The sequence below is a fragment of the Anser brachyrhynchus genome (genome assembly GCF_964034855.1).
Source record: "Anser brachyrhynchus genome assembly, chromosome: W".
NCBI lineage: Eukaryota > Metazoa > Chordata > Aves > Anseriformes > Anatidae > Anser > Anser brachyrhynchus.
In genome coordinates this window covers 4835210-4979027 of record NC_137704.1, presented here as the reverse complement: position 1 = coordinate 4979027, position 143818 = coordinate 4835210, and positions in this window count along the sequence as shown.

Genomic DNA, 143818 nt, shown 5'->3' with positions numbered 1-143818 from the left:
GCACTCAGTGCCTGCCTCTCCCAGGGATGGTTTTACAAAGATTGTTAAAGATAGACTTAGTATGCCTGGCAGTTTTTCTCTGTTTTAGTTTGTGTTGATCCTGCCTTCTTAATTTGTGTTAATCGCGCTTTCTTATGTTAATAAAGAAGGGGAAGATGTGGGAGTGTGGCCATGGGGGTCGACAAGCCCCATGGTTGGTGATCACATCGGACTCTTAAAGATGAGACCATCAGGAAAGTAAAGCCTTGAGAGGGAACAAAGAAGGGTGATTCAGGAGACACCTTAAACAGGGACATGAAGAACAGGAACAGGGATAGTCTAACAGAACAGGGACAAAAACAAAAAAGGAATGAATAGGGACAGGCTATCAGAACAGGGACAAACAAAAAACAGCGTATGGGAGGGTCTCGCTGGCATAGGCAGGACCCACAAACAAGGACTCCAGGAGTTGGAGGGGCAGCCAGAGCCCCCCGGCTGGGCAGCACTCAGTGCCTGCCTCTCCCAGGGATGGGGTTGCAAAGTTTGTTAAAGATAGTCTTAGTATGCCTGGCAGTTTTTCTCTGTGTTTTAGTTTGTGTTGATCCTGCCTTCTTAATTTGTGTTAATCGCGCTTTCTTATGTTAATAAAGAAGGAGGAGATGTGGGAGTGTGGCCATGGGGGTCGACAAGCCCCATGGTTGGTGATCACATCCGACTCTTAAAGATGAGGCCATGAGGAAAGTAAAGACTTGAGAGGGAACAAAGAAGGGTGATTCAGGATACACCTTAAGCAGGGACATGAAGAACAGGAACAGGGACAGGCTAACAGAGCAGGGAGAAACAAAAAACAGCATATGGGAGGGTCCCACTGGCATAGGCAGGACCCCCAAACAAGGACTCCAGGAGTTGGAGGGGCAGCCAGAGCCCCCCAGCTGGGCAGCACTCAGTGCCTGCCACTCCCAGGGATGGGGTTGCAAAGTTTGTTAGAGATAGTCTTAGTATGCCTGGCAGTTTTTCTCTGTGTTTTAGTTTGTGTTGATCCTGCTTTCTTAATTTGTGTTAATTGTGCTTTCTTATGTTAATAAAGAAGGGGAAGATGTGGGAGTGTGGCCATGGGGGTCGACAAGCCCCATGGTTGGTGATAACATCGGACTCTTAAGGATGAGACCATCAGGAAAGGAAAGCCTTGAGAGGGAACAAAGAAGGGTGATTCAGGAGACACCTTAAGCAGGGACATGAAGAACAGGAACAGGGATAGTCTAACAGAACAGGGACAAACACAAAAAAGGAAAGAATAGGGACATGCTATCAGAACAGGGACAAACAAAAAACAGCGTATGGGAGGGTCTCACTGGCATAGGCAGGACCCACAAACAAGGACTCCAGGAGTTGGAGGGGCAGCCAGAGCCCCCCAGCTGGGCAGCACTCAGTGCCTGCCACTCCCCGCGATGGGGTTGCAAAGTTTGTTAAAGATGGAATTAGTATGCCTGGCAGTTTTTCTCTGTATTTTAGTTTGTGTTAATAGTGCTTTCTTAATTTGTGTTACTCTTGCTTTCTTAATTTCTGTTAATCGCGCCTTCTTAATTTGTGTTAAACCTGCTTTCTTAATTTGTGTTAATCGAGCTCTTTTATGTTAATAAAGAAGGGGGAGATGTGGGAGCATGGCCATGGGGGTCGACAAGTCCCATGGTTGGTGATAACATCCAACTCTTAAAGATGAGACCATCAGGAAAGTAAAGAGTTGAGAGGGAACAAAGAAGGGTGATTCAGGAGACACCTTAAGCAGGGACATGAAGAACAGGAATAGGGATAGTCTAACAGAACAGGGACGAAAACAAAAAGGGAATGAATAGGGACAGGCTATCAGAACAGGGACAAACAAAAAACAGCCTATGGGAGGGTCTCGCTGGCATAGGCAGGACCCACAAAAAAGGACTCCAGGAGTTGGAGGGGCAGCCAGAGCCCCCCGGCTGGGCAGCACTCAGTGCCTGCCTCTCCCAGGGATGGTTTTACAAAGATTGTTAAAGATAGACTTAGTATGCCTGGCAGTTTTTCTCTGTGATTTAGTTTGTGTTGATCCTGCCTTCTTAATTTGTGTTAATTGCGCTTTCTTATGTTAATAAAGAAGGGGAAGATGTGGGAGTGTGGCCATGGGGGTCGACAAGCCCCATGGTTGGTGATCACATCCGACTCTTAAAGATGAGACCATGAGGAAAGTAAAGCCTTGAGAGGGAACAAAGAAGGGTGATTCAGGAGACACCTTAAGCAGGGACATGAAGAACAGGAACAGGGATAGTCTAACAGAACAGGGACAAAAACAAAAAAGGAATGAATAGGGACATGCTATCAGAACAGGGACAAACAAAAAACAGCGTATGGGAGGGTCTCGCTGGCATAGGCAGGACCCACAAACAAGGACTCCAGGAGTTGGAGGGGCAGCCAGAGCCCCCCAGCTGGGCAGCACTCAGTGCCTGCCTCTCCCAGGGATGGGGTTACAAAGTTTGTTAAAGATGGAATTAGTATGCCTGGCAGTTTTTCTCTGTATTTTAGTTTGTGTTAATAGTGCTTTCTTAATTTGTGTTACTCTTGCTTTCTTAATTTCTGTTAATCGCGCCTTCTTAATTTGTGTTAAACCTGCTTTCTTAATTTGTGTTAATCGAGCTCTTTTAGGTTAATAAAGAAGGGGGAGATGTGGGAGCCTGGCCATGGGGGTCGACAAGTCCCATGGTTGGTGATAACATCCGACTCTTAAAGATGAGGCCATGAGGAAAGGAAAGCCTTGAGAGGGAACAAAGAAGGGTGATTCAGGAGACACCTTAAACAGGGACATGAAGAACAGGAACAGGGACAGGCTAACAGAGCAGGGAGAAACAAAAAACAGCATATGGGAGGGTCCCACTGGCATAGGCAGGACCCACAAACAAGGACTCCAGGAGTTGGAGGGGCAGCCAGAGCCCCCCAGCTGGGCAGCACTCAGTGCCTGCCTCTCCCAGGGATGGTTTTACAAAGATTGTTAAAGATAGACTTAGTATGCCTGGCAGTTTTTCTCTGTGTTTTAGTTTGTGTTGATCCTGCCTTCTTAATTTGTGTTAATTGCGCTTTCTTATGTTAATAAAGAAGGGGAAGATGTGGGAGTGTGGCCATGGGGGTCGACAAGCCCCATGGTTGGTGATAACATCCAACTCTTAAGGATGAGACCATCAGGAATTTAAAGAGTTGAGAGGGAACAAAGAAGGGTGATTCAGGTGACACCTTCTTGTCTGGGGTGGCTAGTTCTCCAGCCATTAATGCATGGAAGTGGCTGGGTGTTTGCTGTTGCCGGGCAAAGTTGTTGACCAATGACTAGTTAGTGGAAAGGTACTGCTGTGAGGCGGAAGTTATAGGACGGGAGCCTTTCCTGAATAAGGGATAGAATGAAGTTGTGCCCTCACTCTGAGAGATGAAGTTATGCCCTCAGTAAGAGAGAGTTCAAGTTATGTCATCAATAATGAGGTAGCAGTTACAGATCCTGAAAGAACCCCGGTGTCCGAGCGGTCTTTACGCCACAAATCGCCCCCCAACAGGGACATGAAAACGAACAGGGACGAGAAGAATACAAACAGGGACATGAAGGAGAGGAACAGGGACAGGCAAACAGAACAGGGACAAAAACAAAAAAGGAATGAATAGGGACAGGCAAACGGAACAGGAAAAAGAAAAAAAAAGGAATGAATAGGTACAGGCTAACAGAACAGGGACGAACAAAAAGAGCTTATGGGAGGGTCACGCTGGCTTACGCAGGACCCACAAACAAGGACTCCAGGAGTTGGAGGGGCAGCCAGAGCCCCCCGGCTGGGCAGCACTCAGTGCCTGCCTCTCCCAGGGATGGTTTTACAAAGATTGTTAAAGATAGTCTTAGTATGCCTGGCAGTTTTTCTCTGTGTTTTAGTTTGTGTTGATCCTGCCTTCTTAATTTGTGTTAATTGCGCTTTCTTATGTTAATAAAGAAGGAGGAGATGTGGGAGTGTGGCCATGGGGGTCGACAAGCCCCATGGTTGGTGATCACATCCGACTCTTAAAGATGAGGCCATGAGGAAAGTAAAGCCTTGAGAGGGGACAAAGAAGGGTGATTCAGGAGACACCTTAAACAGGGACATGAAGAACAGGAACAGGGATAGTCTAACAGAACAGGGACAAATACAAAAAAGGAATGAATAGGGACAGGCTATCAGAACAGGGACAAACAAAAAACAGCATATGGGAGGGTCTCGCTGGCATAGGCAGGACCCACAAACAAGGACTGCAGGAGTTGGAGGGGCAGCCAGAGCCCCCCAGCTGGGCAGCACTCAGTGCCTGCCTCTCCCAGGGATGGGGTTACAAAGTTTGTTAAAGATGGAATTAGTATGCCTGGCAGTTTTTCTCTGTATTTTAGTTTGTGTTAATAGTGCTTTCTTAATTTGTGTTACTCTTGCTTTCTTAATTTCTGTTAATCGCGCCTTCTTAATATGTGTTAAACCTGCTTTCTTAATTTGTGTTAATCGTGCTCTTTTAGGTTAATAAAGAAGGGGGAGATGTGGGAGCCTGGCCATGGGGGTCGACAAGTCCCATGGTTGGTGATAACATCGGACTCTTAAAGACGAGGCCATGAGGAAAGTAAAGCCTTGAGAGGGAACAAAGAAGGGTGATTCAGGAGACACCTTAAACAGGGACATGAAGAACAGGAACAGGGGCAGGCTAACAGAGCAGGGAGAAACAAAAAACAGCATATGGGAGGGTCCCACTGGCGTATGCTGGACCCACAAACAAGGACTCCAGGAGTTGGAGGGGCAGCCAGAGCCCCCCAGCTGGGCAGCACTCAGTGCCTGCCACTCCCAGGGATGGGGTTGCAAAGTTTGTTAGAGATAGTCTTAGTATGCCTGGCAGTTTTTCTCTGTGTTTTAGTTTGTGTTGATCCTGCTTTCTTAATTTGTGTTAATTGTGCTTTCTTATGTTAATAAAGAAGGGGAAGATGTGGGAGTGTGGCCATGGGGGTCGACAAGCCCCATGGTTGGTGATAACATCGGACTCTTAAGGATGAGACCATCAGGAAAGGAAAGCCTTGAGAGGGAACAAAGAAGGGTGATTCAGGAGACACCTTAAACAGGGACATGAAGAACAGGAACAGGGGCAGGCTAACAGAGCAGGGAGAAACAAAAAACAGCGTATGGGAGGGTCTCGCTGGCATAGGCAGGACCCACAAACAAGGACTCCAGGAGTTGGAGGGGCAGCCAGAGCCCCCCAGCTGGGCAGCACTCAGTGCCTGCCACTCCCCGCGATGGGGTTGCAAAGTTTGTTAAAGATGGAATTAGTATGCCTGGCAGTTTTTCTCTGTATTTTAGTTTGTGTTAATAGTGCTTTCTTAATTTGTGTTACTCTTGCTTTCTTAATTTCTGTTAATCGCGCCTTCTTAATTTGTGTTAAACCTGCTTTCTTAATTTGTGTTAATCGAGCTCTTTTATGTTAATAAAGAAGGGGGAGATGTGGGAGCATGGCCATGGGGGTCGACAAGTCCCATGGTTGGTGATAACATCCAACTCTTAAAGATGAGACCATCAGTAAAGTAAAGCCTTGAGAGGGAACAAAGAAGGGTGATTCAGGAGACACCTTAAGCAGGGACATGAAGAACAGGAATAGGGATAGTCTAACAGAACAGGGACGAAAACAAAAAGGGAATGAATAGGGACAGGCTATCAGAACAGGGACAAACAAAAAACAGCCTATGGGAGGGTCTCGCTGGCATAGGCAGGACCCACAAACAAGGACTCCAGGAGTTGGAGGGGCAGCCAGAGCCCCCCGGCTGGGCAGCACTCAGTGCCTGCCTCTCCCAGGGATGGTTTTACAAAGATTGTTAAAGATAGACTTAGTATGCCTGGCAGTTTTTCTCTGTGTTTTAGTTTGTGTTGATCCTGCCTTCTGAATTTGTGTTAATTGCGCTTTCTTATGTTAATAAAGAAGGGGAAGATGTGGGAGTGTGGCCATGTGGGTCGACAAGCCCCATGGTTGGTGATCACATCCAACTCTTAAAGGTGAGACCATGAGGAAAGTAAAGCCTTGAGAGGGAACAAAGAAGGGTGATTCAGGAGACACCTTAAACAGGGACATGAAGAACAGGAACAGGGATAGTCTAACAGAACAGGGACAAACACAAAAAAGGAAAGAATAGGGACATACTATCAGAACAGGGACAAACAAAAAACAGCGTATGGGAGGGTCTCGCTGGCATAGGCAGGACCCACAAACAAGGACTCCAGGAGTTGGAGGGGCAGCCAGAGCCCCCCAGCTGGGCAGCAGTCAGTGCCTGCCACTCCCCGCGATGGGGTTGCAAAGTTTGTTAAAGATGGAATTAGTATGCCTGGCAGTTTTTCTCTGTATTTTAGTTTGTGTTAATAGTGCTTTCTTAATTTGTGTTACTCTTGCTTTCTTAATTTCTGTTAATCGCACCTTCTTAATTTGTGTTAAACCTGCTTTCTTAATTTGTGTTAATCGAGCTCTTTTATGTTAATAAAGAAGGGGGAGATGTGGGAGCATGGCCATGGGGGTCGACAAGTCCCATGGTTGGTGATAACATCCAACTCTTAAAGATGAGACCATCAGTAAAGTAAAGCCTTGAGAGGGAACAAAGAAGGGTGATTCAGGAGGCACCTTAAGCAGGGACATGAAGAACAGGAATAGGGATAGTCTAACAGAACAGGGACGAAAACAAAAAGGGAATGAATAGGGACAGGCTATCAGAACAGGGACAAACAAAAAACAGCCTATGGGAGGGTCTCGCTGGCATAGGCAGGACCCACAAACAAGGACTCCAGGAGTTGGAGGGGCAGCCAGAGCCCCCCGGCTGGGCAGCACTCAGTGCCTGCCTCTCCCAGGGATGGTTTTACAAAGATTGTTAAAGATAGACTTAGTATGCCTGGCAGTTTTTCTCTGTGTTTTAGTTTGTGTTGATCCTGCCTTCTGAATTTGTGTTAATTGCGCTTTCTTATGTTAATAAAGAAGGGGAAGATGTGGGAGTGTGGCCATGTGGGTCGACAAGCCCCATGGTTGGTGATCACATCCAACTCTTAAAGGTGAGACCATGAGGAAAGTAAAGCCTTGAGAGGGAACAAAGAAGGGTGATTCAGGAGACACCTTAAACAGGGACATGAAGAACAGGAACAGGGATAGTCTAACAGAACAGGGACAAACACAAAAAAGGAAAGAATAGGGACATACTATCAGAACAGGGACAAACAAAAAACAGCGTATGGGAGGGTCTCGCTGGCATAGGCAGGACCCACAAACAAGGACTCCAGGAGTTGGAGGGGCAGCCAGAGCCCCCCAGCTGGGCAGCAGTCAGTGCCTGCCACTCCCCGCGATGGGGTTGCAAAGTTTGTTAAAGATGGAATTATTATGCCTGGCAGTTTTTCTCTGTATTTTAGTTTGTGTTAATAGTGCTTTCTTAATTTGTGTTACTCTTGCTTTCTTAATTTCTGTTAATCGCACCTTCTTAATTTGTGTTAAACCTGCTTTCTTAATTTGTGTTAATCGAGCTCTTTTATGTTAATAAAGAAGGGGGAGATGTGGGAGCATGGCCATGGGGGTCGACAAGTCCCATGGTTGGTGATAACATCCAACTCTTAAAGATGAGACCATCAGTAAAGTAAAGCCTTGAGAGGGAACAAAGAAGGGTGATTCAGGAGGCACCTTAAGCAGGGACATGAAGAACAGGAATAGGGATAGTCTAACAGAACAGGGACGAAAACAAAAAGGGAATGAATAGGGACAGGCTATCAGAACAGGGACAAACAAAAAACAGCCTATGGGAGGGTCTCGCTGGCATAGGCAGGACCCACAAACAAGGACTCCAGGAGTTGGAGGGGCAGCCAGAGCCCCCCGGCTGGGCAGCACTCAGTGCCTGCCTCTCCCAGGGATGGTTTTACAAAGATTGTTAAAGATAGACTTAGTATGCCTGGCAGTTTTTCTCTGTGTTTTAGTTTGTGTTGATCCTGCCTTCTTAATTTGTGTTAATTGCGCTTTCTTATGTTAATAAAGAAGGAGGAGATGTGGGAGTGTGGCCATGGGGGTCGACAAGCCCCATGGTTGGTGATCACATCCGACTCTTAAAGATGAGGCCATGAGGAAAGTAAAGCCTTGAGAGGGGACAAAGAAGGGTGATTCAGGAGACACCTTAAACAGGGACATGAAGAACAGGAACAGGGATAGTCTAACAGAACAGGGACAAAAACAAAAAAGGAATTAATAGGGACAGGCTATCAGAACAGGGACAAACAAAAAACAGCATATGGGAGGGTCTCGCTGGCATAGGCAGGACCCACAAACAAGGACTCCAGGAGTTGGAGGGGCAGCCAGAGCCCCCCAGCTGGGCAGCACTCAGTGCCTGCCTCTCCCAGGGATGGGGTTACAAAGTTTGTTAAAGATGGAATTAGTATGCCTGGCAGTTTTTCTCTGTATTTTAGTTTGTGTTAATAGTGCTTTCTTAATTTGTGTTACTCTTGCTTTCTTAATTTCTGTTAATCGCGCCTTCTTAATTTGTGTTAAACCTGCTTTCTTAATTTGTGTTAATCGAGCTCTTTTAGGTTAATAAAGAAGGGGGAGATGTGGGAGCCTGGCCATGGGGGTCGACAAGTCCCATGGTTGGTGATAACATCCGACTCTTAAAGATGAGGCCATGAGGAAAGTAAAGCCTTGAGAGGGAACAAAGAAGGGTGATTCAGGAGACACCTTAAACAGGGACATGAAGAACAGGAACAGGGACAGGCTAACAGAGCAGGGAGAAACAAAAAACAGCATATGGGAGGGTCCCACTGGCATAGGCAGGACCCACAAACAAGGACTCCAGGAGTTGGAGGGGCAGCCAGAGCCCCCCAGCTGGGCAGCACTCAGTGCCTGCCACTCCCCGCGATGGGGTTGCAAAGTTTGTTAAAGATGGAATTAGTATGCCTGGCAGTTTTTCTCTGTGTTTTAGTTTGTGTTGATCCTGCCTTCTTAATTTGTGTTAATTGCGCTTTCTTATGTTAATAAAGAAGGGGAAGATGTGGGAGTGTGGCCATGGGGGTCGACAAGCCCCATGGTTGGTGATAACATCCCACTCTTAAGGATGAGACCATCAGGAATTTAAAGAGTTGAGAGGGAACAAAGAAGGGTGATTCAGGTGACACCTTCTTGTCTGGGGTGGCTAGTTCTCCAGCCATTAATGCATGGAAGTGGCTGGGTGTTTGCTGTTGCCGGGCAAAGTTGTTGACCAATGACTAGTTAGTGGAAAGGTACTGCTGTGAGGTAGAAGTTATAGGAAGGGAGCCTTTCCTGAATAAGGGATAGAATGAAGTTGTGACCTCACTCTGAGAGATGAAGTTATGCCCTCAGTAAGAGAGAGTTCAAGTTATGTCATCAATAATGAGGTAGCAGTTACAGATCCTGAAAGAACCCCGGTGTCCGAGCGGTCTTTACGCCACAAATCGCCCCCCAACAGGGACATGAAAACGAACAGGGACGAGAAGAATACAAACAGGGACATGAAGAAGAGGAACAGGGACAGGCAAACAGAACAGGGACAAAAACAAAAAAGGAATGAATAGGGACAGGCAAACGGAACAGGAAAAAGAAAAAAAAAGGAATGAATAGGTACAGGCTAACAGAACAGGGACGAACAAAAAGAGCTTATGGGAGGGTCACGCTGGCTTACGCAGGACCCACAAACAAGGACTCCAGGAGTTGGAGGGGCAGCCAGAGCCCCCCGGCTGGGCAGCACTCAGTGCCTGCCTCTCCCAGGGATGGGGTTGCAAAGTTTGTTAAAGATAGTCTTAGTATGCCTGGCAGTTTTTCTCTGTGTTTTAGTTTGTGTTGATCCTGCCTTCTTAATTTGTGTTAATTGCGCTTTCTTATGTTAATAAAGAAGGAGGAGATGTGGGAGTGTGGCCATGGGGGTCGACAAGCCCCATGGTTGGTGATCACATCCGACTCTTAAAGATGAGGCCATGAGGAAAGTAAAGCCTTGAGAGGGAACAAAGAAGGGTGAATCAGGTGACACCTTAAGCAGGGACATGAAGAACAGGAACAGGGACAGGCTAACAGAGCAGGGAGAAACAAAAAACAGCATATGGGAGGGTCCCACTGGCATAGGCAGGACCCACAAAGAAGGACTCCAGGAGTTGGAGGGGCAGCCAGAGCCCCCCGGCTGGGCAGCACTCAGTGCCTGCCTCTCCCAGGGATGGGGTTACAAAGTTTGTTAAAGATGGGATTAGTATGCCTGGCACTTTTTCTCTGTATTTTAATTTGTGTTGAGTGCTTTCTTAATTTGTGTTTCTCTTGCTTTCTTAATTTCTGTTAATCGCGCCTTCTTAATTTGTGTTAAACCTGCTTTCTTAATTTGTGTTAATCGAGCTCTCTTATGTTAATAAAGAAGGGGGAGATGTGGGAGCATGGCCATGGGGGTCGACAAGTCCCATGGTTGGTGATAACATGCGACTCTTAAAGATGAGGCCATCAGGAAAGTAAAGAGTTGAGAGGGAACAAAGAAGGGTGATTCAGGAGACACCTTAAACAGGGACATGAAGAACAGGAACAGGGATAGTCTAACAGAACAGGGACGAAAACAAAAAAGGAATGAATAGGGACAGGCTATCAGAACAGGGACAAACAAAAAACAGCGTATGGGAGGGTCTCGCTGGCATAGGCAGGACCCACAAACAAGGACTCCAGGAGTTGGAGGGTCAGCCAGAGCCCCCGGCTGGGCAGCACTCAGTGCCTGCCTCTCCCACGGCTGGTTTTACAAAGATTGTTAAAGATAGACTTAGTATGCCTGGCAGTTTTTATCTGTGTTTTAGTTTGTGCTGATTCTGCCTTCTTAATTTGTGTTAATCGCGCTTTTTTAAGTTAATAAAGAAGGGGAAGATGTGGGAGTGTGGCCATGGGGGTCGACAAGCCCCATGGTTGGTGATAACATCAGACTCTTAAAGATGAGACCATCAGGAAAGTAAAGCCCTGAGAGGGAACAAAGGGTGATTCAGGAGACACCTTAAACAGGGACATGAAGAACAGGAACAGGGACAGGCTAACAGAACAGGGACAAACAAAAAACAGCGTATGGGAGGGTCTCGCTGGCATAGGCAGGACCCAGAAACAAGGACTCCAGGAGTTGGAGGGGCAGCCAGAGCCCCCCGGCTGGGCAGCACTCAGTGCCTGCCTCTCCCAGGGATGGGGTTACAAAGTTTGTTAAAGATGGAATTAGTATGCCTGGCAGTTTTTCTCTGTATTTTAGTTTGTGTTAATAGTGCTTTCTTAATTTGTGTTACTCTTGCTTTCTTAATTTCTGTTAATCGCGCCTTCTTAATTTGTGTTAAACCTGCTTTCTTAATTTGTGTTAATCGAGCTCTTTTATGTTAATAAAGAAGGGGGAGATGTGGGAGCGTGGCCATGGGGGTCGACAAGTCCCATGGTTGGTGATAACATCCAACTCTTAAGGATGAGACCATCAGGAATTTAAAGAGTTGAGAGGGAACAAAGAAGGGTGATTCAGGTGACACCTTCTTGTCTGGGGTGGCTAGTTCTCCAGCCATTAATGCATGGAAGTGGCTGGGTGTTTGCTGTTGCCGGGCAAAGTTGTTGACCAATGACTAGTTAGTGGAAAGGTACTGCTGTGAGGCGGAAGTTATAGGAAGGGAGCCTTTCCTGAATAAGGGATAGAATGAAGTTGTGCCCTCACTCTGAGAGATGAAGTTATGCCCTCAGTAAGAGAGAGTTCAAGTTATGTCATCAATAATGAGGTAGCAGTTACAGATCCTGAAAGAACCCCGTTCTCCGTGCGGTCTTTACGCCACAAATCGCCCCCCAACAGGGACAAGAAAACGAACAGGGACGAGAAGAAAACAAACAGGGACATGAAGAACAGGAACAGGGACAGGCTAACAGAACAGGGACAAAAACAAAAAAGGAATGAATAGGGACAGGCAAACGGAACAGGAAAAAGAAAAAAAAAGGAATGAATAGGTACAGGCTAACAGAACAGGGACGAACAAAAAGAGCTTATGGGAGGGTCACGCTGGCTTACGCAGGACCCACAAACAAGGACTCCAGGAGGTGGAGGGGCAGCCAGAGCCCCCCGGTTGGGCAGCACTCAGTGCCTGCCTCTCCCAGGGATGGGGTTGCAAAGTTTGTTAAAGATAGTCTTAGTATGCCTGGCAGTTTTTCTCTGTGTTTTAGTTTGTGTTGATCCTGCCTTCTTAATTTGTGTTAATTGCGCTTTCTTATGTTAATAAAGAAGGAGGAGATGTGGGAGTGTGGCCATGGGGGTCGACAAGCCCCATGGTTGGTGATCACATCCGACTCTTAAAGATGAGGCCATGAGGAAAGTAAAGCCTTGAGAGGGAACAAAGAAGGGTGATTCAGGAGACACCTTAAACAGGGACATGAAGAACAGGAACAGGGACAGGCTAACAGAGCAGGGAGAAACAAAAAACAGCATATGGGAGGGTCCCACTGGCATATGCTGGACCCACAAACAAGGACTCCAGGAGTTGGAGGGGCAGCCAGAGCCCCCCAGCTGGGAAGCACTCAGTGCCTGCCTCTCCCAGGGATGGGGTTACAAAGTTTGTTAAAGATGGAATTAGTATGCCTGGCACTTTTTCTCTGTATTTTAATTTGTTTTGAGTGCTTTCTTAATTTGTGTTTCTCTTGCTTTCTTAATTTCTGTTAATCGCGCCTTCTTAATTTGTGTTAAACCTGCTTTCTTAATTTCTTTTAATCGCGCCTTCTTAATTTGTGTTAAACCTGCTTTCTTAATTTGTGTTAATCGAGCTCTTTTATGTTAATAAAGAAGGGGGAGATGTGGGAGCATGGCCATGGGGGTCCACAAGCCCCATGGTTGGTGATAACATCCAACTCTTAAAGATGAGGCCATCAGGAAAGTAAAGAGTCGAGAGGGAACAAAGTAGGGTGATTCAGGAGACACCTTAACCAGGGGCATGAAGAACAGGAACAGGGACAGGCTAACGGAGCAGGGAGAAACAAAAAACAGCATATGGGAGGGTCCCACTGGCATAGGCAGGACCCACAAAGAAGGTCTCCAGGAGTTGGAGGGGCAGCCAGAGCCCCCCGGCTGGGCAGCACTCAGTGCCTGCCTCTCCCAGGGATGGGGTTGCAAAGTTTGTTGAAGATAGACTTAGTATGCCTGGCAGTTTTTCTCTGTGTTTTAGTTTGTGCTGATCCTGCCTTCTTAATTTGTGTTAATCGCGCTTTCTTAAGTTAATAAAGAAGGGGAAGATGTGGGAGTGTGGCCATGGGGGTCGACAAGCCCCATGGTTGGTGATCACATCCGACTCTTAAAGATGAGTCCATCAGGAAAGTAAAGCCTTGAGAGGGAACAAAGAAGGGTGATTCAGGAGACACCTTAAGCAGGGACATGAAGAACAGGAACAGGGATAGTCTAACAGAACAGGGACAAAAACAAAAAAGGAATTAATAGGGACAGGCTATCAGAACAGGGACAAACAAAAAACAGCGTATGGGAGGGTCTCGCTGGCATAGGCAGGACCCCCAAACAAGGACTCCAGGAGTTGGAGGGGCAGCCAGAGGCCCCGGCTGGGCAGCACTCACTGCCTGCCTCTCCCAGGGTTGTGGTTACAAAGTTTGTTAAAGATGGAATTAGTATGCCTGGCAGTTTTTCTCTGTATTTTAATTTGTGTTAAGAGTGCTTTCTTAATTTGTGTTTCTCTAGCTTTCTTAATTTCTGTTAATCGCGCCTTCTTAATTTGGGTTAAACCTGCTTTCTTAATTTGTGTTAATCGAGCTCTTTTATGTTAATAAAGAAGGGGGAGATGTGGGAGCATGGCCATGGGGGTCGACAAGTCCCATGGTTGGTGATAACATCCGACTCTTAAAGATGAGGCCATCAGGAAAGTAAAGAGTTCAGAGGGAACAAAGAAGGGTGATTCAGGTGACACCTTAAACAGGGACATGAAGAACAGGAACAGGGACAGGCTAACAGAGCAGGGAGAAACAAAAAACAGCATATGGGAGGGTCCCACTGGCATAGGCAGGACCCACAAACAAGGACTCCAGGAGTTGGAGGGGCAGCCAGAGCCCCCCGGCTGGGCAGCACTCAGTGCCTGCCTCTCCCAGGGATGGTTTTACAAAGGTTGTTAAACATAGACTTAGTATGCCTGGCAGTTTTTCTCTGTGTTTTAGTTTCTGTTGATCCTGCCTTCTTAATTTGTGTTAATCGCGCTTTCTTATGTTAATAAAGAAGGGGGAGATGTGGGAGTGTGGCCATGGGGGTCAACAGGCCCCATGGTTGGTGATAACATCCGACTCTTAAAGATGAGGCCATCAGGAATTTAAAGAGTTGAGAGGGAACAAAGAAGGGTGATTCAGGTGACACCTTCTTGTCTGGGGTGGCTAGTTCTCCAGCCATTAATGCATGGAAGTGGCTGGGTGTTTGCTGTTGCCGGGCAAAGTTGTTGACCAATGACTAGTTAGTGGAAAGGTACTGCTGTGAGGTGGAAGTTATAGGAAGGGAGCCTTTCCTGAATAAGGGATAGAATGAAGTTGTGCCCTCACTCTGAGAGATGAAGTTATGCCCTCAGTAAGAGAGAGTTCAAGTTATGTCATCAATAATGAGGTAGCAGTTACAGATCCTGAAAGAACCCCGGTGTCCGAGCGGTCTTTACGCCACAAATCGCCCCCCAACAGGGACATGAAAACGAACAGGGACGAGAAGAAAACAAACAGGGACATGAAGAAGAGGAACAGGGACAGGCAAACAGAACAGGGACAAAAACAAAAAAGGAATGAATAGGGACAGGAAAACGGAACAGGGACAAAAACAGAAAAGGAATGATCAGGTACAGGCTAACAGAACTGGGATGACCAAAAAGAGCATATGGGAGGGCCGCGATGGTTTACGCAGGACCCCCAAACAAGGACTCCAGGAGTTGGAGGGGCAGCCAGAGCCCCCCGGCTGGGCAGCACTCAGTGCCTGCCTCTCCCAGGGATGGGGTTACAAAGTTTGTTAAAGATAGACTTAGTATGCCTGGCAGTTTTTCTCTGTATTTTAGTTTGTGTTAATAGTGCTTTCTTAATTTGTGTTTCTCTTGCTTTCTTAATTTCTGTTAATCGCGCCTTCTTAATTTGTGTTAAACCTGCTTTCTTAATTTGTGTTAATCGAGCTCTTTTATGTTAATAAAGGAGGGGGAGATGTGGGAGCCTGGCCATGGGGTTAGACAAGCCCCATGGTTGGTGATAAGATCTGACTAATAAAGTAGAGACCATCAGGAAAGTAAAGCCTTGAGAGGGAACAAAGAAGGGTGATTCAGGAGACACCTTAAACAGGGACATGAAGAACAGGAACAGGGATAGTCTAACAGAACAGGGACGAAAATAAAAAAGTAATGAATAGGGACAGGCTATCAGAACAGGGACAAACAAAAAACAGCGTATGGGAGGGTCTCGCTGGCATAGGCAGGACCCCCAAACAAGGACTCCAGGAGTTGGAGGGGCAGCCAGAGCCCCCCGGCTGGGCAGCACTCAGTGCCTGCCTCTCCCAGGGTAGTGGTTACAAAGTTTGTTAAAGATGGAATTAGTATGCCTGGCAGTTTTTCTCTGTATTTTAGTTTGTGTTAATAGTGCTTTCTTAATTTGTGTTACTCTTGCTTTCTTAATTTCTGTTAATCGCGCCTTCTTAATTTGTGTTAAACCTGCTTTCTTAATTTGTGTTAATCGAGCTCTTTTAGGTTAATAAAGAAGGGGGAGATGTGGGAGCCTGGCCATGGGGGTCGACAAGTCCCATGGTTGGTAATAACATCCGACTCTTAAAGATGAGGCCATCAGGAAACTAAAGAGTTGAGAGGGAACAAAGAAGGGTGATTCAGGAGACACCTTAAACAGGGACATGAAGAACAGGAACAGGGACAGGCTAACAGAGCAGGGAGAAACAAAAAAGAGCATATGGGAGGGTCCCACTGGCATAGGCAGGACCCACAAACAAGGACTCCAGGAGTTGGAGGGGCAGCCAGAGCCCCCCGGCTGGGCAGCACTCAGTGCCTGCCTCGCCCAGGGATGGGGTTACAAAGTTTGTTAAAGATGGAATTAGTATGCCTGGCAGTTTTTCTCTGTATTTTAGTTTGTGTTAATAGTGCTTTCTTAATTTGTGTTACTCTTGCTTTCTTAATTTCTGTTAATCGCGCCTTCTTAATTTGTGTTAAACCTGCTTTCTTAATTTGTGTTAATCGAGCTCTTTTATGTTAATAAAGAAGGGGGAGATGTGGGAGCGTGGCCATGGGGGTCGACAAGTCCCATGGTTGGTGATAACATCCAACTATTAAGGATGAGACCATCAGGAATTTAAAGAGTTGAGAGGGAACAAAGAAGGGTGATTCAGGTGACACCTTCTTGTCTGGGGTGGCTAGTTCTCCAGCCATTAATGCATGGAAGTGGCTGGGTGTTTGCTGTTGCCGGGCAAAGTTGTTGACCAATGACTAGTTAGTGGAAAGGTACTGCTGTGAGGCGGAAGTTATAGGAAGGGAGCCTTTCCTGAATAAGGGATAGAATGAAGTTGTGCCCTCACTCTGAGAGATGAAGTTATGCCCTCAGTAAGAGAGAGTTCAAGTTATGTCATCAATAAAGAGGTAGCAGTTACAGATCCTGAAAGAACCGCGTTGTCCGTGCGGTCTTTACGCCACAAATCGCCCCCCAACAGGGACAAGAAAACGAACAGGGACGAGAAGAAAACAAACAGGGACATGAAGAACAGGAACAGGGACAGGCTAACAGAACAGGGACAAAAACAAAAAAGGAATGAATAGGGACAGGCAAACGGAACAGGAAAAAGAAAAAAAAAGGAATGAATAGGTACAGGCTAACAGAACAGGGACGAACAAAAAGAGCTTATGGGAGGGTCACGCTGGCTTACGCAGGACCCACAAACAAGGACTCCAGGAGTTGGAGGGGCAGCCAGAGCCCCCCGGCTGGGCAGCACTCAGTGCCAGCCTCTCCCAGGGATGGGGTTGCAAAGTTTGTTAAAGATGGAATTAGTATGCCTGGCAGTTTTTCTCTGTATTTTAATTTGTGTTATTAGTGCTTTCTTAATTTGTGTTTCTCTAGCTTTCTTAATTTCTGTTAATCGCGCCTTCTTAATTTGGGTTAAACCTGCTTTCTTAATTTGTTTTAATCGAGCTCTTTTATGTTAATAAAGAAGGGGGAGATGTGGGAGCATGGCCATGGGGGTCGACAAGTCCCATGGTTGGTGATAACATCCGACTCTTAAAGATGAGGCCATCAGGAAAGTAAAGACTTGAGAGGGAACAAAGTAGGGTGATTCAGGAGACACCTTAAACAGGGACATGAAGAACAGGAACAGGGACAGGCTAACAGAGCAGGGAGAAACAAAAAACAGCATATGGGAGGGTCCCACTGGCATAGGCAGGACCCACAAAGAAGGACTCCAGGAGTTGGAGGGGCAGACAGAGCCCCCCAGCTGGGCAGCACTCAGTGCCTGCCTCTCCCAGGGATGGTTTTACAAAGATTGTTAAAGATAGACTTAGGATGCCTGGCAGTTTTTCTCTGTGTTTTAGTTTGTGCTGATCCTGCCTTCTTAATTTGTGTTAATCGCGCTTTCTTAAGTTAATAAAGAAGGGGAAGATGAGGGAGTGTGGCCATGGGGGTCGACAAGCCCCATGGTTGGTGATCACATCCGACTCTTAAAGATGAGTCCATCAGGAAAGTAAAGCCTTGAGAGGGAACAAAGAAGGGTGATTCAGGAGACACCTTAAGCAGGGACATGAAGAACAGGAACAGGGATAGTCTAACAGAACAGGGACAAAAACAAAAAAGGAATGAATAGGGACATGCTATCAGAACAGGGACAAACAAAAAACAGCGTATTGGAGGGTCTCGCTGGCATAGGCAGGACCTCCAAACAAGGACTCCAGGAGTTGGAGGGGCAGCCAGAGCCCCCCGGCTGGGCAGCACTCAGTGCCTGCCTCTCCCAGGGTTGTGGTTACAAAGTTTGTTAAAGATGGAATTAGTATGCCTGGCAGTTTTTCTCTGTATTTTAATTTGTGTTATTAGTGCTTTCTTAATTTGTGTTTCTCTAGCTTTCTTAATTTCTGTTAATCGCGCCTTCTTAATTTGGGTTAAACCTGCTTTCTTAATTTGTGTTAATCGAGCTCTTTTATGTTAATAAAGAAGGGGGAGATGTGGGAGCCTGGCCATGGGGGTCGACAAGTCCCAAGGTTGGTGATAACATCCGACTCTTAAAGATGAGACCATGAGGAAAGTAAAGCCTTGAGAGGGAACAAAGAAGGGTGATTCAGGAGACACCTTAAACAGGGACATGAAGAACAGGAACAGGGACAGGCTAACAGAGCAGGGAGAAACAAAAAACAGCATATGGGAGGGTCCCACTGGCATATGCTGGACCCACAAACAAGGACTCCAGGAGTTGGAGGGGCAGCCAGAGCCCCCCAGCTGGGAAGCACTCAGTGCCTGCCTCTCCCAGGGATGGGGTTACAAAGTTTGTTAAAGATGGAATTAGTATGCCTGGCACTTTTTCTCTGTATTTTAATTTGTGTTGAGTGCTTTCTTAATTTGTGTTTCTCTTGCTTTCTTAATTTCTGTTAATCGCGCCTTCTTAATTTGTGTTAATCGAGCTCTTTTATGTTAATAAAGAAGGGGGAGATGTGGGAGCCTGGCCATGGGGGTCCACAAGTCCCATGGTTGGTGATAACATCCGACTCTTAAAGATGAGGCCATCAGGAAACTAAAGAGTTGAGAGGGAACAAAGAAGGGTGATTCAGGAGACACCTTAAACAGGGACATGAAGAACAGGAACAGGGATAGTCTAACAGAACAGGGACAAAAACAAAAAAGGAATGAATAGGGACAGGCTATCAGAACAGGGACAAACAAAAAACAGCATATGGGAGGGTCCCACTGGCGTATGCTGGACCCACAAACAAGGACTCCAGGAGTTGGAGGGGCAGCCAGAGCCCCCCGGCTGGGCAGCACTCAGTGCCTGCCTCTCCCAGGGATGGTTTTACAAAGATTGTTAAAGATAGACTTAGTATGCCTGGCAGTTTTTCTCTGTTTTAGTTTGTGTTGATCCTGCCTTCTTAATTTGTGTTAATCGCGCTTTCTTAAGTTAATAAAGAAGGGGAAGATGTGGGAGTGTGGCCATGGGGGTCGACAAGCCCCATGGTTGGTGATAACATCGGACTCTTAAAGATGAGACCATCAGGAAAGTAAAGCCTTGAGAGGGAACAAAGAAGGGTGATTCAGGAGACACCTTAAACAGGGACATGAAGAACAGGAACAGGGATAGTCTAACAGAACAGGGACGAAAACAAAAAAGGAATGAATAGGGACAGGCTATCAGAACAGGGACAAACAAAAAACAGCGTATGGGAGGGTCTCGCTGGCATAGGCAGGACCCCCAAACAAGGACTCCAGGAGTTGGAGGGGCAGCCAGAGCCCCCCGGCTGGGCAGCACTCAGTGCCTGCCTCTCCCAGGGATGGGGTTGCAAAGTTTGTTAAAGATAGTCTTAGTATGCCTGGCAGTTTTTCTCTGTGTTTTAGTTTGTGTTGATCCTGCCTTCTTAATTTGTGTTAATTGCGCTTTCTTATGTTAATAAAGAAGGAGGAGATGTGGGAGTGTGGCCATGGGGGCCGACAAGCCCCATGGTTGATGATCACATCCGACTCTTAAAGATGAGGCCATGAGGAAAGTAAAGCCTTGAGAGGGAACAAAGAAGGGTGATTCAGGAGACACCTTAAGCAGGGACATGAAGAACAGGAACAGGGACAGGCTAACAGAGCAGGGAGAAACAAAAAACAGCATATGGGAGGGTCCCACTGGCATAGGCAGGACCCACAAACAAGGACTCCAGGAGTTGGAGGGGCAGCCAGAGCCCCCCAGCTGGGCAGCACTCAGTGCCTGCCACTCCCCGCGATGGGGTTGCAAAGTTTGTTAAAGATGGAATTAGTATGCGTGGCAGTTTTTCTCTGTATTTTAGTTTGTGTTAATAGTGCTTTCTTAATTTGTGTTACTCTTGCTTTCTTAATTTCTCTTAACCGCGCCTTCTTAATTTGTGTTAAACCTGCTTTCTTAATTTGTGTTAATCGAGCTCTTTTATGTTAATAAAGAAGGGGGAGATGTGGGAGCATGGCCATGGGGGTCGACAAGTCCCATGGTTGGTGATAACATCCAACTCTTAAAGATGAGACCATCAGGAAAGTAAAGCCTTGAGAGGGAATAAAGAAGGGTGATTCAGGAGACACCTTAAGCAGGGACATGAAGAACAGGAACAGGGACAGGCTAACAGAGCAGGGAGAAACAAAATACAGCATATGGGAGGGTCCCACTGGCATAGGCAGGACCCACAAACAAGGACTCCAGGAGTTGGAGGGGCAGCCAGAGCCCCCCAGCTGGGAAGCACTCAGTGCCAGCCACTCCCAGGGATGGGGTTGCAAAGTTTGTTAAAGATAGTCTTAGTATGCCTGGCAGTTTTTCTCTGTGTTTTAGTTTGTGTTGATCCTGCCTTCTTAATTTGTGTTAATTGCGCTTTCTTATGTTAATAAAGAAGGAGGAGATGTGGGAGTGTGGCCATGGGGGTCGACAAGCCCCATGGTTGGTGATAACATCGGACTCTTAAGGATGAGACCATGAGGAAAGTAAAGCCTTGAGAGGGAACAAAGAAGGGTGATTCAGGAGACACCTTAAGCAGGGACATGAAGAACAGGAACAGGGACAGGCTAACAGAGCAGGGAGAAACAAAAAACAGCATATGGGAGGGTCCCACTGGCATAGGCAGGACCCACAAACAAGGACTCCAGGAGTTGGAGGGGCAGCCAGAGCCCCCCAGCTGGGAAGCACTCAGTGCCAGCCACTCCCAGGGATGGGGTTGCAAAGTTTGTTAAAGATAGTCTTAGTATGCCTGGCAGTTTTTCTCTGTGTTTTAGTTTGTGTTGATCCTGCCTTCTTAATTTGTGTTAATTGCGCTTTCTTATGTTAATAAAGAAGGAGGAGATGTGGGAGTGTGGCCATGGGGGCCGACAAGCCCCATGGTTGATGATCACATCCGACTCTTAAAGATGAGGCCATGAGGAAAGTAAAGCCTTGAGAGGGAACAAAGAAGGGTGATTCAGGAGACACCTTAAGCAGGGACATGAAGAACAGGAACAGGGACAGGCTAACAGAGCAGGGAGAAACAAAAAACAGCATATGGGAGGGTCCCACTGGCATAGGCAGGACCCACAAACAAGGACTCCAGGAGTTGGAGGGGCAGCCAGAGCCCCCCAGCTGGGCAGCACTCAGTGCCTGCCACTCCCCGCGATGGGGTTGCAAAGTTTGTTAAAGATGGAATTAGTATGCGTGGCAGTTTTTCTCTGTATTTTAGTTTGTGTTAATAGTGCTTTCTTAATTTGTGTTACTCTTGCTTTCTTAATTTCTCTTAATCGCGCCTTCTTAATTTGTGTTAAACCTGCTTTCTTAATTTGTGTTAATCGAGCTCTTTTATGTTAATAAAGAAGGGGGAGATGTGGGAGCATGGCCATGGGGGTCGACAAGTCCCATGGTTGGTGATAACATCCAACTCTTAAAGATGAGACCATCAGGAAAGTAAAGCCTTGAGAGGGAATAAAGAAGGGTGATTCAGGAGACACCTTAAGCAGGGACATGAAGAACAGGAACAGGGATAGTCTAACAGAACAGGGACGAAAACAAAAAGGTAATGAATAGGGACAGGCTATCAGAACAGGGACAAACAAAAAACAGCCTATGGGAGGGTCTCGCTGGCATAGGCAGGACCCACAAACAAGGACTCCAGGAGTTGGAGGGGCAGCCAGAGCCCCCCGGCTGGGCAGCACTCAGTGCCTGCCTCTCCCAGGGATGGTTTTACAAAGATTGTTAAAGATAGACTTAGTATGCCTGGCAGTTTTTCTCTGTGTTTTAGTTTGTGTTGATCCTGCCTTCTTAATTTGTGTTAATTGCGCTTTCTTATGTTAATAAAGAAGGGGAAGATGTGGGAGTGTGGCCATGGGGGTCGACAAGCCCCATGGTTGGTGATCACATCCGACTCTTAAAGATGAGACCATGAGGAAAGTAAAGCCTTGAGAGGGAACAAAGAAGGGTGATTCAGGAGACACCTTAAACAGGGACATGAAGAACAGGAACAGGGATAGTCTAACAGAACAGGGACAAAAACAAAAAAGGAATTAAAAGGGACAGGCTATCAGAACAGGGACAAACAAAAAACAGCGTATGGGAGGGTCTCGCTGGCATAGGCAGGACCCACAAACAAGGACTCCAGGAGTTGGAGGGGCAGCCAGAGCCCCCCAGCTGGGCAGCACTCAGTGCCTGCCTCTCCCAGGGATGGTTTTACAAAGATTGTTAAAGATGGAATTAGTATGCCTGGCAGTTTTTCTCTGTATTTTAGTTTGTGTTAATAGTGCTTTCTTAATTTGTGTTACTCTTGCTTTCTTAATTTCTGTTAATCGCGCCTTCTTAATTTGTGTTAAACCTGCTTTCTTAATTTGTGTTAATCGAGCTCTTTTCGGTTAATAAAGAAGGAGGAGATGTGGGAGCGTGGCCATGGGGGTTGACAAGTCCCATGGTTGGTGATAACATCCAACTCTTAAGGATGAGACCATCAGGAATTTAAAGAGTTGAGAGGGAACAAAGAAGGGTGATTCAGGTGACACCTTCTTGTCTGGGGTGGCTAGTTCTCCAGCCATTAATGCATGGAAGTGGCTGGGTGTTTGCTGTTGCTGGGCAAAGTTGTTGACCAATGACTAGTTAGTGGAAAGGTACTGCTGTGAGGCGGAAGTTATAGGAAGGGAGCCTTTCCTGAATAAGGGCTAGAATGAAGTTGTGCCCTCACTCTGAGAGATGAAGTTATGCCCTCAGTAAGAGAGAGTTCAAGTTATGTCATCAATAATGAGGTAGCAGTTACAGATCCTGAAAGAACCCCGTTCTCCGTGCGGTCTTTACGCCACAAATCGCCCCCCAACAGGGACAAGAAAACGAACAGGGACGAGAAGAAAACAAACAGGGACATGAAGAACAGGAACAGGGACAGGCTAACAGCACAGGGACAAAAACAAAAAAGGAATGAATAGGGACAGGCAAACGGAACAGGGACAAAAACAGAAAAGGAATGATCAGGTACAGGCTAACAGAACAGGGATGACCAAAAAGAGCATATGGGAGGGTCACGATGGTTTACGCAGGACCCCCAAACAAGGACTCCAGGAGTTGGAGGGGCAGCCAGAGCCCCCCGGCTGGGCAGCACTCAGTGCCAGCCTCTCCCAGGGATGGGGTTATAAAGTTTGTTAAAGATGGAATTAGTATGCCTGGCAGTTTTTCTCTGTATTTTAGTTTGTGTTAATAGTGCTTTCTTAATTTGTGTTACTCTTGCTTTCTTAATTTCTGTTAATCGCGCCTTCTTAATTGGTGTTAAACCTGCTTTCTTAATTTGTGTTAATCGAGCTCTTTTATGTTAATAAAGAAGGGGGAGTTGTAGGAGTGTGGCCATGGGGGTCGACAAGTCCCATGGTTGGTGATAACATCTGACTCTTAAAGATGAGGCCATCAGGAAAGTAAAGAGTTGAGAGGGAACAAAAAAGGGTGATTCAGGAGACACCTTAAACAGGGACATGAAGAACAGGGACAGGCTAACAGAGCAGGGAGAAACAAAAAACAGCGTATGGGAGGGTCTCGCTGGCATATGCTAGACCCACAAACAAGGACTCCAGGAGTTGGAGGGGAAGCCAGAGCCCCCCTGCCGGGCAGCACTCAGTGCCTGCATCTCCCAGGGATGGGGTTACAAAGTCTGTAAAAGATGGAATTAGTATGCCTGGCAGTTTTTCTCTGTGTTTTAGTTTGTGTTGATCCTGCCTTCTTAATTTGTGTTAATCGCGCTTTCTTAAGTTAATGAAGAAGTGGAAGATGTGGGAGTGTGGCCATGGGGGTCGACAAGCCCCATGGTTGGTGATAACATCGGACTCTTAAAGTAGAGACCATCAGGAAAGTAAAGCCTTGAGAGGGAACAAATAAGGGTGATTCAGGAGACACCTTAAGCAGGGACATGAAGAACAGGAACAGGGACAGGCTAACAGAACAGGGACAAAAGAAAAAAGGAATGAATAGGGACATGCTATCAGAACAGCGACAAACAAAAAACAGCGTATGGGAGGGTCTCGCTGGCATAGGCAGGACCCACAAACAAGGACTCCAGGAGTTGGAGGGGCAGCCAGAGCCCCCCAGCTGGGAAGCACTCAGTGCCTGCCTCTCCCAGGGATGGGGTTACAAAGTTTGTTAAAGATGGAATTAGTATGCCTGGCAGTTTTTCTCTGTATTTTAGTTTGTGTTAATAGTGCTTTCTTAATTTGTGTTACTCTTGCTTTCTTAATTTCTGTTAATCGCGCCTTCTTAATTTGTGTTAAACCTGCTTTCTTAATTTGTGTTAATCGAGCTCTTTTATGTTAATAAAGAACGGGGAGTTGTGGGAGCATGGCCATGGGGGTCGACAAGTCCCATGGTTGGTGATAACATCTGACTCTTAAAGATGAGGCCATCAGGAAAGTAAAGCCTTGAGAGGGAACAAAGAAGGGTGATTCAGGAGACACCTTAAACAGGGACATGAAGAACAGGAACAGGGACAGGCTAACAGAGCAGGGAGAAACAAAAAACAGCATATGGGAGGGTCCCACTGGCGTATGCTGGACCCACAAACAAGGACTCCAGGAGTTGGAGGGGCAGCCAGAGCCCCCCGGCTGGGCAGCACTCAGTGCCTGCCTCTCCCACGGCTGGTTTTACAAAGATTGTTAAAGATAGACTTAGTATGCCTGGCAGTTTTTCTCTGTGTTTTAGTTTGTGTTGGTCCTGCCTTCTTAATTTGTGTTAATCGCGCTTTCTTATGTTAATAAAGAAGGGGGAGATGTGGGAGTGTGGCCATGGGGGTCGACAGGCCCCATGGTTGGTGATAACATCCGACTCTTAAAGATGAGGCCATCAGGAATTTAAAGATTTGAGAGGGAACAAAGAAGGGTGATTCAGGTGACACCTTCTTGTCTGGGGTGGCTAGTTCTCCAGCCGTTAATGCATGGAAGTGGCTGGGTGTTTGCTGTTGCAGGGCAAAATTGTTTAACCAATGACTAGTTAGTGGAAAGGTACTGCTGTGAGGTGGAAGTTATAGGAAGGGAGCCTTTCCTGAATAAGGGATAGAATGAAGTTGTGCCCTCACTCTGAGAGATGAAGTTATGCCCTCAGTAAGAGAGAGTTCAAGTTATGTCATCAATAATGAGGTAGCAGTTACAGATCCTGAAAGTACCCCAGTGTCCGTGCCGTCTTTACGCCACAAATCGCCCCCCAACAGGGACATGAAAATGAACAGGGACGAGAAGAATACAAACAGGGACATGAAGAAGAGGAACAGGGACAGGCTAACAGCACAGGGACAAAAACAAAAAAGGAATGAATAGGGACAGGCAAACGGAACAGGGACAAAAACAGAAAAGGAATGATCAGGTACAGGCTAACAGAACAGGGATGACCAAAAAGAGCATATGGGAGGGTCACGATGGTTTACGCAGGACCCCCAAACAAGGACTCCAGGAGTTGGAGGGGCAGCCAGAGCCCCCCGGCTGGGCAGCACTCAGTGCCAGCCTCTCCCAGGGATGGGGTTATAAAGTTTGTTAAAGATGGAATTAGTATGCCTGGCAGTTTTTCTCTGTATTTTAGTTTGTGTTAATAGTGCTTTCTTAATTTGTGTTACTCTTGCTTTCTTAATTTCTGTTAATCGCGCCTTCTTAATTGGTGTTAAACCTGCTTTCTTAATTTGTGTTAATCGAGCTCTTTTATGTTAATAAAGAAGGGGGAGTTGTAGGAGTGTGGCCATGGGGGTCGACAAGTCCCATGGTTGGTGATAACATCTGACTCTTAAAGATGAGGCCATCAGGAAAGTAAAGAGTTGAGAGGGAACAAAGAAGGGTGATTCAGGAGACACCTTAAACAGGGACATGAAGAACAGGGACAGGCTAACAGAGCAGGGAGAAACAAAAAACAGCGTATGGGAGGGTCTCGCTGGCATATGCTAGACCCACAAACAAGGACTCCAGGAGTTGGAGGGGAAGCCAGAGCCCCCCTGCTGGGCAGCACTCAGTGCCTGCATCTCCCAGGGATGGGGTTACAAAGTCTGTAAAAGATGGAATTAGTATGCCTGGCAGTTTTTCTCTGTGTTTTAGTTTGTGTTGATCCTGCCTTCTTAATTTGTGTTAATCGCGCTTTCTTAAGTTAATGAAGAAGGGGAAGATGTGGGAGTGTGGCCATGGGGGTCGACAAGCCCCATGGTTGGTGATAACATCTGACTCTTAAAGATGAGGCCATCAGGAAAGTAAAGCCTTGAGAGGGAACAAATAAGGGTGATTCAGGAGACACCTTAAGCAGGGACATGAAGAACAGGAACAGGGACAGGCTAACAGAACAGGGACAAAAGAAAAAAGGAATGAATAGGGACATGCTATCAGAACAGCGACAAACAAAAAACAGCGTATGGGAGGGTCTCGCTGGCATAGGCAGGACCCACAAACAAGGACTCCAGGAGTTGGAGGGGCAGCCAGAGCCCCCCAGCTGGGAAGCACTCAGTGCCTGCCTCTCCCAGGGATGGGGTTACAAAGTTTGTTAAAGATGGAATTAGTATGCCTGGCAGTTTTTCTCTGTATTTTAGTTTGTGTTAATAGTGCTTTCTTAATTTGTGTTACTCTTGCTTTCTTAATTTCTGTTAATCGCGCCTTCATAATTTGTGTTAAACCTGCTTTCTTAATTTGTGTTAATCGAGCTCTTTTATGTTAATAAAGAAGGGGGAGTTGTGGGAGCATGGCCATGGGGGTCGACAAGTCCCATGGTTGGTGATAACATCTGACTCTTAAAGATGAGGCCATCAGGAAAGTAAAGCCTTGAGAGGGAACAAAGAAGGGTGATTCAGGAGACACCTTAAACAGGGACATGAAGAACAGGAACAGGGACAGGCTAACAGAGCAGGGAGAAACAAAAAACAGCATATGGGAGGGTCCCACTGGCGTATGCTGGACCCACAAACAAGGACTCCAGGAGTTGGAGGGGCAGCCAGAGCCCCCCGGCTGGGCAGCACTCAGTGCCTGCCTCTCCCACGGCTGGTTTTACAAAGATTGTTAAAGATAGACTTAGTATGCCTGGCAGTTTTTCTCTGTGTTTTAGTTTGTGTTGGTCCTGCCTTCTTAATTTGTGTTAATCGCGCTTTCTTATGTTAATAAAGAAGGGGGAGATGTGGGAGTGTGGCCATGGGGGTCGACAGGCCCCATGGTTGGTGATAATATCCGACTCTTAAAGATGAGGCCATCAGGAATTTAAAGATTTGAGAGGGAACAAAGAAGGGTGATTCAGGTGACACCTTCTTGTCTGGGGTGTCTAGTTCTCCAGCCGTTAATGCATGGAAGTGGCTGGGTGTTTGCTGTTGCAGGGCAAAATTGTTTAACCAATGACTAGTTAGTGGAAAGGTACTGCTGTGAGGTGGAAGTTATAGGAAGGGAGCCTTTCCTGAATAAGGGATAGAATGAAGTTGTGCCCTCACTCTGAGAGATGAAGTTATGCCCTCAGTAAGAGAGAGTTCAAGTTATGTCATCAATAATGAGGTAGCAGTTACAGATCCTGAAAGAACCCCGGTGTCCGAGCGGTCTTTACGCCACAAATCGCCCCCCAACAGGGACATGAAAACGAACAGGGACGAGAAGAATACAAACAGGGACATGAAGAAGAGGAACAGGGACAGGCAAACAGAACAGGGACAAAAACAAAAAAGGAATGAATAGGGACAGGAAAACGGAACAGGGACAAAAACAGAAAAGGAATGATCAGGTACAGGCTAACAGAACAGGGATGACCAAAAAGAGCATATGGGAGGGCCACGATGGTTTACGCAGGACCCCCAAACAAGGACTCCAGGAGTTGGAGGGGCAGCCAGAGCCCCCCGGCTGGGCAGCACTCAGTGCCTGCCTCTCCCAGGGATTGGGGTTATAAAGTTTGTTAAAGATAGACTTAGTATGCCTGGCAGTTTTTCTCTGTATTTTAGTTTGTGTTAATAGTGCTTTCTTAATTTGTGTTTCTCTTGCTTTCTTAATTTCTGTTAATCGCGCCTTCTTAATTTGTGTTAAACCTGCTTTCTTAATTTGTGTTAATCGAGCTCTTTTATGTTAATAAAGGAGGGGGAGATGTGGGAGCCTGGCCATGGGGTTAGACAAGCCCCATGGTTGGTGATAAGATCTGACTAATAAAGTAGAGACCATCAGGAAAGTAAAGCCTTGAGAGGGAACAAAGAAGGGTGATTCAGGAGACACCTTAAACAGGGACATGAAGAACAGGAACAGGGATAGTCTAACAGAACAGGGACGAAAATAAAAAAGTAATGAATAGGGACAGGCTATCAGAACAGGGACAAACAAAAAACAGCGTATGGGAGGGTCTCGCTGGCATAGGCAGGACCCCCAAACAAGGACTCCAGGAGTTGGAGGGGCAGCCAGAGCCCCCCGGCTGGGCAGCACTCAGTGCCTGCCTCTCCCAGGGTTGTGGTTAAAAAGTTTGTTAAAGATGGAATTAGTATGCCTGGCATTTTTTCTCTGTATTTTAATTTGTGTTAATAGTGCTTTCTTAATTTGTGTTTCTCTAGCTTTCTTAATTTCTGTTAATCGTGCCTTCTTAATTTGTGTTAAACCTGCTTTCTTAATTTGTGTTAATCGAGCTCTTTTATGTTAATAAAGAAGGGGGAGATGTGGGAGCTGGCCATGGGGGTCGACAAGTCCCATGGTTGGTGATAACATCGGACTCTTAAAGATGAAACCATCAGGAAAGTAAAGCCTTACGAGGGAACAAAGAAGGGTGATTCAGGAGACACCTTAAACAGGGACATGAAGAACAGGAACAGGGATAGTCTAACAGAACAGGGACAAAAACAAAAAAGGAATGAATAGGGACAGGCTATCAGAACAGGGACAAACAAAAAACAGCGTATGGGAGGGTCTCGCTGGCATAGGCAGGACCCCCAAACAAGGACTCCAGGAGTTGGAGAGGCAGCCAGAGCCCCCCGGCTGGGCAGCACTCAGTGCCTGCCTCTCCCAGGGATGGGGTTGCAAAGTTTGTTAAAGATAGTCTTAGTATGCCTGGCAGTTTTTCTCTGTGTTTTAGTTTGTGTTGATCCTGCCTTCTTAATTTGTGTTAATTGCGCTTTCTTATGTTAATAAAGAAGGAGGAGATGTGGGAGTGTGGCCATGGGGGTCGACAAGCCCCATGGTTGGTGATCACATCCGACTCTTAAAGATGAGGCCATGAGGAAAGTAAAGCCTTGAGAGGGAACAAAGAAGGGTGATTCAGGAGACACCTTAAGCAGGGACATGAAGAACAGGAACAGGGACAGGCTAACAGAGCAGGGAGAAACAAAAAACAGCATATGGGAGGGTCCCACTGGCATAGGCAGGACCCACAAACAAGGACTCCAGGAGTTGGAGGGGCAGCCAGAGCCCCCCAGCTGGGAAGCACTCAGTGCCTGCCACTCCCAGGGATGGGGTTGCAAAGTTTGTTAAAGATAGTCTTAGTATGCCTGGCAGTTTTTCTCTGTGTTTTAGTTTGTGTTTATCCTGCCTTCTTAATTTGTGTTAATTGTGCTTTCTTATGTTAATAAAGAAGGGGAAGATGTGGGAGTGTGGCCATGGGGGTCGACAAGCCCCATGGTTGGTGATAAGATTTGACTAATAAAGTAGAGACCATCAGGAAAGGAAAGCCTTGAGAGGGAACAAAGAAGGGTGATTCAGGAGACACCTTAACCAGGGACATGAAGAACAGGAACAGGGATAGTCTAACAGAACAGGGACAAACACAAAAAAGGAAAGAATAGGGACATGCTATCAGAACAGGGACAAACAAAAAACAGCGTATGGGAGGGTCTCGCTGGCATAGGCAGGACCCCCAAACAAGGACTCCAGGAGTTGGAGGGGCAGCCAGAGCCCCCCAGCTGGGCAGCACTCAGTGCCTGCCACTCCCCGCGATGGGGTTGCAAAGTTTGTTAAAGATGGAATTAGTATGCCTGGCAGTTTTTCTCTGTATTTTAGTTTGTGTTAATAGTGCTTTCTTAATTTGTGTTACTCTTGCTTTCTTAATTTCTGTTAATCGCGCCTTCTTAATTTGGGTTAAACCTGCTTTCTTAATTTGTGTTAATCGAGCTCTTTTATGTTAATAAAGAAGGGGGAGATGTGGGAGCATGGCCATGGGGGTCGACAAGTCCCATGGTTGGTGATAACATCCAACTCTTAAAGATGAGACCATCAGGAAAGTAAAGCCTTGAGAGGGAACAAAGAAGGGTGATTCAGGAGACACCTTAAGTAGGGACATGAAGAACAGGAACAGGGATAGTCTAACAGAACAGGGACGAAAACAAGAAGGGAATGAATAGGGACAGGCTATCAGAACAGGGACAAACAAAAAACAGCCTATGGGAGGGTCTCGCTGGCATAGGCAGGACCCACAAACAAGGACTCCAGGAGTTGGAGGGGCAGCCAGAGCCCCCCGGCTGGGCAGCACTCAGTGCCTGCCTCTCCCAGGGATGGGGTTACAAAGTTTGTTAAAGATGGAATTAGTATGCCTGGCAGTTTTTCTCTGTATTTTAGTTTGTGTTAATAGTGCTTTCTTAATTTGTGTTACTCTTGCTTTCTTAATTTCTGTTAATCGCGCCTTCATAATTTGTGTTAAACCTGCTTTCTTAATTTGTGTTAATCGAGCTCTTTTATGTTAATAAAGAAGGGGGAGTTGTGGGAGCATGGCCGTGGGGGTCGACAAGTCCCATGGTTGGTGATAACATCTGACTCTTAAAGATGAGGCCATCAGGAAAGTAAAGCCTTGAGAGGGAACAAAGAAGGGTGATTCAGGAGACACCTTAAACAGGGACATGAAGAACAGGAACAGGGACAGGCTAACAGAGCAGGGAGAAACAAAAAACAGCATATGGGAGGGTCCCACTGGCGTATGCTGGACCCACAAACAAGGACTCCAGGAGTTGGAGGGGCAGCCAGAGCCCCCCGGCTGGGCAGCACTCAGTTCCTGCCTCTCCCAGGGACGGTTTTACAAAGATTGTTAAAGATAGACTTAGTATGCCTGGCAGTTTTTCTCTGTGTTTTAGTTTGTGTTGATCCTGCCTTCTTAATTTGTGTTAATCGCGCTTTCTTATGTTAATAAAGAAGGGGAAGATGTGGGGGTGTGGCCATGGGGGTCGACAGGCCCCATGGTTGGTGATAATGTTAGCGTAGCAACCACATAACCACCAAGTGATTATATGAAGGTGCTTTATTCAGCGCTGGAAGCCGGGGCAGGTGCCCAAATCTGGCTTCAAGTCCCGTTACTTCCCAGCCGTTATTTATACATACAATATTGCGTCAGGTATACATATTCATTACAGGTTGCAACATCAGCCTCGCTTTTCATTCTAATTAGCTCCCCTCCCCTTTGCACATGCGTGGCGCACTCTGGTGGTCGTCCAGGTGGTCGTCCAGATGAAGTAAGGAGTCTTCCTCTCCGCTAAACTCTTTCACCTTTCTCACTCGACGCATGCTCCCTCCGCTCCTTGGTTCTGCTTCAACTCATTTCATCATCTCCAGGCCCTTATCCAAGGTCAGGTTGTACCTGTTCCCTCCCAGGGTTCCCCTTCAACGATTCCTTTAAATGTTCAATGTACTCCCTAGGTTTCCAGTATACATAGATTACTTGATAATGTAAGTACATTTAATAATATTTAATTATACCGTATGATCCATCACCTGAGAAACATTAATAGAACATCCATTCGATTCTCCCCAACACTAACATTTCCCCCCTTTGAAAATACTTCACTCATACCAAGAGCAAGTATTTTCATTACTATTAAAACATAATTATATACATCCTGTTTACCGGTAACATGCATATTCGGGTTCGGTTCAGGAGACTCATAAGGTTTTCCATACATGATTTCATAGGGACTTACTGACATCCCACTTCTTGGCTGGCTTTATTCTAATTCTTAGCAAAGCTATCGGTAAGGCCTGTGGCCACTGTATCTTAGCCTCCTGACAGATTTTGCGTAATTGTCCTTTTAAAGTTTGGTTCATCCTCTCTACTTGACCACTAGATTGAGGCCTCCATGGGGTATGTAAGTTCCAGGTAATTCCTAGTAACCTACTAACCTCCTTAACCACATTGGCAATGAAATGTGGTCCCCTGTCTGAAGAAATACCCAATGGTACACCAAATCTAGGGACTATTTCCCGTAGTAACCATTTTACCGTTTCTTTAGCTTGGTTGGTTCGACAGGGAAGGGCCTCTGGCCATCCTGAAAAAGTATCAACCCCTACCAATAGGTATTTATAACCTCTTGCTTTAGGCAGTTCCACGAAATCTATTTGCCAGTAATCTCCAGGCTCTATTCCAGCTCTAGTTCTCCCCATCTCAGCATGTTTCCTTGCTACCGGGTTATTCTTTAAGCAAAGCTCACATTTTGACATTACTGACTTTGCCATTGTTAACATGTGTACCGAGATGACACCTCGTTTCAAATAGGTCACCATTGCTTCTGCACCCCAGTGACATTCATTATGTTTTATTTGTAAGATTTCTCGCATTACTATAGGAGGCACTATAAGTTGTCCTGTCGCAGTCACATACCAGCCGTCAGGATTCTTCTGGGCCTTCATCAAATTTGCAAGTCTCTCATCTTCTGCTGAATACTTTGGGTTTTTTTTAGGTAATTTAAAACAAGAGAGGCCTACCTTCGATGGAATTAGAGCCATTGCTTTCCATACTTCACGCGCAACCTTCCGGGCTGTCAAATCTGCCAGTCTGTTACCTTCTGTAATCTCTGACGCCCCTCCTTGATGGGCTTTACAATGCATTATGGCCACCTGTTGGGGTTTCTGTACAGCTGTTATTAATTTCAATATTTCTTCCTGATATTTTATATTAGTCCCTTGTGAGGATAGCATTCCCCTTTCTTTCCATAATGCCCCATGTACGTGGACTACCCCGAATGCATATTTTGAATCTGTCCAAATATTCACATTCTTACCCTCGCTTAGTTCCAGGGCCCGCGTCAGGGCGACTATTTCTGCTCGTTGGGCTGAAGTCCCCGGAGGTAGGGAATTTGCCTCGATCACTACCTTTGATGTAGTTACTGCGTATCCTGCATAACGAGTCCCATTTTCCACAAAGCTGCTTCCATCCGTGAAAAGTTCCCAATCTGGTCTCTCCAGAGGCTGATCTTTTAAGTCTGTTCTGCTGGCATAGGTATGTTCGATGATCTCCACGCAATCATGACTGAGGTCTCCTTCCTCCGTAGTTGTTCCTAGAAACACTGCTGGGTTCAATAGGTTAGTAGTTCTTAAGATTACATCATCTTGCTCAGTTAATATAGCTTGATATTTCATCATTCGGCTGGGCGATAGCCAATGGCCCCCCTTTTGCTCCAATACCGTAGTCACCATATGTGGCACGAACACTTCAATTTGTTTCCCTAATGTGAGCTTCCTGGCTTCCTGTATTAAAAGGACTGTGGCTGCCACGGCCCTTAAACACGAGGGCCATCCGGCGCTTACCGCATCCAATTGTTTAGAAAAATACCCCACAGGTCTTTTCCAGCTCCCAAGTCGCTGGGTCAGTACTCCTAATGCCAATCGTTGTCTCTCATGCACAAACAGCTGAAAGTCCTTTGATAAGTCCGGCAAGCCCAAGGCAGGCGCCTTTATCAGGGCTTCTTTTAATTTCTTAAAGGCCTCTTGTTGTGGCTTTCCCCAGGTAAATGTACAGGCCTTTTGGGTTTCATAGAGGGGCTTTGCTATGAGTCCATAGTCTATTACCCACAATCTACACCACCCGGCCATACCTAGGAAAGCCCGTAGTTCGTGCAGATTTCGCGGCTCGGGGATTTCACAAATAGCTTGTATTCGGTTAACTCCCAATTTTCTTTGTCCTTGAGAAATTTCACATCCCAAATAAATTACTGTTGTGCACGCGATTTGTGCCTTTTGTTTAGAAACCTTGTACCCATTTAGTCCCAATTGATTCAAAATATCAACAGTTACCTGAATACATTCTGACTCTCCTTTGGTAGCTATTAATATATATCGTCCACATATTGTAACAGCAGGTATCGATCCTTTGGTACCTGAATTTGTCCTTGGTTAATCCAGTCTTCTATTTCTTTAGCTAGTTGACTGCCGAAGAGGGTCGGGCTATTCTTGAATCCTTGAGGCAACCTTGTCCAGGTTAGTTGCATCTTTCGTCCGTTCCGTGGATTTTCCCATTCAAAAGCAAAAAGCTTTCTACTTTCCTTGTCAATGGGTATGCAGAAGAAGGCATCTTTTAAATCAATTACAGTAAACCACTTATATTTTCCTTTTACAGATGTTAACAATGTATAAGGATTAGCCACCACTGGGTGAATATCTTTTGTTATTTCGTTTATTGCCCTAAGGTCCTGCACTAGCCTGTATTCCCCATTAGGTTTCTTTACTGGGAAAATTGGGGTATTATATTCAGATTTGCATTCCTCCAGAATGTGGTAGCTAAGAAATTTATCTATAATCTTTACTATCCCTAGCCTAGCTTCTAGCTTCAACGGGTACTGTTTAATCCGTACCGGTCGGGCCCCTTCCTTAAGTTCAATTTTTACTGGCTGGGCTAGTTTTGATTTTCCAGGCACGTCTGTTTCCCAGACAGCAGGCATTACTGCATTTTCTACCTCTTTTGGTATATGAGGAACAGCCTTCTCTTTAATCATTAATATTTGTCCCACTTTTGATTCCGGGATTTTCATAATCAATTCTCCATCTTCAAACATTATGGTAGCGTTTAGTTTAGTTAGCAAATCCCATCCCAAAAGAGGAATAGGGCACTCAGGTACATATAAAAATTCATGCGTAATTTCTTTACCTCCAAACTGTAAATCAAGGGGTTGTAAGAACGGCCGTATTTCCTCCTTCCCGGTGGCACCTACAATAGTAGTTTTCCTTTCCCCTATCTTACCACTTAATCTATTGAGTACTGAATATGTGGCCCCTGTATCAATTAAAAATTTTACTTCCTTATTTCCTATTTGAATTTTTTTACCAAGGGCTCTTTAGTCTCTTTCAATCTCTCTAAAAAGGCGGAAGGTGATTCCGCTTTTTCTTGCCTGACATTATACAATTTTGACCAATTTATGGTCCGGGGCATGGCATTCTGTACCCCGATTTGTACCCAATCTTGATATCTCTTCAGCCTCCTTATTCCATCCCCTGTGTTATAATCCCATTGGGGATCCTCGGTGGGGAAGTTTTGATCTAGATTTCCAAGCACTAATCCATTTCATATATCTTCTCGGGCTCTCTCTCTGGCTGCCCGCAATACCATGTAATCCATCAAAGTATCCAGGATCACCTGGAGATCATCCCAATCGGGATTTTGGGTTTTAATTATCATTTTCATTATCCTAGCTACTTTATCTGGGTTTTCCCTGTAGGTGCCGGCTGCTTGCTTCCATATCATTAAATCCCCAGCTGAAAAAGGCACCTTGACATATACCGGTCCTTCTGTCCCCACTCCTTGCCTGAGGGGAGCGATTATTTTCCCTCCCTGTTCATTTATAGTTTCTCCTGCCCTTCGCTGTTGCCGGGTCCTATGTGACACGGGGAGACTAAAATCGGGGATTCTCCATCACTACTGCTATCTTCCTTTTCTCTTTTCCCTCCCTGTCCTGGCTCTTCCGGCGGAGCCGACGGCGCAACTTCCAGATCAATATTTCCATTATTATATTATTATATTATATTATTATATTATTATATACATTATTATATTATTATATTATATTATTTCCCATAATACTTATTATTCTCTATTGCCTGATGCTGTATACAGCGTCCCTCCTTAGTACATGCACAACAACGTTCCTCAGTTTAAACTTCAAGCACCATTATTCCACAAGCATGCTGCCATTCAGGCTTTCGGCGCAAATAAAAGAATAATTCCACATACGGCAGTTCATCATATTTTCCTTCCCACTTACAAAATAGCATTATTGTAAAATTGTATTATATTGCAATGTTCCATTCTCAGGCCAAGTTTCTTGGTCCTCTAGTTTATACTGTGGCCACCAAATATTACAATAATCAATCAGCTTTCCTTTCCGCATTTCTTGACCAAAACCTCCCTCTTTCCAGTGTGCTAGCAAACACCCCAGCGGGGATGTCCGCGGGATAGGTACATCTTTTCCCAGAATTTCTTTAATCTTTTTCATTTTGAGCTTATGATACGGACCCAAAAGCTGCCGGAGCAGCAACACACTCTCCCGAAAGCTGCCGGAGCAGCAACACACTCTCCCGAAAGCTGCCGGAGCAGCAACACACTCTCCCGAAAGCTGCCGGAGCAGCAACACACTCTCCCGAAAGCTGCCGGAGCAGCAACACACTCTCCCGAAAGCTGCTGGAGCAGCAACACACTCTCCCGAAAGCTGCAGCAACACACTCTCCCGAAAGCTGCAGCAACACACTCTCCCGAAAGCTGCTGGAGCAGCAACACACTCTCCCGAAAGCTGCAGCAACACACTCTCCCGAAAGCTGCTGGAGCAACAACACACTCTCCCGAAAGCTGCAGCAACACACTCTCCCGAAAGCTGCAGCAACACGCTCTCCCGAAAGCTGCTGGAGCAACAACACACTCTCCCGAAAGCTGCAGCAACACACTCTCCCGAAAGCTGCAGCAACACACTCTCCCGAAAGCTGCTGGAGCAACAACACACTCTCCCGAAAGCTGCAGCAACACACTCTCCCGAAAGCTGCAGCAACACACTCTCCCGAAAGCTGCCGGAGCAGCAACAGCACACTTTCCAGAAGCTGCCGGAGCAGCAGTGTGCTTTCCCAAAAGCTGCCGGAGCAGCAGCGTGCTTTTCGCTAAAAAGCTGCCGGAGCAGCAGCAGCACGCTTTCTACATACCAATAATACCAGGTGCTGACCCTTCAGCACAAACCAATACAATTACCAATGCCGAACCTGCAGAGCTTTCGCTCTGTCTAACGGACGGCGCCTAGGCTTACCCCGGGAGCTCCCTGCCCAACCGAGCGTGGCTTTCGCCGCGTCTGACCGGCAGGCTTTCCCAACCAAATCGGTACCGAATACCCAAAGTTGAAAGCACCTTTGCTTACCACTCCAGTGGTACGTCGTGAGCAGCGGAGGTCGGTCGTGGTCGACTGCTCCCCGAGAATCCCTCGGTGCCGGCTGGAGCGAAACCGAGACACGATCCGCCTCAGCAGTGCCCACGCTGTCCCATCTGGGTCGCCAAAATGTTAGCGTAGCAACCACATAACCACCAAGTGATTATATGAAGGTGCTTTATTCAGCGCTGGAAGCCGGGGCAGGTGCCCAAATCTGGCTTCAAGTCCCGTTACTTCCCAGCCGTTATTTATACATACAATATTGCGTCAGGTATACATATTCATTACAGGTTGCAACATCAGCCTCGCTTTTCATTCTAATTAGCTCCCCTCCCCTTTGCACATGCGTGGCGCACTCTGGTGGTCGTCCAGGTGGTCGTCCAGATGAAGTAAGGAGTCTTCCTCTCCGCTAAACTCTTTCACCTTTCTCACTCGACGCATGCTCCCTCCGCTCCTTGGTTCTGCTTCAACTCATTTCATCATCTCCAGGCCCTTATCCAAGGTCAGGTTGTACCTGTTCCCTCCCAGGGTTCCCCTTCAACGATTCCTTTAAATGTTCAATGTACTCCCTAGGTTTCCAGTATACATAGATTACTTGATAATGTAAGTACATTTAATAATATTTAATTATACCGTATGATCCATCACCTGAGAAACATTAATAGAACATCCATTCGATTCTCCCCAACACTAACAATAACATCCGACTCTTAAAGATGAGGCCATCAGGAAAGTAAAGAGTTGAGAGGGAACAAAGAAGGGTGATTCAGGAGACACCTTAAGCAGGGACATGAAGAACAGGAACAGGGATAGTCTAACAGAACAGGGACGAAAACAAAAAAAGGAATGAATAGGGACAGGCTATCAGAACAGGGACAAACAAAAAACAGCGTATGGGAGGGTCTCGCTGGCATAGGCAGGACCCACAAACAAGGACTCCAGGAGTTGGAGGGGCAGCCAGAGCCCCCCGGCTGGGCAGCACTCAGTGCCTGCCTCTCCCACGGCTGGTTTTACAAAGGTTGTTAAACATAGACTTAGTATGCCTGGCAGCTTTTCTCTGTGTTTTAGTTTGTGTTGGTCCTGCCTTCTTAATTTGTGTTAATCGCGCTTTCTTATGTTAATAAAGAAGGGGGAGATGTGGGAGTGTGGCCATGGGGGTCGACAGGCCCCATGGTTGGTGATAACATCCGACTCTTAAAGATGAGGCCATCAGGAATTTAAAGAGTTGAGAGGGAACAAAGAAGGGTGATTCAGGTGACACCTTCTTGTCTGGGGTGGCTAGTTCTCCAGCCATTAATGCATGGAAGTGGCTGGGTGTTTGCTGTTGCAGGGCAAAGTTGTTTAACCAATGACTAGTTAGTGGAAAGGTACTGCTGTGAGGTGGAAGTTATAGGAAGGGAGCCTTTCCTGAATAAGGGATAGAATGAAGTTGTGCCCTCACTCTGAGAGATGAAGTTATGCCCTCAGTAAGAGAGAGTTCAAGTTATGTCATCAATAATGAGGTAGCAGTTACAGATCCTGAAAGAAACCCCGGTGTCCGTGCGGTCTTTACGCCACAAATCGCCCCCCAACAGGGACATGAAAACGAACAGGGACGAGAAGAATACAAACAGGGACATGAAGAAGAGGAACAGGGACAGGCAAACAGCACAGGGACAAAAACAAAAAAGGAATGAATAGGGACAGGCAAACGGAACAGGGACAAAAACAGAAAAGGAATGATCAGGTACAGGCTAACAGAACAGGGATGACCAAAAAGAGCATATGGGAGGGTCACGATGGTTTACGCAGGACCCCCAAACAAGGACTCCAGGAGTTGGAGGGGCAGCCAGAGCCCCCCGGCTGGGCAGCACTCAGTGCCAGCCTCTCCCAGGGATGGGGTTATAAAGTTTGTTAAAGATGGAATTAGTATGCCTGGCAGTTTTTCTCTGTATTTTAGTTTGTGTTAATAGTGCTTTCTTAATTTGTGTTACTCTTGCTTTCTTAATTTCTGTTAATCGCGCCTTCTTAATTGGTGTTAAACCTGCTTTCTTAATTTGTGTTAATCGAGCTCTTTTATGTTAATAAAGAAGGGGGAGATGTGGGAGTGTGGCCATGGGGGTCGACAGGCCCCATGGTTGGTGATAACATCCGACTCTTAAAGATGAGGCCATCAGGAATTTAAAGAGTTGAGAGGGAACAAAGAAGGGTGATTCAGGTGACACCTTCTTGTCTGGGGTGGCTAGTTCTCCAGCCATTAATGCATGGAAGTGGCTGGGTGTTTGCTGTTGCAGGGCAAAGTTGTTTAACCAATGACTAGTTAGTGGAAAGGTACTGCTGTGAGGTGGAAGTTATAGGAAGGGAGCCTTTCCTGAATAAGGGATAGAATGAAGTTGTGCCCTCACTCTGAGAGATGAAGTTATGCCCTCAGTAAGAGAGAGTTCAAGTTATGTCATCAATAATGAGGTAGCAGTTACAGATCCTGAAAGAAACCCCGGTGTCCGTGCGGTCTTTACGCCACAAATCGCCCCCCAACAGGGACATGAAAACGAACAGGGACGAGAAGAATACAAACAGGGACATGAAGAAGAGGAACAGGGACAGGCAAACAGCACAGGGACAAAAACAAAAAAGGAATGAATAGGGACAGGCAAACGGAACAGGGACAAAAACAGAAAAGGAATGATCAGGTACAGGCTAACAGAACAGGGATGACCAAAAAGAGCATATGGGAGGGTCACGATGGTTTACGCAGGACCCCCAAACAAGGACTCCAGGAGTTGGAGGGGCAGCCAGAGCCCCCCGGCTGGGCAGCACTCAGTGCCAGCCTCTCCCAGGGATGGGGTTATAAAGTTTGTTAAAGATGGAATTAGTATGCCTGGCAGTTTTTCTCTGTATTTTAGTTTGTGTTAATAGTGCTTTCTTAATTTGTGTTACTCTTGCTTTCTTAATTTCTGTTAATCGCGCCTTCTTAATTGGTGTTAAACCTGCTTTCTTAATTTGTGTTAATCGAGCTCTTTTATGTTAATAAAGAAGGGGGAGATGTGGGAGTGTGGCCATGGGGGTCGACAGGCCCCATGGTTGGTGATAACATCCGACTCTTAAAGATGAGGCCATCAGGAATTTAAAGAGTTGAGAGGGAACAAAGAAGGGTGATTCAGGTGACACCTTCTTGTCTGGGGTGGCTAGTTCTCCAGCCATTAATGCATGGAAGTGGCTGGGTGTTTGCTGTTGCAGGGCAAAGTTGTTTAACCAATGACTAGTTAGTGGAAAGGTACTGCTGTGAGGTGGAAGTTATAGGAAGGGAGCCTTTCCTGAATAAGGGATAGAATGAAGTTGTGCCCTCACTCTGAGAGATGAAGTTATGCCCTCAGTAAGAGAGAGTTCAAGTTATGTCATCAATAATGAGGTAGCAGTTACAGATCCTGAAAGAAACCCCGGTGTCCGTGCGGTCTTTACGCCACAAATCGCCCCCCAACAGGGACATGAAAACGAACAGGGACGAGAAGAATACAAACAGGGACATGAAGAAGAGGAACAGGGACAGGCAAACAGCACAGGGACAAAAACAAAAAAGGAATGAATAGGGACAGGCAAACGGAACATGGACAAAAACAGAAAAGGAATGATCAGGTACAGGCTAACAGAACAGGGATGACCAAAAAGAGCATATGGGAGGGTCACGATGGTTTACGCAGGACCCCCAAACAAGGACTCCAGGAGTTGGAGGGGCAGCCAGAGCCCCCCGGCTGGGCAGCACTCAGTGCCAGCCTCTCCCAGGGATGGGGTTATAAAGTTTGTTAAAGATGGAATTAGTATGCCTGGCAGTTTTTCTCTGTATTTTAGTTTGTGTTAATAGTGCTTTCTTAATTTGTGTTACTCTTGCTTTCTTAATTTCTGTTAATCGCGCCTTCTTAATTGGTGTTAAACCTGCTTTCTTAATTTGTGTTAATCGAGCTCTTTTATGTTAATAAAGAAGGGGGAGTTGTAGGAGTGTGGCCATGGGGGTCGACAAGTCCCATGGTTGGTGATAACATCCGACTCTTAAAGATGAGGCCATCAGGAAAGTAAAGAGTTGAGAGGGAACAAAGAAGGGTGATTCAGGAGACACCTTAAACAGGGACATGAAGAACAGGGACAGGGATAGTCTAACAGAACAGGGAGGAAAACAAAAAAGGAATGAATAGGGACAGGCTATCAGAACAGGGACAAACAAAAAACAGCGTATGGGAGGGTCTCGCTGGCATAGGCAGGACCCACAAAGAAGGACTCCAGGAGTTGGAGGGGAAGCCAGAGCCCCCCTGCTGGGCAGCACTCAGTGCCTGCCTCTCCCAGGGATGGGGTTACAAAGTCTGTAAAAGATGGAATTAGTATGCCTGGCAGTTTTTCTCTGTGTTTTAGTTTGTGTTGATCCTGCCTTCTTAATTTGTGTTAATCGCGCTTTCTTAAGTTAATGAAGAAGGGGAAGATGTGGGAGTGTGGCCATGGGGGTCGACAAGCCCCATGGTTGGTGATAACATCGGACTCTTAAAGTAGAGACCATCAGGAAAGTAAAGCCTTGAGAGGGAACAAATAAGGGTGATTCAGGAGACACCTTAAGCAGGGACATGAAGAACAGGAACAGGGACAGGCTAACAGAACAGGGACAAAAGAAAAAAGGAATGAATAGGGACATGCTATCAGAACAGCGACAAACAAAAAACAGCGTATGGGAGGGTCTCGCTGGCATAGGCAGGACCCACAAACAAGGACTCCAGGAGTTGGAGGGGCAGCCAGAGCCCCCCAGCTGGGCAGCACTCAGTGCCTGCCTCTCCCAGGGATGGGGTTACAAAGTTTGTTAAAGATGGAATTAGTATGCCTGGCAGTTTTTCTCTGTATTTTAGTTTGTGTTAATAGTGCTTTCTTAATTTGTGTTACTCTTGCTTTCTTAATTTCTGTTAATCGCGCCTTCTTAATTTGTGTTAAACCTGCTTTCTTAATTTGTGTTAATCGAGCTCTTTTATGTTAATAAAGAAGGGGGAGATGTGGGAGCATGGCCATGGGGGTCGAGAAGTCCCATGGTTGGTGATAACATCCAACTCTTAAAGATGAGACCATCAGGAAAGTAAAGCCTTGAGAGGGAACAAAGAAGGGTGATTCAGGAGACACCTTAAGCAGGGACATGAAGAACAGGAACAGGGATAGTCTAACAGAACAGGGACGAAAACAAAAAGGGAATGAATAGGGACAGGCTATCAGAACAGGGACAAACAAAAAACAGCCTATGGGAGGGTCTCGCTGGCATAGGCAGGACCCACAAACAAGGACTCCAGGAGTTGGAGGGGCAGCCAGAGCCCCCCGGCTGGGCAGCACTCAGTGCCTGCCTCTCCCAGGGATGGGGTTACAAAGTTTGTTAAAGATGGAATTAGTATGCCTGGCAGTTTTTCTCTGTATTTTAGTTTGTGTTAATAGTGCTTTCTTAATTTGTGTTACTCTTGCTTTCTTAATTTCTGTTAATCGCGCCTTCATAATTTGTGTTAAACCTGCTTTCTTAATTTGTGTTAATCGAGCTCTTTTATGTTAATAAAGAAAGGGGAGTTGTGGGAGCATGGCCGTGGGGGTCGACAAGTCCCATGGTTGGTGATAACATCTGACTCTTAAAGATGAGGCCATCAGGAAAGTAAAGCCTTGAGAGGGAACAAAGAAGGGTGATTCAGGAGACACCTTAAACAGGGACATGAAGAACAGGAACAGGGACAGGCTAACAGAGCAGGGAGAAACAAAAAACAGCATATGGGAGGGTCCCACTGGCCTATGCCGGACCCACAAACAAGGACTCCAGGAGTTGGAGGGGCAGCCAGAGCCCCCCGGCTGGGCAGCACTCAGTTCCTGCCTCTCCCAGGGACGGTTTTACAAAGATTGTTAAAGATAGACTTAGTATGCCTGGCAGTTTTTCTCTGTGTTTTAGTTTGTGTTGATCCTGCCTTCTTAATTTGTGTTAATCGCGCTTTCTTATGTTAATAAAGAAGGGGAAGATGTGGGAGTGTGGCCATGGGGGTCGACAGGCCCCATGGTTGGTGATAACATCCGACTCTTAAAGATGAGGCCATCAGGAAAGTAAAGAGTTGAGAGGGAACAAAGAAGGGTGATTCAGGAGACACCTTCTTGTCTGGGGTGGCTAGTTCTCCAGCCATTAATGCATGGAAGTGGCTGGGTGTTTGCTGTTGCAGGGCAAAATTGTTTAACCAATGACTAATTACTGGAAAGGTACTGCTGTGAGGCGGAAGTTATAGGAAGGGAGCCTTTCCTGAATAAGGGATAGAATGAAGTTGTGCCCTCACTCTGAGAGATGAAGTTATGCCCTCAGTAAGAGAGAGTTCAAGTTATGTCATCAATAAAGAGGTAGCAGTTACAGATCCTGAAAGAACCGCGTTGTCCGTGCGGTCTTTACGCCACAAATCGCCACCCAACAGGGACAAGAAAACGAACAGGGACGAGAAGAAAACAAACAGGGACATGAAGAACAGGAACAGGGACAGGCTAACAGAACAGGGACAAAAACAAAAAAGGAATGAATAGGGACAGGCTAACAGAACAGGGATGACCAAAAAGAGCATATGGGAGGGCCACGATGGTTTACGCAGGACCCCCAAAGAAGGACTCCACGAGTTGGAGGGGCAGCCAGAGCCCCCCGGCTGGGCAGCACTCAGTGCCTGCCTCTCCCAGGGATTGGGGTTATAAAGTTTGTTAAAGATAGACTTAGTATGCCTGGCAGTTTTTCTCTGTATTTTAGTTTGTGTTAATAGTGCTTTCTTAATTTGTGTTTCTCTTGCTTTCTTAATTTCTGTTAATCGCGCCTTTTAATTTGTGTTAAACCTGCTTTCTTAATTTGTGTTAATCGAGCTCTTTTATGTTAATAAAGGAGGGGGAGATGTGGGAGTGTGGCCATGGGGTTAGACAAGCCCCATGGTTGGTGATAAGATCTGACTAATAAAGTAGAGACCATCAGGAAAGTAAAGCCTTGAGAGGGAACAAAGAAGGGTGATTCAGGAGACACCTTAAACAGGGACATGAAGAACAGGAACAGGGATAGTCTAACAGAACAGGGACGAAAATAAAAAAGTAATGAATAGGGACAGGCTATCAGAACAGGGACAAACAAAAAACAGCGTATGGGAGGGTCTCGGTGGCATAGGCAGGACCCCCAAACAAGGACTCCAGGAGTTGGAGGGGCAGCCAGAGCCCCCCGGCTGGGCAGCACTCAGTGCCTGCCTCTCCCAGGGTTGTGGTTACAAAGTTTGTTAAAGATGGAATTAGTATGCCTGGCATTTTTTCTCTGTATTTTAATTTGTGTTAATAGTGCTTTCTTAATTTGTGTTTCTCTAGCTTTCTTAATTTCTGTTAATCGTGCCTTCTTAATTTGTGTTAAACCTGCTTTCTTAATTTGTGTTAATCGAGCTCTTTTATGTTATTAAAGAAGGGGGAGATGTGGGAGCCTGGCCATGGGGGTCCACAAGTCCCATGGTTGGTGATAACATCCGACTCTTAAAGATGAGGCCATCGGGAAACTAAAGAGTTGAGAGGGAACAAAGAAGGGTGATTCAGGAGACACCTTAAACAGGGACATGAAGAACAGGAACAGGGATAGTCTAACAGAACAGGGACAAAAACAAAAAAGGAATGAATAGGGACAGGCTATCAGAACAGGGACAAACAAAAAACAGCATATGGGAGGGTCCCACTGGCGTATGCTGGACCCCCAAACAAGGACTCCAGGAGTTGGAGGGGCAGCCAGAGCCCCCCGGCTGGGCAGCACTCAGTGCCTGCCTCTCCCAGGGATGGTTTTACAAAGATTGTTAAAGATAGACTTAGTATGCCTGGCAGTTTTTCTCTGTTTTAGTTTGTGTTGATCCTGCCTTCTTAATTTGTGTTAATCACGCTTTCTTATGTTAATAAAGAAGGGGAAGATGTGGGAGTGTGGCCATGGGGGTCGACAAGCCCCATGGTTGGTGATAACATCCGACTCTTAAAGATGAGGCCATCGGGAAACTAAAGAGTTGAGAGGGAACAAAGAAGGGTGATTCAGGAGACACCTTAAACAGGGACATGAAGAACAGGAACAGGGATAGTCTAACAGAACAGGGACAAAAACAAAAAAGAAATGAATAGGGACAGGCTATCAGAACAGGGACAAACAAAAAACAGCGTATGGGAGGGTCTCGCTGGCATAGGCAGGACCCCCAAACAAGGACTCCAGGAGTTGGAGGGGCAGCCAGAGCCCCCCGGCTGGGCAGCACTCAGTGCCTGCCTCTCCCAGGGATTGGGGTTATAAAGTTTGTTAAAGATAGACTTAGTATGCCTGGCAGTTTTTCTCTGTATTTTAGTTTGTGTTAATAGTGCTTTCTTAATTTGTGTTTCTCTTGCTTTCTTAATTTCTGTTAATCGCGCCTTCTTAATTTGTGTTAAACCTGCTTTCTTAATTTGTGTTAATCGAGCTCTTTTATGTTAATAAAGGAGGGGGAGATGTGGGAGCCTGGCCATGGGGTTAGACAAGCCCCATGGTTGGTGATAAGATCTGACTAATAAAGTAGAGACCATCAGGAAAGTAAAGCCTTGAGAGGGAACAAAGAAGGGTGATTCAGGAGACATCTTAAGCAGGGACATGAAGAACAGGAACAGGGATAGTCTAACAGAACAGGGACGAAAATAAAAAAGTAATGAATAGGGACAGGCTATCAGAACAGGGACAAACAAAAAACAGCGTATGGGAGGGTCTCGCTGGCATAGGCAGGACCCCCAAACAAGGACTCCAGGAGTTGGAGGGGCAGCCAGAGCCCCCCGGCTGGGCAGCACTCAGTGCCTGCCTCTCCCAGGGTTGTGGTTACAAAGTTTGTTAAAGATGGAATTAGTATGCCTGGCATTTTTTCTCTGTATTTTAATTTGTGTTAATAGTGCTTTCTTAATTTGTGTTTCTCTAGCTTTCTTAATTTCTGTTAATCGTGCCTTCTTAATTTGTGTTAAACCTGCTTTCTTAATTTGTGTTAATCGAGCTCTTTTATGTTAATAAAGAAGGGGGAGATGTGGGAGCCTGGCCATGGGGGTCCACAAGTCCCATGGTTGGTGATAACATCCGACTCTTAAAGATGAGGCCATCGGGAAACTAAAGAGTTGAGAGGGAACAAAGAAGGGTGATTCAGGAGACACCTTAAACAGGGACATGAAGAAGAGGAACAGGGATAGTCTAACAGAACAGGGACAAAAACAAAAAAGGAATGAATAGGGACAGGCTATCAGAACAGGGACAAACAAAAAACAGCATATGGGAGGGCCCCACTGGAGTATGCTGGACCCACAAACAAGGACTCCAGGAGTTGGAGGGGCAGCCAGAGCCCCCCAGCTGGGCAGCACTCAGTGCCTGCCTCTCCCAGGGATGGGGTTGCAAAGTTTGTTAAAGATAGTCTTAGTATGCCTGGCAGTTTTTCTCTGTGTTTTAGTTTGTGTTGATCCTGCCTTCTTAATTTGTGTTAATTGCGCTTTCTTATGTTAATAAAGAAGGAGGAGATGTGGGAGCGTGGCCATGGGGGCCGACAAGCCCCATGGTTGATGATCACATCCGACTCTTAAAGATGAGGCCATGAGGAAAGTAAAGCCTTGAGAGGGAACAAAGAAGGGTGATTCAGGAGACACCTTAAGCAGGGACATGAAGAACAGGAACAGGGACAGGCTAACAGAGCAGGGAGAAACAAAAAACAGCATATGGGAGGGTCCCACTGGCATAGGCAGGACCCACAAACAAGGACTCCAGGAGTTGGAGGGGCAGCCAGAGCCCCCCAGCTGGGAAGCACTCAGTGCCTGCCACTCCCAGGGATGGGGTTGCAAAGTTTGTTAAAGATAGACTTAGTATGCCTGGCAGTTTTTCTCTGTTTTAGTTTGTGTTGATCCTGCCTTCTTAATTTGTGTTAATTGCGCTTTCTTATGTTAATAAAGAAGGAGGAGATGTGGGAGTGTGGCCATGGGGGTCGACAAGCCCCATGGTTGGTGATAACATCGGACTCTTAAGGATGAGACCATCAGGAAAGTAAAGCCTTGAGAGGGAACAAAGAAGGGTGATTCAGGAGACACCTTAAACAGGGACATGAAGAACAGGAACAGGGATAGTCTAACAGAACAGGGACAAACACAAAAAAGGAAAGAATAGGGACATGCTATCAGAACAGGGACAAACAAAAAACAGCGTATGGGAGGGTCTCGCTGGCATAGGCAGGACCCACAAACAAGGACTCCAGGAGTTGGAGGGGCAGCCAGAGCCCCCCAGCTGGGCAGCACTCAGTGCCTGCCACTCCCCGCGATGGGGTTGCAAAGTTTGTTAAAGATGGAATTAGTATGCGTGGCAGTTTTTCTCTGTATTTTAGTTTGTGTTAATAGTGCTTTCTTAATTTGTGTTACTCTTGCTTTCTTAATTTCTGTTAATCGCGCCTTCTTAATTTGTGTTAAACCTGCTTTCTTAATTTGTGTTAATCGAGCTCTTTTATGTTAATAAAGAAGGGGGAGATGTGGGAGCATGGCCATGGGGGTCGACAAGTCCCATGGTTGGTGATAACATCCAACTCTTAAAGATGAGACCATCAGGAAAGTAAAGCCTTGAGAGGGAATAAAGAAGGGTGATTCAGGAGACACCTTAAGCAGGGACATGAAGAACAGGAACAGGGATAGTCTAACAGAACAGGGACGAAAACAAAAAGGTAATGAATAGGGACAGGCTATCAGAACAGGGACAAACAAAAAACAGCCTATGGGAGGGTCTCGCTGGCATAGGCAGGACCCACAAACAAGGACTCCAGGAGTTGGAGGGGCAGCCAGAGCCCCCCGGCTGGGCAGCACTCAGTGCCTGCCTCTCCCAGGGATGGTTTTACAAAGATTGTTAAAGATAGACTTAGTATGCCTGTCAGTTTTTCTCTGTGTTTTAGTTTGTGTTGATCCTGCCTTCTTAATTTGTGTTAATTGCGCTTTCTTATGTTAATAAAGAAGGGGAAGATGTGGGAGCCTGGCCATGGGGGTCGACAAGTCCCATGGTTGGTGATAACATCCGACTCTTAAAGATGAGGCCATGAGGAAAGTAAAGCCTTGAGAGGGAACAAAGAAGGGTGATTCAGGAGACACCTTAAACAGGGACATGAAGAACAGGAACAGGGACAGGCTAACAGAACCGGGACAAACAAAAAACAGCGTATGGGAGGGTCTCGCTGGCATAGGCAGGACCCCCAAACAAGGACTCCAGGAGTTGGAGGGGCAGCCAGAGCCCCCCGGCTGGGCAGCACTCAGTGCCTGCCTCTCCCAGGGTTGTGGTTACAAAGTTTGTTAAAGATGGAATTAGTATGCCTGGCATTTTTTCTCTGTATTTTAATTTGTGTTAATAGTGCTTTCTTAATTTGTGTTTCTCTAGCTTTCTTAATTTCTGTTAATCGTGCCTTCTTAATTTGTGTTAAACCTGCTTTCTTAATTTGTGTTAATCGAGCTCTTTTATGTTAATAAAGAAGGGGGAGATGTGGGAGCCTGGCCATGGGGGTCCACAAGTCCCATGGTTGGTGATAACATCCGACTCTTAAAGATGAGGCCATCGGGAAACTAAAGCCTTGAGAGGGAACAAAGAAGGGTGATTCAGGAGACACCTTAAACAGGGACATGAAGAACAGGAACAGGGATAGTCTAACAGAACAGGGACAAAAACAAAAAAGGAATGAATAGGGACAGGCTATCAGAACAGGGACAAACAAAAAACAGCGTATGGGAGGGTCTCGCTGGCATAGGCAGGACCCACAAACAAGGACTCCAGGAGTTGGAGGGGCAGCCAGAGCCCCCCGGCTGGGCAGCACTCAGTGCCTGCCTCTCCCAGGGATGGGGTTGCAAAGTTTGTTAAAGATAGTCTTAGTATGCCTGGCAGTTTTTCTCTGTGTTTTAGTTTGTGTTGATCCTGCCTTCTTAATTTGTGTTAATTGCGCTTTCTTATGTTAATAAAGAAGGAGGAGATGTGGGAGTGTGGCCATGGGGGCCGACAAGCCCCATGGTTGATGTTCACATCCGACTCTTAAAGATGAGGCCATGAGGAAAGTAAAGCCTTGAGAGGGAACAAAGAAGGGTGATTCAGGAGACACCTTAAGCAGGGACATGAAGAACAGGAACAGGGACAGGCTAACAGAGCAGGGAGAAACAAAAAACAGCATATGGGAGGGTCCCACTGGCATAGGCAGGACCCACAAACAAGGACTCCAGGAGTTGGAGGGGCAGCCAGAGCCCCCCAGCTGGGAAGCACTCAGTGCCTGCCACTCCCAGGGATGGGGTTGCAAAGTTTGTTAAAGATAGTCTTAGTATGCCTGGCAGTTTTTCTCTGTGTTTTAGTTTGTGTTGATCCTGCCTTCTTAATTTGTGTTAATTGCGCTTTCTTATGTTAATAAAGAAGGAGGAGATGTGGGAGTGTGGCCATGGGGGTCGACAAGCCCCATGGTTGGTGATAACATCGGACTCTTAAGGATGAGACCATCAGGAAAGTAAAGCCTTGAGAGGGAACAAAGAAGGGTGATTCAGGAGACACCTTAAACAGGGACATGAAGAACAGGAACAGGGATAGTCTAACAGAACAGGGACAAACACAAAAAAGGAAAGAATAGGGACATGCTATCAGAACAGGGACAAACAAAAAACAGCCTATGGGAGGGTCTCGCTGGCATAGGCAGGACCCACAAACAAGGACTCCAGGAGTTGGAGGGGCAGCCAGAGCCCCCCAGCTGGGCAGCACTCAGTGCCGGCCACTCCCCGCGATGGGGTTGCAAAGTTTGTTAAAGATGGAATTAGTATGCGTGGCAGTTTTTCTCTGTATTTTAGTTTGTGTTAATAGTGCTTTCTTAATTTGTGTTACTCTTGCTTTCTTAATTTCTGTTAATCGCGCCTTCTTAATTTGTGTTAAACCTGCTTTCTTAATTTGTGTTAATCGAGCTCTTTTATGTTAATAAAGAAGGGGGAGATGTGGGAGCATGGCCATGGGGGTCGACAAGTCCCATGGTTGGTGATAACATCCAACTCTTAAAGATGAGACCATCAGGAAAGTAAAGCCTTGAGAGGGAATAAAGAAGGGTGATTCAGGAGACACCTTAAGCAGGGACATGAAGAACAGGAACAAGGATAGTCTAACAGAACAGGGGCGAAAACAAAAAGGTAATGAATAGGGACAGGCTATCAGAACAGGGACAAACAAAAAACAGCCTATGGGAGGGTCTCGCTGGCATAGGCAGGACCCACAAACAAGGACTCCAGGAGTTGGAGGGGCAGCCAGAGCCCCCCGGCTGGGCAGCACTCAGTGCCTGCCTCTCCCAGGGATGGTTTTACAAAGATTGTTAAAGATAGACTTAGTATGCCTGGCAGTTTTTCTCTGTGTTTTAGTTTGTGTTGATCCTGCCTTCTTAATTTGTGTTAATTGCGCTTTCTTATGTTAATAAAGAAGGGGAAGATGTGGGAGCCTGGCCATGGGGGTCGACAAGTCCCATGGTTGGTGATAACATCCGACTCTTAAAGATGAGGCCATGAGGAAAGTAAAGCCTTGAGAGGGAACAAAGAAGGGTGATTCAGGAGACACCTTAAACAGGGACATGAAGAACAGGAACAGGGACAGGCTAACAGAACAGGGACAAACAAAAAACAGCGTATGGGAGGGTCTCGCTGGCATAGGCAGGACCCCCAAACAAGGACTCCAGGAGTTGGAGGGGCAGCCAGAGCCCCCCGGCTGGGCAGCACTCAGTGCCTCCCTCTCCCAGGGTTGTGGTTACAAAGTTTGTTAAAGATGGAATTAGTATGCCTGGCATTTTTTCTCTGTATTTTAATTTGTGTTAATAGTGCTTTCTTAATTTGTGTTTCTCTAGCTTTCTTAATTTCTGTTAATCGTGCCTTCTTAATTTGTGTTAAACCTGCTTTCTTAATTTGTGTTAATCGAGCTCTTTTATGTTAATAAAGAAGGGGGAGATGTGGGAGCCTGGCCATGGGGGTCCACAAGTCCCATGGTTGGTGATAACATCCGACTCTTAAAGATGAGGCCATCGGGAAACTAAAGAGTTGAGAGGGAACAAAGAAGGGTGATTCAGGAGACACCTTAAACAGGGACATGAAGAACAGGAACAGGGATAGTCTAACAGAACAGGGACAAAAACAAAAAAGGAATGAATAGGGACAGGCTATCAGAACAGGGACAAACAAAAAACAGCGTATGGGAGGGTCTCGCTGGCATAGGCAGGACCCCCAAACAAGGACTCCAGGAGTTGGAGGGGCAGCCAGAGCCCCCCGGCTGGGCAGCACTCAGTGCCTGCCTCTCCCAGGGATGGGGTTGCAAAGTTTGTTAAAGATAGTCTTAGTATGCCTGGCAGTTTTTCTCTGTGTTTTAGTTTGTGTTGATCCTGCCTTCTTAATTTGTGTTAATTGCGCTTTCTTATGTTAATAAAGAAGGAGGAGATGTGGGAGTGTGGCCATGGGGGCCGACAAGCCCCATGGTTGATGTTCACATCCGACTCTTAAAGATGAGGCCATGAGGAAAGGAAAGCCTTGAGAGGGAACAAAGAAGGGTGATTCAGGAGACACCTTAAGCAGGGACATGAAGAACAGGAACAGGGACAGGCTAACAGAGCAGGGAGAAACAAAAAACAGCATATGGGAGGGTCCCACTGGCATAGGCAGGACCCACAAACAAGGACTCCAGGAGTTGGAGGGGCAGCCAGAGCCCCCCAGCTGGGAAGCACTCAGTGCCTGCCACTCCCAGGGATGGGGTTGCAAAGTTTGTTAAAGATAGTCTTAGTATGCCTGGCAGTTTTTCTCTGTGTTTTAGTTTGTGTTGATCCTGCCTTCTTAATTTGTGCTAATTGCGCTTTCTTATGTTAATAAAGAAGGAGGAGATGTGGGAGTGTGGCCATGGGGGCCGACAAGCCCCATGGTTGGTGATAACATCGGACTCTTAAGGATGAGACCATCAGGAAAGCAAAGCCTTGAGAGGGAACAAAGAAGGGTGATTCAGGAGACACCTTAAACAGGGACATGAAGAACAGGAACAGGGATAGTCTAACAGAACAGGGACAAACACAAAAAAGGAAAGAATAGGGACATGCTATCAGAACAGGGACAAACAAAAAACAGCCTATGGGAGGGTCTCGCTGGCATAGGCAGGACCCCCAAACAAGGACTCCAGGAGTTGGAGGGGCAGCCAGAGCCCCCCAGCTGGGCAGCACTCAGTGCCTGCCACTCCCCGCGATGGGGTTGCAAAGTTTGTTAAAGATGGAATTAGTATGCGTGGCAGTTTTTCTCTGTATTTTAGTTTGTGTTAATAGTGCTTTCTTAATTTGTGTTACTCTTGCTTTCTTAATTTCTGTTAATCGCGCCTTCTTAATTTGTGTTAAACCTGCTTTCTTAATTTGTGTTAATCGAGCTCTTTTATGTTAATAAAGAAGGGGGAGATGTGGGAGCATGGCCATGGGGGTCGACAAGTCCCATGGTTGGTGATAACATCCAACTCTTAAAGATGAGACCATCAGGAAAGTAAAGCCTTGAGAGGGAATAAAGAAGGGTGATTCAGGAGACACCTTAAGCAGGGACATGAAGAACAGGAACAGGGATAGTCTAACAGAACAGGGACGAAAACAAAAAGGTAATAAATAGGGACAGGCTATCAGAACAGGGACAAACAAAAAACAGCCTATGGGAGGGTCTCGCTGGCATAGGCAGGACCCACAAACAAGGACTCCAGGAGTTGGAGGGGCAGCCAGAGCCCCCCGGCTGGGCAGCACTCAGTGCCTGCCTCTCCCAGGGATGGTTTTACAAAGATTGTTAAAGATAGACTTAGTATGCCTGGCAGTTTTTCTCTGTGTTTTAGTTTGTGTTGATCCTGCCTTCTTAATTTGTGTTAATTGCGCTTTCTTATGTTAATAAAGAAGGGGAAGATGTGGGAGCCTGGCCATGGGGGTCGACAAGTCCCATGGTTGGTGATCACATCCGACTCTTAAAGATGAGGCCATGAGGAAAGTAAAGCCTTGAGAGGGAACAAAGAAGGGTGATTCAGGAGACACCTTAAACAGGGACATGAAGAACAGGAACAGGGACAGGCTAACAGAACAGGGACAAACAAAAAACAGCGTATGGGAGGGTCTCGCTGGCATAGGCAGGACCCAGAAACAAGGACTCCAGGAGTTGGAGGGGCAGCCAGAGCCCCCCAGCTGGGCAGCACTCAGTGCCTGCCTCTCCCAGGGATGGGGTTACAAAGTTTGTTAAAGATGGAATTAGTATGCCTGGCAGTTTTTCTCTGTATTTTAGTTTGTGTTAATAGTGCTTTCTTAATTTGTGTTACTCTTGCTTTCTTAATTTCTGTTAATCGCGCCTTCTTAATTTGTGTTAAACCTGCTTTCTTAATTTGTGTTAATCGAGCTCTTTTAGGTTAATAAAGAAGGAGGAGATGTGGGAGCGTGGCCATGGGGGTCGACAAGTCCCATGGTTGGTGATAACATCCAACTCTTAAGGATGAGACCATCAGGAATTTAAAGAGTTGAGAGGGAACAAAGAAGGGTGATTCAGGTGACACCTTCTTGTCTGGGGTGGCTAGTTCTCCAGCCATTAATGCATGGAAGTGGCTGGGTGTTTGCTGTTGCCGGGCAAAGTTGTTGACCAATGACTAGTTAGTGGAAAGGTACTGCTGTGAGGCGGAAGTTATAGGAAGGGAGCCTTTCCTGAATAAGGGCTAGAATGAAGTTGTGCCCTCACTCTGAGAGATGAAGTTATGCCCTCAGTAAGAGAGAGTTCAAGTTATGTCATCAATAAAGAGGTAGCAGTTACAGATCCTGAAAGAACCCCGTTGTCCGTGCGGTCTTTACGCCACAAATCGCCCCCCAACAGGGACAAGAAAACGAACAGGGACGAGAAGAAAACAAACAGGGACATGAAGAACAGGAACAGGGACAGGCTAACAGAACAGGGACAAAAACAAAAAAGGAATGAATAGGGACAGGCAAACGGAACAGATAAAAGAAAAAAAAAGGAATGAATAGGTACAGGCTAACAGAACAGGGACGAACAAAAAGAGCTTATGGGAGGGTCACGCTGGCTTACGCAGGACCCACAAAAAAGGACTCCAGGAGTTGGAGGGGCAGCCAGAGCCCCCCGGTTGGGCAGCACTCAGTGCCTGCCTATCCCAGGGATGAGGTTGCAAAGTTTGTTAAAGATAGTCTTAGTATGCCTGGCAGTTTTTCTCTGTGTTTTAGTTTGTGTTGATCCTGCCTTCTTAATTTGTGTTTCTCTTGCTTTCTTAATTTCTGTTAATCGCGCCTTCTTAATTTGTGTTAAACCTGCTTTCTTAATTTGTGTTAATCGAGCTCTTTTATGTTAATAAAGAAGGGGGAGATGTGGGAGCATGGCCATAAGGGGTCCACAAGCCCTATGGTTGGTGATAACATCCAACTCTTAAAGATGAGGCCATCAGGAAAGTAAAGAGTTGAGAGGGAACAAAGTAGGGTGATTCAGGAGACACCTTAAACAGGGACATGAAGAACAGGAACAGGGACAGGCTAACAGAGCAGGGAGAAACAAAAAACAGCATATGGGAGGGTCCCACTGGCATAGGCAGGACCCACAAAGAAGGACTCCAGGAGTTGGAGGGGCAGCCAGAGCCCCCCAGCTGGGCAGCACTCAGTGCCTGCCTCTCCCAGGGATGGTTTTACAAAGATTGTTAAAGATAGACTTAGTATGCCTGGCAGTTTTTCTCTGTGTTTTAGTTTGTACTGATCCTGCCTTCTTAATTTGTGTTAATCGCGCTTTCTTAAGTTAATAAAGAAGGGGAAGATGTGGGAGTGTGGCCATGGGGGTCGACAAGCCCCATGGTTGGTGATCACATCCGACTCTTAAAGATGAGTCCATCAGGAAAGTAAAGCCTTGAGAGGGAACAAAGAAGGGTGATTCAGGAGACACCTTAAGCAGGGACATGAAGAACAGGAACAGGGATAGTCTAACAGAAAAGGGACAAAACCAAAAAAGGAATGAATAGGGACATGCTATCAGAACAGGGACAAACAAAAAACAGCGTATGGGAGGGTCTCGCTGGCATAGGCAGGACCTCCAAACAAGGACTCCAGGAGTTGGAGGGGCAGCCAGAGCCCCCCGGCTGGGCAGCACTCAGTGCCTGCCTCTCCCAGGGTTGTGGTTACAAAGTTTGTTAAAGATGGAATTAGTATGCCTGGCAGTTTTTCTCTGTATTTTAATTTGTGTTATTAGTGCTTTCTTAATTTGTGTTTCTCTAGCTTTCTTAATTTCTGTTAATCGCGCCTTCTTAATTTGGGTTAAACCTGCTTTCTTAATTTGTGTTAATCGAGCTCTTTTATGTTAATAAAGAAGGGGGAGATGTGGGAGCATGGCCATGGGGGTCGACAAGTCCCATGGTTGGTGATAACATCCGACTCTTAAAGATGAGACCATCGGGAAAGTAAAGCCTTGAGAGGGAACAAAGAAGGGTGATTCAGGAGACACCTTAAACAGGGACATGAAGAACAGGAAGAGGGGCAGGCTAACAGAGCAGGGAGAAACAAAAAACAGCATATGGGAGGGTCCCACTGGCATATGCTGGACCCACAAACAAGGACTCCAGGAGTTGGAGGGGCAGCCAGAGCCCCCCAGCTGGGAAGCACTCAGTGCCTGCCTCTCCCAGGGATGGGGTTACAAAGTTTGTTAAAGATGGAATTAGTATGCCTGGCACTTTTTCTCTGTATTTTAATTTGTGTTGAGTGCTTTCTTAATTTGTGTTTCTCTTGCTTTCTTAATTTCTGTTAATCGCGCCTTCTTAATTTGTGTTAAACCTGCTTTCTTAATTTGTGTTAATCGAGCTCTTTTATGTTAATAAAGAATGGGGAGATGTGGGAGCATGGCCATGGGGGTCCACAAGCCCTATGGTTGGTGATAACATCCAACTCTTAAAGATGAGGCCATCAGGAAAGTAAAGAGTTGAGAGGGAACAAAGTAGGGTGATTCAGGAGACACCTTAAACAGGGACATGAAGAACAGGAACAGGGACAGGCTAACAGAGCAAGGAGAAACAAAAAAGAGCATATGGGAGGGTCCCACTGGCATAGGCAGGACCCACAAAGAAGGACTCCAGGAGTTGGAGGGGCAGCCAGAGCCCCCCAGCTGGGCAGCACTCAGTGCGTGCCTCTCCCAGGGATGGTTTTACAAAGATTGTTAAAGATAGACTTAGTATGCTTGGCAGTTTTTCTCTGTGTTTTAGTTTGTGCTGATCCAGCCTTCTTAATTTGTGTTAATCGCGCTTTCTTAAGTTAATAAAGAAGGGGAAGATGTGGGAGTGTGGCCATGGGGGTCGACAAGCCCCATGGTTGGTGATCACATCGGACTCTTAAGGATGAGACCATCAGGAAAGGAAAGCCTTGAGAGGGAACAAAGAAGGGTGATTCAGGAGACACCTTAACCAGGGACATGAAGAACAGGAACAGGGATAGTCTAACAGAACAGGGACAAACACAAAAAAGGAAAGAATAGGGACATGCTATCAGAACAGGGACAAACAAAAAACAGCGTATGGGAGGGTCTCGCTGGCATAGGCAGGACCCCCAAACAAGGACTCCAGGAGTTGGAGGGGCAGCCAGAGCCCCCCAGCTGGGCAGCACTCAGTGCCTGCCACTCCCCGCGATGGGGTTGCAAAGTTTGTTAAAGATGGAATTAGTATGCCTGGCAGTTTTTCTCTGTATTTTAGTTTGTGTTAATAGTGCTTTCTTAATTTGTGTTACTCTTGCTTTCTTAATTTCTGTTAATCGCGCCTTCTTAATTTGTGTTAAACCTGCTTTCTTAATTTGTGTTAATCGAGCTCTTTTATGTTAATAAAGAAGGGGGAGATGTGGGAGCATGGCCATGGGGGTCGACAAGTCCCATGGTTGGTGATAACATCCAACTCTTAAAGATGAGACCATCAGGAAAGTAAAGCCTTGAGAGGGAACAAAGAAGGGTGATTCAGGAGACACCTTAAGCAGGGACATGAAGAACAGGAACAGGGATAGTCTAACAGAACAGGGACGAAAACAAAAAGGGAATGAATAGGGACAGGCTATCAGAACAGGGACAAACAAAAAACAGCGTATGGGAGGGTCTCGCTGGCATAGGCAGGACCTACAAACAAGGACTCCAGGAGTTGGAGGGGCAGCCAGAGCCCCCCGGCTGGGCAGCACTCAGTGCCTGCCTCTCCCAGGGATGGGGTTACAAAGTTTGTTAAAGATGGAATTAGTATGCCTGGCAGTTTTTCTCTGTATTTTAGTTTGTGTTAATAGTGCTTTCTTAATTTGTGTAGCTCTTGCTTTCTTAATTTCTGTTAATCGCGCCTTCATAATTTGTGTTAAACCTGCTTTCTTAATTTGTGTTAATCGAGCTCTTTTATGTTAATAAAGAAGGGGGAGTTGTGGGAGCATGGCCGTGGGGGTCGACAAGTGCCATGGTTGGTGATAACATCTGACTCTTAAAGATGAGGCCATCAGGAAAGTAAAGCCTTGAGAGGGAACAAAGAAGGGTGATTCAGGAGACACCTTAAACAGGGACATGAAGAACAGGAACAGGGACAGGCTAACAGAGCAGGGAGAAACAAAAAACAGCATATGGGAGGGTCCCACTGGCGTATGCTGGACCCACAAACAAGGACTCTAGGAGTTGGAGGGGCAGCCAGAGCCCCCCGGCTGGGCAGCACTCAGTTCCTGCCTCTCCCAGGGACGGTTTTACAAAGATTGTTAAAGATAGACTTAGTATGCCTGGCAGTTTTTCTCTGTGTTTTAGTTTGTGTTGGTCCTGCCTTCTTAATTTGTGTTAATCGCGCTTTCTTATGTTAATAAAGAAGGGGAAGATGTGGGAGTGTGGCCATGGGGGTCGACAAGCCCCATGGTTGGTGATAACATCTGACTCTTAAAGATGAGGCCATCAGGAATTTAAAGATTTGAGAGGGAACAAAGAAGGGTGATTCAGGTGACACCTTCTTGTCTGGGGTGGCTAGTTCTCCAGCCATTAATGCATGGAAGTGGCTGGGTGTTTGCTGTTGCAGGGCAAAATTGTTTAACCAATGACTAGTTAGTGGAAAGGTACTGCTGTGAGGTGGAAGTTATAGGAAGGGAGCCTTTCCTGAATAAGTGATAGAATGAAGTTGTGCCCTCACTCTGAGAGATGAAGTTATGCCCTCAGTAAGAGAGAGTTCAAGTTATGTCATCAATAATGAGGTAGCAGTTACAGATCCTGAAAGAACCCCGGTGTCCGAGCGGTCTTTACGCCACAAATCGCCCCCCAACAGGGACATGAAAACGAACAGGGACGAGAAGAATACAAACAGGGACATGAAGAAGAGGAACAGGGACAGGCAAACAGCACAGGGACAAAAACAAAAAAGGAATGAATAGGGACAGGAAAACGGAACAGGGACAAAAACAGAAAAGGAATGATCAGGTACAGGCTAACAGAACAGGGATGACCAAAAAGAGCATATGGGAGGGCCACGATGGTTTACGCAGGACCCCCAAACAAGGACTCCAGGAGTTGGAGGGGCAGCCAGAGCCCCCCGGCTGGGCAGCACTCAGTGCCTGCCTCTCCCAGGGATTGGGGTTATAAAGTTTGTTAAAGATAGACTTAGTATGCCTGGCAGTTTTTCTCTGTATTTTAGTTTGTGTTAATAGTGCTTTCTTAATTTGTGTTTCTCTTGCTTTCTTAATTTCTGTTAATCGCGCCTTCTTAATTTGTGTTAAACCTGCTTTCTTAATTTGTGTTAATCGAGCTCTTTTATGTTAATAAAGGAGGGGGAGATGTGGGAGCCTGGCCATGGGGTTAGACAAGCCCCATGGTTGGTGATAAGATCTGACTAATAAAGTAGAGACCATCAGGAAAGTAAAGCCTTGAGAGGGAACAAAGAAGGGTGATTCAGGAGACACCTTAAACAGGGACATGAAGAACAGGAACAGGGATAGTCTAACAGAACAGGGACGAAAATAAAAAAGTAATGAATAGGGACAGGCTATCAGAACAGGGACAAACAAAAAACAGCGTATGGGAGGGTCTCGCTGGCATAGGCAGGACCCCCAAACAAGGACTCCAGGAGTTGGAGGGGCAGCCAGAGCCCCCCGGCTGGGCAGCACTCAGTACCTGCCTCTCCCAGGGTTGTGGTTACAAAGTTTGTTAAAGATGGAATTAGTATGCCTGGCATTTTTTCTCTGTATTTTAAGTTGTGTTAATAGTGCTTTCTTAATTTGTGTTTCTCTAGCTTTCTTAATTTCTGTTAATCGTGCCTTCTTAATTTGTGTTAAACCTGCTTTCTTAATTTGTGTTAATCGAGCTCTTTTATGTTAATAAAGAAGGGGGAGATGTGGGAGCCTGGCCATGGGGGTCGACAAGTCCCATGGTTGGTGATAACATCCGACTCTTAAAGATGAGGCCATCAGGAAACTAAAGAGTTGAGAGGGAACAAAGAAGGGTGATTCAGGAGACACCTTAAACAGGGACATGAAGAACAGGAACAGGGATAGTCTAACAGAACAGGGACAAAAACAAAAAAGGAATGAATAGGGACAGGCTATCAGAACAGGGACAAACAAAAAACAGCATATGGGAGGGTCCCACTGGCGTATGCTGGACCCACAAACAAGGACTCCAGGAGTTGGAGGGGCAGCCAGAGCCCCCCGGCTGGGCAGCACTCAGTGCCTGCCTCTCCCAGGGATGGTTTTACAAAGATTGTTAAAGATAGACTTAGTATGCCTGGCAGTTTTTCTCTGTTTTAGTTTGTGTTGATCCTGCCTTCTTAATTTGTGTTAATTGCGCTTTCTTAAGTTAATAAAGAAGGGGAAGATGTGGGAGTGTGGCCATGGGGGTCGACAAGCCCCATGGTTGGTGATAACATCGGACTCTTAAAGATGAAACCATCAGGAAAGTAAAGCCTTGAGAGGGAACAAAGAAGGGTGATTCAGGAGACACCTTAAACAGGGACATGAAGAACAGGAACAGGGACAGGCTAACAGAGCAGGGAGAAACAAAAAACAGCATATGGGAGGGTCCCACTGGCATAGGCAGGACCCACAAACAAGGACTCCAGGAGTTGGAGGGGCAGCCAGAGCCCCCCAGCTGGGAAGCACTCAGTGCCAGCCACTCCCAGGGATGGGGTTGCAAAGTTTGTTAAAGATAGTCTTAGTATGCCTGGCAGTTTTTCTCTGTGTTTTAGTTTGTGTTGATCCTGCCTTCTTAATTTGTGTTAATTGCGCTTTCTTATGTTAATAAAGAAGGAGGAGATGTGGGAGTGTGGCCATGGGGGCCGACAAGCCCCATGGTTGATGATCACATCCGACTCTTAAAGATGAGGCCATGAGGAAAGTAAAGCCTTGAGAGGGAACAAAGAAGGGTGATTCAGGAGACACCTTAAGCAGGGACATGAAGAACAGGAACAGGGACAGGCTAACAGAGCAGGGAGAAACAAAAAACAGCATATGGGAGGGTCCCACTGGCATAGGGAGGACCCACAAACAAGGACTCCAGGAGTTGGAGGGGCAGCCAGAGCCCCCCAGCTGGGCAGCACTCAGTGCCTGCCACTCCCCGCGATGGGGTTGCAAAGTTTGTTAAAGATGGAATTAGTATGCGTGGCAGTTTTTCTCTGTATTTTAGTTTGTGTTAATAGTGCTTTCTTAATTTGTGTTACTCTTGCTTTCTTAATTTCTCTTAATCGCGCCTTCTTAATTTGTGTTAAACCTGCTTTCTTAATTTGTGTTAATCGAGCTCTTTTATGTTAATAAAGAAGGGGGAGATGTGGGAGCATGGCCATGGGGGTCGACAAGTCCCATGGTTGGTGATAACATCCAACTCTTAAAGATGAGACCATCAGGAAAGTAAAGCCTTGAGAGGGAATAAAGAAGGGTGATTCAGGAGACACCTTAAGCAGGGACATGAAGAACAGGAACAGGGATAGTCTAACAGAACAGGGACGAAAACAAAAAGGTAATGAATAGGGACAGGCTATCAGAACAGGGACAAACAAAAAACAGCCTATGGGAGGGTCTCGCTGGCATAGGCAGGACCCACAAACAAGGACTCCAGGAGTTGGAGGGGCAGCCAGAGCCCCCCGGCTGGGCAGCACTCAGTGCCTGCCTCTCCCAGGGATGGTTTTACAAAGATTGTTAAAGATAGACTTAGTATGCCTGGCAGTTTTTCTCTGTGTTTTAGTTTGTGTTGATCCTGCCTTCTTAATTTGTGTTAATTGCGCTTTCTTATGTTAATAAAGAAGGGGAAGATGTGGGAGTGTGGCCATGGGGGTCGACAAGCCCCATGGTTGGTGATCACATCCGACTCTTAAAGATGAGACCATGAGGAAAGTAAAGCCTTGAGAGGGAACAAAGAAGGGTGATTCAGGAGACACCTTAAACAGGGACATGAAGAACAGGAACAGGGATAGTCTAACAGAACAGGGACAAAAACAAAAAAGGAATTAATAGGGACAGGCTATCAGAACAGGGACAAACAAAAAACAGCGTATGGGAGGGTCTCGCTGGCATAGGCAGGACCCACAAACAAGGACTCCAGGAGTTGGAGGGGCAGCCAGAGCCCCCCAGCTGGGCAGCACTCAGTGCCTGCCTCTCCCAGGGATGGTTTTACAAAGATTGTTAAAGATGGAATTAGTATGCCTGGCAGTTTTTCTCTGTATTTTAGTTTGTGTTAATAGTGCTTTCTTAATTTGTGTTACTCTTGCTTTCTTAATTTCTGTTAATCGCGCCTTCTTAATTTGTGTTAAACCTGCTTTCTTAATTTGTGTTAATCGAGCTCTTTTCGGTTAATAAAGGAGGAGGAGATGTGGGAGCGTGGCCATGGGGGTCCACAAGTCCCATGGTTGGTGATAACATCCAACTCTTAAGGATGAGACCATCAGGAATTTAAAGAGTTGAGAGGGAACAAAGAAGGGTGATTCAGGTGACACCTTCTTGTCTGGGGTGGCTAGTTCTCCAGCCATTAATGCATGGAAGTGGCTGGGTGTTTGCTGTTGCCCGGCAAAGTTGTTGACCAATGACTAGTTAGTGGAAAGGTACTGCTGTGAGGCGGAAGTTATAGGAAGGGAGCCTTTCCTGAATAAGGGCTAGAATGAAGTTGTGCCCTCACTCTGAGAGATGAAGTTATGCCCTCAGTAAGAGAGAGTTCAAGTTATGTCATCAATAATGAGGTAGCAGTTACAGATCCTGAAAGAACCCCGTTCTCCGTGCGGTCTTTACGCCACAAATCGCCCCCCAACAGGGACAAGAAAACGAACAGGGACGAGAAGAAAACAAACAGGGACATGAAGAACAGGAACAGGGACAGGCTAACAGAACAGGGACAAAAACAAAAAAGGAATGAATAGGGACAGGCAAACGGAACAGGGACAAAAACAGAAAAGGAATGATCAGGTACAGGCTAACAGAACAGGGATGACCAAAAAGAGCATATGGGAGGGTCACGATGGTTTACGCAGGACCCCCAAACAAGGACTCCAGGAGTTGGAGGGGCAGCCAGAGCCCCCTGGCTGGGCAGCACTCAGTGCCAGCCTCTCCCAGGGATGGGGTTATAAAGTTTGTTAAAGATGGAATTAGTATGCCTGGCAGTTTTTCTCTGTATTTTAGTTTGTGTTAATAGTGCTTTCTTAATTTGTGTTACTCTTGCTTTCTTAATTTCTGTTAATCGCGCCTTCTTAATTGGTGTTAAACCTGCTTTCTTAATTTGTGTTAATCGAGCTCTTTTATGTTAATAAAGAAGGGGGAGTTGTAGGAGTGTGGCCATGGGGGTCGACAAGTCCCATGGTTGGTGATAACATCTGACTCTTAAAGATGAGGCCATCAGGAAAGTAAGGAGTTGAGAGGGAACAAAGAAGGGTGATTCAGGAGACACCTTAAACAGGGACATGAAGAACAGGAACAGGGATAGTCTAACAGAATAGGGACAAACACAAAAAAGGAAAGAATAGGAACATGCTATCAGAACAGGGACAAACAAAAAACAGCGTATGGGAGGGTCTCGCTGGCATAGGCAGGACCCCCAAACAAGGACTCCAGGAGTTGGAGGGGCAGCCAGAGCCCCCCTGCTGGGCAGCACTCAGTGCCTGCCACTCCCCGCGATGGGGTTGCAAAGTTTGTTAAAGATGGAATTAGTATGCCTGGCAGTTTTTCTCTGTATTTTAGTTTGTGTTAATAGTGCTTTCTTAATTTGTGTTACTCTTGCTTTCTTAATTTCTGTTAATCGCGCCTTCTTAATTGGTGTTAAACCTGCTTTCTTAATTTGTGTTAATCGAGCTCTTTTATGTTAATAAAGAAGGGGGAGATGTGGGAGTGTGGCCATGGGGGTCGACAAGTCCCATGGTTGGTGATAACATCTGACTCTTAAAGATGAGGCCATCAGGAAAGTAAAGAGTTGAGAGGGAACAAAGAAGGGTGATTCAGGAGACACCTTAAACAGGGACATGAAGAACAGGGACAGGGATAGTCTAACCGAACAGGGAGGAAAACAAAAAAGTAATGAATAGGGACAGGCTATCAGAACAGGGACAAACAAAAAACAGCGTATGGGAGGGTCTCGCTGGCATAGGCAGGACCCACAAAGAAGGACTCCAGGAGTTGGAGGGGAAGCCAGAGCCCCCCTGCTGGGCAGCACTCAGTGCCTGCCTCTCCCAGGGATGGGGTTACAAAGTCTGTAAAAGATGGAATTAGTATGCCTGGCAGTTTTTCTCTGTGTTTTAGTTTGTGTTGATCCTGCCTTCTTAATTTGTGTTAATCGCGCTTTCTTAAGTTAATGAAGAAGGGGAAGATGTGGGAGTGTGGCCATGGGGGTCGACAAGCCCCATGGTTGGTGATAACATCGGACTCTTAAAGTAGAGACCATCAGGAAAGTAAAGCCTTGAGAGGGAACAAATAAGGGTGATTCAGGAGACACCTTAAGCAGGGACATGAAGAACAGGAACAGGGACAGGCTATCAGAACAGGGACAAACAAAAAACAGCGTATGGGAGGGTCTCGCTGGCATAGGCAGGACCCACAAACAAGGACTCCAGGAGTTGGAGGGGCAGCCAGAGCCCCCCAGCTGGGCAGCACTCAGTGCCTGCCTCTCCCAGGGATGGGGTTACAAAGTTTGTTAAAGATGGAATTAGTATGCCTGGCAGTTTTTCTCTGTATTTTAGTTTGTGTTAATAGTGCTTTCTTAATTTGTGTTACTCTTGCTTTCTTAATTTCTGTTAATCGCGCCTTCTTAATTTGTGTTAAACCTGCTTTCTTAATTTGTGTTAATCGAGCTCTTTTATGTTAATAAAGAAGGGGGAGATGTGGGAGCATGGCCATGGGGGTCGAGAAGTCCCATGGTTGGTGATAACATCCAACTCTTAAAGATGAGACCATCAGGAAAGTAAAGCCTTGAGAGGGAACAAAGAAGGGTGATTCAGGAGACACCTTAAGCAGGGACATGAAGAACAGGAACAGGGATAGTCTAACAGAACAGGGACGAAAACAAAAAGGGAATGAATAGGGACAGGCTATCAGAACAGGGACAAACAAAAAACAGCCTATGGGAGGGTCTCGCTGGCATAGGCAGGACCCACAAACAAGGACTCCAGGAGTTGGAGGGGCAGCCAGAGCCCCCCGGCTGGGCAGCACTCAGTGCCTGCCTCTCCCAGGGATGGGGTTACAAAGTTTGTTAAAGATGGAATTAGTATGCCTGGCAGTTTTTCTCTGTATTTTAGTTTGTGTTAATAGTGCTTTCTTAATTTGTGTTACTCTTGCTTTCTTAATTTCTGTTAATCGCGCCTTCATAATTTGTGTTAAACCTGCTTTCTTAATTTGTGTTAATCGAGCTCTTTTATGTTAATAAAGAAGGGGGAGTTGTGGGAGCATGGCCGTGGGGGTCGACAAGTCCCATGGTTGGTGATAACATCTGACTCTTAAAGATGAGGCCATCAGGAAAGTAAAGCCTTGAGAGGGAACAAAGAAGGGTGATTCAGGAGACACCTTAAACAGGGACATGAAGAACAGGAACAGGGACAGGCTAACAGAGCAGGGAGAAACAAAAAACAGCATATGGGAGGGTCCCACTGGCCTATGCTGGACCCACAAACAAGGACTCCAGGAGTTGGAGGGGCAGCCAGAGCCCCCCGGCTGGGCAGCACTCAGTTCCTGCCTCTCCCAGGGACGGTTTTACAAAGATTGTTAAAGATAGACTTAGTATGCCTGGCAGTTTTTCTCTGTGTTTTAGTTTGTGTTGATCCTGCCTTCTTAATTTGTGTTAATCGCGCTTTCTTATGTTAATAAAGAAGGGACAGATGTGGGAGTGTGGCCATGGGGGTCGACAGGCCCCATGGTTGGTGATAACATCCGACTCTTAAAGATGAGGCCATCAGGAATTTAAAGATTTGAGAGGGAACAAAGAAGGGTGATTCAGGTGACACCTTCTTGTCTGGGGTTGCTAGTTCTCCAGCCATTAATGCATGGAAGTGGCTGGGTGTTTGCTGTTGCAGGGCAAAATTGTTTAACCAATGACTAGTTAGTGGAAAGGTACTGCTGTGAGGTGGAAGTTATAGGAAGGGAGCCTTTCCTGAATAAGGGATAGAATGAAGTTGTGCCCTCACTCTGAGAGATGAAGTTATGCCCTCAGTAAGAGAGAGTTCAAGTTATGTCATCAATAATGAGGTAGCAGTTACAGATCCTGAAAGTACCCCAGTGTCCGTGCCGTCTTTACGCCACAAATCGCCCCCCAACAGGGACATGAAAATGAACAGGGACGAGAAGAATACAAACAGGGACATGAAGAAGAGGAACAGGGACAGGCTAACAGCACAGGGACAAAAACAAAAAAGGAATGAATAGGGACAGGCAAACGGAACAGGGACAAAAACAGAAAAGGAATGATCAGGTACAGGCTAACAGAACAGGGATGACCAAAAAGAGCATATGGGAGGGTCACGATGGTTTACGCAGGACCCCCAAACAAGGACTCCAGGAGTTGGAGGGGCAGCCAGAGCCCCCCGGCTGGGCAGCACTCAGTGCCTGCCTCTCCCAGGGTTGTGGTTAAAAAGTTTGTTAAAGATGGAATTAGTATGCCTGGCATTTTTTCTCTGTATTTTAATTTGTGTTAATAGTGCTTTCTTAATTTGTGTTTCTCTAGCTTTCTTAATTTCTGTTAATCGTGCCTTCTTAATTTGTGTTAAACCTGCTTTCTTAATTTGTGTTAATCGAGCTCTTTTATGTTAATAAAGAAGGGGGAGATGTGGGAGCCTGGCCATGGGGGTCGACAAGTCCCATGGTTGGTGATAACATCGGACTCTTAAAGATGAAACCATCAGGAAAGTAAAGCCTTGAGAGGGAACAAAGAAGGGTGATTCAGGAGACACCTTAAACAGGGACATGAAGAACAGGGACAGGCTAACAGAGCAGGGAGAAACAAAAAACAGCGTATGGGAGGGTCTCGCTGGCATATGCTAGACCCACAAACAAGGACTCCAGGAGTTGGAGGGGAAGCCAGAGCCCCCCTGCTGGGCAGCACTCAGTGCCTGCATCTCCCAGGGATGGGGTTACAAAGTCTGTAAAAGATGGAATTAGTATGCCTGGCAGTTTTTCTCTGTGTTTTAGTTTGTGTTGATCCTGCCTTCTTAATTTGTGTTAATCGCGCTTTCTTAAGTTAATGAAGAAGTGGAAGATGTGGGAGTGTGGCCATGGGGGTCGACAAGCCCCATGGTTGGTGATAACATCGGACTCTTAATGTAGAGACCATCAGGAAAGTAAAGCCTTGAGAGGGAACAAATAAGGGTGATTCAGGAGACACCTTAAGCAGGGACATGAAGAACAGGAACAGGGACAGGCTAACAGAACAGGGACAAAAGAAAAAAGGAATGAATAGGGACATGCTATCAGAACAGCGACAAACAAAAAACAGCGTATGGGAGGGTCTCGCTGGCATAGGCAGGACCCACAAACAAGGACTCCAGGAGTTGGAGGGGCAGCCAGAGCCCCCCAGCTGGGAAGCACTCAGTGCCTGCCTCTCCCAGGGATGGGGTTACAAAGTTTGTTAAAGATGGAATTAGTATGCCTGGCAGTTTTTCTCTGTATTTTAGTTTGTGTTAATAGTGCTTTCTTAATTTGTGTTACTCTTGCTTTCTTAATTTCTGTTAATCGCGCCTTCTTAATTTGTGTTAAACCTGCTTTCTTAATTTGTGTTAATCGAGCTCTTTTATGTTAATAAAGAAGGGGGAGTTGTGGGAGCATGGCCATGGGGGTCGACAAGTCCCATGGTTGGTGATAACATCTGACTCTTAAAGATGAGGCCATCAGGAAAGTAAAGCCTTGAGAGGGAACAAAGAAGGGTGATTCAGGAGACACCTTAAACAGGGACATGAAGAACAGGAACAGGGACAGGCTAACAGAGCAGGGAGAAACAAAAAACAGCATATGGGAGGGTCCCACTGGCGTATGCTGGACCCACAAACAAGGACTCCAGGAGTTGGAGGGGCAGCCAGAGCCCCCCGGCTGGGCAGCACTCAGTGCCTGCCTCTCCCACGGCTGGTTTTACAAAGATTGTTAAAGATAGACTTAGTATGCCTGGCAGTTTTTCTCTGTGTTTTAGTTTGTGTTGGTCCTGCCTTCTTAATTTGTGTTAATCGCGCTTTCTTATGTTAATAAAGAAGGGGGAGATGTGGGAGTGTGGCCATGGGGGTCGACAGGCCCCATGGTTGGTGATAATATCCGACTCTTAAAGATGAGGCCATCAGGAATTTAAAGATTTGAGAGGGAACAAAGAAGGGTGATTCAGGTGACACCTTCTTGTCTGGGGTGTCTAGTTCTCCAGCTGTTAATGCATGGAAGTGGCTGGGTGTTTGCTGTTGCAGGGCAAAATTGTTTAACCAATGACTAATTAGTGGAAAGGTACTGCTGTGAGGTGGAAGTTATAGGAAGGGAGCCTTTCCTGAATAAGGGATAGAATGAAGTTGTGCCCTCACTCTGAGAGATGAAGTTATGCCCTCAGTAAGAGAGAGTTCAAGTTATGTCATCAATAATGAGGTAGCAGTTACAGATCCTGAAAGAACCCCGGTGTCCGAGCGGTCTTTACGCCACAAATCGCCCCCCAACAGGGACATGAAAACGAACAGGGACGAGAAGAATACAAACAGGGACATGAAGAAGAGGAACAGGGACAGGCAAACAGCACAGGGACAAAAACAAAAAAGGAATGAATAGGGACAGGAAAACGGAACAGGGACAAAAACAGAAAAGGAATGATCAGGTACAGGCTAACAGAACAGGGATGACCAAAAAGAGCATATGGGAGGGCCACGATGGTTTACGCAGGACCCCCAAACAAGGACTCCAGGAGTTGGAGGGGCAGCCAGAGCCCCCCGGCTGGGCAGCACTCAGTGCCTGCCTCTCCCAGGGATTGGGGTTATAAAGTTTGTTAAAGATAGACTTAGTATGCCTGGCAGTTTTTCTCTGTATTTTAGTTTGTGTTAATAGTGCTTTCTTAATTTGTGTTTCTCTTGCTTTCTTAATTTCTGTTAATCGCGCCTTCTTAATTTGTGTTAAACCTGCTTTCTTAATTTGTGTTAATCGAGCTCTTTTATGTTAATAAAGAAGGGGGAGTTGTAGGAGCGTGGCCATGGGGGTCGACAAGTCCCATGGTTGGTGATAACATCCGACTCTTAAAGATGAGACCATCAGGAAAGTAAAGCCTTGAGAGGGAACAAAGAAGGGTGATTCAGGAGACACCTTAACCAGGGACATGAAGAACAGGAACAGGGATAGTCTAACAGAACAGGGAGGAAAACAAAAAAGTAATGAATAGGGACAGGCTATCAGAACAGGGACAAACAAAAAACAGCGTATGGGAGGGTCTCGCTGGCATAGGCAGGACCCCCAAACAAGGACTCCAGGAGTTGGAGGGGCAGCCAGAGCCCCCCGGCTGGGCAGCACTCAGTGCCTGCCTCTCCCAGGGTTGTGGTTACAAAGTTTGTTAAAGATGGAATTAGTATGCCTGGCATTTTTTCTCTGTATTTTAATTTGTGTTAATAGTGCTTTCTTAATTTGTGTTTCTCTAGCTTTCTTAATTTCTGTTAATCGTGCCTTCTTAATTTGTGTTAAACCTGCTTTCTTAATTTGTGTTAATCGAGCTCTTTTATGTTAATAAAGAAGGGGGAGATGTGGGAGCCTGGCCATGGGGGTCGACAAGTCCCATGGTTGGTGATAACATCGGACTCTTAAAGATGAAACCATCAGGAAAGTAAAGCCTTGAGAGGGAACAAAGAAGGGTGATTCAGGAGACACCTTAAACAGGGACATGAAGAACAGGAACAGGGATAGTCTAACAGAACAGGGACAAACACAAAAAAGGAAAGAATAGGGACATGCTATCAGAACAGGGACAAACAAAAAACAGCGTATGGGAGGGTCTCGCTGGCATAGGCAGGACCCCCAAACAAGGACTCCAGGAGTTGGAGGGGCAGCCAGAGCCCCCCAGCTGGGCAGCACTCAGTGCCTGCCACTCCCCGCGATGGGGTTGCAAAGTTTGTTAAAGATGGAATTAGTATGCCTGGCAGTTTTTCTCTGTATTTTAGTTTGTGTTAATAGTGCTTTCTTAATTTGTGTTACTCTTGCTTTCTTAATTTCTGTTAATCGCGCCTTCTTAATTTGGGTTAAACCTGCTTTCTTAATTTGTGTTAATCGAGCTCTTTTATGTTAATAAAGAAGGGGGAGATGTGGGAGCATGGCCATGGGGGTCGACAAGTCCCATGGTTGGTGATAACATCCAACTCTTAAAGATGAGACCATCAGGAAAGTAAAGCCTTGAGAGGGAACAAAGAAGGGTGATTCAGGAGACACCTTAAGCAGGGACATGAAGAACAGGAACAGGGATAGTCTAACAGAACAGGGACGAAAACAAGAAGGGAATGAATAGGGACAGGCTATCAGAACAGGGACAAACAAAAAACAGCCTATGGGAGGGTCTCGCTGGCATAGGCAGGACCCACAAACAAGGACTCCAGGAATTGGAGGGGCAGCCAGAGCCCCCCTGCTGGGCAGCACTCAGTGCCTGCCTCTCCCAGGGATGGGGTTACAAAGTTTGTTAAAGATGGAATTAGTATGCCTGGCAGTTTTTCTCTGTATTTTAGTTTGTGTTAATAGTGCTTTCTTAATTTGTGTTACTCTTGCTTTCTTAATTTCTGTTAATCGCGCCTTCATAATTTGTGTTAAACCTGCTTTCTTAATTTGTGTTAATCGAGCTCTTTTATGTTAATAAAGAAGGGGGAGTTGTGGGAGCATGGCCGTGGGGGTCGACAAGTCCCATGGTTGGTGATAACATCTGACTCTTAAAGATGAGGCCATCAGGAAAGTAAAGCCTTGAGAGGGAACAAAGAAGGGTGATTCAGGAGACACCTTAAACAGGGACATGAAGAACAGGAACAGGGACAGGCTAACAGAGCAGGGAGAAACAAAAAACAGCATATGGGAGGGTCCCACTGGCGTATGCTGGACCCACAAACAAGGACTCCAGGAGTTGGAGGGGCAGCCAGAGCCCCCCGGCTGGGCAGCACTCAGTTCCTGCCTCTCCCAGGGACGGTTTTACAAAGATTGTTAAAGATAGACTTAGTATGCCTGGCAGTTTTTCTCTGTGTTTTAGTTTGTGTTGATCCTGCCTTCTTAATTTGTGTTAATCGCGCTTTCTTATGTTAATAAAGAAGGGGAAGATGTGGGAGTGTGGCCATGGGGGTCGACAGGCCCCATGGTTGGTGATAACATCCGACTCTTAAAGATGAGGCCATCAGGAAAGTAAAGAGTTGAGAGGGAACAAAGAAGGGTGATTCAGGAGACACCTTAAGCAGGGACATGAAGAACAGGAACAGGGATAGTCTAACAGAACAGGGACGAAAACAAAAAAAGGAATGAATAGGGACAGGCTATCAGAACAGGGACAAACAAAAAACAGCGTATGGGAGGGTCTCGCTGGCATAGGCAGGACCCCCAAACAAGGACTCCAGGAGTTGGAGGGGCAGCCAGAGCCCCCCGGCTGGGCAGCACTCAGTGCCAGCCTCTCCCAGGGATGGGGTTATAAAGTTTGTTAAAGATGGAATTAGTATGCCTGGCAGTTTTTCTCTGTATTTTAGTTTGTGTTAATAGTGCTTTCTTAATTTGTGTTACTCTTGCTTTCTTAATTTCTGTTAATCGCGCCTTCTTAATTGGTGTTAAACCTGCTTTCTTAATTTGTGTTAATCGAGCTCTTTTATGTTAATAAAGAAGGGGGAGTTGTAGGAGTGTGGCCATGGGGGTGGACAAGTCCCATGGTTGGTTATAACATCCGACTCTTAAAGATGAGGCCATCAGGAAAGTAAAGAGTTGAGAGGGAACAAAGAAGGGTGATTCAGGAGACACCTTAAACAGGGACATGAAGAAGAGGGACAGGCTAACAGAGCAGGGAGAAACAAAAAACAGCGTATGGGAGGGTCTCGCTGGCATATGCTAGACCCACAAACAAGGACTCCAGGAGTTGGAGGGGCAGCCAGAGCCCCCCGGCTGGGAAGCACTCAGTGCCTGCCTCTCCCAGGGATGGGGTTACAAAGTTTGTTAAAGATGGAATTAGTATGCCTGGCAGTTTTTCTCTGTATTTTAGTTTGTGTTAATAGTGCTTTCTTAATTTGTGTTACTCTTGCTTTCTTAATTTCTGTTAATCGCGCCTTCATAATTTGTGTTAAACCTGCTTTCTTAATTTGTGTTAATCGAGCTCTTTTATGTTAATAAAGAAGGGGGAGTTGTGGGAGCATGGCCGTGGGGGTCGACAAGTCCCATGGTTGGTGATAACATCTGACTCTTAAAGATGAGGCCATCAGGAAAGTAAAACCTTGAGAGGGAACAAAGAAGGGTGATTCAGGAGACACCTTAAACAGGGACATGAAGAACAGGAACAGGGACAGGCTAACAGAGCAGGGAGAAACAAAAAACAGCATATGGGAGGGTCCCACTGGCGTATGCCGGACCCACAAACAAGGACTCCAGGAGTTGGAGGGGCAGCCAGAACCCCCCGGCTGGGCAGCACTCAGTTCCTGCCTCTCCCAGGGACGGTTTTACAAAGATTGTTAAAGATAGACTTAGTATGCCTGGCAGTTTTTCTCTGTGTTTTAGTTTGTGTTGATCCTGCCTTCTTAATTTGTGTTAATCGCGCTTTCTTATGTTAATAAAGAAGGGGAAGATGTGGGAGTGTGGCCATGGGGGTCGACAGGCCCCATGGTTGGTGATAACATCCGACTCTTAAAGATGAGGCCATCAGGAATTTAAAGAGTTGAGAGGGAACAAAGAAGGGTGATTCAGGTGACACCTTCTTGTCTGGGGTGGCTAGTTCTCCAGCCATTAATGCATGGAAGTGGCTGGGTGTTTGCTGTTGCAGGGCAAAATTGTTTAATTAATGACTAATTACTGGAAAGGTACTGCTGTGAGGTGGAAGTTATAGGAAGGGAGCCTTTCCTGAATAAGGGATAGAATGAAGTTGTGCCCTCACTCTGAGAGATGAAGTTATGCCCTCAGTAAGAGAGAGTTCAAGTTATGTCATCAATAATGAGGTAGCAGTTACAGATCCTGAAAGAACCCCGGTGTCCGAGCGGTCTTTACGCCACAAATCGCCCCCCAACAGGGACATGAAAACGAACAGGGACGAGAAGAATACAAACAGGGACATGAAGAAGAGGAACAGGGACAGGCAAACAGAACAGGGACAAAAACAAAAAAGGAATGAATAGGGACAGGCTAACAGAACAGGGATGACCAAAAAGAGCATATGGGAGGGCCACGATGGTTTCCGCAGGACCCCCAAAGAAGGACTCCACGAGTTGGAGGGGCAGCCAGAGCCCCCCGGCTGGGCAGCACTCAGTGCCTGCCTCTCCCAGGGATTGGGGTTATAAAGTTTGTTAAAGATAGACTTAGTATGCCTGGCAGTTTTTCTCTGTATTTTAGTTTGTGTTAATAGTGCTTTCTTAATTTGTGTTTCTCTTGCTTTCTTAATTTCTGTTAATCGCGCCTTTTAATTTGTGTTAAACCTGCTTTCTTAATTTGTGTTAATCGAGCTCTTTTATGTTAATAAAGGAGGGGGAGATGTGGGAGCCTGGCCATGGGGTTAGACAAGCCCCATGGTTGGTGATAAGATCTGACTAATAAAGTAGAGACTATCAGGAAAGTAAAGCCTTGAGAGGGAACAAAGAAGGGTGATTCAGGAGACACCTTAAACAGGGACATGAAGAACAGGAACAGGGATAGTCTAACAGAACAGGGACAAAAACAAAAAAGGAATGAATAGGGACAGGCTATCAGAACAGGGACAAACAAAAAACAGCATATGGGAGGGTCCCACTGGCGTATGCTGGACCCACAAACAAGGACTCCAGGAGTTGGAGGGGCAGCCAGAGCCCCCCGGCTGGGCAGCACTCAGTGCCTGCCTCTCCCAGGGATGGTTTTACAAAGATTGTTAAAGATAGACTTAGTATGCCTGGCAGTTTTTCTCTGTTTTAGTTTGTGTTGATCCTGCCTTCTTAATTTGTGTTAATCACGCTTTCTTATGTTAATAAAGAAGGGGAAGATGTGGGAGTGTGGCCATGGGGGTCGACAAGCCCCATGGTTGGTGATAACATCCGACTCTTAAAGATGAGGCCATCGGGAAACTAAAGAGTTGAGAGGGAACAAAGAAGGGTGATTCAGGAGACACCTTAAACAGGGACATGAAGAACAGGAACAGGGATAGTCTAACAGAACAGGGACAAAAACAAAAAAGAAATGAATAGGGACAGGCTATCAGAACAGGGACAAACAAAAAACAGCGTATGGGAGGGTCTCGCTGGCATAGGCAGGACCCCCAAACAAGGACTCCAGGAGTTGGAGGGGCAGCCAGAGCCCCCCGGCTGGGCAGCACTCAGTGCCTGCCTCTCCCAGGGATGGGGTTGCAAAGTTTGTTAAAGATAGTCTTAGTATGCCTGGCAGTTTTTCTCTGTGTTTTAGTTTGTGTTGATCCTGCCTTCTTAATTTGTGTTAATTGCGCTTTCTTATGTTAATAAAGAAGGAGGAGATGTGGGAGTGTGGCCATGGGGGCCGACAAGCCCCATGGTTGATGATCACATCCGACTCTTAAAGATGAGGCCATGAGGAAAGTAAAGCCTTGAGAGGGAACAAAGAAGGGTGATTCAGGAGACACCTTAAGCAGGGACATGAAGAACAGGAACAGGGACAGGCTAACAGAGCAGGGAGAAACAAAAAACAGCATATGGGAGGGTCCCACTGGCATAGGCAGGACCCACAAACAAGGACTCCAGGAGTTGGAGGGGCAGCCAGAGCCCCCCAGCTGGGAAGCACTCAGTGCCTGCCACTCCCAGGGATGGGGTTGCAAAGTTTGTTAAAGATAGTCTTAGTATGCCTGGCAGTTTTTCTCTGTGTTTTAGTTTGTGTTGATCCTGCCTTCTTAATTTGTGTTAATTGCGCTTTCTTATGTTAATAAAGAAGGAGGAGATGTGGGAGTGTGGCCATGGGGGTCGACAAGCCCCATGGTTGGTGATAACATCGGACTCTTAAGGATGAGACCATCAGGAAAGTAAAGCCTTGAGAGGGAACAAAGAAGGGTGATTCAGGAGACACCTTAAACAGGGACATGAAGAACAGGAACAGGGATAGTCTAACAGAACAGGGACAAACACAAAAAAGGAAAGAATAGGGACATGCTATCAGAACAGGGACAAACAAAAAACAGCGTATGGGAGGGTCTCGCTGGCATAGGCAGGACCCACAAACAAGGACTCCAGGAGTTGGAGGGGCAGCCAGAGCCCCCCAGCTGGGCAGCACTCAGTGCCTGCCACTCCCCGCGATGGGGTTGCAAAGTTTGTTAAAGATGGAATTAGTATGCGTGGCAGTTTTTCTCTGTATTTTAGTTTGTGTTAATAGTGCTTTCTTAATTTGTGTTACTCTTGCTTTCTTAATTTCTGTTAATCGCGCCTTCTTAATTTGTGTTAAACCTGCTTTCTTAATTTGTGTTAATCGAGCTCTTTTATGTTAATAAAGAAGGGGGAGATGTGGGAGCATGGCCATGGGGGTCGACAAGTCCCATGGTTGGTGATAACATCCAACTCTTAAAGATGAGACCATCAGGAAAGTAAAGCCTTGAGAGGGAATAAAGAAGGGTGATTCAGGAGACACCTTAAGCAGGGACATGAAGAACAGGAACAGGGATAGTCTAACAGAACAGGGACGAAAACAAAAAGGTAATGAATAGGGACAGGCTATCAGAACAGGGACAAACAAAAAACAGCCTATGGGAGGGTCTCGCTGGCATAGGCAGGACCCACAAACAAGGACTCCAGGAGTTGGAGGGGCAGCCAGAGCCCCCCGGCTGGGCAGCACTCAGTGCCTGCCTCTCCCAGGGATGGTTTTACAAAGATTGTTAAAGATAGACTTAGTATGCCTGTCAGTTTTTCTCTGTGTTTTAGTTTGTGTTGATCCTGCCTTCTTAATTTGTGTTAATTGCGCTTTCTTATGTTAATAAAGAAGGGGAAGATGTGGGAGCCTGGCCATGGGGGTCGACAAGTCCCATGGTTGGTGATAACATCCGACTCTTAAAGATGAGGCCATGAGGAAAGTAAAGCCTTGAGAGGGAACAAAGAAGGGTGATTCAGGAGACACCTTAAACAGGGACATGAAGAACAGGAACAGGGACAGGCTAACAGAACCGGGACAAACAAAAAACAGCGTATGGGAGGGTCCCACTGGCATAGGCAGGACCCACAAACAAGGACTCCAGGAGTTGGAGGGGCAGCCAGAGCCCCCCAGCTGGGAAGCACTCAGTGCCTGCCACTCCCAGGGATGGGGTTGCAAAGTTTGTTAAAGATAGTCTTAGTATGCCTGGCAGTTTTTCTCTGTGTTTTAGTTTGTGTTGATCCTGCCTTCTTAATTTGTGTTAATTGCGCTTTCTTATGTTAATAAAGAAGGAGGAGATGTGGGAGTGTGGCCATGGGGGTCGACAAGCCCCATGGTTGGTGATAACATCAGACTCTTAAGGATGAGACCATCAGGAAAGTAAAGCCTTGAGAGGGAACAAAGAAGGGTGATTCAGGAGACACCTTAAACAGGGACATGAAGAACAGGAACAGGGATAGTCTAACAGAACAGGGACAAACACAAAAAAGGAAAGAATAGGGACATGCTATCAGAACAGGGACAAACAAAAAACAGCGTATGGGAGGGTCTCGCTGGCATAGGCAGGACCCACAAACAAGGACTCCAGGAGTTGGAGGGGCAGCCAGAGCCCCCCAGCTGGGCAGCACTCAGTGCCGGCCACTCCCCGCGATGGGGTTGCAAAGTTTGTTAAAGATGGAATTAGTATGCGTGGCAGTTTTTCTCTGTATTTTAGTTTGTGTTAATAGTGCTTTCTTAATTTGTGTTACTCTTGCTTTCTTAATTTCTGTTAATCGCGCCTTCTTAATTTGTGTTAAACCTGCTTTCTTAATTTGTGTTAATCGAGCTCTTTTATGTTAATAAAGAAGGGGGAGATGTGGGAGCATGGCCATGGGGGTCGACAAGTCCCATGGTTGGTGATAACATCCAACTCTTAAAGATGAGACCATCAGGAAAGTAAAGCCTTGAGAGGGAATAAAGAAGGGTGATTCAGGAGACACCTTAAGCAGGGACATGAAGAACAGGAACAAGGATAGTCTAACAGAACAGGGACGAAAACAAAAAGGTAATGAATAGGGACAGGCTATCAGAACAGGGACAAACAAAAAACAGCCTATGGGAGGGTCTCGCTGGCATAGGCAGGACCCACAAACAAGGACTCCAGGAGTTGGAGGGGCAGCCAGAGCCCCCCGGCTGGGCAGCACTCAGTGCCTGCCTCTCCCAGGGATGGTTTTACAAAGATTGTTAAAGATAGACTTAGTATGCCTGGCAGTTTTTCTCTGTGTTTTAGTTTGTGTTGATCCTGCCTTCTTAATTTGTGTTAATTGCGCTTTCTTATGTTAATAAAGAAGGGGAAGATGTGGGAGCCTGGCCATGGGGGTCGACAAGTCCCATGGTTGGTGATAACATCCGACTCTTAAAGATGAGGCCATGAGGAAAGTAAAGCCTTGAGAGGGAACAAAGAAGGGTGATTCAGGAGACACCTTAAACAGGGACATGAAGAACAGGAACAGGGACAGGCTAACAGAACAGGGACAAACAAAAAACAGCGTATGGGAGGGTCTCGCTGGCATAGGCAGGACCCCCAAACAAGGACTCCAGGAGTTGGAGGGGCAGCCAGAGCCCCCCGGCTGGGCAGCACTCAGTGCCTCCCTCTCCCAGGGTTGTGGTTACAAAGTTTGTTAAAGATGGAATTAGTATGCCTGGCATTTTTTCTCTGTATTTTAATTTGTGTTAATAGTGCTTTCTTAATTTGTGTTTCTCTAGCTTTCTTAATTTCTGTTAATCGTGCCTTCTTAATTTGTGTTAAACCTGCTTTCTTAATTTGTGTTAATCGAGCTCTTTTATGTTAATAAAGAAGGGGGAGATGTGGGAGCCTGGCCATGGGGGTCCACAAGTCCCATGGTTGGTGATAACATCCGACTCTTAAAGATGAGGCCATCGGGAAACTAAAGAGTTGAGAGGGAACAAAGAAGGGTGATTCAGGAGACACCTTAAACAGGGACATGAAGAACAGGAACAGGGATAGTCTAACAGAACAGGGACAAAAACAAAAAAGGAATGAATAGGGACAGGCTATCAGAACAGGGACAAACAAAAAACAGCGTATGGGAGGGTCTCGCTGGCATAGGCAGGACCCCCAAACAAGGACTCCAGGAGTTGGAGGGGCAGCCAGAGCCCCCCGGCTGGGCAGCACTCAGTGCCTGCCTCTCCCAGGGATGGGGTTGCAAAGTTTGTTAAAGATAGTCTTAGTATGCCTGGCAGTTTTTCTCTGTGTTTTAGTTTGTGTTGATCCTGCCTTCTTAATTTGTGTTAATTGCGCTTTCTTATGTTAATAAAGAAGGAGGAGATGTGGGAGTGTGGCCATGGGGGCCGACAAGCCCCATGGTTGATGTTCACATCCGACTCTTAAAGATGAGGCCATGAGGAAAGTAAAGCCTTGAGAGGGAACAAAGAAGGGTGATTCAGGAGACACCTTAAGCAGGGACATGAAGAACAGGAACAGGGACAGGCTAACAGAGCAGGGAGAAACAAAAAACAGCATATGGGAGGGTCCCACTGGCATAGGCAGGACCCACAAACAAGGACTCCAGGAGTTGGAGGGGCAGCCAGAGCCCCCCAGCTGGGAAGCACTCAGTGCCTGCCACTCCCAGGGATGGGGTTGCAAAGTTTGTTAAAGATAGTCTTAGTATGCCTGGCAGTTTTTCTCTGTGTTTTAGTTTGTGTTGATCCTGCCTTCTTAATTTGTGCTAATTGCGCTTTCTTATGTTAATAAAGAAGGAGGAGATGTGGGAGTGTGGCCATGGGGGCCGACAAGCCCCATGGTTGGTGATAACATCGGACTCTTAAGGATGAGACCATCAGGAAAGTAAAGCCTTGAGAGGGAACAAAGAAGGGTGATTCAGGAGACACCTTAAACAGGGACATGAAGAACAGGAACAGGGATAGTCTAACAGAACAGGGACAAACACAAAAAAGGAAAGAATAGGGACATGCTATCAGAACAGGGACAAACAAAAAACAGCGTATGGGAGGGTCTCGCTGGCATAGGCAGGACCCCCAAACAAGGACTCCAGGAGTTGGAGGGGCAGCCAGAGCCCCCCAGCTGGGCAGCACTCAGTGCCTGCCACTCCCCGCGATGGGGTTGCAAAGTTTGTTAAAGATGGAATTAGTATGCGTGGCAGTTTTTCTCTGTATTTTAGTTTGTGTTAATAGTGCTTTCTTAATTTGTGTTACTCTTGCTTTCTTAATTTCTGTTAATCGCGCCTTCTTAATTTGTGTTAAACCTGCTTTCTTAATTTGTGTTAATCGAGCTCTTTTATGTTAATAAAGAAGGGGGAGATGTGGGAGCATGGCCATGGGGGTCGACAAGTCCCATGGTTGGTGATAACATCCAACTCTTAAAGATGAGACCATCAGGAAAGTAAAGCCTTGAGAGGGAATAAAGAAGGGTGATTCAGGAGACACCTTAAGCAGGGACATGAAGAACAGGAACAGGGATAGTCTAACAGAACAGGGACGAAAACAAAAAGGTAATGAATAGGGACAGGCTATCAGAACAGGGACAAACAAAAAACAGCCTATGGGAGGGTCTCGCTGGCATAGGCAGGACCCACAAACAAGGACTCCAGGAGTTGGAGGGGCAGCCAGAGCCCCCCAGCTGGGCAGCACTCAGTGCCTGCCACTCCCCGCGATGGGGTTGCAAAGTTTGTTAAAGATGGAATTAGTATGCGTGGTAGTTTTTCTCTGTATTTTAGTTTGTGTTAATAGTGCTTTCTTAATTTGTGTTTCTCTAGCTTTCTTAATTTCTGTTAATCGCGCCTTCTTAATTTGTGTTAAACCTGCTTTCTTAATTTGTGTTAATCGAGCTCTTTTATGTTAATAAAGAAGGGGGAGATGTGGGAGCATGGCCATGGGGGTCGACAAGTCCCATGGTTGGTGATAACATCCAACTCTTAAAGATGAGACCATCAGGAAAGTAAAGCCTTGAGAGGGAATAAAGAAGGGTGATTCAGGAGACACCTTAAGCAGGGACATGAAGAACAGGAACAGGGATAGTCTAACAGAACAGGGACGAAAACAAAAAGGTAATAAATAGGGACAGGCTATCAGAACAGGGACAAACAAAAAACAGCCTATGGGAGGGTCTCGCTGGCATAGGCAGGACCCACAAACAAGGACTCCAGGAGTTGGAGGGGCAGCCAGAGCCCCCCGGCTGGGCAGCACTCAGTGCCTGCCTCTCCCAGGGATGGTTTTACAAAGATTGTTAAAGATAGACTTAGTATGCCTGGCAGTTTTTCTCTGTGTTTTAGTTTGTGTTGATCCTGCCTTCTTAATTTGTGTTAATTGCGCTTTCTTATGTTAATAAAGAAGGGGAAGATGTGGGAGCCTGGCCATGGGGGTCGACAAGTCCCATGGTTGGTGATAACATCCGACTCTTAAAGATGAGGCCATGAGGAAAGTAAAGCCTTGAGAGGGAACAAAGAAGGGTGATTCAGGAGACACCTTAAACAGGGACATGAAGAACAGGAACAGGGACAGGCTAACAGAACAGGGACAAACAAAAAACAGCGTATGGGAGGGTCTCGCTGGCATAGGCAGGACCCAGAAACAAGGACTCCAGGAGTTGGAGGGGCAGCCAGAGCCCCCCAGCTGGGCAGCACTCAGTGCCTGCCTCTCCCAGGGATGGGGTTACAAAGTTTGTTAAAGATGGAATTAGTATGCCTGGCAGTTTTTCTCTGTATTTTAGTTTGTGTTAATAGTGCTTTCTTAATTTGTGTTACTCTTGCTTTCTTAATTTCTGTTAATCGCGCCTTCTTAATTTGTGTTAAACCTGCTTTCTTAATTTGTGTTAATCGAGCTCTTTTAGGTTAATAAAGAAGGAGGAGATGTGGGAGCGTGGCCATGGGGGTCGACAAGTCCCATGGTTGGTGATAACATCCAACTCTTAAGGATGAGACCATCAGGAATTTAAAGAGTTGAGAGGGAACAAAGAAGGGTGATTCAGGTGACACCTTCTTGTCTGGGGTGGCTAGTTCTCCAGCCATTAATGCATGGAAGTGGCTGGGTGTTTGCTGTTGCCGGGCAAAGTTGTTGACCAATGACTAGTTAGTGGAAAGGTACTGCTGTGAGGCGGAAGTTATAGGAAGGGAGCCTTTCCTGAATAAGGGCTAGAATGAAGTTGTGCCCTCACTCTGAGAGATGAAGTTATGCCCTCAGTAAGAGAGAGTTCAAGTTATGTCATCAATAAAGAGGTAGCAGTTACAGATCCTGAAAGAACCCCGTTGTCCGTGCGGTCTTTACGCCACAAATCGCCCCCCAACAGGGACAAGAAAACGAACAGGGACGAGAAGAAAACAAACAGGGACATGAAGAACAGGAACAGGGACAGGCTAACAGAACAGGGACAAATACAAAAAAGGAATGAATAGGGACAGGCAAACGGAACAGATAAAAGAAAAAAAAGGAATGAATAGGTACAGGCTAACAGAACAGGGACGAACAAAAAGAGCTTATGGGAGGGTCACGCTGGCTTACGCAGGACCCACAAAAAAGGACTCCAGGAGTTGGAGGGGCAGCCAGAGCCCCCCGGTTGGGCAGCACTCAGTGCCTGCCTATCCCAGGGATGGGGTTGCAAAGTTTGTTAAAGATAGTCTTAGTATGCCTGGCAGTTTTTCTCTGTGTTTTAGTTTGTGCTGATCCTGCCTTCTTAATTTGTGTTAATTGCGCTTTCTTATGTTAATAAAGAAGGAGGAGATGTGGGAGTGTGGCCATGGGGGTCGACAAGCCCCATGGTTGGTGATCACATCCGACTCTTAAAGATGTGACCATGAGGAAAGTAAAGCCTTGAGAGGGAACAAGGAAGGGTGATTCAGGAGACACCTTAAACAGGGACATGAAGAACAGGAACAGGGACAGGCTAACAGAGCAGGGAGAAACAAAAAACAGCATATGGGAGGGTCCCACTGGCATATGCTGGACCCACAAACAAGGACTCCAGGAGTTGGAGGGGCAGCCAGAGCCCCGCAGCTGGGAAGCACTCAGTGCCTGCCTCTCCCAGGGATGGGGTTACAAAGTTTGTTAAAGATGGAATTAGTATGCCTGGCACTTTTTCTCTGTATTTTAATTTGTGTTGAGTGCTTTCTTAATTTGTGTTTCTCTTGCTTTCTTAATTTCTGTTAATCGCGCCTTCTTAATTTGTGTTAAACCTGCTTTCTTAATTTGTGTTAATCGAGCTCTTTTATGTTAATAAAGAAGGGGGAGATGTGGGAGCATGGCCATGGGGGTCCACAAGCCCTATGGTTGGTGATAACATCCAACTCTTAAAGATGAGGCCATCAGGAAAGTAAAGAGTTGAGAGGGAACAAAGTAGGGTGATTCAGGAGACACCTTAAACAGGGACATGAAGAACAGGAACAGGGACAGGCTAACAGAGCAGGGAGAAACAAAAAACAGCATATGGGAGGGTCCCACTGGCATAGGCAGGACCCACAAAGAAGGACTCCAGGAGTTGGAGGGGCAGCCAGAGCCCCCCAGCTGGGCAGCACTCAGTGCCTGCCTCTCCCAGGGATGGTTTTACAAAGATTGTTAAAGATAGACTTAGTATGCCTGGCAGTTTTTCTCTGTGTTTTAGTTTGTGCTGATCCTGCCTTCTTAATTTGTGTTAATCGCGCTTTCTTAAGTTAATAAAGAAGGGGAAGATGTGGGAGTGTGGCCATGGGGGTCGACAAGCCCCATGGTTGGTGATCACATCCGACTCTTAAAGATGAGTCCATCAGGAAAGTAAAGCCTTGAGAGGGAACAAAGAAGGGTGATTCAGGAGACACCTTAAGCAGGGACATGAAGAACAGGAACAGGGATAGTCTAACAGAACAGGGACAAAAACAAAAAAGGAATGAATAGGGACATGCTATCAGAACAGGGACAAACAAAAAACAGCCTATGGGAGGGTCTCGCTGGCATAGGCAGGACCTCCAAACAAGGACTCCAGGAGTTGGAGGGGCAGCCAGAGCCCCCCGGCTGGGCAGCACTCAGTGCCTGCCTCTCCCAGGGTTGTGGTTACAAAGTTTGTTAAAGATGGAATTAGTATGCCTGGCAGTTTTTCTCTGTATTTTAATTTGTGTTATTAGTGCTTTCTTAATTTGTGTTTCTCTAGCTTTCTTAATTTCTGTTAATCGCGCCTTCTTAATTTGGGTTAAACCTGCTTTCTTAATTTGTGTTAATCGAGCTCTTTTATGTTAATAAAGAAGGGGGAGATGTGGGAGCATGGCCATGGGGGTCGACAAGTCCGATGGTTGGTGATAACATCCGACTCTTAAAGATGAGACCATGAGGAAAGTAAAGCCTTGAGAGGGAACAAAGAAGGGTGATTCAGGAGACACCTTAAACAGGGACATGAAGAACAGGAACAGGGACAGGCTAACAGAGCAGGGAGAAACAAAAAACAGCCTATGGGAGGGTCCCACTGGCATAGTCAGGACCCACAAACAAGGACTCCAGGAGTTGGAGGGGCAGCCAGAGCCCCCCAGCTGGGAAGCACTCAGTGCCTGCCTCTCCCAGGGATGGGGTTACAAAGTTTGTTAAAGATGGAATTAGTATGCCTGGCAGTTTTTCTCTGTATTTTAATTTGTGTTGAGTGCTTTCTTAATTTGTGTTACTCTTGCTTTCTTAATTTCTGTTAATCGCGCCTTCTTAATTTGTGTTAAACCTGCTTTCTTAATTTGTGTTAATCGAGCTCTTTTAGGTTAATAAAGAAGGAGGAGATGTGGGAGCGTGGCCATGGGGGTCGACAAGTCCCATGGTTGGTGATAACATCCAACTCTTAAGGATGAGACCATCAGGAATTTAAAGAGTTGAGAGGGAACAAAGAAGGGTGATTCAGGTGACACCTTCTTGTCTGGGGTGGCTAGTTCTCCAGCCATTAATGCATGGAAGTGGCTGGGTGTTTGCTGTTGCCGGGCAAAGTTGTTGACCAATGACTAGTTAGTGGAAAGGTACTGCTGTGAGGCGGAAGTTATAGGAAGGGAGCCTTTCCTGAATAAGGGCTAGAATGAAGTTGTGCCCTCACTCTGAGAGATGAAGTTATGCCCTCAGTAAGAGAGAGTTCAAGTTATGTCATCAATAAAGAGGTAGCAGTTACAGATCCTGAAAGAACCCCGTTGTCCGTGCGGTCTTTACGCCACAAATCGCCCCCCAACAGGGACAAGAAAACGAACAGGGACGAGAAGAATACAAACAGGGACATGAAGAAGAGGAACAGGGACAGGCAAACTGCACAGGGACAAAAACAAAAAAGGAATGAATAGGGACAGGCAAACGGAACAGGGACAAAAACAGAAAAGGAATGATCAGATACAGGCTAACAGAACAGGGATGACCAAAAAGAGCATATGGGAGGGTCACGATGGTTTACGCAGGACCCCCAAACAAGGACTCCAGGAGTTGGAGGGGCAGCCAGAGCCCCCCTGCTGGGCAGCACTCAGTGCCTGCCTCTCCCAGGGATGGGGTTATAAAGTTTGTTAAAGATGGAATTAGTATGCCTGGCAGTTTTTCTCTGTATTTTAGTTTGTGTTAATAGTGCTTTCTTAATTTGTGTTACTCTTGCTTTCTTAATTTCTGTTAATCGCGCCTTCTTAATTGGTGTTAAACCTGCTTTCTTAATTTGTGTTAATCGAGCTCTTTTATGTTAATAAAGAAGGGGGAGTTGTAGGAGCGTGGCCATGGGGGTCGACAAGTCCCATGGTTGGTGATAACATCCGACTCTTAAAGATGAGACCATCAGGAAAGTAAAGCCTTGAGAGGGAACAAAGAAGGGTGATTCAGGAGACACCTTAACCAGGGACATGAAGAACAGGAACAGGGATAGTCTAACAGAACAGGGAGGAAAACAAAAAAGGAATGAATAGGGACAGGCTATCAGAACAGGGACAAACAAAAAACAGCGTATGGGAGGGTCTCGCTGGCATAGGCAGGACCCACAAAGAAGGACTCCAGGAGTTGGAGGGGCAGCCAGAGCCCCCCTGCTGGGCAGCACTCAGTGCCTGCATCTCCCAGGGATGGGGTTACAAAGTCTGTAAAAGATGGAATTAGTATGCCTGGCAGTTTTTCTCTGTGTTTTAGTTTGTGTTGATCCTGCCTTCTTAATTTGTGTTAATCGCGCTTTCTTAAGTTAATGAAGAAGGGGAAGATGTGGGAGTGTGGCCATGGGGGTCGACAAGCCCCATGGTTGGTGATAACATCGGACTCTTAAAGATGAGACCATCAGGAAAGTAAAGCCTTGAGAGGGAACAAAGAAGGGTGATTCAGGAGACACCTTAAACAGGGACATGAAGAACAGGGACAGGCTAACAGAGCAGGGAGAAACAAAAAACAGCGTATGGGAGGGTCTCGCTGGCATATGCTAGACCCACAAACAAGGACTCCAGGAGTTGGAGGGGCAGCCAGAGCCCCCCGGCTGGGCAGCACTCAGTGCCTGCATCTCCCAGGGATGGGTTTACAAAGGTTGTTAAATATAGACTTAGTATGCCTGGCAGTTTTTCTCTGTGTTTTAGTTTGTGCTGATCCTGCCTTCTTAATTTGTGTTAATTGTGCTTTCTTATGTTAATAAAGAAGGGGAAGATGTGGGAGTGTGGCCATGGGGGTCGACAAGCCCCATGGTTGGTGATAACATCGGACTCTTAAAGATGAGACCATCAGAAAAGTAAAGCCTTGAGAGGGAACAAAGAAGGGTGATTCAGGAGACACCTTAACCAGGGACATGAAGAACAGGAACAGGGATAGTCTAACAGAACAGGGAGGAAAACAAAAAAGGAATGAATAGGGACAGGCTATCAGAACAGGGACAAACAAAAAACAGCCTATGGGAGGGTCTCGCTGGCATAGGCAGGACCCACAAAGAAGGACTCCAGGAGTTGGAGGGGCAGCCAGAGCCCCCCTGCTGGGCAGCACTCAGTGCCTGCATCTCCCAGGGATGGGGTTACAAAGTCTGTAAAAGATGGAATTAGTATGCCTGGCAGTTTTTCTCTGTGTTTTAGTTTGTGTTGATCCTGCCTTCTTAATTTGTGTTAATCGCGCTTTCTTAAGTTAATGAAGAAGGGGAAGATGTGGGAGTGTGGCCATGGGGGTCGACAAGCCCCATGGTTGGTGATCACATCGGACTCTTAAAGTAGAGACCATCAGGAAAGTAAAGCCTTGAGAGGGAACAAAGAAGGGTGATTCAGGAGACACCTTAAGCAGGGACATGAAGAACAGGAACAGGGACAGGCTAACAGAACAGGGACAAAACAAAAAAGGAATGAATAGGGACATGCTATCAGAACAGCGACAAACAAAAAACAGCGTATGGGAGGGTCTCCCTGGCATAGGCAGGACCCACAAACAATGACTCCAGGAGTTGGAGGGGCAGCCAGAGCCCCCCAGCTGGGAAGCACTCAGTGCCTGCCTCTCCCAGGAATGGGGTTACAAAGTTTGTTAAAGATGGAATTAGTATGCCTGGCAGTTTTTCTCTGTATTTTAGTTTGTGTTAATAGTGCTTTCTTAATTTGTGTTACTCTTGCTTTCTTAATTTCTGTTAATCGCGCCTTCATAATTTGTGTTAAACCTGCTTTCTTAATTTGTGTTAATCGAGCTCTTTTATGTTAATAAAGAAGGGGGAGTTGTGGGAGCATGGCCGTGGGGGTCGACAAGTCCCATGGTTGGTGATAACATCTGACTCTTAAAGATGAGGCCATCAGGAAAGTAAAGCCTTGAGAGGGAACAAAGAAGGGTGATTCAGGAGACACCTTAAACAGGGACATGAAGAACAGGAACAGGGACAGGCTAACAGAGCAGGGAGAAACAAAAAACAGCATATGGGAGGGTCCCACTGGCGTATGCTGGACCCACAAACAAGGACTCCAGGAGTTGGAGGGGCAGCCAGAGCCCCCCGGCTGGGCAGCACTCAGTGCCTGCCTCTCCCACGGCTGGTTTTACAAAGATTGTTAAAGATAGACTTAATATGCCTGGCAGTTTTTCTCTGTGTTTTAGTTTGTGTTGGTCCTGCCTTCTTAATTTGTGTTAATTGCGCTTTCTTATGTTAATAAAGAAGGGGAAGATGTGGGAGTGTGGCCATGGGGGTCGACAGGCCCCATGGTTGGTGATCACATCCGACTCTTAAAGATGAGACCATGAGGAAAGTAAAGCCTTGAGAGGGAACAAAGAAGGGTGATTCAGGAGACACCTTAAACAGGGACATGAAGAACAGGAACAGGGATAGTCTAACAGAACAGGGACAAAAACAAAAAAGGAATTAATAGGGACAGGCTATCAGAACAGGGACAAACAAAAAACAGCCTATGGGAGGGTCTCGCTGGCATAGGCAGGACCCACAAACAAGGACTCCAGGAGTTGGAGGGGCAGCCAGAGCCCCCCAGCTGGGCAGCACTCAGTGCCTGCCTCTCCCAGGGATGGGGTTACAAAGTTTGTTAAAGATGGAATTAGTATGCCTGGCAGTTTTTCTCTGTATTTTAGTTTGTGTTAATAGTGCTTTCTTAATTTGTGTTACTCTTGCTTTCTTAATTTCTGTTAATCGCGCCTTCTTAATTTGTGTTAAACCTGCTTTCTTAATTTGTGTTAATCGAGCTCTTTTAGGTTAATAAAGAAGGAGGAGATGTGGGAGCGTGGCCATGGGGGTCGACAAGTCCCATGGTTGGTGATAACATCCAACTCTTAAGGATGAGACCATCAGGAATTTAAAGAGTTGAGAGGGAACAAAGAAGGGTGATTCAGGTGACACCTTCTTGTCTGGGGTGGCTAGTTCTCCAGCCATTAATGCATGGAAGTGGCTGGGTGTTTGCTGTTGCCGGGCAAAGTTGTTGACCAATGACTAGTTAGTGGAAAGGTACTGCTGTGAGGCGGAAGTTATAGGAAGGGAGCCTTTCCTGAATAAGGGCTAGAATGAAGTTGTGCCCTCACTCTGAGAGATGAAGTTATGCCCTCAGTAAGAGAGAGTTCAAGTTATGTCATCAATAAAGAGGTAGCAGTTACAGATCCTGAAAGAACCCCGTTGTCCGTGCGGTCTTTACGCCACAAATCGCCCCCCAACAGGGACAAGAAAACGAACAGGGACGAGAAGAAAACAAACAGGGACATGAAGAACAGGAACAGGGACAGGCTAACAGAACAGGGACAAAAACAAAAAAGGAATGAATAGGGACAGGCAAACGGAACAGATAAAAGAAAAAAAAGGAATGAATAGGTACAGGCTAACAGAACAGGGACGAACAAAAAGAGCTTATGGGAGGGTCACGCTGGCTTACGCAGGACCCACAAAAAAGGACTCCAGGAGTTGGAGGGGCAGCCAGAGCCCCCCGGTTGGGCAGCACTCAGTGCCTGCCTATCCCAGGGATGGGGTTGCAAAGTTTGTTAAAGATAGTCTTAGTATGCCTGGCAGTTTTTCTCTGTGTTTTAGTTTGTGCTGATCCTGCCTTCTTAATTTGTGTTAATTGCGCTTTCTTATGTTAATAAAGAAGGAGGAGATGTGGGAGTGTGGCCATGGGGGTCGACAAGCCCCATGGTTGGTGATCACATCCGACTCTTAAAGATGAGACCATGAGGAAAGTAAAGCCTTGAGAGGGAACAAGGAAGGGTGATTCAGGAGACACCTTAAACAGGGACATGAAGAACAGGAACAGGGACAGGCTAACAGAGCAGGGAGAAACAAAAAACAGCATATGGGAGGGTCCCACTGGCATATGCTGGACCCACAAACAAGGACTCCAGGAGTTGGAGGGGCAGCCAGAGCCCCGCAGCTGGGAAGCACTCAGTGCCTGCCTCTCCCAGGGATGGGGTTACAAAGTTTGTTAAAGATGGAATTAGTATGCCTGGCACTTTTTCTCTGTATTTTAATTTGTGTTGAGTGCTTTCTTAATTTGTGTTTCTCTTGCTTTCTTAATTTCTGTTAATCGCGCCTTCATAATTTGTGTTAAACCTGCTTTCTTAATTTGTGTTAATCGAGCTCTTTTATGTTAATAAAGAAGGGGGAGATGTGGGAGCATGGCCATGGGGGTCCACAAGCCCTATGGTTGGTGATAACATCCAACTCTTAAAGATGAGGCCATCAGGAAAGTAAAGAGTTGAGAGGGAACAAAGTAGGGTGATTCAGGAGACACCTTAAACAGGGACATGAAGAACAGGAACAGGGACAGGCTAACAGAGCAGGGAGAAACAAAAAACAGCATATGGGAGGGTCCCACTGGCATAGGCAGGACCCACAAAGAAGGACTCCAGGAGTTGGAGGGGCAGCCAGAGCCCCCCAGCTGGGCAGCACTCAGTGCCTGCCTCTCCCAGGGATGGTTTTACAAAGATTGTTAAAGATAGACTTAGTATGCCTGGCAGTTTTTCTCTGTGTTTTAGTTTGTGCTGATCCTGCCTTCTTAATTTGTGTTAATCGCGCTTTCTTAAGTTAATAAAGAAGGGGAAGATGTGGGAGTGTGGCCATGGGGGTCGACAAGCCCCATGGTTGGTGATCACATCCGACTCTTAAAGATGAGTCCATCAGGAAAGTAAAGCCTTGAGAGAGAACAAAGAAGGGTGATTCAGGAGACACCTTAAGCAGGGACATGAAGAACAGGAACAGGGATAGTCTAACAGAACAGGGACAAAAACAAAAAAGGAATGAATAGGGACATGCTATCAGAACAGGGACAAACAAAAAACAGCGTATGGGAGGGTCTCGCTGGCATAGGCAGGACCTCCAAACAAGGACTCCAGGAGTTGGAGGGGCAGCCAGAGCCCCCCGGCTGGGCAGCACTCAGTGCCTGCCACTCCCCGCGATGGGGTTGCAAAGTTTGTTAAAGATGGAATTAGTATGCCTGGCAGTTTTTCTCTGTATTTTAGTTTGTGTTAATAGTGCTTTCTTAATTTGTGTTACTCTTGCTTTCTTAATTTCTGTTAATCGCGCCTTCTTAATTTGTGTTAAACCTGCTTTCTTAATTTGTGTTAATCGAGCTCTTTTATGTTAATAAAGAAGGGGGAGATGTGGGAGCATGGCCATGGGGGTCGACAAGTCCCATGGTTGGTGATAACATCCAACTCTTAAAGATGAGACCATCAGGAAAGTAAAGCCTTGAGAGGGAACAAAGAAGGGTGATTCAGGAGACACCTTAAGCAGGGACATGAAGAACAGGAACAGGGATAGTCTAACAGAACAGGGACGAAAACAAAAAAGGAATGAATAGGGACAGGCTATCAGAACAGGGACAAACAAAAAACAGCATATGGGAGGGCCCCACTGGAGTATGCTGGACCCACAAACAAGGACTCCAGGAGTTGGAGGGGCAGCCAGAGCCCCCCAGCTGGGCAGCACTCAGTGCCTGCCTCTCCCAGGGATGGGGTTGCAAAGTTTGTTAAAGATAGTCTTAGTATGCCTGGCAGTTTTTCTCTGTGTTTTAGTTTGTGTTGATCCTGCCTTCTTAATTTGTGTTAATTGCGCTTTCTTATGTTAATAAAGAAGGAGGAGATGTGGGAGCGTGGCCATGGGGGCCTACAAGCCCCATGGTTGATGATCACATCCGACTCTTAAAGATGAGGCCATGAGGAAAGTAAAGCCTTGAGAGGGAACAAAGAAGGGTGATTCAGGAGACACCTTAAGCAGGGACATGAAGAACAGGAACAGGGACAGGCTAACAGAGCAGGGAGAAACAAAAAACAGCATATGGGAGGGTCCCACTGGCATAGGCAGGACCCACAAACAAGGACTCCAGGAGTTGGAGGGGCAGCCAGAGCCCCCCAGCTGGGAAGCACTCAGTGCCTGCCACTCCCAGGGATGGGGTTGCAAAGTTTGTTAAAGATAGTCTTAGTATGCCTGGCAGTTTTTCTCTGTGTTTTAGTTTGTGTTGATCCTGCCTTCTTAATTTGTGTTAATTGCGCTTTCTTATGTTAATAAAGAAGGAGGAGATGTGGGAGTGTGGCCATGGGGGTCGACAAGCCCCATGGTTGGTGATAACATCGGACTCTTAAGGATGAGACCATCAGGAAAGTAAAGCCTTGAGAGGGAACAAAGAAGGGTGATTCAGGAGACACCTTAAACAGGGACATGAAGAACAGGAACAGGGATAGTCTAACAGAACAGGGACAAACACAAAAAAGGAAAGAATAGGGACATGCTATCAGAACAGGGACAAACAAAAAACAGCGTATGGGAGGGTCTCGCTGGCATAGGCAGGACCCACAAACAAGGACTCCAGGAGTTGGAGGGGCAGCCAGAGCCCCCCAGCTGGGCAGCACTCAGTGCCTGCCACTCCCCGCGATGGGGTTGCAAAGTTTGTTAAAGATGGAATTAGTATGCGTGGCAGTTTTTCTCTGTATTTTAGTTTGTGTTAATAGTGCTTTCTTAATTTGTGTTACTCTTGCTTTCTTAATTTCTGTTAATCGCGCCTTCTTAATTTGTGTTAAACCTGCTTTCTTAATTTGTGTTAATCGAGCTCTTTTATGTTAATAAAGAAGGGGGAGATGTGGGAGCATGGCCATGGGGGTCGACAAGTCCCATGGTTGGTGATAACATCCAACTCTTAAAGATGAGACCATCAGGAAAGTAAAGCCTTGAGAGGGAATAAAGAAGGGTGATTCAGGAGACACCTTAAGCAGGGACATGAAGAACAGGAACAGGGATAGTCTAACAGAACAGGGACGAAAACAAAAAGGTAATGAATAGGGACAGGCTATCAGAACAGGGACAAACAAAAAACAGCCTATGGGAGGGTCTCGCTGGCATAGGCAGGACCCACAAACAAGGACTCCAGGAGTTGGAGGGGCAGCCAGAGCCCCCCGGCTGGGCAGCACTCAGTGCCTGCCTCTCCCAGGGATGGTTTTACAAAGGTTGTTAAAGATAGACTTAGTATGCCTGTCAGTTTTTCTCTGTGTTTTAGTTTGTGTTGATCCTGCCTTCTTAATTTGTGTTAATTGCGCTTTCTTATGTTAATAAAGAAGGGGAAGATGTGGGAGCCTGGCCATGGGGGTCGACAAGTCCCATGGTTGGTGATAACATCCGACTCTTAAAGATGAGGCCATGAGGAAAGTAAAGCCTTGAGAGGGAACAAAGAAGGGTGATTCAGGAGACACCTTAAACAGGGACATGAAGAACAGGAACAGGGACAGGCTAACAGAGCAGGGAGAAACAAAAAACAGCGTATGGGAGGGTCTCGCTGGCATAGGCAGGACCCACAAAGAAGGACTCCAGGAGTTGGAGGGGCAGCCAGAGCCCCCCAGCTGGGCAGCACTCAGTGCCTGCCTCTCCCAGGGATGGTTTTACAAAGATTGTTAAAGATAGACTTAGTATGCCTGGCAGTTTTTCTCTGTGTTTTAGTTTGTGCTGATCCTGCCTTCTTAATTTGTGTTAATCGCGCTTTCTTAAGTTAATAAAGAAGGGGAAGATGTGGGAGTGTGGCCATGGGGGTCGACAAGCCCCATGGTTGGTGATCACATCCGACTCTTAAAGATGAGTCCATCAGGAAAGTAAAGCCTTGAGAGGGAACAAAGAAGGGTGATTCAGGAGACACCTTAAGCAGGGACATGAAGAACAGGAACAGGGATAGTCTAACAGAACAGGGACAAAAACAAAAAAGGAATGAATAGGGACATGCTATCAGAACAGGGACAAACAAAAAACAGCGTATGGGAGGGTCTCGCTGGCATAGGCAGGACCTCCAAACAAGGACTCCAGGAGTTGGAGGGGCAGCCAGAGCCCCCCGGCTGGGCAGCACTCAGTGCCTGCCACTCCCCGCGATGGGGTTGCAAAGTTTGTTAAAGATGGAATTAGTATGCCTGGCAGTTTTTCTCTGTATTTTAGTTTGTGTTAATAGTGCTTTCTTAATTTGTGTTACTCTTGCTTTCTTAATTTCTGTTAATCGCGCCTTCTTAATTTGTGTTAAACCTGCTTTCTTAATTTGTGTTAATCGAGCTCTTTTATGTTAATAAAGAAGGGGGAGATGTGGGAGCATGGCCATGGGGGTCGACAAGTCCCATGGTTGGTGATAACATCCAACTCTTAAAGATGAGACCATCAGGAAAGTAAAGCCTTGAGAGGGAACAAAGAAGGGTGATTCAGGAGACACCTTAAGCAGGGACATGAAGAACAGGAACAGGGATAGTCTAACAGAACAGGGACGAAAACAAAAAAGGAATGAATAGGGACAGGCTATCAGAACAGGGACAAACAAAAAACAGCATATGGGAGGGCCCCACTGGAGTATGCTGGACCCACAAACAAGGACTCCAGGAGTTGGAGGGGCAGCCAGAGCCCCCCAGCTGGGCAGCACTCAGTGCCTGCCTCTCCCAGGGATGGGGTTGCAAAGTTTGTTAAAGATAGTCTTAGTATGCCTGGCAGTTTTTCTCTGTGTTTTAGTTTGTGTTGATCCTGCCTTCTTAATTTGTGTTAATTGCGCTTTCTTATGTTAATAAAGAAGGAGGAGATGTGGGAGCGTGGCCATGGGGGCCTACAAGCCCCATGGTTGATGATCACATCCGACTCTTAAAGATGAGGCCATGAGGAAAGTAAAGCCTTGAGAGGGAACAAAGAAGGGTGATTCAGGAGACACCTTAAGCAGGGACATGAAGAACAGGAACAGGGACAGGCTAACAGAGCAGGGAGAAACAAAAAACAGCATATGGGAGGGTCCCACTGGCATAGGCAGGACCCACAAACAAGGACTCCAGGAGTTGGAGGGGCAGCCAGAGCCCCCCAGCTGGGAAGCACTCAGTGCCTGCCACTCCCAGGGATGGGGTTGCAAAGTTTGTTAAAGATAGTCTTAGTATGCCTGGCAGTTTTTCTCTGTGTTTTAGTTTGTGTTGATCCTGCCTTCTTAATTTGTGTTAATTGCGCTTTCTTATGTTAATAAAGAAGGAGGAGATGTGGGAGTGTGGCCATGGGGGTCGACAAGCCCCATGGTTGGTGATAACATCGGACTCTTAAGGATGAGACCATCAGGAAAGTAAAGCCTTGAGAGGGAACAAAGAAGGGTGATTCAGGAGACACCTTAAACAGGGACATGAAGAACAGGAACAGGGATAGTCTAACAGAACAGGGACAAACACAAAAAAGGAAAGAATAGGGACATGCTATCAGAACAGGGACAAACAAAAAACAGCGTATGGGAGGGTCTCGCTGGCATAGGCAGGACCCACAAACAAGGACTCCAGGAGTTGGAGGGGCAGCCAGAGCCCCCCAGCTGGGCAGCACTCAGTGCCTGCCACTCCCCGCGATGGGGTTGCAAAGTTTGTTAAAGATGGAATTAGTATGCGTGGCAGTTTTTCTCTGTATTTTAGTTTGTGTTAATAGTGCTTTCTTAATTTGTGTTACTCTTGCTTTCTTAATTTCTGTTAATCGCGCCTTCTTAATTTGTGTTAAACCTGCTTTCTTAATTTGTGTTAATCGAGCTCTTTTATGTTAATAAAGAAGGGGGAGATGTGGGAGCATGGCCATGGGGGTCGACAAGTCCCATGGTTGGTGATAACATCCAACTCTTAAAGATGAGACCATCAGGAAAGTAAAGCCTTGAGAGGGAATAAAGAAGGGTGATTCAGGAGACACCTTAAGCAGGGACATGAAGAACAGGAACAGGGATAGTCTAACAGAACAGGGACGAAAACAAAAAGGTAATGAATAGGGACAGGCTATCAGAACAGGGACAAACAAAAAACAGCCTATGGGAGGGTCTCGCTGGCATAGGCAGGACCCACAAACAAGGACTCCAGGAGTTGGAGGGGCAGCCAGAGCCCCCCGGCTGGGCAGCACTCAGTGCCTGCCTCTCCCAGGGATGGTTTTACAAAGGTTGTTAAAGATAGACTTAGTATGCCTGTCAGTTTTTCTCTGTGTTTTAGTTTGTGTTGATCCTGCCTTCTTAATTTGTGTTAATTGCGCTTTCTTATGTTAATAAAGAAGGAGGAGATGTGGGAGTGTGGCCATGGGGGTCGACAAGTCCCATGGTTGGTGATAACATCCAACTCTTAAGGATGAGACCATCAGGAATTTAAAGAGTTGAGAGGGAACAAAGAAGGGTGATTCAGGTGACACCTTCTTGTCTGGGGTGGCTAGTTCTCCAGCCATTAATGCATGGAAGTGGCTGGGTGTTTGCTGTTGCCGGGCAAAGTTGTTGACCAATGACTAGTTAGTGGAAAGGTACTGCTGTGAGGCGGAAGTTATAGGAAGGGAGCCTTTCCTGAATAAGGGCTAGAATGAAGTTGTGCCCTCACTCTGAGAGATGAAGTTATGCCCTCAGTAAGAGAGAGTTCAAGTTATGTCATCAATAAAGAGGTAGCAGTTACAGATCCTGAAAGAACCCGGTTGTCCGTGCGGTCTTTACGCCACAAATCGCCCCCCAACAGGGACAAGAAAACGAACAGGGACGAGAAGAATACAAACAGGGACACGAAGAAGAGGAACAGGGACAGGCAAACTGCACAGGGACAAAAACAAAAAAGGAATGAATAGGGACAGGCAAACGGAACAGGGACAAAAACAGAAAAGGAATGATCAGGTACAGGCTAACAGAACAGGGATGACCAAAAAGAGCATATGGGAGGGTCACGATGGTTTACGCAGGACCCCCAAACAAGGACTCCAGGAGTTGGAGGGGCAGCCAGAGCCCCCCTGCTGGGCAGCACTCAGTGCCTGCCTCTCCCAGGGATGGGGTTATAAAGTTTGTTAAAGATGGAATTAGTATGCCTGGCAGTTTTTCTCTGTATTTTAGTTTGTGTTAATAGTGCTTTCTTAATTTGTGTTACTCTTGCTTTCTTAATTTCTGTTAATCGCGCCTTCTTAATTGGTGTTAAACCTGCTTTCTTAATTTGTGTTAATCGAGCTCTTTTATGTTAATAAAGAAGGGGGAGTTGTAGGAGCGTGGCCATGGGGGTCGACAAGTCCCATGGTTGGTGATAACATCCGACTCTTAAAGATGAGACCATCGGGAAAGTAAAGCCTTGAGAGGGAACAAAGAAGGGTGATTCAGGAGACACCTTAACCAGGGACATGAAGAACAGGAACAGGGATAGTCTAACAGAACAGGGACAAAAACAAAAAAGGAATGAATAGGGACAGGCTATCAGAACAGGGACAAACAAAAAACAGCGTATGGGAGGGTCTCGCTGGCATAGGCAGGACCCACAAAGAAGGACTCCAGGAGTTGGAGGGGCAGCCAGAGCCCCCCGGCTGGGCAGCACTCAGTGCCTGCCTCTCCCAGGGATGGGGTTACAAAGTCTGTAAAAGATGGAATTAGTATGCCTGGCAGTTTTTCTCTGTGTTTTAGTTTGTGTTGATCCTGCCTTCTTAATTTGTGTTAATCGCGCTTTCTTAAGTTAATGAAGAAGGGGAAGATGTGGGAGTGTGGCCATGGGGGTCGACAAGCCCCATGGTTGGTGATAACATCGGACTCTTAAAGATGAGACCATCAGGAAAGTAAAGCCTTGAGAGGGAACAAAGAAGGGTGATTCAGGAGACACCTTAAACAGGGACATGAAGAACAGGGACAGGCTAACAGAGCAGGGAGAAACAAAAAACAGCGTATGGGAGGGTCTCGCTGGCATATGCTAGACCCACAAACAAGGACTCCAGGAGTTGGAGGGGCAGCCAGAGCCCCCCGGCTGGGCAGCACTCAGTGCCTGCATCTCCCAGGGATGGGTTTACAAAGGTTGTTAAATATAGACTTAGTATGCCTGGCAGTTTTTCTCTGTGTTTTAGTTTGTGCTGATCCTGCCTTCTTAATTTGTGTTAATTGTGCTTTCTTATGTTAATAAAGAAGGGGAAGATGTGGGAGTGTGGCCATGGGGGTCGACAAGCCCCATGGTTGGTGATAACATCGGACTCTTAAAGATGAGACCATCAGGAAAGTAAAGCCTTGAGAGGGAACAAAGAAGGGTGATTCAGGAGACACCTTAACCAGGGACATGAAGAACAGGAACAGGGATAGTCTAACAGAACAGGGAGGAAAACAAAAAAGGAATGAATAGGGACAGGCTATCAGAACAGGGACAAACAAAAAACAGCGTATGGGAGGGTCTCGCTGGCATAGGCAGGACCCACAAAGAAGGACTCCAGGAGTTGGAGGGGCAGCCAGAGCCCCCCTGCTGGGCAGCACTCAGTGCCTGCATCTCCCAGGGATGGGGTTACAAAGTCTGTAAAAGATGGAATTAGTATGCCTGGCAGTTTTTCTCTGTGTTTTAGTTTGTGTTGATCCTGCCTTCTTAATTTGTGTTAATCGCGCTTTCTTAAGTTAATGAAGAAGGGGAAGATGTGGGAGTGTGGCCATGGGGGTCGACAAGCCCCATGGTTGGTGATCACATCGGACTCTTAAAGTAGAGACCATCAGGAAAGTAAAGCCTTGAGAGGGAACAAAGAAGGGTGATTCAGGAGACACCTTAAGCAGGGACATGAAGAACAGGAACAGGGACAGGCTAACAGAACAGGGACAAAACAAAAAAGAAATGAATAGGGACATGCTATCAGAACAGCGGCAAACAAAAAACAGCGTATGGGAGGGTCTCCCTGGCATAGGCAGGACCCACAAACAAGGACTCCAGGAGTTGGAGGGGCAGCCAGAGCCCCCCAGCTGGGAAGCACTCAGTGCCTGCCTCTCCCAGGAATGGGGTTACAAAGTTTGTTAAAGATGGAATTAGTATGCCTGGCAGTTTTTCTCTGTATTTTAGTTTGTGTTAATAGTGCTTTCTTAATTTGTGTTACTCTTGCTTTCTTAATTTCTGTTAATCGCGCCTTCATAATTTGTGTTAAACCTGCTTTCTTAATTTGTGTTAATCGAGCTCTTTTATGTTAATAAAGAAGGGGGAGTTGTGGGAGCATGGCCGTGGGGGTCGACAAGTCCCATGGTTGGTGATAACATCTGACTCTTAAAGATGAGGCCATCAGGAAAGTAAAGCCTTGAGAGGGAACAAAGAAGGGTGATTCAGGAGACACCTTAAACAGGGACATGAAGAACAGGAACAGGGACAGGCTAACAGAGCAGGGAGAAACAAAAAACAGCATATGGGAGGGTCCCACTGGCGTATGCTGGACCCACAAACAAGGACTCCAGGAGTTGGAGGGGCAGCCAGAGCCCCCCGGCTGGGCAGCACTCAGTGCCTGCCTCTCCCGCGGCTGGTTTTACAAAGATTGTTAAAGATAGACTTAATATGCCTGGCAGTTTTTCTCTGTGTTTTAGTTTGTGTTGGTCCTGCCTTCTTAATTTGTGTTAATTGCGCTTTCTTATGTTAATAAAGAAGGGGAAGATGTGGGAGTGTGGCCATGGGGGTCGACAGGCCCCATGGTTGGTGATCACATCCGACTCTTAAAGATGAGACCATGAGGAAAGTAAAGCCTTGAGAGGGAACAAAGAAGGGTGATTCAGGAGACACCTTAAACAGGGACATGAAGAACAGGAACAGGGATAGTCTAACAGAACAGGGACAAAAACAAAAAAGGAATTAATAGGGACAGGCTATCAGAACAGGGACAAACAAAAAACAGCGTATGGGAGGGTCTCGCTGGCATAGTCAGGACCCACAAACAAGGACTCCAGGAGTTGGAGGGGCAGCCAGAGCCCCCCAGCTGGGCAGCACTCAGTGCCTGCCTCTCCCAGGGATGGGGTTACAAAGTTTGTTAAAGATGGAATTAGTATGCCTGGCAGTTTTTCTCTGTATTTTAGTTTGTGTTAATAGTGCTTTCTTAATTTGTGTTACTCTTGCTTTCTTAATTTCTGTTAATCGCGCCTTCTTAATTTGTGTTAAACCTGCTTTCTTAATTTGTGTTAATCGAGCTCTTTTAGGTTAATAAAGAAGGAGGAGATGTGGGAGCGTGGCCATGGGGGTCGACAAGTCCCATGGTTGGTGATAACATCCAACTCTTAAGGATGAGACCATGAGGAATTTAAAGAGTTGAGAGGGAACAAAGAAGGGTGATTCAGCTGACACCTTCTTGTCTGGGGTGGCTAGTTCTCCAGCCATTAATGCATGGAAGTGGCTGGGTGTTTGCTGTTGCCGGGCAAAGTTGTTGACCAATGACTAGTTAGTGGAAAGGTACTGCTGTGAGGCGGAAGTTATAGGAAGGGAGCCTTTCCTGAATAAGGGCTAGAATGAAGTTGTGCCCTCACTCTGAGAGATGAAGTTATGCCCTCAGTAAGAGAGAGTTCAAGATAAGTCATCAATAAAGAGGTAGCAGTTACAGATCCTGAAAGAACCCCGTTGTCCGTGCGGTCTTTACGCCACAAATCGCCCCCCAACAGGGACAAGAAAACGAACAGGGACGAGAAGAATACAAACAGGGACACGAAGAAGAGGAACAGGGACAGGCAAACAGCACAGGGACAAAAACAAAAAAGGAATGAATAGGGACAGGCAAACGGAACAGGGACAAAAACAGAAAAGGAATGATCAGATACAGGCTAACAGAACAGGGATGACCAAAAAGAGCATATGGGAGGGTCACGATGGTTTACGCAGGACCCCCAAACAAGGACTCCAGGAGTTGGAGGGGCAGCCAGAGCCCCCCTGCTGGGCAGCACTCAGTGCCTGCCTCTCCCAGGGATGGGGTTATAAAGTTTGTTAAAGATGGAATTAGTATGCCTGGCAGTTTTTCTCTGTATTTTAGTTTGTGTTAATAGTGCTTTCTTAATTTGTGTTACTCTTGCTTTCTTAATTTCTGTTAATCGCGCCTTCTTAATTGGTGTTAAACCTGCTTTCTTAATTTGTGTTAATCGAGCTCTTTTATGTTAATAAAGAAGGGGGAGTTGTAGGAGCGTGGCCATGGGGGTCGACAAGTCCCATGGTTGGTGATAACATCCGACTCTTAAAGATGAGACCATCAGGAAAGTAAAGCCTTGAGAGGGAACAAAGAAGGGTGATTCAGGAGACACCTTAACCAGGGACATGAAGAACAGGAACAGGGATAGTCTAACAGAACAGGGAGGAAAACAAAAAAGGAATGAATAGGGACAGGCTATCAGAACAGGGACAAACAAAAAACAGCGTATGGGAGGGTCTCGCTAGCATAGGCAGGACCCCCAAAGAAGGACTCCAGGAGTTGGAGGGGCAGCCAGAGCCCCCCGGCTGGGCAGCACTCAGTGCCTGCATCTCCCAGGGATGGGGTTACAAAGTCTGTAAAAGATGGAATTAGTATGCCTGGCAGTTTTTCTCTGTGTTTTAGTTTGTGTTGATCCTGCCTTCTTAATTTGTGTTAATCGCGCTTTCTTAAGTTAATGAAGAAGGGGAAGATGTGGGAGTGTGGCCATGGGGGTCGACAAGCCCCATGGTTGGTGATAACATCGGACTCTTAAAGATGAGACCATCAGGAAAGTAAAGCCTTGAGAGGGAACAAAGAAGGGTGATTCAGGAGACACCTTAAACAGGGACATGAAGAACAGGGACAGGCTAACAGAGCAGGGAGAAACAAAAAACAGCGTATGGGAGGGTCTCGCTGGCATATGCTAGACCCACAAACAAGGACTCCAGGAGTTGGAGGGGCAGCCAGAGCCCCCCGGCTGGGCAGCACTCAGTGCCTGCATCTCCCAGGGATGGGTTTACAAAGGTTGTTAAATATAGACTTAGTATGCCTGGCAGTTTTTCTCTGTGTTTTAGTTTGTGCTGATCCTGCCTTCTTAATTTGTGTTAATTGTGCTTTCTTATGTTAATAAAGAAGGGGAAGATGTGGGAGTGTGGCCATGGGGGTCGACAAGCCCCATGGTTGGTGATAACATCGGACTCTTAAAGTAGAGACCATCAGGAAAGTAAAGCCTTGAGAGGGAACAAAGAAGGGTGATTCAGGAGACACCTTAAGCAGGGACATGAAGAACAGGAACAGGGACAGGCTAACAGAACAGGGACAAAAGAAAAAAGGAATGAATAGGGACATGCTATCAGAACAGCGACAAACAAAAAACAGCGTATGGGAGGGTCTCGCTGGCATAGGCAGGACCCACAAACAAGGACTCCAGGAGTTGGAGGGGCAGCCAGAGCCCCCCAGCTGGGAAGCACTCAGTGCCTGCCTCTCCCAGGGATGGGGTTACAAAGTTTGTTAAAGATGGAATTAGTATGCCTGGCAGTTTTTCTCTGTATTTTAGTTTGTGTTAATAGTGCTTTCTTAATTTGTGTTACTCTTGCTTTCTTAATTTCTGTTAATCGCGCCTTCATAATTTGTGTTAAACCTGCTTTCTTAATTTGTGTTAATCGAGCTCTTTTATGTTAATAAAGAAGGGGGAGTTGTGGGAGCATGGCCATGGGGGTCGACAAGTCCCATGGTTGGTGATAACATCTGACTCTTAAAGATGAGGCCATCAGGAAAGTAAAGCCTTGAGAGGGAACAAAGAAGGGTGATTCAGGAGACACCTTAAACAGGGACATGAAGAACAGGAACAGGGACAGGCTAACAGAGCAGGGAGAAACAAAAAACAGCATATGGGAGGGTCCCACTGGCGTATGCTGGACCCACAAACAAGGACTCCAGGAGTTGGAGGGGCAGCCAGAGCCCCCCGGCTGGGCAGCACTCAGTGCCTGCCTCTCCCACGGCTGGTTTTACAAAGATTGTTAAAGATAGACTTAGTATGCCTGGCAGTTTTTCTCTGTGTTTTAGTTTGTGTTGGTCCTGCCTTCTTAATTTGTGTTAATCGCGCTTTCTTATGTTAATAAAGAAGGGGGAGATGTGGGAGTGTGGCCATGGGGGTCGACAGGCCCCATGGTTGGTGATAATATCCGACTCTTAAAGATGAGGCCATCAGGAATTTAAAGATTTGAGAGGGAACAAAGAAGGGTGATTCAGGTGACACCTTCTTGTCTGGGGTGTCTAGTTCTCCAGCCGTTAATGCATGGAAGTGGCTGGGTGTTTGCTGTTGCAGGGCAAAATTGTTTAACCAATGACTAATTAGTGAAAAGGTACTGCTGTGAGGTGGAAGTTATAGGAAGGGAGCCTTTCCTGAATAAGGGATAGAATGAAGTTGTGCCCTCACTCTGAGAGATGAAGTTATGCCCTCAGTAAGAGAGAGTTCAAGTTATGTCATCAATAATGAGGTAGCAGTTACAGATCCTGAAAGAACCCCGGTGTCCGAGCGGTCTTTACGCCACAAATCGCCCCCCAACAGGGACATGAAAACGAACAGGGACGAGAAGAATACAAACAGGGACATGAAGAAGAGGAACAGGGACAGGCAAACAGCACAGGGACAAAAACAAAAAAGGAATGAATAGGGACAGGAAAACGGAACAGGGACAAAAACAGAAAAGGAATGATCAGGTACAGGCTAACAGAACAGGGATGACCAAAAAGAGCATATGGGAGGGCCACGATGGTTTACGCAGGACCCCCAAACAAGGACTCCAGGAGTTGGAGGGGCAGCCAGAGCCCCCCGGCTGGGCAGCACTCAGTGCCTGCCTCTCCCAGGGATTGGGGTTATAAAGTTTGTTAAAGATAGACTTAGTATGCCTGGCAGTTTTTCTCTGTATTTTAGTTTGTGTTAATAGTGCTTTCTTAATTTGTGTTTCTCTTGCTTTCTTAATTTCTGTTAATCGCGCCTTCTTAATTTGTGTTAAACCTGCTTTCTTAATTTGTGTTAATCGAGCTCTTTTATGTTAATAAAGGAGGGGGAGATGTGGGAGCCTGGGCATGGGGTTAGACAAGCCCCATGGTTGGTGATAAGATCTGACTAATAAAGTAGAGACCATCAGGAAAGTAAAGCCTTGAGAGGGAACAAAGAAGGGTGATTCAGGAGACACCTTAAACAGGGACATGAAGAACAGGAACAGGGATAGTCTAACAGAACAGGGACGAAAATAAAAAAGTAATGAATAGGGACAGGCTATCAGAACAGGGACAAACAAAAAACAGCGTATGGGAGGGTCTCGCTGGCATAGGCAGGACCCCCAAACAAGGAGTCCAGGAGTTGGAGGGGCAGCCAGAGCCCCCCGGCTGGGCAGCACTCAGTGCCTGCCTCTCCCAGGGTTGTGGTTAAAAAGTTTGTTAAAGATGGAATTAGTATGCCTGGCATTTTTTCTCTGTATTTTAATTTGTGTTAATAGTGCTTTCTTAATTTGTGTTTCTCTAGCTTTCTTAATTTCTGTTAATCGTGCCTTCTTAATTTGTGTTAAACCTGCTTTCTTAATTTGTGTTAATCGAGCTCTTTTATGTTAATAAAGAAGGGGGAGATGTGGGAGCTGGCCATGGGGGTCGACAAGTCCCATGGTTGGTGATAACATCGGACTCTTAAAGATGAAACCATCAGGAAAGTAAAGCCTTGAGAGGGAACAAAGAAGGGTGATTCAGGAGACACCTTAAACAGGGACATGAAGAACAGGAACAGGGATAGTCTAACAGAACAGGGACAAAAACAAAAAAGGAATGAATAGGGACAGGCTATCAGAACAGGGACAAACAAAAAACAGCGTATGGGAGGGTCTCGCTGGCATAGGCAGGACCCCCAAACAAGGACTCCAGGAGTTGGAGAGGCAGCCAGAGCCCCCCGGCTGGGCAGCACTCAGTGCCTGCCTCTCCCAGGGATGGGGTTGCAAAGTTTGTTAAAGATAGTCTTAGTATGCCTGGCAGTTTTTCTCTGTGTTTTAGTTTGTGTTGATCCTGCCTTCTTAATTTGTGTTAATTGCGCTTTCTTATGTTAATAAAGAAGGAGGAGATGTGGGAGTGTGGCCATGGGGGTCGACAAGCCCCATGGTTGGTGATCACATCCGACTCTTAAAGATGAGGCCATGAGGAAAGTAAAGCCTTGAGAGGGAACAAAGAAGGGTGATTCAGGAGACACCTTAAGCAGGGACATGAAGAACAGGAACAGGGACAGGCTAACAGAGCAGGGAGAAACAAAAAACAGCATATGGGAGGGTCCCACTGGCATAGGCAGGACCCACAAACAAGGACTCCAGGAGTTGGAGGGGCAGCCAGAGCCCCCCAGCTGGGAAGCACTCAGTGCCTGCCACTCCCAGGGATGGGGTTGCAAAGTTTGTTAAAGATAGTCTTAGTATGCCTGGCAGTTTTTCTCTGTGTTTTAGTTTGTGTTTATCCTGCCTTCTTAATTTGTGTTAATTGTGCTTTCTTATGTTAATAAAGAAGGGGAAGATGTGGGAGTGTGGCCATGGGGGTCGACAAGTCCCATGGTTGGTGATAAGATTTGACTAATAAAGTAGAGACCATCAGGAAAGGAAAGCCTTGAGAGGGAACAAAGAAGGGTGATTCAGGAGACACCTTAACCAGGGACATGAAGAACAGGAACAGGGATAGTCTAACAGAACAGGGACAAACACAAAAAAGGAAAGAATAGGGACATGCTATCAGAACAGGGACAAACAAAAAACAGCGTATGGGAGGGTCTCGCTGGCATAGGCAGGACCCCCAAACAAGGACTCCAGGAGTTGGAGGGGCAGCCAGAGCCCCCCAGCTGGGCAGCACTCAGTGCCTGCCACTCCCCGCGATGGGGTTGCAAAGTTTGTTAAAGATGGAATTAGTATGCCTGGCAGTTTTTCTCTGTATTTTAGTTTGTGTTAATAGTGCTTTCTTAATTTGTGTTACTCTTGCTTTCTTAATTTCTGTTAATCGCGCCTTCTTAATTTGGGTTAAACCTGCTTTCTTAATTTGTGTTAATCGAGCTCTTTTATGTTAATAAAGAAGGGGGAGATGTGGGAGCATGGCCATGGGGGTCGACAAGTCCCATGGTTGGTGATAACATCCAACTCTTAAAGATGAGACCATCAGGAAAGTAAAGCCTTGAGAGGGAACAAAGAAGGGTGATTCAGGAGACACCTTAAGCAGGGACATGAAGAACAGGAACAGGGATAGTCTAACAGAACAGGGACGAAAACAAGAAGGGAATGAATAGGGACAGGCTATCAGAACAGGGACAAACAAAAAACAGCCTATGGGAGGGTCTCGCTGGCATAGGCAGGACCCACAAACAAGGACTCCAGGAGTTGGAGGGGCAGCCAGAGCCCCCCGGCTGGGCAGCACTCAGTGCCTGCCTCTCCCAGGGATGGGGTTACAAAGTTTGTTAAAGATGGAATTAGTATGCCTGGCAGTTTTTCTCTGTATTTTAGTTTGTGTTAATAGTGCTTTCTTAATTTGTGTTACTCTTGCTTTCTTAATTTCTGTTAATCGCGCCTTCATAATTTGTGTTAAACCTGCTTTCTTAATTTGTGTTAATCGAGCTCTTTTATGTTAATAAAGAAGGGGGAGTTGTGGGAGCATGGCCATGGGGGTCGACAAGTCCCATGGTTGGTGATGACATCTGACTCTTAAAGATGAGGCCATCAGGAAAGTAAAGCCTTGAGAGGGAACAAAGAAGGGTGATTCAGGAGACACCTTAAACAGGGACATGAAGAACAGGAACAGGGACAGGCTAACAGAGCAGGGAGAAACAAAAAACAGCATATGGGAGGGTCCCACTGGCGTATGCTGGACCCACAAACAAGGACTCCAGGAGTTGGAGGGGCAGCCAGAGCCCCCCGGCTGGGCAGCACTCAGTTCCTGCCTCTCCCAGGGACGGTTTTACAAAGATTGTTAAAGATAGACTTAGTATGCCTGGCAGTTTTTCTCTGTGTTTTAGTTTGTGTTGATCCTGCCTTCTTAATTTGTGTTAATCGCGCTTTCTTATGTTAATAAAGAAGGGGAAGATGTGGGAGTGTGGCCATGGGGGTCGACAGGCCCCATGGTTGGTGATAACATCCGACTCTTAAAGATGAGGCCATCAGGAAAGTAAAGAGTTGAGAGGGAACAAAGAAGGGTGATTCAGGAGACACCTTAAGCAGGGACATGAAGAACAGGAACAGGGATAGTCTAACAGAACAGGGACGAAAACAAAAAAAGGAATGAATAGGGACAGGCTATCAGAACAGGGACAAACAAAAAACAGCGTATGGGAGGGTCTCGCTGGCATAGGCAGGACCCACAAACAAGGACTCCAGGAGTTGGAGGGGCAGCCAGAGCCCCCCGGCTGGGCAGCACTCAGTGCCTGCCTCTCCCACGGCTGGTTTTACAAAGGTTGTTAAACATAGACTTAGTATGCCTGGCAGCTTTTCTCTGTGTTTTAGTTTGTGTTGGTCCTGCCTTCTTAATTTGTGTTAATCGCGCTTTCTTATGGTAATAAAGAAGGGGGAGATGTGGGAGTGTGGCCATGGGGGTCGACAGGCCCCATGGTTGGTGATAACATCCGACTCTTAAAGATGAGGCCATCAGGAATTTAAAGAGTTGAGAGGGAACAAAGAAGGGTGATTCAGGTGACACCTTCTTGTCTGGGGTGGCTAGTTCTCCAGCCATTAATGCATGGAAGTGGCTGGGTGTTTGCTGTTGCAGGGCAAAGTTGTTTAACCAATGACTAGTTAGTGGAAAGGTACTGCTGTGAGGTGGAAGTTATAGGAAGGGAGCCTTTCCTGAATAAGGGATAGAATGAAGTTGTGCCCTCACTCTGAGAGATGAAGTTATGCCCTCAGTAAGAGAGAGTTCAAGTTATGTCATCAATAATGAGGTAGCAGTTACAGATCCTGAAAGAAACCCCGGTGTCCGTGCGGTCTTTACGCCACAAATCGCCCCCCAACAGGGACATGAAAACGAACAGGGACGAGAAGAATACAAACAGGGACATGAAGAAGAGGAACAGGGACAGGCAAACAGCACAGGGACAAAAACAAAAAAGGAATGAATAGGGACAGGCAAACGGAACATGGACAAAAACAGAAAAGGAATGATCAGGTACAGGCTAACAGAACAGGGATGACCAAAAAGAGCATATGAGAGGGTCACGATGGTTTACGCAGGACCCCCAAACAAGGACTCCAGGAGTTGGAGGGGCAGCCAGAGCCCCCCGGCTGGGCAGCACTCAGTGCCAGCCTCTCCCAGGGATGGGGTTATAAAGTTTGTTAAAGATGGAATTAGTATGCCTGGCAGTTTTTCTCTGTATTTTAGTTTGTGTTAATAGTGCTTTCTTAATTTGTGTTACTCTTGCTTTCTTAATTTCTGTTAATCGCGCCTTCTTAATTGGTGTTAAACCTGCTTTCTTAATTTGTGTTAATCGAGCTCTTTTATGTTAATAAAGAAGGGGGAGTTGTAGGAGTGTGGCCATGGGGGTCGACAAGTCCCATGGTTGGTGATAACATCTGACTCTTAAAGATGAGGCCATCAGGAAAGTAAAGAGTTGAGAGGGAACAAAGAAGGGTGATTCAGGAGACACCTTAAACAGGGACATGAAGAACAGGGACAGGGATAGTCTAACAGAACAGGGAGGAAAACAAAAAAGGAATGAATAGGGACAGGCTATCAGAACAGGGACAAACAAAAAACAGCGTATGGGAGGGTCTCGCTGGCATAGGCAGGACCCACAAAGAAGGACTCCAGGAGTTGGAGGGGAAGCCAGAGCCCCCCTGCTGGGCAGCACTCAGTGCCTGCCTCTCCCAGGGTTGTGGTTACAAAGTCTGTAAAAGATGGAATTAGTATGCCTGGCAGTTTTTCTCTGTGTTTTAGTTTGTGTTGATCCTGCCTTCTTAATTTGTGTTAATCGCGCTTTCTTAAGTTAATGAAGAAGGGGAAGATGTGGGAGTGTGGCCATGGGGGTCGACAAGCCCCATGGTTGGTGATAACATCGGACTCTTAAAGTAGAGACCATCAGGAAAGTAAAGCCTTGAGAGGGAACAAATAAGGGTGATTCAGGAGACACCTTAAGCAGGGACATGAAGAACAGGAACAGGGACAGGCTAACAGAACAGGGACAAAAGAAAAAAGGAATGAATAGGGACATGCTATCAGAACAGGGACAAACAAAAAACAGCGTATGGGAGGGTCTCGCTGGCATAGGCAGGACCCACAAACAAGGACTCCAGGAGTTGGAGGGGCAGCCAGAGCCCCCCAGCTGGGCAGCACTCAGTGCCTGCCTCTCCCAGGGATGGGGTTACAAAGTTTGTTAAAGATGGAATTAGTATGCCTGGCAGTTTTTCTCTGTATTTTAGTTTGTGTTAATAGTGCTTTCTTAATTTGTGTTACTCTTGCTTTCTTAATTTCTGTTAATCGCGCCTTCTTAATTTGTGTTAAACCTGCTTTCTTAATTTGTGTTAATCGAGCTCTTTTATGTTAATAAAGAAGGGGGAGATGTGGGAGCATGGCCATGGGGGTCGAGAAGTCCCATGGTTGGTGATAACATCCAACTCTTAAAGATGAGACCATCAGGAAAGTAAAGCCTTGAGAGGGAACAAAGAAGGGTGATTCAGGAGACACCTTAAGCAGGGACATGAAGAACAGGAACAGGGATAGTCTAACAGAACAGGGACGAAAACAAAAAGGGAATGAATAGGGACAGGCTATCAGAACAGGGACAAACAAAAAACAGCCTATGGGAGGGTCTCGCTGGCATAGGCAGGACCCACAAACAAGGACTCCAGGAGTTGGAGGGGCAGCCAGAGCCCCCCGGCTGGGCAGCACTCAGTGCCTGCCTCTCCCAGGGATGGGGTTACAAAGTTTGTTAAAGATGGAATTAGTATGCCTGGCAGTTTTTCTCTGTATTTTAGTTTGTGTTAATAGTGCTTTCTTAATTTGTGTTACTCTTGCTTTCTTAATTTCTGTTAATCGCGCCTTCATAATTTGTGTTAAACCTGCTTTCTTAATTTGTGTTAATCGAGCTCTTTTATGTTAATAAAGAAGGGGGAGTTGTGGGAGCATGGCCGTGGGGGTCGACAAGTCCCATGGTTGGTGATAACATCTGACTCTTAAAGATGAGGCCATCAGGAAAGTAAAGCCTTGAGAGGGAACAAAGAAGGGTGATTCAGGAGACACCTTAAACAGGGACATGAAGAACAGGAACAGGGACAGGCTAACAGAGCAGGGAGAAACAAAAAACAGCATATGGGAGGGTCCCACTGGCGTATGCTGGACCCACAAACAAGGACTCCAGGAGTTGGAGGGGCAGCCAGAGCCCCCCGGCTGGGCAGCACTCAGTTCCTGCCTCTCCCAGGGACGGTTTTACAAAGATTGTTAAAGATAGACTTAGTATGCCTGGCAGTTTTTCTCTGTGTTTTAGTTTGTGTTGATCCTGCCTTCTTAATTTGTGTTAATCGCGCTTTCTTATGTTAATAAAGAAGGGACAGATGTGGGAGTGTGGCCATGGGGGTCGACAGGCCCCATGGTTGGTGATAACATCCGACTCTTAAAGATGAGGCCATCAGGAATTTAAAGATTTGAGAGGGAACAAAGAAGGGTGATTCAGGTGACACCTTCTTGTCTGGGGTGGCTAGTTCTCCAGCCATTAATGCATGGAAGTGGCTGGGTGTTTGCTGTTGCAGGGCAAAATTGTTTAACCAATGACTAGTTAGTGGAAAGGTACTGCTGTGAGGTGGAAGTTATAGGAAGGGAGCCTTTCCTGAATAAGGGATAGAATGAAGTTGTGCCCTCACTCTGAGAGATGAAGTTATGCCCTCAGTAAGAGAGAGTTCAAGTTATGTCATCAATAATGAGGTAGCAGTTACAGATCCTGAAAGTACCCCAGTGTCCGTGCCGTCTTTACGCCACAAATCGCCCCCCAACAGGGACATGAAAATGAACAGGGACGAGAAGAATACAAACAGGGACATGAAGAAGAGGAACAGGGACAGGCTAACAGCACAGGGACAAAAACAAAAAAGGAATGAATAGGGACAGGCAAACGGAACAGGGACAAAAACAGAAAAGGAATGATCAGGTACAGGCTAACAGAACAGGGATGACCAAAAAGAGCATATGGGAGGGTCACGATGGTTTACGCAGGACCCCCAAACAAGGACTCCAGGAGTTGGAGGGGCAGCCAGAGCCCCCCGGCTGGGCAGCACTCAGTGCCAGCCTCTCCCAGGGATGGGGTTATAAAGTTTGTTAAAGATGGAATTAGTATGCCTGGCAGTTTTTCTCTGTATTTTAGTTTGTGTTAATAGTGCTTTCTTAATTTGTGTTACTCTTGCTTTCTTAATTTCTGTTAATCGCGCCTTCTTAATTGGTGTTAAACCTGCTTTCTTAATTTGTGTTAATCGAGCTCTTTTATGTTAATAAAGAAGGGGGAGTTGTAGGAGTGTGGCCATGGGGGTCGACAAGTCCCATGGTTGGTGATAACATCTGACTCTTAAAGATGAGGCCATCAGGAAAGTAAAGAGTTGAGAGGGAACAAAGAAGGGTGATTCACGAGACACCTTAAACAGGGACATGAAGAACAGGGACAGGCTAACAGAGCAGGGAGAAACAAAAAACAGCGTATGGGAGGGTCTCGCTGGCATATGCTAGACCCACAAACAAGGACTCCAGGAGTTGGAGGGGAAGCCAGAGCCCCCCTGCTGGGCAGCACTCAGTGCCTGCATCTCCCAGGGATGGGGTTACAAAGTCTGTAAAAGATGGAATTAGTATGCCTGGCAGTTTTTCTCTGTGTTTTAGTTTGTGTTGATCCTGCCTTCTTAATTTGTGTTAATCGCGCTTTCTTAAGTTAATGAAGAAGTGGAAGATGTGGGAGTGTGGCCATGGGGGTCGACAAGCCCCATGGTTGGTGATAACATCGGACTCTTAAAGTAGAGACCATCAGGAAAGTAAAGCCTTGAGAGGGAACAAATAAGGGTGATTCAGGAGACACCTTAAGCAGGGACATGAAGAACAGGAACAGGGACAGGCTAACAGAACAGGGACAAAAGAAAAAAGGAATGAATAGGGACATGCTATCAGAACAGCGACAAACAAAAAACAGCGTATGGGAGGGTCTCGCTGGCATAGGCAGGACCCACAAACAAGGACTCCAGGAGTTGGAGGGGCAGCCAGAGCCCCCCAGCTGGGAAGCACTCAGTGCCTGCCTCTCCCAGGGATGGGGTTACAAAGTTTGTTAAAGATGGAATTAGTATGCCTGGCAGTTTTTCTCTGTATTTTAGTTTGTGTTAATAGTGCTTTCTTAATTTGTGTTACTCTTGCTTTCTTAATTTCTGTTAATCGCGCCTTCTTAATTTGTGTTAAACCTGCTTTCTTAATTTGTGTTAATCGAGCTCTTTTATGTTAATAAAGAAGGGGGAGTTGTGGGAGCATGGCCATGGGGGTCGACAAGTCCCATGGTTGGTGATAACATCTGACTCTTAAAGATGAGGCCATCAGGAAAGTAAAGCCTTGAGAGGGAACAAAGAAGGGTGATTCAGGAGACACCTTAAACAGGGACATGAAGAACAGGAACAGGGACAGGCTAACAGAGCAGGGAGAAACAAAAAACAGCATATGGGAGGGTCCCACTGGCGTATGCTGGACCCACAAACAAGGACTCCAGGAGTTGGAGGGGCAGCCAGAGCCCCCCGGCTGGGCAGCACTCAGTGCCTGCCTCTCCCACGGCTGGTTTTACAAAGATTGTTAAAGATAGACTTAGTATGCCTGGCAGTTTTTCTCTGTGTTTTAGTTTGTGTTGGTCCTGCCTTCTTAATTTGTGTTAATCGCGCTTTCTTATGTTAATAAAGAAGGGGAAGATGTGGGAGTGTGGCCATGGGGGTCGACAGGCCCCATGGTTGGTGATAACATCCGACTCTTAAAGATGAGGCCATCAGGAATTTAAAGATTTGAGAGGGAACAAAGAAGGGTGATTCAGGTGACACCTTCTTGTCTGGGGTGGCTAGTTCTCCAGCCGTTAATGCATGGAAGTGGCTGGGTGTTTGCTGTTGCAGGGCAAAATTGTTTAACCAATGACTAGTTAGTGGAAAGGTACTGCTGTGAGGTGGAAGTTATAGGAAGGGAGCCTTTCCTGAATAAGGGATAGAATGAAGTTGTGCCCTCACTCTGAGAGATGAAGTTATGCCCTCAGTAAGAGAGAGTTCAAGTTATGTCATCAATAATGAGGTAGCAGTTACAGATCCTGAAAGTACCCCAGTGTCCGTGCCGTCTTTACGCCACAAATCGCCCCCCAACAGGGACATGAAAATGAACAGGGACGAGAAGAATACAAACAGGGACATGAAGAAGAGGAACAGGGACAGGCTAACAGCACAGGGACAATAACAAAAAAGGAATGAATAGGGACAGGCAAACGGAACAGGGACAAAAACAGAAAAGGAATGATCAGGTACAGGCTAACAGAACAGGGATGACCAAAAAGAGCATATGGGAGGGTCACGATGGTTTACGCAGGACCCCCAAACAAGGACTCCAGGAGTTGGAGGGGCAGCCAGAGCCCCCTGGCTGGGCAGCACTCAGTGCCAGCCTCTCCCAGGGATGGGGTTATAAAGTTTGTTAAAGATGGAATTAGTATGCCTGGCAGTTTTTCTCTGTATTTTAGTTTGTGTTAATAGTGCTTTCTTAATTTGTGTTACTCTTGCTTTCTTAATTTCTGTTAATCGCGCCTTCTTAATTGGTGTTAAACCTGCTTTCTTAATTTGTGTTAATCGAGCTCTTTTATGTTAATAAAGAAGGGGGAGTTGTAGGAGTGTGGCCATGGGGGTCGACAAGTCCCATGGTTGGTGATAACATCTGACTCTTAAAGATGAGGCCATCAGGAAAGTAAAGAGTTGAGAGGGAACAAAGAAGGGTGATTCAAGAGACACCTTAAACAGGGACATGAAGAACAGGGACAGGCTAACAGAGCAGGGAGAAACAAAAAACAGCGCATGGGAGGGTCTCGCTGGCATATGCTAGACCCACAAACAAGGACTCCAGGAGTTGGAGGGGAAGCCAGAGCCCCCCTGCTGGGCAGCACTCAGTGCCTGCATCTCCCAGGGATGGGGTTACAAAGTCTGTAAAAGATGGAATTAGTATGCCTGGCAGTTTTTCTCTGTGTTTTAGTTTGTGTTGATCCTGCCTTCTTAATTTGTGTTAATCGCGCTTTCTTAAGTTAATGAAGAAGTGGAAGATGTGGGAGTGTGGCCATGGGGGTCGACAAGCCCCATGGTTGGTGATAACATCGGACTCTTAAAGTAGAGACCATCAGGAAAGTAAAGCCTTGAGAGGGAACAAAGAAGGGTGATTCAGGAGACACCTTAAACAGGGACATGAAGAACAGGAACAGGGATAGTCTAACAGAACAGGGACGAAAATAAAAAAGTAATGAATAGGGACAGGCTATCAGAACAGGGACAAACAAAAAACAGCGTATGGGAGGGTCTCGCTGGCATAGGCAGGACCCCCAAACAAGGACTCCAGGAGTTGGAGGGGCAGCCAGAGCCCCCCGGCTGGGCAGCACTCAGTGCCTGCCTCTCCCAGGGTTGTGGTTACAAAGTTTGTTAAAGATGGAATTAGTATGCCTGGCATTTTTTCTCTGTATTTTAATTTGTGTTAATAGTGCTTTCTTAATTTGTGTTTCTCTAGCTTTCTTAATTTCTGTTAATCGTGCCTTCTTAATTTGTGTTAAACCTGCTTTCTTAATTTGTGTTAATCGAGCTCTTTTATGTTAATAAAGAAGGGGGAGATGTGGGAGCCTGGCCATGGGGGTCGACAAGTCCCATGGTTGGTGATAACATCGGACTCTTAAAGATGAAACCATCAGGAAAGTAAAGCCTTGAGAGGGAACAAAGAAGGGTGATTCAGGAGACACCTTAAACAGGGACATGAAGAACAGGAACAGGGATAGTCTAACAGAACAGGGACAAACACAAAAAAGGAAAGAATAGGGACATGCTATCAGAACAGGGACAAACAAAAAACAGCGTATGGGAGGGTCTCGCTGGCATAGGCAGGACCCCCAAACAAGGACTCCAGGAGTTGGAGGGGCAGCCAGAGCCCCCCAGCTGGGCAGCACTCAGTGCCTGCCACTCCCCGCGATGGGGTTGCAAAGTTTGTTAAAGATGGAATTAGTATGCCTGGCAGTTTTTCTCTGTATTTTAGTTTGTGTTAATAGTGCTTTCTTAATTTGTGTTACTCTTGCTTTCTTAATTTCTGTTAATCGCGCCTTCTTAATTTGGGTTAAACCTGCTTTCTTAATTTGTGTTAATCGAGCTCTTTTATGTTAATAAAGAAGGGGGAGATGTGGGAGCATGGCCATGGGGGTCGACAAGTCCCATGGTTGGTGATAACATCCAACTCTTAAAGATGAGACCATCAGGAAAGTAAAGCCTTGAGAGGGAACAAAGAAGGGTGATTCAGGAGACACCTTAAGCAGGGACATGAAGAACAGGAACAGGGATAGTCTAACAGAACAGGGACGAAAACAAAAAGGGAATGAATAGGGACAGGCTATCAGAACAGGGACAAACAAAAAACAGCCTATGGGAGGGTCTCGCTGGCATAGGCAGGACCCACAAACAAGGACTCCAGGAGTTGGAGGGGCAGCCAGAGCCCCCCGGCTGGGCAGCACTCAGTGCCTGCCTCTCCCAGGGATGGGGTTACAAAGTTTGTTAAAGATGGAATTAGTATGCCTGGCAGTTTTTCTCTGTATTTTAGTTTGTGTTAATAGTGCTTTCTTAATTTGTGTTACTCTTGCTTTCTTAATTTCTGTTAATCGCGCCTTCATAATTTGTGTTAAACCTGCTTTCTTAATTTGTGTTAATCGAGCTCTTTTATGTTAATAAAGAAGGGGGAGTTGTGGGAGCATGGCCGTGGGGGTCGACAAGTCCCATGGTTGGTGATAACATCTGACTCTTAAAGATGAGGCCATCAGGAAAGTAAAGCCTTGAGAGGGAACAAAGAAGGGTGATTCAGGAGACACCTTAAACAGGGACATGAAGAACAGGAACAGGGACAGGCTAACAGAGCAGGGAGAAACAAAAAACAGCATATGGGAGGGTCCCACTGGCGTATGCTGGACCCACAAACAAGGACTCCAGGAGTTGGAGGGGCAGCCAGAGCCCCCCGGCTGGGCAGCACTCAGTTCCTGCCTCTCCCAGGGACGGTTTTACAAAGATTGTTAAAGATAGACTTAGTATGCCTGGCAGTTTTTCTCTGTGTTTTAGTTTGTGTTGATCCTGCCTTCTTAATTTGTGTTAATCGCGCTTTCTTATGTTAATAAAGAAGGGGAAGATGTGGGAGTGTGGCCATGGGGGTCGACAGGCCCCATGGTTGGTGATAACATCCGACTCTTAAAGATGAGGCCATCAGGAAAGTAAAGAGTTGAGAGGGAACAAAGAAGGGTGATTCAGGAGACACCTTAAGCAGGGACATGAAGAACAGGAACAGGGATAGTCTAACAGAACAGGGACGAAAACAAAAAAAGGAATGAATAGGGACAGGCTATCAGAACAGGGACAAACAAAAAACAGCGTATGGGAGGGTCTCGCTGGCATAGGCAGGACCCACAAACAAGGACTCCAGGAGTTGGAGGGGCAGCCAGAGCCCCCCGGCTGGGCAGCACTCAGTGCCTGCCTCTCCCACGGCTGGTTTTACAAAGGTTGTTAAACATAGACTTAGTATGCCTGGCAGCTTTTCTCTGTGTTTTAGTTTGTGTTGGTCCTGCCTTCTTAATTTGTGTTAATCGCGCTTTCTTATGTTAATAAAGAAGGGGGAGATGTGGGAGTGTGGCCATGGGGGTCGACAGGCCCCATGGTTGGTGATAACATCCGACTCTTAAAGATGAGGCCATCAGGAATTTAAAGAGTTGAGAGGGAACAAAGAAGGGTGATTCAGGTGACACCTTCTTGTCTGGGGTGGCTAGTTCTCCAGCCATTAATGCATGGAAGTGGCTGGGTGTTTGCTGTTGCAGGGCAAAGTTGTTTAACCAATGACTAGTTAGTGGAAAGGTACTGCTGTGAGGTGGAAGTTATAGGAAGGGAGCCTTTCCTGAATAAGGGATAGAATGAAGTTGTGCCCTCACTCTGAGAGATGAAGTTATGCCCTCAGTAAGAGAGAGTTCAAGTTATGTCATCAATAATGAGGTAGCAGTTACAGATCCTGAAAGAAACCCCGGTGTCCGTGCGGTCTTTACGCCACAAATCGCCCCCCAACAGGGACATGAAAACGAACAGGGACGAGAAGAATACAAACAGGGACATGAAGAAGAGGAACAGGGACAGGCAAACAGCACAGGGACAAAAACAAAAAAGGAATGAATAGGGACAGGCAAACGGAACAGGGACAAAAACAGAAAAGGAATGATCAGGTACAGGCTAACAGAACAGGGATGACCAAAAAGAGCATATGGGAGGGTCACGATGGTTTACGCAGGACCCCCAAACAAGGACTCCAGGAGTTGGAGGGGCAGCCAGAGCCCCCCGGCTGGGCAGCACTCAGTGCCAGCCTCTCCCAGGGATGGGGTTATAAAGTTTGTTAAAGATGGAATTAGTATGCCTGGCAGTTTTTCTCTGTATTTTAGTTTGTGTTAATAGTGCTTTCTTAATTTGTGTTACTCTTGCTTTCTTAATTTCTGTTAATCGCGCCTTCTTAATTGGTGTTAAACCTGCTTTCTTAATTTGTGTTAATCGAGCTCTTTTATGTTAATAAAGAAGGGGGAGTTGTAGGAGTGTGGCCATGGGGGTGGACAAGTCCCATGGTTGGTTATAACATCCGACTCTTAAAGATGAGGCCATCAGGAAAGTAAAGAGTTGAGAGGGAACAAAGAAGGGTGATTCAGGAGACACCTTAAACAGGGACATGAAGAACAGGGACAGGCTAACAGAGCAGGGAGAAACAAAAAACAGCGTATGGGAGGGTCTCGCTGGCATATGCTAGACCCACAAACAAGGACTCCAGGAGTTGGAGGGGCAGCCAGAGCCCCCCGGCTGGGAAGCACTCAGTGCCTGCCTCTCCCAGGGATGGGGTTACAAAGTTTGTTAAAGATGGAATTAGTATGCCTGGCAGTTTTTCTCTGTATTTTAGTTTGTGTTAATAGTGCTTTCTTAATTTGTGTTACTCTTGCTTTCTTAATTTCTGTTAATCGCGCCTTCATAATTTGTGTTAAACCTGCTTTCTTAATTTGTGTTAATCGAGCTCTTTTATGTTAATAAAGAAGGGGGAGTTGTGGGAGCATGGCCGTGGGGGTCGACAAGTCCCATGGTTGGTGATAACATCTGACTCTTAAAGATGAGGCCATCAGGAAAGTAAAACCTTGAGAGGGAACAAAGAAGGGTGATTCAGGAGACACCTTAAACAGGGACATGAAGAACAGGAACAGGGACAGGCTAACAGAGCAGGGAGAAACAAAAAACAGCATATGGGAGGGTCCCACTGGCGTATGCCGGACCCACAAACTCCAACTCCAGGAGTTGGAGGGGCAGCCAGAACCCCCCGGCTGGGCAGCACTCAGTTCCTGCCTCTCCCAGGGACGGTTTTACAAAGATTGTTAAAGATAGACTTAGTATGCCTGGCAGTTTTTCTCTGTGTTTTAGTTTGTGTTGATCCTGCCTTCTTAATTTGTGTTAATCGCGCTTTCTTATGTTAATAAAGAAGGGGAAGATGTGGGAGTGTGGCCATGGGGGTCGACAGGCCCCATGGTTGGTGATAACATCCGACTCTTAAAGATGAGGCCATCAGGAATTTAAAGAGTTGAGAGGGAACAAAGAAGGGTGATTCAGGTGACACCTTCTTGTCTGGGGTGGCTAGTTCTCCAGCCATTAATGCATGGAAGTGGCTGGGTGTTTGCTGTTGCAGGGCAAAATTGTTTAACCAATGACTAATTACTGGAAAGGTACTGCTGTGAGGTGGAAGTTATAGGAAGGGAGCCTTTCCTGAATAAGGGATAGAATGAAGTTGTGCCCTCACTCTGAGAGATGAAGTTATGCCCTCAGTAAGAGAGAGTTCAAGTTATGTCATCAATAATGAGGTAGCAGTTACAGATCCTGAAAGAACCCCGGTGTCCGAGCGGTCTTTACGCCACAAATCGCCCCCCAACAGGGACATGAAAACGAACAGGGATGAGAAGAATACAAACAGGGACATGAAGAAGAGGAACAGGGACAGGCAAACAGAACAGGGACAAAAACAAAAAAGGAATGAATAGGGACAGGCTAACAGAACAGGGATGACCAAAAAGAGCATATGGGAGGGCCACGATGGTTTCCGCAGGACCCCCAAAGAAGGACTCCACGAGTTGGAGGGGCAGCCAGAGCCCCCCGGCTGGGCAGCACTCAGTGCCTGCCTCTCCCAGGGATTGGGGTTATAAAGTTTGTTAAAGATAGACTTAGTATGCCTGGCAGTTTTTCTCTGTATTTTAGTTTGTGTTAATAGTGCTTTCTTAATTTGTGTTTCTCTTGCTTTCTTAATTTCTGTTAATCGCGCCTTTTAATTTGTGTTAAACCTGCTTTCTTAATTTGTGTTAATCGAGCTCTTTTATGTTAATAAAGGAGGGGGAGATGTGGGAGCCTGGCCATGGGGTTAGACAAGCCCCATGGTTGGTGATAAGATCTGACTAATAAAGTAGAGACTATCAGGAAAGTAAAGCCTTGAGAGGGAACAAAGAAGGGTGATTCAGGAGACACCTTAAACAGGGACATGAAGAACAGGAACAGGGATAGTCTAACAGAACAGGGACGAAAATAAAAAAGTAATGAATAGGGACAGGCTATCAGAACAGGGACAAACAAAAAACAGCGTATGGGAGGGTCTCGGTGGCATAGGCAGGACCCCCAAACAAGGACTCCAGGAGTTGGAGGGGCAGCCAGAGCCCCCCGGCTGGGCAGCACTCAGTGCCTGCCTCTCCCAGGGTTGTGGTTACAAAGTTTGTTAAAGATGGAATTAGTATGCCTGGCATTTTTTCTCTGTATTTTAATTTGTGTTAATAGTGCTTTCTTAATTTGTGTTTCTCTAGCTTTCTTAATTTCTGTTAATCGTGCCTTCTTAATTTGTGTTAAACCTGCTTTCTTAATTTGTGTTAATCGAGCTCTTTTATGTTATTAAAGAAGGGGGAGATGTGGGAGCCTGGCCATGGGGGTCCACAAGTCCCATGGTTGGTGATAACATCCGACTCTTAAAGATGAGGCCATCGGGAAACTAAAGAGTTGAGAGGGAACAAAGAAGGGTGATTCAGGAGACACCTTAAACAGGGACATGAAGAACAGGAACAGGGATAGTCTAACAGAACAGGGACAAAAACAAAAAAGGAATGAATAGGGACAGGCTATCAGAACAGGGACAAACAAAAAACAGCATATGGGAGGGTCCCACTGGCGTATGCTGGACCCACAAACAAGGACTCCAGGAGTTGGAGGGGCAGCCAGAGCCCCCCGGCTGGGCAGCACTCAGTGCCTGCCTCTCCCAGGGATGGTTTTACAAAGATTGTTAAAGATAGACTTAGTATGCCTGGCAGTTTTTCTCTGTTTTAGTTTGTGTTGATCCTGCCTTCTTAATTTGTGTTAATCACGCTTTCTTATGTTAATAAAGAAGGGGAAGATGTGGGAGTGTGGCCATGGGGGTCGACAAGCCCCATGGTTGGTGATAACATCCGACTCTTAAAGATGAGGCCATCGGGAAACTAAAGAGTTGAGAGGGAACAAAGAAGGGTGATTCAGGAGACACCTTAAACAGGGACATGAAGAACAGGAACAGGGATAGTCTAACAGAACAGGGACAAAAACAAAAAAGAAATGAATAGGGACAGGCTATCAGAACAGGGACAAACAAAAAACAGCGTATGGGAGGGTCTCGCTGGCATAGGCAGGACCCCCAAACAAGGACTCCAGGAGTTGGAGGGGCAGCCAGAGCCCCCCGGCTGGGCAGCACTCAGTGCCTGCCTCTCCCAGGGATGGGGTTGCAAAGTTTGTTAAAGATAGTCTTAGTATGCCTGGCAGTTTTTCTCTGTGTTTTAGTTTGTGTTGATCCTGCCTTCTTAATTTGTGTTAATTGCGCTTTCTTATGTTAATAAAGAAGGAGGAGATGTGGGAGTGTGGCCATGGGGGCCGACAAGCCCCATGGTTGATGATCACATCCGACTCTTAAAGATGAGGCCATGAGGAAAGTAAAGCCTTGAGAGGGAACAAAGAAGGGTGATTCAGGAGACACCTTAAGCAGGGACATGAAGAACAGGAACAGGGACAGGCTAACAGAGCAGGGAGAAACAAAAAACAGCATATGGGAGGGTCCCACTGGCATAGGCAGGACCCACAAACAAGGACTCCAGGAGTTGGAGGGGCAGCCAGAGCCCCCCAGCTGGGAAGCACTCAGTGCCTGCCACTCCCAGGGATGGGGTTGCAAAGTTTGTTAAAGATAGTCTTAGTATGCCTGGCAGTTTTTCTCTGTGTTTTAGTTTGTGTTGATCCTGCCTTCTTAATTTGTGTTAATTGCGCTTTCTTATGTTAATAAAGAAGGAGGAGATGTGGGAGTGTGGCCATGGGGGTCGACAAGCCCCATGGTTGGTGATAACATCGGACTCTTAAGGATGAGACCATCAGGAAAGTAAAGCCTTGAGAGGGAACAAAGAAGGGTGATTCAGGAGACACCTTAAACAGGGACATGAAGAACAGGAACAGGGATAGTCTAACAGAACAGGGACAAACACAAAAAAGGAAAGAATAGGGACATGCTATCAGAACAGGGACAAACAAAAAACAGCGTATGGGAGGGTCTCGCTGGCATAGGCAGGACCCACAAACAAGGACTCCAGGAGTTGGAGGGGCAGCCAGAGCCCCCCAGCTGGGCAGCACTCAGTGCCTGCCACTCCCCGCGATGGGGTTGCAAAGTTTGTTAAAGATGGAATTAGTATGCGTGGCAGTTTTTCTCTGTATTTTAGTTTGTGTTAATAGTGCTTTCTTAATTTGTGTTACTCTTGCTTTCTTAATTTCTGTTAATCGCGCCTTCTTAATTTGTGTTAAACCTGCTTTCTTAATTTGTGTTAATCGAGCTCTTTTATGTTAATAAAGAAGGGGGAGATGTGGGAGCATGGCCATGGGGGTCGACAAGTCCCATGGTTGGTGATAACATCCAACTCTTAAAGATGAGACCATCAGGAAAGTAAAGCCTTGAGAGGGAATAAAGAAGGGTGATTCAGGAGACACCTTAAGCAGGGACATGAAGAACAGGAACAGGGATAGTCTAACAGAACAGGGACGAAAACAAAAAGGTAATGAATAGGGACAGGCTATCAGAACAGGGACAAACAAAAAACAGCCTATGGGAGGGTCTCGCTGGCATAGGCAGGACCCACAAACAAGGACTCCAGGAGTTGGAGGGGCAGCCAGAGCCCCCCGGCTGGGCAGCACTCAGTGCCTGCCTCTCCCAGGGATGGTTTTACAAAGATTGTTAAAGATAGACTTAGTATGCCTGTCAGTTTTTCTCTGTGTTTTAGTTTGTGTTGATCCTGCCTTCTTAATTTGTGTTAATTGCGCTTTCTTATGTTAATAAAGAAGGGGAAGATGTGGGAGCCTGGCCATGGGGGTCGACAAGTCCCATGGTTGGTGATAACATCCGACTCTTAAAGATGAGGCCATGAGGAAAGTAAAGCCTTGAGAGGGAACAAAGAAGGGTGATTCAGGAGACACCTTAAACAGGGACATGAAGAACAGGAACAGGGACAGGCTAACAGAGCAGGGAGAAACAAAAAACAGCATATGGGAGGGTCCCACTGGCATAGGCAGGACCCACAAACAAGGACTCCAGGAGTTGGAGGGGCAGCCAGAGCCCCCCGGCTGGGCAGCACTCAGTGCCTGCCTCTCCCAGGGATGGTTTTACAAAGGTTGTTAAACATAGACTTAGTATGCCTGGCAGTTTTTCTCTGTGTTTTAGTTTCTGTTGATCCTGCCTTCTTAATTTGTGTTAATCGCGCTTTCTTATGTTAATAAAGAAGGGGGAGATGTGGGAGTGTGGCCATGGGGGTCAACAGGCCCCATGGTTGGTGATAACATCCGACTCTTAAAGATGAGGCCATCAGGAATTTAAAGAGTTGAGAGGGAACAAAGAAGGGTGATTCAGGTGACACCTTCTTGTCTGGGGTGGCTAGTTCTCCAGCCATTAATGCATGGAAGTGGCTGGGTGTTTGCTGTTGCCGGGCAAAGTTGTTGACCAATGACTAGTTAGTGGAAAGGTACTGCTGTGAGGTGGAAGTTATAGGAAGGGAGCCTTTCCTGAATAAGGGATAGAATGAAGTTGTGCCCTCACTCTGAGAGATGAAGTTATGCCCTCAGTAAGAGAGAGTTCAAGTTATGTCATCAATTATGAGGTAGCAGTTACAGATCCTGAAAGAACCCCGGTGTCCGAGCGGTCTTTACGCCACAAATCGCCCCCCAACAGGGACATGAAAACGAACAGGGACGAGAAGAATACAAACAGGGACATGAAGAAGAGGAACAGGGACAGGCAAACAGAACAGGGACAAAAACAAAAAAGGAATGAATAGGGACAGGAAAACGGAACAGGGACAAAAACAGAAAAGGAATGATCAGGTACAGGCTAACAGAACAGGGATGACCAAAAAGAGCATATGGGAGGGCCGCGATGGTTTACGCAGGACCCCCAAACAAGGACTCCAGGAGTTGGAGGGGCAGCCAGAGCCCCCCGGCTGGGCAGCACTCAGTGCCTGCCTCTCCCAGGGATGGGGTTACAAAGTTTGTTAAAGATAGACTTAGTATGCCTGGCAGTTTTTCTCTGTATTTTAGTTTGTGTTAATAGTGCTTTCTTAATTTGTGTTTCTCTAGCTTTCTTAATTTCTGTTAATCGTGCCTTCTTAATTTGTGTTAAACCTGCTTTCTTAATTTGTGTTAATCGAGCTCTTTTATGTTATTAAAGAAGGGGGAGATGTGGGAGCCTGGCCATGGGGGTCCACAAGTCCCATGGTTGGTGATAACATCCGACTCTTAAAGATGAGGCCATCGGGAAACTAAAGAGTTGAGAGGGAACAAAGAAGGGTGATTCAGGAGACACCTTAAACAGGGACATGAAGAACAGGAACAGGGATAGTCTAACAGAACAGGGACAAAAACAAAAAAGGAATGAATAGGGACAGGCTATCAGAACAGGGACAAACAAAAAACAGCATATGGGAGGGTCCCACTGGCGTATGCTGGACCCACAAACAAGGACTCCAGGAGTTGGAGGGGCAGCCAGAGCCCCCCGGCTGGGCAGCACTCAGTGCCTGCCTCTCCCAGGGATGGTTTTACAAAGATTGTTAAAGATAGACTTAGTATGCCTGGCAGTTTTTCTCTGTTTTAGTTTGTGTTGATCCTGCCTTCTTAATTTGTGTTAATCACGCTTTCTTATGTTAATAAAGAAGGGGAAGATGTGGGAGTGTGGCCATGGGGGTCGACAAGCCCCATGGTTGGTGATAACATCCGACTCTTAAAGATGAGGCCATCGGGAAACTAAAGAGTTGAGAGGGAACAAAGAAGGGTGATTCAGGAGACACCTTAAACAGGGACATGAAGAACAGGAACAGGGATAGTCTAACAGAACAGGGACAAAAACAAAAAAGAAATGAATAGGGACAGGCTATCAGAACAGGGACAAACAAAAAACAGCGTATGGGAGGGTCTCGCTGGCATAGGCAGGACCCCCAAACAAGGACTCCAGGAGTTGGAGGGGCAGCCAGAGCCCCCCGGCTGGGCAGCACTCAGTGCCTGCCTCTCCCAGGGATGGGGTTGCAAAGTTTGTTAAAGATAGTCTTAGTATGCCTGGCAGTTTTTCTCTGTGTTTTAGTTTGTGTTGATCCTGCCTTCTTAATTTGTGTTAATTGCGCTTTCTTATGTTAATAAAGAAGGAGGAGATGTGGGAGTGTGGCCATGGGGGCCGACAAGCCCCATGGTTGATGATCACATCCGACTCTTAAAGATGAGGCCATGAGGAAAGTAAAGCCTTGAGAGGGAACAAAGAAGGGTGATTCAGGAGACACCTTAAGCAGGGACATGAAGAACAGGAACAGGGACAGGCTAACAGAGCAGGGAGAAACAAAAAACAGCATATGGGAGGGTCCCACTGGCATAGGCAGGACCCACAAACAAGGACTCCAGGAGTTGGAGGGGCAGCCAGAGCCCCCCAGCTGGGAAGCACTCAGTGCCTGCCACTCCCAGGGATGGGGTTGCAAAGTTTGTTAAAGATAGTCTTAGTATGCCTGGCAGTTTTTCTCTGTGTTTTAGTTTGTGTTGATCCTGCCTTCTTAATTTGTGTTAATTGCGCTTTCTTATGTTAATAAAGAAGGAGGAGATGTGGGAGTGTGGCCATGGGGGTCGACAAGCCCCATGGTTGGTGATAACATCGGACTCTTAAGGATGAGACCATCAGGAAAGTAAAGCCTTGAGAGGGAACAAAGAAGGGTGATTCAGGAGACACCTTAAACAGGGACATGAAGAACAGGAACAGGGATAGTCTAACAGAACAGGGACAAACACAAAAAAGGAAAGAATAGGGACATGCTATCAGAACAGGGACAAACAAAAAACAGCGTATGGGAGGGTCTCGCTGGCATAGGCAGGACCCACAAACAAGGACTCCAGGAGTTGGAGGGGCAGCCAGAGCCCCCCAGCTGGGCAGCACTCAGTGCCTGCCACTCCCCGCGATGGGGTTGCAAAGTTTGTTAAAGATGGAATTAGTATGCGTGGCAGTTTTTCTCTGTATTTTAGTTTGTGTTAATAGTGCTTTCTTAATTTGTGTTACTCTTGCTTTCTTAATTTCTGTTAATCGCGCCTTCTTAATTTGTGTTAAACCTGCTTTCTTAATTTGTGTTAATCGAGCTCTTTTATGTTAATAAAGAAGGGGGAGATGTGGGAGCATGGCCATGGGGGTCGACAAGTCCCATGGTTGGTGATAACATCCAACTCTTAAAGATGAGACCATCAGGAAAGTAAAGCCTTGAGAGGGAATAAAGAAGGGTGATTCAGGAGACACCTTAAGCAGGGACATGAAGAACAGGAACAGGGATAGTCTAACAGAACAGGGACGAAAACAAAAAGGTAATGAATAGGGACAGGCTATCAGAACAGGGACAAACAAAAAACAGCCTATGGGAGGGTCTCGCTGGCATAGGCAGGACCCACAAAGAAGGACTCCAGGAGTTGGAGGGGCAGCCAGAGCCCCCCAGCTGGGCAGCACTCAGTGCCTGCCTCTCCCAGGGATGGGGTTACAAAGTTTGTTAAAGATGGAATTAGTATGCCTGGCAGTTTTTCTCTGTATTTTAGTTAGTGTTAATAGTGCTTTCTTAATTTGTGTAACTCTTGCTTTCTTAATTTCTGTTAATCGCGCCTTCTTAATTTGTGTTAAACCTGCTTTCTTAATTTGTGTTAATCGAGCTCTTTTATGTTAATAAAGAAGGGGGAGATGTGGGAGCATGGCCATGGGGGTCGACAAGTCCCATGGTTGGTGATAACATCCGACTCTTAAAGATGAGGCCATGAGGAAAGTAAAGCCTTGAGAGGGAACAAAGAAGGGTGATTCAGGAGACACCTTAAACAGGGACATGAAGAACAGGAACAGGGACAGGCTAACAGAGCAGGGAGAAACAAAAAACAGCATATGGGAGGGTCCCACTGGCATAGGCAGGACCCACAAACAAGGACTCCAGGAGTTGGAGGGGCAGCCAGAGCCCCCCAGCTGGGCAGCACTCAGTGCCTGCCTCTCCCAGGGATGGTTTTACAAAGATTGTTAAAGATAGACTTAGTATGCCTGGCAGTTTTTCTCTGTGTTTTAGTTTGTGTTGATCCTGCCTTCTTAATTTGTGTTAATTGCGCTTTCTTATGTTAATAAAGAAGGGGAAGATGTGGGAGTGTGGCCATGGGGGTCGACAAGCCCCATGGTTGGTGATAACATCCAACTCTTAAGGATGAGACCATCAGGAATTTAAAGAGTTGAGAGGGAACAAAGAAGGGTGATTCAGGTGACACCTTCTTGTCTGGGGTGGCTAGTTCTCCAGCCATTAATGCATGGAAGTGGCTGGGTGTTTGCTGTTGCCGGGCAATGTTGTTGACCAATGACTAGTTAGTGGAAAGGTACTGCTGTGAGGCGGAAGTTATAGGAAGGGAGCCTTTCCTGAATAAGGGATAGAATGAAGTTGTGCCCTCACTCTGAGAGATGAAGTTATGCCCTCAGTAAGAGAGAGTTCAAGTTATGTCATCAATAATGAGGTAGCAGTTACAGATCCTGAAAGAACCCCGGTGTCCGAGCGGTCTTTACGCCACAAATCGCCCCCCAACAGGGACATGAAAACGAACAGGGACGAGAAGAATACAAACAGGGACATGAAGAAGAGGAACAGGGACAGGCAAACAGAACAGGGACAAAAACAAAAAAGGAATGAATAGGGACAGGCAAACGGAACAGGAAAAAGAAAAAAAAAAGGAATGAATAGGTACAGGCTAACAGAACAGGGACGAACAAAAAGAGCTTATGGGAGGGTCACGCTGGCTTACGCAGGACCCACAAACAAGGACTCCAGGAGTTGGAGGGGCAGCCAGAGCCCCCCGGCTGGGCAGCACTCAGTGCCTGCCTCTCCCAGGGATGGGGTTGCAAAGTTTGTTAAAGATAGTCTTAGTATGCCTGGCAGTTTTTCTCTGTGTTTTAGTTTGTGTTGATCCTGCCTTCTTAATTTGTGTTAATTGCGCTTTCTTATGTTAATAAAGAAGGAGGAGATGTGGGAGTGTGGCCATGGGGGTCGACAAGCCCCATGGTTGGTGATCACATCCGACTCTTAAAGATGAGGCCATGAGGAAAGTAAAGCCTTGAGAGGGAACAAAGAAGGGTGATTCAGGAGACACCTTAAGCAGGGACATGAAGAACAGGAACAGGGACAGGCTAACAGAGCAGGGAGAAACGAAAAACAGCATATGGGAGGGTCCCACTGGCATAGGCAGGACCCACAAACAAGGACTCCAGGAGTTGGAGGGGCAGCCAGAGCCCCCAAGCTGGGAAGCACTCAGTGCCTGCCTCTCCCAGGGATGGGGTTACAAAGTTTGTTAAAGATGGAATTAGTATGCCTGGCAGTTTTTCTCTGTATTTTAATTTGTGTTAATAGTGCTTTCTTAATTTGTGTTACTCTTGCTTTCTTAATTTCTGTTAATCGCGCCTTCTTAATTTGTGTTAAACCTGCTTTCTTAATTTGTGTTAATCGAGCTCTTTTAGGTTAATAAAGAAGGGGGAGATGTGGGAGCCTGGCCATGGGGGTCGACAAGTCCCATGTTTGGTGATAACATCGGACTCTTAAAGACGAGGCCATCAGGAAAGTAAAGCCTTGAGAGGGAACAAAGAAGGGTGATTCAGGAGACACCTTAAACAGGGACATGAAGAACAGGAACAGGGGCAGGCTAACAGAGCAGGGAGAAACAAAAAACAGCATATGGGAGGGTCCCACTGGCGTATGCTGGACCCACAAACAAGGACTCCAGGAGTTGGAGGGGCAGCCAGAGCCCCCCAGCTGGGAAGCACTCAGTGCCTGCCACTCCCAGGGATGGGGTTGCAAAGTTTGTTAAAGATAGTCTTAGTATGCCTGGCAGTTTTTCTCTGTGTTTTAGTTTGTGTTGATCCTGCTTTCTTAATTTGTGTTAATTGTGCTTTCTTATGTTAATAAAGAAGGGGAAGATGTGGGAGTGTGGCCATGGGGGTCGACAAGCCCCATGGTTGGTGATAACATCGGACTCTTAAGGATGAGACCATCAGGAAAGGAAAGCCTTGAGAGGGAACAAAGAAGGGTGATTCAGGAGACACCTTAAACAGGGACATGAAGAACAGGAACAGGGATAGTCTAACAGAACAGGGACAAACACAAAAAAGGAAAGAATAGGGACATGCTATCAGAACAGGGACAAACAAAAAACAGCGTATGGGAGGGTCTCGCTGGCATAGGCAGGACCCACAAACAAGGACTCCAGGAGTTGGAGGGGCAGCCAGAGCCCCCCAGCTGGGCAGCACTCAGTGCCTGCCACTCCCCGCGATGGGGTTGCAAAGTTTGTTAAAGATGGAATTAGTATGCCTGGCAGTTTTTCTCTATATTTTAGTTTGTGTTAATAGTGCTTTCTTAATTTGTGTTACTCTTGCTTTCTTAATTTCTGTTAATCGCGCCTTCTTAATTTGTGTTAAACCTGCTTTCTTAATTTGTGTTAATCGAGCTCTTTTATGTTAATAAAGAAGGGGGAGATGTGGGAGCATGGCCATGGGGGTCGACAAGTCCCATGGTTGGTGATAACATCCAACTCTTAAAGATGAGACCATCAGGAAAGTAAAGCCTTGAGAGGGAACAAAGAAGGGTGATTCAGGAGACACCTTAAGCAGGGACATGAAGAACAGGAATAGGGATAGTCTAACAGAACAGGGACAAAAACAAAAAGGGAATGAATAGGGACAGGCTATCAGAACAGGGACAAACAAAAAACAGCCTATGGGAGGGTCTCGCTGGCATAGGCAGGACCCACAAAAAAGGACTCCAGGAGTTGGAGGGGCAGCCAGAGCCCCCCGGCTGGGCAGCACTCAGTGCCTGCCTCTCCCAGGGATGGTTTTACAAAGATTGTTAAAGATAGACTTAGTATGCCTGGCAGTTTTTCTCTGTGTTTTAGTTTGTGTTGATCCTGCCTTCTTAATTTGTGTTAATTGCGCTTTCTTATGTTAATAAAGAAGGGGAAGATGTGGGAGTGTGGCCATGGGGGTCGACAAGCCCCATGGTTGGTGATCACATCGGACTCTTAAAGATGAGACCATCAGGAAAGTAAAGCCTTGAGAGGGAACAAAGAAGGGTGATTCAGGAGACACCTTAAACAGGGACATGAAGAACAGGAACAGGGATAGTCTAACAGAACAGGGACAAAAACAAAAAAGGAATGAATAGGGACAGGCTATAAGAACAGGGACAAACAAAAAACAGCGTATGGGAGGGTCTCGCTGGCATAGGCAGGACCCACAAACAAGGACTCCAGGAGTTGGAGGGGCAGCCAGAGCCCCCCAGCTGGGCAGCACTCAGTGCCTGCCTCTCCCAGGGATGGGGTTACAAAGTTTGTTAAAGATGGAATTAGTATGCCTGGCAGTTTTTCTCTGTATTTTAGTTTGTGTTAATAGTGCTTTCTTAATTTGTGTTACTCTTGCTTTCTTAATTTCTGTTAATCGCGCCTTCTTAATTTGTGTTAAACCTGCTTTCTTAATTTGTGTTAATCGAGCTCTTTTAGGTTAATAAAGAAGGGGGAGATGTGGGAGCCTGGCCATGGGGGTCGACAAGTCCCATGGTTGGTGATAACATCCGACTCTTAAAGATGAGGCCATGAGGAAAGTAAAGCCTTGAGAGGGAACAAAGAAGGGTGATTCAGGAGACACCTTAAACAGGGACATGAAGAACAGGAACAGGGACAGGCTAACAGAGCAGGGAGAAACAAAAAACAGCATATGGGAGGGTCCCACTGGCATAGGCAGGACCCACAAACAAGGACTCCAGGAGTTGGAGGGGCAGCCAGAGCCCCCCAGCTGGGCAGCACTCAGTGCCTGCCTCTCCCAGGGATGGTTTTACAAAGATTGTTAAAGATAGTCTTAGTATGCCTGGCAGTTTTTCTCTGTGTTTTAGTTTGTGTTGATCCTGCCTTCTTAATTTGTGTTAATTGCGCTTTCTTATGTTAATAAAGAAGGGGAAGGTGTGGGAGTGTGGCCATGGGGGTCGACAAGCCCCATGGTTGGTGATAACATCCAACTCTTAAGGATGAGACCATCAGGAATTTAAAGAGTTGAGAGGGAACAAAGAAGGGTGATTCAGGTGACACCTTCTTGTCTGGGGTGGCTAGTTCTCCAGCCATTAATGCATGGAAGTGGCTGGGTGTTTGCTGTTGCCGGGCAAAGTTGTTGACCAATGACTAGTTAGTGGAAAGGTACTGCTGTGAGGCGGAAGTTATAGGAAGGGAGCCTTTCCTGAATAAGGGATAGAATGAAGTTGTGCCCTCACTCTGAGAGATGAAGTTATGCCCTCAGTAAGAGAGAGTTCAAGTTATGTCATCAATAATGAGGTAGCAGTTACAGATCCTGAAAGAACCCCGGTGTCCGAGCGGTCTTTACGCCACAAATCGCCCCCCAACAGGGACATGAAAACGAACAGGGACGAGAAGAATACAAACAGGGACATGAAGAAGAGGAACAGGGACAGGCAAACAGAACAGGGACAAAAACAAAAAAGGAATGAATAGGGACAGGAAAACGGAACAGGGACAAAAACAGAAAAGGAATGATCAGGTACAGGCTAACAGAACAGGGATGACCAAAAAGAGCATATGGGAGGGCCACGATGGTTTACGCAGGACCCCCAAACAAGGACTCCAGGAGTTGGAGGGGCAGCCAGAGCCCCCCGGCTGGGCAGCACTCAGTGCCTGCCTCTCCCAGGGATGGGGTTATAAAGTTTGTTAAAGATAGACTTAGTATGCCTGGCAGTTTTTCTCTGTATTTTAGTTTGTGTTAATAGTGCTTTCTTAATTTGTGTTTCTCTTGCTTTCTTAATTTCTGTTAATCGCGCCTTCTTAATTTGTGTTAAACCTGCTTTCTTAATTTGTGTTAATCGAGCTCTTTTATGTTAATAAAGGAGGGGGAGATGTGGGAGCCTGGCCATGGGGTTAGACAAGCCCCATGGTTGGTGATAAGATCTGACTAATAAAGTAGAGACCATCAGGAAAGTAAAGCCTTGAGAGGGAACAAAGAAGGGTGATTCAGGAGACACCTTAAACAGGGACATGAAGAACAGGAACAGGGATAGTCTAACAGAACAGGGACGAAAATAAAAAAGTAATGAATAGGGACAGGCTATCAGAACAGGGACAAACAAAAAACAGCCTATGGGAGGGTCTCGCTGGCATAGGCAGGACCCCCAAACAAGGACTCCAGGAGTTGGAGGGGCAGCCAGAGCCCCCCGGCTGGGCAGCACTCAGTGCCTGCCTCTCCCAGGGATGGTTTTACAAAGATTGTTAAAGATAGACTTAGTATGCCTGGCAGTTTTTCTCTGTTTTAGTTTGTGTTGATCCTGCCTTCTTAATTTGTGTTAATCGCGCTTTCTTAAGTTAATAAAGAAGGGGAAGATGTGGGAGTGTGGCCATGGGGGTCGACAAGCCCCATGGTTGGTGATAACATCGGACTCTTAAAGATGAAACCATCAGGAAAGTAAAGCCTTGAGAGGGAACAAAGAAGGGTGATTCAGGAGACACCTTAAACAGGGACATGAAGAACAGGAACAGGGATAGTCTAACAGAACAGGGACAAAAACAAAAAAGGAATGAATAGGGACAGGCTATCAGAACAGGGACAAACAAAAAACAGCCTATGGGAGGCTCTCTCTGGCATAGGCAGGACCCACAAACAAGGACTCCAGGAGTTGGAGGGGCAGCCAGAGCCCCCCGGCTGGGCAGCACTCAGTGCCTGCCTCTCCCAGGGATGGGGTTGCAAAGTTTGTTAAAGATAGTCTTAGTATGCCTGGCAGTTTTTCTCTGTGTTTTAGTTTGTGTTGATCCTGCCTTCTTAATTTGTGTTAATTGCGCTTTCTTATGTTAATAAAGAAGGAGGAGATGTGGGAGTGTGGCCATGGGGGTCGACAAGCCCCATGGTTGGTGATCACATCCGACTCTTAAAGATGAGGCCATGAGGAAAGTAAAGCCTTGAGAGGGAACAAAGAAGGGTGATTCAGGAGACACCTTAAGCAGGGACATGAAGAACAGGAACAGGGACAGGCTAACAGAGCAGGGAGAAACAAAAAACAGCATATGGGAGGGTCCCACTGGCATAGGCAGGACCCACAAACAAGGACTCCAGGAGTTGGAGGGGCAGCCAGAGCCCCCCAGCTGGGAAGCACTCAGTGCCTGCCACTCCCAGGGATGGGGTTGCAAAGTTTGTTAAAGATAGTCTTAGTATGCCTGGCAGTTTTTCTCTGTGTTTTAGTTTGTGTTGATCCTGCTTTCTTAATTTGTGTTAATTGTGCTTTCTTATGTTAATAAAGAAGGGGAAGATGTGGGAGTGTGGCCATGGGGGTCGACAAGCCCCATGGTTGGTGATAACATCGGACTCTTAAGGATGAGACCATCAGGAAAGGAAAGCCTTGAGAGGGAACAAAGAAGGGTGATTCAGGAGACACCTTAAACAGGGACATGAAGAACAGGAACAGGGATAGTCTAACAGAACAGGGACAAACACAAAAAAGGAATGAATAGGGACATGCTATCAGAACAGGGACAAACAAAAAACAGCGTATGGGAGGGTCTCGCTGGCATAGGCAGGACCCACAAACAAGGACTCCAGGAGTTGGAGGGGCAGCCAGAGCCCCCCAGCTGGGCAGCACTCAGTGCCTGCCACTCCCCGCGATGGGGTTGCAAAGTTTGTTAAAGATGGAATTAGTATGCCTGGCACTTTTTCTCTGTATTTTAGTTTGTGTTAATAGTGCTTTCTTAATTTGTGTTACTCTTGCTTTCTTAATTTCTGTTAATCGCGCCTTCTTAATTTGTGTTAAACCTGCTTTCTTAATTTGTGTTAATCGAGCTCTTTTATGTTAATAAAGAAGGGGGAGATGTGGGAGCATGGCCATGGGGGTCGACAAGTCCCATGGTTGGTGATAACATCCGACTCTTAAAGATGAGACCATGAGGAAAGTAAAGCCTTGAGAGGGAATAAAGAAGGGTGATTCAGGAGACACCTTAAGCAGGGACATGAAGAACAGGAACAGGGATAGTCTAACAGAACAGGGACGAAAACAAAAAGGGAATGAATAGGGACAGGCTATCAGAACAGGGACAAACAAAAAACAGCCTATGGGAGGGTCTCGCTGGCATAGGCAGGACCCACAAACAAGGACTCCAGGAGTTGGAGGGGCAGCCAGAGCCCCCCGGCTGGGCAGCACTCAGTGCCTGCCTCTCCCAGGGATGGTTTTACAAAGATTGTTAAAGATAGACTTAGTATGCCTGGCAGTTTTTCTCTGTTTTAGTTTGTGTTGATCCTGCCTTCTTAATTTGTGTTAATCGCGCTTTCTTAAGTTAATAAAGAAGGGGAAGATGTGGGAGTGTGGCCATGGGGGTCGACAAGCCCCATGGTTGGTGATAACATCGGACTCTTAAAGATGAAACCATCAGGAAAGTAAAGCCTTGAGAGGGAACAAAGAAGGGTGATTCAGGAGACACCTTAAACAGGGACATGAAGAACAGGAACAGGGATAGTCTAACAGAACAGGGACAAAAACAAAAAAGGAATGAATAGGGACAGGCTATCAGAACAGGGACAAACAAAAAACAGCCTATGGGAGGCTCTCTCTGGCATAGGCAGGACCCACAAACAAGGACTCCAGGAGTTGGAGGGGCAGCCAGAGCCCCCCGGCTGGGCAGCACTCAGTGCCTGCCTCTCCCAGGGATGGGGTTGCAAAGTTTGTTAAAGATGGAATTAGTATGCCTGGCAGTTTTTCTCTGTGTTTTAGTTTGTGTTGATCCTGCCTTCTTAATTTGTGTTAATTGCGCTTTCTTATGTTAATAAAGAAGGAGGAGATGTGGGAGTGTGGCCATGGGGGTCGACAAGCCCCATGGTTGGTGATCACATCCGACTCTTAAAGATGAGGCCATGAGGAAAGTAAAGCCTTGAGAGGGAACAAAGAAGGGTGATTCAGGAGACACCTTAAGCAGGGACATGAAGAACAGGAACAGGGACAGGCTAACAGAGCAGGGAGAAACAAAAAACAGCATATGGGAGGGTCCCACTGGCATAGGCAGGACCCACAAACAAGGACTCCAGGAGTTGGAGGGGCAGCCAGAGCCCCCCAGCTGGGAAGCACTCAGTGCCTGCCACTCCCAGGGATGGGGTTGCAAAGTTTGTTAAAGATAGTCTTAGAATGCCTGGCAGTTTTTCTCTGTGTTTTAGTTTGTGTTGATCCTGCTTTCTTAATTTGTGTTAATTGTGCTTTCTTATGTTAATAAAGAAGGGGAAGATGTGGGAGTGTGGCCATGGGGGTCGACAAGCCCCATGGTTGGTGATAACATCGGACTCTTAAGGATGAGACCATCAGGAAAGGAAAGCCTTGAGAGGGAACAAAGAAGGGTGATTCAGGAGACACCTTAAACAGGGACATGAAGAACAGGAACAGGGATAGTCTAACAGAACAGGGACAAACACAAAAAAGGAAAGAATAGGGACATGCTATCAGAACAGGGACAAACAAAAAACAGCGTATGGGAGGGTCTCGCTGGCATAGGCAGGACCCACAAACAAGGACTCCAGGAGTTGGAGGGGCAGCCAGAGCCCCCCAGCTGGGCAGCACTCAGTGCCTGCCACTCCCCGCGATGGGGTTGCAAAGTTTGTTAAAGATGGAATTAGTATGCCTGGCACTTTTTCTCTGTATTTTAGTTTGTGTTAATAGTGCTTTCTTAATTTGTGTTACTCTTGCTTTCTTAATTTCTGTTAATCGCGCCTTCTTAATTTGTGTTAAACCTGCTTTCTTAATTTGTGTTAATCGAGCTCTTTTATGTTAATAAAGAAGGGGGAGATGTGGGAGCATGGCCATGGGGGTCGACAAGTCCCATGGTTGGTGATAACATCCGACTCTTAAAGATGAGACCATGAGGAAAGTAAAGCCTTGAGAGGGAATAAAGAAGGGTGATTCAGGAGACACCTTAAGCAGGGACATGAAGAACAGGAACAGGGATAGTCTAACAGAACAGGGACGAAAACAAAAAGGGAATGAATAGGGACAGGCTATCAGAACAGGGACAAACAAAAAACAGCCTATGGGAGGGTCTCGCTGGCATAGGCAGGACCCACAAACAAGGACTCCAGGAGTTGGAGGGGCAGCCAGAGCCCCCCGGCTGGGCAGCACTCAGTGCCTGCCTCTCCCAGGGATGGTTTTACAAAGATTGTTAAAGATAGACTTAGTATGCCTGGCAGTTTTTCTCTGTGTTTTAGTTTGTGTTGATCCTGCCTTCTTAATTTGTGTTAATTGCGCTTTCTTATGTTAATAAAGAAGGGGAAGATGTGGGAGTGTGGCCATGGGGGTCGACAAGCCCCATGGTTGGTGATCACATCCGACTCTTAAAGATGAGACCATGAGGAAAGTAAAGCCTTGAGAGGGAACAAAGAAGGGTGATTCAGGAGACACCTTAAACAGGGACATGAAGAACAGGAACAGGGATAGTCTAACAGAACAGGGACAAAAACAAAAAAGGAATTAATAGGGACAGGCTATCAGAACAGGGACAAACAAAAAACAGCGTATGGGAGGGTCTCGCTGGCATAGGCAGGACCCACAAACAAGGACTCCAGGAGTTGGAGGGGCAGCCAGAGCCCCCCAGCTGGGCAGCACTCAGTGCCTGCCTCTCCCAGGGATGGGGTTACAAAGTTTGTTAAAGATGGAATTAGTATGCCTGGCAGTTTTTCTCTGTATTTTAGTTTGTGTTAATAGTGCTTTCTTAATTTGTGTTACTCTTGCTTTCTTAATTTCTGTTAATCGCGCCTTCTTAATTTGTGTTAAACCTGCTTTCTTAATTTGTGTTAATCGAGCTCTTTTAGGTTAATAAAGAAGGGGGAGATGTGGGAGCCTGGCCATGGGGGTCGACAAGTCCCATGGTTGGTGATAACATCCGACTCTTAAAGATGAGGCCATGAGGAAAGTAAAGCCTTGAGAGGGAACAAAGAAGGGTGATTCAGGAGACACCTTAAACAGGGACATGAAGAACAGGAACAGGGACAGGCTAACAGAACAGGGACAAACAAAAAACAGCGTATGGGAGGGTCTCGCTGGCATAGGCAGGACCAAGAAACAAGGACTCCAGGAGTTGGAGGGGCAGCCAGAGCCCCCCGGCTGGGCAGCACTCAGTGCCTGCCTCTCCCAGGGATGGGGTTACAAAGTTTGTTAAAGATGGAATTAGTATGCCTGGCAGTTTTTCTCTGTATTTTAGTTTGTGTTAATAGTGCTTTCTTAATTTGTGTTACTCTTGCTTTCTTAATTTCTGTTAATCGCGCCTTCATAATTTGTGTTAAACCTGCTTTCTTAATTTGTGTTAATCGAGCTCTTTTATGTTAATAAAGAAGGAGGAGATGTGGGAGCGTGGCCATGGGGGTCGACAAGTCCCATGGTTGGTGATAACATCCAACTCTTAAGGATGAGACCATCAGGAATTTAAAGAGTTGAGAGGGAACAAAGAAGGGTGATTCAGGTGACACCTTCTTGTCTGGGGTGGCTAGTTCTCCAGCCATTAATGCATGGAAGTGGCTGGGTGTTTGCTGTTGCCGGGCAAAGTTGTTGACCAATGACTAGTTAGTGGAAAGGTACTGCTGTGAGGCGGAAGTTATAGGAAGGGAGCCTTTCCTGAATAAGGGATAGAATGAAGTTGTGCCCTCACTCTGAGAGATGAAGTTATGCCCTCAGTAAGAGAGAGTTCAAGTTATGTCATCAATAAAGAGGTAGCAGTTACAGATCCTGAAAGAACCCCGTTGTCCGTGCGGTCTTTACGCCACAAATCGCCCCCCAACAGGGACATGAAAACGAACAGGGACGAGAAGAAAACAAACAGGGACATGAAGAACAGGAACAGGGACAGGCTAACAGAACAGGGACAAAAACAAAAAAGGAATGAATAGGGACAGGCAAACGGAACAGATAAAAGAAAAAAAAAGGAATGAATAGGTACAGGCTAACAGAACAGGGACGAACAAAAAGAGCTTATGGGAGGGTCACGCTGGCTTACGCAGGACCCACAAAAAAGGACTCCAGGAGTTGGAGGGGCAGCCAGAGCCCCCCGGTTGGGCAGCACTCAGTGCCTGCCTATCCCAGGGATGGGGTTGCAAAGTTTGTTAAAGATAGTCTTAGTATGCCTGGCAGTTTTTCTCTGTGTTTTAGTTTGTGTTGATCCTGCCTTCTTAATTTGTGTTAATTGCGCTTTCTTATGTTAATAAAGAAGGAGGAGATGTGGGAGTGTGGCCATGGGGGTCGACAAGCCCCATGGTTGGTGATCACATCCGACTCTTAAAGATGAGACCATGAGGAAAGTAAAGCCTTGAGAGGGAACAAGGAAGGGTGATTCAGGAGACACCTTAAACAGGGACATGAAGAACAGGAACAGGGACAGGCTAACAGAGCAGGGAGAAACAAAAAACAGCATATGGGAGGGTCCCACTGGCATATGCTGGACCCACAAACAAGGACTCCAGGAGTTGGAGGGGCAGCCAGAGCCCCCCAGCTGGGAAGCACTCAGTGCCTGCCTCTCCCAGGGATGGGGTTACAAAGTTTGTTAAAGATGGAATTAGTATGCCTGGCACTTTTTCTCTGTATTTTAATTTGTGTTGAGTGCTTTCTTAATTTGTGTTTCTCTTGCTTTCTTAATTTCTGTTAATCGCGCCTTCTTAATTTGTGTTAAACCTGCTTTCTTAATTTGTGTTAATCGAGCTCTTTTATGTTAATAAAGAAGGGGGAGATGTGGGAGCATGGCCATGGGGGTCCACAAGCCCTATGGTTGGTGATAACATCCAACTCTTAAAGATGAGGCCATCAGGAAAGTAAAGAGTTGAGAGGGAACAAAGTAGGGTGATTCAGGAGACACCTTAAACAGGGACATGAAGAACAGGAACAGGGACAGGCTAACAGAGCAGGGAGAAACAAAAAACAGCATATGGGAGGGTCCCACTGGCATAGGCAGGACCCACAAAGAAGGGCTCCAGGAGTTGGAGGGGCAGCCAGAGCCCCCCAGCTGGGCAGCACTCAGTGCCTGCCTCTCCCAGGGATGGTTTTACAAAGATTGTTAAAGATAGACTTAGTATGCCTGGCAGTTTTTCTCTGTGTTTTAGTTTGTGCTGATCCTGCCTTCTTAATTTGTGTTAATCGCGCTTTCTTAAGTTAATAAAGAAGGGGAAGATGTGGGAGTGTGGCCATGGGGGTCGACAAGCCCCATGGTTGGTGATCACATCCGACTCTTAAAGATGAGTCCATCAGGAAAGTAAAGCCTTGAGAGGGAACAAAGAAGGGTGATTCAGGAGACACCTTAAGCAGGGACATGAAGAACAGGAACAGGGATAGTCTAACAGAACAGGGACAAAAACAAAAAAGGAATGAATAGGGACATGCTATCAGAACAGGGACAAACAAAAAACAGCGTATGGGAGGGTCTCGCTGGCATAGGCAGGACCTCCAAACAAGGACTCCAGGAGTTGGAGGGGCAGCCAGAGCCCCCCGGCTGGGCAGCACTCAGTGCCTGCCTCTCCCAGGGTTGTGGTTACAAAGTTTGTTAAAGATGGAATTAGTATGCCTGGGAGTTTTTCTCTGTATTTTAATTTGTGTTATTAGTGCTTTCTTAATTTGTGTTTCTCTAGCTTTCTTAATTTCTGTTAATCGCCCTTCTTAATTTGGGTTAAACCTGCTTTCTTAATTTGTGTTAATCGAGCTCTTTTATGTTAATAAAGAAGGGGGAGATGTGGGAGCATGGCCATGGGGGTCGACAAGTCCCATGGTTGGTGATAACATCCGACTCTTAAAGATGAGGCCATCAGGAAAGTAAAGCCTTGAGAGGGAACAAAGAAGGGTGATTCAGGAGACACCTTAAACAGGGACATGAAGATCAGGAACAGGGACAGGCTAACAGAGCAGGGAGAAACAAAAAACAGCATATGGGAGGGTCCCACTGGCATAGGCAGGACCCACAAACAAGGACTCCAGGAGTTGGAGGGGCAGCCAGAGCCCCCCGGCTGGGCAGCACTCAGTGCCTGCCTCTCCCAGGGATGGTTTTACAAAGGTTGTTAAAGATGGAATTAGTATGCCTGGCAGTTTTTCTCTGTGTTTTAGTTTGTGTTGATCCTGCCTTCTTAATTTGTGTTAATCGCGCTTTCTTATGTTAATAAAGAAGGGGGAGATGTGGGAGTGTGGCCATGGGGGTCGACAGGCCCCATGGTTGGTGATAACATCGGATTCTTAAAGATGAGGCCATCAGGAATTTAAAGAGTTGAGAGGGAACAAAGAAGGGTGATTCAGGTGACACCTTCTTGTCTGGGGTGGCTAGTTCTCCAGCCATTAATGCATGGAAGTGGCTGGGTGTTTGCTGTTGCCGGGCAAAGTTGTTGACCAATGACTAGTTAGTGGAAAGGTACTGCTGTGAGGCGGAAGTTATAGGAAGGGAGCCTTTCCTGAATAAGGGATAGAATGAAGTTGTGCCCTCACTCTGAGAGATGAAGTTATGCCCTCAGTAAGAGAGAGTTCAAGTTATGTCATCAATAATGAGGTAGCAGTTACAGATCCTGAAAGAACCCCGGTGTCCGAGCGGTCTTTACGCCACAAATCGCCCCCCAACAGGGACATGAAAACGAACAGGGACGAGAAGAATACAAACAGGGACATGAAGAAGAGGAACAGCGACAGGCAAACAGAACAGGGACAAAAACAAAAAAGGAATGAATAGGGACAGGAAAACGGAACAGGGACAAAAACAGAAAAGGAATGATCAGGTACAGGCTAACAGAACAGGGATGACCAAAAAGAGCATATGGGAGGGCCACGATGGTTTACGCAGGACCCCCAAACAAGGACTCCAGGAGTTGGAGGGGCAGCCAGAGCCCCCCGGCTGGGCAGCACTCAGTGCCAGCCTCTCCCAGGGATGGGGTTATAAAGTTTGTTAAAGATAGACTTAGTATGCCTGGCAGTTTTTCTCTGTATTTTAGTTTGTGTTAATAGTGCTTTCTTAATTTGTGTTTCTCTTGCTTTCTTAATTTCTGTTAATCGTGCCTTCTTAATTTGTGTTAAACCTGCTTTCTTAATTTGTGTTAATCGAGCTCTTTTATGTTAATAAAGGAGGGGGAGATGTGGGAGCCTGGCCATGGGGTTAGACAAGCCCCATGGTTGGTGATAAGATCTGACTCTTAAAGATGAGGCCATGAGGAAAGTAAAGCCTTGAGAGGGAACAAAGAAGGGTGATTCAGGAGACACCTTAAACAGGGACATGAAGAACAGGAACAGGGATAGTCTAACAGAACAGGGACGAAAATAAAAAAGTAATGAATAGGGACAGGCTATCAGAACAGGGACAAACAAAAAACAGCGTATGGGAGGGTCTCGCTGGCATAGGCAGGACCCCCAAACAAGGACTCCAGGAGTTGGAGGGGCAGCCAGAGCCCCCCGGCTGGGCAGCACTCAGTGCCTGCCTCTCCCAGGGTTGTGGTTACAAAGTTTGTTAAAGATGGAATTAGTATGCCTGGCATTTTTTCCCTGTATTTTAATTTGTGTTAATAGTGCTTTCCTAATTTGTGTTTCTCTAGCTTTCTTAATTTCCGTTAATCGTGCCTTCTTAATTTGTGTTAAACCTGCTTTCTTAATTTGTGTTAATCGAGCTCTTTTATGTTAATAAAAAAGGGGGAGATGTGGGAGCATGGCCATGGGGGTCGACAAGTCCCATGGTTGGTGATAACATCCGACTCTTAAAGATGAGGCCATCAGGAAACTAAAGAGTTGAGAGGGAACAAAGAAGGGTGATTCAGGAGACACCTTAAACAGGGACATGAAGAACAGGAACAGGGATAGTCTAACAGAACAGGGACAAAAACAAAAAAGGAATGAATAGGGACAGGCTATCAGAACAGGGAGAAACAAAAAACAGCATATGGGAGGGTCCCACTGGCGTATGCTGGACCCACAAACAAGGACTCCAGGAGTTGGAGGGGCAGCCAGAGCCCCCCGGCTGGGCAGCACTCAGTGCCTGCCTCTCCCAGGGATGGTTTTACAAAGATTGTTAAAGATAGACTTAGTATGCCTGGCAGTTTTTCTCTGTTTTAGTTTGTGTTGATCCTGCCTTCTTAATTTGTGTTAATCGCGCTTTCTTATGTTAATAAAGAAGGGGAAGATGTGGGAGTGTGGCCATGGGGGTCGACAAGCCCCATGGTTGGTGATCACATCGGACTCTTAAAGATGAGACCATCAGGAAAGTAAAGCCTTGAGAGGGAACAAAGAAGGGTGATTCAGGAGACACCTTAAACAGGGACATGAAGAACAGGAACAGGGATAGTCTAACAGAACAGGGACAAAAACAAAAAAGGAATGAATAGGGACAGGCTATCAGAACAGGGACAAACAAAAAACAGCGTATGGGAGGGTCTCGCTGGCATAGGCAGGACCCACAAACAAGGACTCCAGGAGTTGGAGGGGCAGCCAGAGCCCCCCGGCTGGGCAGCACTCAGTGCCTGCCTCTCCCAGGGATGGGGTTGCAAAGTTTGTTAAAGATAGTCTTAGTATGCCTGGCAGTTTTTCTCTGTGTTTTAGTTTGTGTTGATCCTGCCTTCTTAATTTGTGTTAATCGCGCTTTCTTATGTTAATAAAGAAGGAGGAGATGTGGGAGTGTGGCCATGGGGGTCGACAAGCCCCATGGTTGGTGATCACATCCGACTCTTAAAGATGAGGCCATGAGGAAAGTAAAGACTTGAGAGGGAACAAAGAAGGGTGATTCAGGATACACCTTAAGCAGGGACATGAAGAACAGGAACAGGGACAGGCTAACAGAGCAGGGAGAAACAAAAAACAGCATATGGGAGGGTCCCACTGGCATAGGCAGGACCCCCAAACAAGGACTCCAGGAGTTGGAGGGGCAGCCAGAGCCCCCCAGCTGGGCAGCACTCAGTGCCTGCCACTCCCAGGGATGGGGTTGCAAAGTTTGTTAGAGATAGTCTTAGTATGCCTGGCAGTTTTTCTCTGTGTTTTAGTTTGTGTTGATCCTGCTTTCTTAATTTGTGTTAATTGTGCTTTCTTATGTTAATAAAGAAGGGGAAGATGTGGGAGTGTGGCCATGGGGGTCGACAAGCCCCATGGTTGGTGATCACATCCGACTCTTAAAGATGAGACCATGAGGAAAGGAAAGCCTTGAGAGGGAACAAAGAAGGGTGATTCAGGAGACACCTTAAGCAGGGACATGAAGAACAGGAACAGGGATAGTCTAACAGAACAGGGACAAAAACAAAAAAGGAATGAATAGGGACATGCTATCAGAACAGGGACAAACAAAAAACAGCGTATGGGAGGGTCTCGCTGGCATAGGCAGGACCCACAAACAAGGACTCCAGGAGTTGGAGGGGCAGCCAGAGCCCCCCAGCTGGGCAGCACTCAGTGCCTGCCTCTCCCAGGGATGGGGTTACAAAGTTTGTTAAAGATGGAATTAGTATGCCTGGCAGTTTTTCTCTGTATTTTAGTTTGTGTTAATAGTGCTTTCTTAATTTGTGTTACTCTTGCTTTCTTAATTTCTGTTAATCGCGCCTTCTTAATTTGTGTTAAACCTGCTTTCTTAATTTGTGTTAATCGAGCTCTTTTAGGTTAATAAAGAAGGGGGAGATGTGGGAGCCTGGCCATGGGGGTCGACAAGTCCCATGGTTGGTGATAACATCCGACTCTTAAAGATGAGGCCATGAGGAAAGGAAAGCCTTGAGAGGGAACAAAGAAGGGTGATTCAGGAGACACCTTAAACAGGGACATGAAGAACAGGAACAGGGACAGGCTAACAGAGCAGGGAGAAACAAAAAACAGCATATGGGAGGGTCCCACTGGCATAGGCAGGACCCACAAACAAGGACTCCAGGAGTTGGAGGGGCAGCCAGAGCCCCCCAGCTGGGCAGCACTCAGTGCCTGCCTCTCCCAGGGATGGTTTTACAAAGATTGTTAAAGATAGACTTAGTATGCCTGGCAGTTTTTCTCTGTGTTTTAGTTTGTGTTGATCCTGCCTTCTTAATTTGTGTTAATTGCGCTTTCTTATGTTAATAAAGAAGGGGAAGATGTGGGAGTGTGGCCATGGGGGTCGACAAGCCCCATGGTTGGTGATAACATCCAACTCTTAAGGATGAGACCATCAGGAATTTAAAGAGTTGAGAGGGAACAAAGAAGGGTGATTCAGGTGACACCTTCTTGTCTGGGGTGGCTAGTTCTCCAGCCATTAATGCATGGAAGTGGCTGGGTGTTTGCTGTTGCCGGGCAAAGTTGTTGACCAATGACTAGTTAGTGGAAAGGTACTGCTGTGAGGCGGAAGTTATAGGACGGGAGCCTTTCCTGAATAAGGGATAGAATGAAGTTGTGCCCTCACTCTGAGAGATGAAGTTATGCCCTCAGTAAGAGAGAGTTCAAGTTATGTCATCAATAATGAGGTAGCAGTTACAGATCCTGAAAGAACCCCGGTGTCCGAGCGGTCTTTACGCCACAAATCGCCCCCCAACAGGGACATGAAAACGAACAGGGACGAGAAGAATACAAACAGGGACATGAAGGAGAGGAACAGGGACAGGCAAACAGAACAGGGACAAAAACAAAAAAGGAATGAATAGGGACAGGCAAACGGAACAGGAAAAAGAAAAAAAAAGGAATGAATAGGTACAGGCTAACAGAACAGGGACGAACAAAAAGAGCTTATGGGAGGGTCACGCTGGCTTACGCAGGACCCACAAACAAGGACTCCAGGAGTTGGAGGGGCAGCCAGAGCCCCCCGGCTGGGCAGCACTCAGTGCCTGCCTCTCCCAGGGATGGTTTTACAAAGATTGTTAAAGATAGTCTTAGTATGCCTGGCAGTTTTTCTCTGTGTTTTAGTTTGTGTTGATCCTGCCTTCTTAATTTGTGTTAATTGCGCTTTCTTATGTTAATAAAGAAGGAGGAGATGTGGGAGTGTGGCCATGGGGGTCGACAAGCCCCATGGTTGGTGATCACATCCGACTCTTAAAGATGAGGCCATGAGGAAAGTAAAGCCTTGAGAGGGGACAAAGAAGGGTGATTCAGGAGACACCTTAAACAGGGACATGAAGAACAGGAACAGGGATAGTCTAACAGAACAGGGACAAATACAAAAAAGGAATGAATAGGGACAGGCTATCAGAACAGGGACAAACAAAAAACAGCATATGGGAGGGTCTCGCTGGCATAGGCAGGACCCACAAACAAGGACTGCAGGAGTTGGAGGGGCAGCCAGAGCCCCCCAGCTGGGCAGCACTCAGTGCCTGCCTCTCCCAGGGATGGGGTTACAAAGTTTGTTAAAGATGGAATTAGTATGCCTGGCAGTTTTTCTCTGTATTTTAGTTTGTGTTAATAGTGCTTTCTTAATTTGTGTTACTCTTGCTTTCTTAATTTCTGTTAATCGCGCCTTCTTAATATGTGTTAAACCTGCTTTCTTAATTTGTGTTAATCGTGCTCTTTTAGGTTAATAAAGAAGGGGGAGATGTGGGAGCCTGGCCATGGGGGTCGACAAGTCCCATGGTTGGTGATAACATCGGACTCTTAAAGACGAGGCCATGAGGAAAGTAAA